Source organism: Setaria italica, chromosome V (genome assembly GCF_000263155.2).
Source record: "Setaria italica strain Yugu1 chromosome V, Setaria_italica_v2.0, whole genome shotgun sequence".
Taxonomy (NCBI): domain Eukaryota; kingdom Viridiplantae; phylum Streptophyta; class Magnoliopsida; order Poales; family Poaceae; genus Setaria; species Setaria italica.
Window position 1 is genome coordinate 237,036 of NC_028454.1, and position 130,708 is coordinate 367,743.

At 44.8% G+C, this 130,708-nt stretch overlaps 22 protein-coding genes across 27 annotated transcripts; 11 read left to right on the forward strand and 11 right to left on the reverse strand.

Moving 5' to 3' along the window:
* The first annotated feature begins 8,701 nt into the window (after positions 1–8,701).
* On the forward strand, positions 8,702–11,987 carry LOC106804322 (uncharacterized mitochondrial protein AtMg00810-like). The gene is made up of 3 exons (XM_014805174.1): positions 8,702–8,839; positions 10,916–10,929; positions 11,066–11,987. Exons 1-3 carry the CDS (start codon positions 8,702–8,704, stop codon positions 11,985–11,987), a joined length of 1,074 nt encoding a protein of 357 aa, XP_014660660.1.
* Positions 11,988–14,670: 2,683 nt separating this feature from the next.
* Positions 14,671–18,013, forward strand: LOC101778270 (triose phosphate/phosphate translocator, chloroplastic). The gene is made up of 12 exons (XM_004967282.4): positions 14,671–15,019; positions 15,122–15,190; positions 15,327–15,392; positions 15,553–15,631; positions 15,861–15,981; positions 16,080–16,175; positions 16,452–16,564; positions 16,663–16,740; positions 16,832–16,948; positions 17,206–17,305; positions 17,424–17,524; positions 17,636–18,013. The coding sequence occupies exons 1-12, from the start codon at positions 14,760–14,762 to the stop codon at positions 17,651–17,653; spliced, it is 1,218 nt and encodes a 405-aa protein (XP_004967339.1). The 5' UTR covers positions 14,671–14,759; the 3' UTR covers positions 17,654–18,013.
* A 3,835-nt stretch (positions 18,014–21,848) lies between these two features.
* On the reverse strand, positions 21,849–25,011 carry LOC101778948 (dnaJ homolog subfamily B member 4). The gene is made up of 3 exons (XM_004967283.3): positions 24,605–25,011; positions 23,839–24,254; positions 21,849–22,558 (listed from the first exon to the last, which is right to left on the reverse strand). Exons 1-3 carry the CDS (start codon positions 24,767–24,769, stop codon positions 22,120–22,122), a joined length of 1,020 nt encoding a protein of 339 aa, XP_004967340.1. The 5' UTR covers positions 24,770–25,011; the 3' UTR covers positions 21,849–22,119.
* Positions 25,012–28,671: 3,660 nt separating this feature from the next.
* LOC101780416 (probable transcription factor GLK2) lies at positions 28,672–33,094 on the forward strand. Its single transcript, XM_004967287.2, has 5 exons — positions 28,672–29,676; positions 30,569–30,709; positions 31,745–32,083; positions 32,284–32,496; positions 32,598–33,094. Exons 1-5 carry the CDS (start codon positions 29,128–29,130, stop codon positions 32,751–32,753), a joined length of 1,398 nt encoding a protein of 465 aa, XP_004967344.1. The 5' UTR covers positions 28,672–29,127; the 3' UTR covers positions 32,754–33,094.
* Positions 33,095–33,757: 663 nt separating this feature from the next.
* Positions 33,758–40,704, reverse strand: LOC101780006 (DDB1- and CUL4-associated factor 13). Its single transcript, XM_004967286.3, has 17 exons — positions 40,464–40,704; positions 39,749–39,838; positions 39,540–39,651; positions 38,548–38,575; positions 38,304–38,402; positions 37,815–37,884; positions 37,699–37,733; positions 37,535–37,609; positions 37,356–37,451; positions 36,733–36,796; positions 36,570–36,623; positions 36,361–36,446; positions 35,923–35,983; positions 35,764–35,828; positions 35,251–35,356; positions 34,295–34,383; positions 33,758–34,157 (listed from the first exon to the last, which is right to left on the reverse strand). Exons 1-17 carry the CDS (start codon positions 40,527–40,529, stop codon positions 33,995–33,997), a joined length of 1,359 nt encoding a protein of 452 aa, XP_004967343.1. The 5' UTR covers positions 40,530–40,704; the 3' UTR covers positions 33,758–33,994.
* Positions 40,705–40,856: 152 nt separating this feature from the next.
* On the forward strand, positions 40,857–42,740 carry LOC101779354 (protein NUCLEAR FUSION DEFECTIVE 6, chloroplastic/mitochondrial). Of its 2 annotated transcripts, XM_004967285.4 has the most exons (4): positions 40,857–41,054; positions 41,162–41,283; positions 41,638–41,674; positions 42,467–42,740. In XM_004967285.4, exons 1-3 carry the CDS (start codon positions 40,915–40,917, stop codon positions 41,655–41,657), a joined length of 282 nt encoding a protein of 93 aa, XP_004967342.1. In that variant the 5' UTR covers positions 40,857–40,914; the 3' UTR covers positions 41,658–41,674; positions 42,467–42,740. The 2 variants fall into 2 exon arrangements, with proteins under 2 accessions (XP_004967342.1, XP_004967341.1); XM_004967284.3 differs by lacking the exon at positions 41,638–41,674 and having other exon boundaries at positions 40,861–41,054.
* A 149-nt stretch (positions 42,741–42,889) lies between these two features.
* LOC111257372 (probable metal-nicotianamine transporter YSL1) lies at positions 42,890–45,134 on the reverse strand. Its single transcript, XM_022826790.1, has one exon. The coding sequence runs from the start codon at positions 45,055–45,057 to the stop codon at positions 42,979–42,981; it is 2,079 nt and encodes a 692-aa protein (XP_022682525.1). The 5' UTR covers positions 45,058–45,134; the 3' UTR covers positions 42,890–42,978.
* Positions 45,135–45,323: 189 nt separating this feature from the next.
* On the reverse strand, positions 45,324–47,100 carry LOC101781223 (uncharacterized protein At4g28440). Its single transcript, XM_022826791.1, has 2 exons — positions 46,739–47,100; positions 45,324–45,694 (listed from the first exon to the last, which is right to left on the reverse strand). The coding sequence occupies exons 1-2, from the start codon at positions 46,986–46,988 to the stop codon at positions 45,507–45,509; spliced, it is 438 nt and encodes a 145-aa protein (XP_022682526.1). The 5' UTR covers positions 46,989–47,100; the 3' UTR covers positions 45,324–45,506.
* Positions 47,101–47,262: 162 nt separating this feature from the next.
* On the reverse strand, positions 47,263–49,280 carry LOC101781615 (D-amino-acid transaminase, chloroplastic). 3 transcript variants are annotated; one of them, XM_004967295.4, is made up of 4 exons: positions 49,028–49,280; positions 48,783–48,872; positions 48,618–48,667; positions 47,263–48,393 (listed from the first exon to the last, which is right to left on the reverse strand). In XM_004967295.4, the coding sequence occupies exons 2-4, from the start codon at positions 48,787–48,789 to the stop codon at positions 47,443–47,445; spliced, it is 1,008 nt and encodes a 335-aa protein (XP_004967352.1). In that variant the 5' UTR covers positions 48,790–48,872; positions 49,028–49,280; the 3' UTR covers positions 47,263–47,442. The 3 variants fall into 3 exon arrangements, with proteins under 3 accessions (XP_004967352.1, XP_004967351.1, XP_014660812.1); XM_004967294.4 differs by having other exon boundaries at positions 48,783–48,881; positions 49,028–49,279; XM_014805326.1 differs by lacking the exon at positions 49,028–49,280 and having other exon boundaries at positions 48,783–49,021.
* A 2,510-nt stretch (positions 49,281–51,790) lies between these two features.
* On the forward strand, positions 51,791–55,660 carry LOC101783380. Its single transcript, XM_004967296.4, has 2 exons — positions 51,791–52,737; positions 55,190–55,660. Exon 1 carries the CDS (start codon positions 52,077–52,079, stop codon positions 52,698–52,700), a length of 624 nt encoding a protein of 207 aa, XP_004967353.1. The 5' UTR covers positions 51,791–52,076; the 3' UTR covers positions 52,701–52,737; positions 55,190–55,660.
* Positions 55,661–57,991: 2,331 nt separating this feature from the next.
* Positions 57,992–59,920, forward strand: LOC101782041 (isoflavone reductase homolog IRL). Its single transcript, XM_012845874.1, has 2 exons — positions 57,992–58,246; positions 59,594–59,920. Exons 1-2 carry the CDS (start codon positions 57,992–57,994, stop codon positions 59,918–59,920), a joined length of 582 nt encoding a protein of 193 aa, XP_012701328.1.
* Positions 59,921–60,107: 187 nt separating this feature from the next.
* LOC101783779 (40S ribosomal protein S15a-5) lies at positions 60,108–62,170 on the forward strand. Its single transcript, XM_004967297.3, has 3 exons — positions 60,108–60,353; positions 60,905–61,065; positions 61,597–62,170. Exons 1-3 carry the CDS (start codon positions 60,224–60,226, stop codon positions 61,693–61,695), a joined length of 390 nt encoding a protein of 129 aa, XP_004967354.1. The 5' UTR covers positions 60,108–60,223; the 3' UTR covers positions 61,696–62,170.
* A 272-nt stretch (positions 62,171–62,442) lies between these two features.
* On the forward strand, positions 62,443–64,847 carry LOC101784191 (probable 2-carboxy-D-arabinitol-1-phosphatase). Its single transcript, XM_004967298.3, has 8 exons — positions 62,443–62,704; positions 63,016–63,233; positions 63,427–63,546; positions 63,634–63,733; positions 63,808–63,947; positions 64,111–64,190; positions 64,273–64,371; positions 64,684–64,847. The coding sequence occupies exons 1-8, from the start codon at positions 62,476–62,478 to the stop codon at positions 64,748–64,750; spliced, it is 1,053 nt and encodes a 350-aa protein (XP_004967355.2). The 5' UTR covers positions 62,443–62,475; the 3' UTR covers positions 64,751–64,847.
* Positions 64,848–64,976: 129 nt separating this feature from the next.
* On the forward strand, positions 64,977–69,013 carry LOC101785123 (beta-amylase 3, chloroplastic). The gene is made up of 4 exons (XM_004967301.4): positions 64,977–65,593; positions 67,059–67,269; positions 67,354–67,470; positions 67,867–69,013. The coding sequence occupies exons 1-4, from the start codon at positions 65,079–65,081 to the stop codon at positions 68,656–68,658; spliced, it is 1,635 nt and encodes a 544-aa protein (XP_004967358.1). The 5' UTR covers positions 64,977–65,078; the 3' UTR covers positions 68,659–69,013.
* An 818-nt stretch (positions 69,014–69,831) lies between these two features.
* On the reverse strand, positions 69,832–75,566 carry LOC101785521 (protein NLP3). The gene is made up of 5 exons (XM_004967302.2): positions 75,146–75,566; positions 73,371–73,930; positions 73,148–73,195; positions 72,101–73,055; positions 69,832–71,199 (listed from the first exon to the last, which is right to left on the reverse strand). Exons 1-5 carry the CDS (start codon positions 75,420–75,422, stop codon positions 70,232–70,234), a joined length of 2,808 nt encoding a protein of 935 aa, XP_004967359.1. The 5' UTR covers positions 75,423–75,566; the 3' UTR covers positions 69,832–70,231.
* A 5,747-nt stretch (positions 75,567–81,313) lies between these two features.
* Positions 81,314–85,138, reverse strand: LOC101785932 (probable protein ABIL3). Its single transcript, XM_004967303.3, has 9 exons — positions 84,520–85,138; positions 83,543–83,625; positions 83,282–83,432; positions 83,049–83,148; positions 82,869–82,964; positions 82,756–82,792; positions 81,961–82,082; positions 81,780–81,871; positions 81,314–81,639 (listed from the first exon to the last, which is right to left on the reverse strand). The coding sequence occupies exons 1-9, from the start codon at positions 84,631–84,633 to the stop codon at positions 81,487–81,489; spliced, it is 948 nt and encodes a 315-aa protein (XP_004967360.1). The 5' UTR covers positions 84,634–85,138; the 3' UTR covers positions 81,314–81,486.
* Positions 85,139–85,751: 613 nt separating this feature from the next.
* On the reverse strand, positions 85,752–89,990 carry LOC101786343 (auxin response factor 1). The gene is made up of 12 exons (XM_004967304.4): positions 89,482–89,990; positions 89,321–89,377; positions 88,885–89,040; positions 88,723–88,807; positions 88,491–88,581; positions 88,204–88,368; positions 88,001–88,120; positions 87,808–87,880; positions 87,518–87,683; positions 86,795–87,438; positions 86,465–86,649; positions 85,752–86,376 (listed from the first exon to the last, which is right to left on the reverse strand). Exons 1-12 carry the CDS (start codon positions 89,701–89,703, stop codon positions 86,277–86,279), a joined length of 2,064 nt encoding a protein of 687 aa, XP_004967361.1. The 5' UTR covers positions 89,704–89,990; the 3' UTR covers positions 85,752–86,276.
* A 9,629-nt stretch (positions 89,991–99,619) lies between these two features.
* On the reverse strand, positions 99,620–103,604 carry LOC101752710. The gene is made up of 2 exons (XM_004967307.3): positions 102,770–103,604; positions 99,620–99,999 (listed from the first exon to the last, which is right to left on the reverse strand). The coding sequence occupies exon 1, from the start codon at positions 103,373–103,375 to the stop codon at positions 102,791–102,793; it is 585 nt and encodes a 194-aa protein (XP_004967364.1). The 5' UTR covers positions 103,376–103,604; the 3' UTR covers positions 99,620–99,999; positions 102,770–102,790.
* Positions 103,605–104,877: 1,273 nt separating this feature from the next.
* On the reverse strand, positions 104,878–106,035 carry LOC101753264 (uncharacterized protein At5g39865). The gene is made up of 2 exons (XM_022827175.1): positions 105,907–106,035; positions 104,878–105,549 (listed from the first exon to the last, which is right to left on the reverse strand). Exons 1-2 carry the CDS (start codon positions 106,033–106,035, stop codon positions 104,878–104,880), a joined length of 801 nt encoding a protein of 266 aa, XP_022682910.1.
* Positions 106,036–106,630: 595 nt separating this feature from the next.
* Positions 106,631–111,423, reverse strand: LOC101753678 (RNA-binding KH domain-containing protein RCF3). Of its 2 annotated transcripts, XM_012846336.3 has the most exons (10): positions 111,101–111,423; positions 109,604–110,580; positions 109,367–109,460; positions 108,993–109,270; positions 108,113–108,364; positions 107,740–107,973; positions 107,535–107,614; positions 107,331–107,442; positions 107,087–107,248; positions 106,631–106,987 (listed from the first exon to the last, which is right to left on the reverse strand). In XM_012846336.3, the coding sequence occupies exons 2-9, from the start codon at positions 110,570–110,572 to the stop codon at positions 107,105–107,107; spliced, it is 2,163 nt and encodes a 720-aa protein (XP_012701790.1). In that variant the 5' UTR covers positions 110,573–110,580; positions 111,101–111,423; the 3' UTR covers positions 106,631–106,987; positions 107,087–107,104. The 2 variants fall into 2 exon arrangements, with proteins under 2 accessions (XP_012701790.1, XP_004967367.1); XM_004967310.4 differs by having other exon boundaries at positions 108,993–109,460.
* An 11,440-nt stretch (positions 111,424–122,863) lies between these two features.
* LOC101754344 (transcription factor bHLH13) lies at positions 122,864–126,387 on the forward strand. Of its 2 annotated transcripts, XM_004967312.3 has the most exons (3): positions 122,864–123,147; positions 123,292–123,541; positions 124,077–126,387. In XM_004967312.3, the coding sequence occupies exon 3, from the start codon at positions 124,082–124,084 to the stop codon at positions 125,939–125,941; it is 1,860 nt and encodes a 619-aa protein (XP_004967369.1). In that variant the 5' UTR covers positions 122,864–123,147; positions 123,292–123,541; positions 124,077–124,081; the 3' UTR covers positions 125,942–126,387. The 2 variants fall into 2 exon arrangements, with proteins under 2 accessions (XP_004967369.1, XP_004967368.1); XM_004967311.3 differs by lacking the exon at positions 123,292–123,541.
* Positions 126,388–126,525: 138 nt separating this feature from the next.
* Positions 126,526–130,666, forward strand: LOC101755017 (WPP domain-interacting tail-anchored protein 1). The gene is made up of 5 exons (XM_014805162.2): positions 126,526–127,328; positions 127,570–128,086; positions 128,172–129,328; positions 129,952–130,116; positions 130,329–130,666. The coding sequence occupies exons 2-5, from the start codon at positions 127,591–127,593 to the stop codon at positions 130,563–130,565; spliced, it is 2,055 nt and encodes a 684-aa protein (XP_014660648.1). The 5' UTR covers positions 126,526–127,328; positions 127,570–127,590; the 3' UTR covers positions 130,566–130,666.
* The last annotated feature ends 42 nt before the right edge of the window (positions 130,667–130,708 follow it).

Below are 130,708 nucleotides of genomic sequence, written 5' to 3' on the forward strand. Positions count from 1 at the left end.
TAATGACGTATTAATAAGGCTTAAATAGATTCCGTCTCGCGAATTAGCACAAGGTTCTGCAATTAGTTTTATAATTAGCTCATGTTTAGTCCTCCTAATTAGCATCCAAACATCCGATGTGACACTGTTAAAGTTTAGCACCTCGTATCCAAACAGCCCCTAATTGCATATCCCGTACCGCATTGCAAGCCAGTGCATGCCGTAGAACAACCTTCCATCCAGTGTAATATATTTTTATTGTTTTTGAACTGGGAACTAAATGAGCTTTAGTCCTGGGTCAAATGGCCATCACAGACGGCTACTGACGATGGGAGTTTTAATCCCAGTTGGTAATATCAACCAAAATTAAAGAGCATCTTTTAGTCCCGATTGTAATGGCTAGTGGAGATGAGAGAATCTGGTGGGGCGTTTAGTTCCGATTAAAAACATCAACTGGAACTAAAGGCCATCCATAATAGGCCTGGTTGGTAAATGGATGGCCTTTAGTCCCGGTTGGTGTTTTCAACCGGGACTAAATGCCTCGCCTATAAAAGTCAGCTTCTTTCTCCCCAAGCCTAAGCCACTCGGACCGAGAGCTTCGGGCCCCTTCTCCATGGCGAGCTAGCAACCTTAGGGAGGTGTTGCCTGATTTTTTTCCTTATTTTCATGGGGCATTTCACTCATCTAAAGTGTTGTAAATGTTAGCTATTTCATCCTCCCTTCATTTATTGTTATTATGCTTTGTTTTATACTTTAAAGATAGAGAAAAATGAGTTTTTTTACAATGAGGGAGAATGGAGAGAATTTTTTAATTTATACATGTTTTTGAGCTAAAATTTGATGGATAGCTTCCTTGTTATATATGATTCATATTAGATAAATATTTTGATCAATATAGGTATGGAAAAAATAGAGTAAATGTGTTTTTAATATTTAGTCATTGCAATAAAATTGAGGTAAATAAATTATAGGTGTAAGAAATAGAATTTGATCATTGCTACAATTTTTTAGATAGTTTGCATGTCAAATTAGAGCGACATGAAAATTACACCGGTCAACTTAATGCTAGAATTATGGAACAGGACAATAAATATACGCTAAAGATTACAGACCCTCCACAGTGGATTTCATCGAGTCAAGAATCCAAAAATAATAGTAGAATAGAAGAAGTTCGAGTCCACAAATTCGGGCTGAATATCATAAAAGAATCTTGAAATAGTTTTCCAAACAGCTTTTGGAGCTACATTCTTATAATAGAAGTACGGGGCCCAATAGTATGTTCAGGTAGAGATTTGTTAACTGACCTTGACCCATCGGCTTTTGGTTGGTTTTGTCTTGCCAAAATGGGCCATGCTCGGTGAACAAATCTTTTGCCTAGACAGGCTATTGTGTGCCACCATGCTTCTATTATGAAAAATGTGGCGAATATTCTGCTATGTTGTACCATTATTTTAGGATTATTGACTACATGAAGTCCACTATGGAGCGTCTGTAATCTTTAGTGTATATATATCTTTATTGTCATGTTCCAGAATTCTAACATTTTTCTTTTTGTCGACCTAGTGAATGATATGAAGGTTGATTGGTGTAATTTTTATGTGAATTATTTTTATCTTTATGAAGGTTGATTGGTGTAAATTATCAATATTGATCAAGTTCTTTATCTAATATGAAGACCTATGTTCATTTTTCACGTAATACGATGCAAATGGACCAACGATGGATGTATAACGTGGACAGACAGACCAAAGAGTTTGTTGATGGCTTGTATTATTTTCTCGAAGTGGCCAAAGCCAACAAGCCAGAGAAGGGATTCATATGTTGTCTATACTTCCAATACAGTAACAAGAAGGACTACTCTTCCTGGGGGACTATTCACAACCATTTGTTTAGATATGATTTCATACCTAACTATTTGGTTTGGACTAAGCACAGCGAAAGAGAGGTTATAATGAAAGGCGGTAAAGAATAGGAGGACGATAATAACATTCCGGACTGGGTTATAATGGGGAGGCTGATGAAGAAGAGTTTGCAGAAGACGGTCCTATTGATAATCTTGGTCAAGTGCTACGGGATGCACAGAAAGACTGCGAAACTAAGAAGGAATCAGAAAAGTTGTAGCGCATGATAGATGATCATAAAAAATTGTTGTAGCCAGATTGCAAGCAGAGGCATAAAAAACTAGGTACCACACTGAAAATACTGCAATGGAAGGAAAAAACGATGTGTCCAATAAAGCATTTCAGAGGATATTTAAAATTGTAAAGAACATACTTCCCGAGAATAATAAATTGTCATCCATAACATATGAAGTTAAACATGTTGTTTGTCCTCTAGGATTGGAGGTTCAGAAGACACACGCATGCCCTAATGATTGTATCCTCTATCGTGGAGATGAATACAAGAAATTAGATGTTTGTCCTGTGTGTGGAGCGCTGCGGTACAAGATCAGGCGAGATAATCCTGGTGATGTTGAGGGGCAGTCTCCCAAGAAGAGACTTCCCGCGAAGGAGATGTGGTATTTACCTATAATACCATGTTTGAAGCATTTGTTTAGAAACAAGGCGAATGCTAAGTTGATGCAATAGCACAAAGAAGAACGTAAGCAAAATGAGATACTTAGAGACCCCGCGGATGGGGCCTAGTGGAAACCAATTGATAGAGCATTCCCGAACTTTGAAAGTGATGCAAGGAACATAAGGTTTGGTTTAAGTACTGATGGATTCAATCCATTTGGTGAGTTGAGTAGTGGTCATAGTACTTGACCTGTGAGCCTATGTATGTTCAACCTTCATCCTTGGCTGTGCATGAAGCGGAAGTTCATTATGATGCCGGTGCTTATCCAACACCTAAAACAACCCGGCAACGATATTGACGTGTACCTAAAACCGTTGGTTGATGAAATTTTACTGCTCTAGAAGGAAGAAGGTGTACGTGTGTAGGATGAGGATAAACACGAGAGTTTTGACCTATAAGCATTGTTGTTCATAACCATCAATGATTGGACGGCGCTGAGTAACCTTTCATGACAGACAAACAAGGGATATCGGGCCTGCACCCACTGTTTAGATGACACTGACAGCATGTATTTGAAACACTGTAGAAAGATCGTGTATATGGGCCATCGTTGATTTCTACCTGTTAACCACCCGTTAAGAAAAAAAGGGATGCATTTCAAAGGGGCGCCAGACCATCGTAAAAAACATGCACACTGTAATGGAAAGCGTGTCTTTGAGATGATAAAAGATGTAAGGATAGTCTTTGGAAAGGGTCTTGGTAGTGAACCTGTTCCGAACGATGATAACGGACGTGCACCCATGTGAAAGAAGAAGTCTATATTTTGGGAGCTACTTTATTGGGAAATCCTAGAGGTCCGCAATGTAATAGATGTGATGCACTTGATGAAAAATCTTTGCGTGAACGTGCTAGGCTTGATGGGTTGTTATGGGAACTCAAAAAATACATCGGAAGCACGCCAAGACCTGAAACATATGAAGCAACGAGATGACCTACATCTGGAAAAGAGAGATAAAAGATAACACTACTTACGTCCTACCAGTTACATTCTCAGCAAGGAAGAGAAAGATAGTATGTTTGACTGCATGAATAGTATTAAGGTTCCGTCTGGGTACTCCTCGAATATAAAGGGAATAACAGATATGAAAGAAGAAAGTTCACAAATCAAAAGGCCCATGACTGCTGCCACATGTAGACGCAAGGTGGGTATTTTATTAGGAAATTACAGTATAATCCAATATAATTTATTACAAATGCTTCAAAAATTAGTATAACTTATTAGAAATACTTAGAAAATTAGTATAATTTACTATACATTAAGTATAAATTAGTATAATTTAGTAAATTAGTATACTATTTATAAAATTAGTAGAATTTAGTATAAATTAGTAGAATTTAATATAAATTAGTACAATTTAGTATACATTAGTATAATTTCATATAAATGCTTAGTATTATTAAGTATAATTTAGTATAAATGCTTAGAAAATTAGTATAAAGTAGTAGAAATTTGTAGAAATTCTTTGAAAATTAGTATAATTTAGTATACATTAGTATAATTTAGTAGAAATTTGATAGAGGTGTTGCATATATAATTTAATGATATTTTTGGTGACAATATATAAGTAGAGGTGTGGTATATATAATTGTGTAAATTTTTTAATGTTTAATTTCATGTAAGCTTCCTGTAATAAATTGTACAAGTTTTAATGTACATATGATTTCATGTATATATATATTTATAACTCAATGTATGGTTTCATGTGTATATTTCAATCTGATTTCATGTTTATACATTACTTGTACTACTTGATACAATCTTTAATTTAATGTATCTATGATTACATGTGTGTATAACTAATGTCATTATTAGTTGAGATGGGAGACGAAGAGGTGAAAGGTATATAATGGAGCAGATTATTGCTGGCGGTAGTGGCTCAAACATTCCAAGAACCTACACCGAGGATGAGGGTAGCCAGGCGGACATGTTCCTCAACATGTCCGGTGATGGCAATGATGAGCCCGAGCATGGCGTTGATGACAATGTGGAACAAGACATTGCTGTGATGGAAGGTTCCGGCGAGCTATATATCATTTTTATTGTTTTACCCCATCTATAACTTCATATTCATTATTACTATGTACTAATTTACGAATCTTGAACTTTTAGCCCTATGGATCGATGAACCGAAAGAAGCCGCGAGGTTGTACAAAGATAATGGAGGGAAGGATTCACATCACCGAAGTGATAGAAGAGGGCCAGCCAATTGCTCCTAAAAAGTTGCTAGAAAGTTCTTGAGTCAATGCGGGGCTATTGTAAGGGACAACATACCCATCAACATTCGAGAATGGAAGGGTATGTTATGTTGTGGGAAGATGTCAAGAAACACTTCACACTTCCTGACGGCGTCGACGAAAAAGTTGTTAAAGACTGGACGCTCAAGAAGATGACAACCCTATTCCAGACCTTCAAGAAGAATCTGGATGCCAACTATATCAAGAAGGGACGAACTCTAGATTTTAATGACTGACCAAAGTTAAGCGATCACTGGAACTCATTTCTAGAATACAAGAGGAGTGAAGGTAGTGCGAACAAGGTTCATGTCAACTCAGGCAATGCCCAGAAGAAGAAATACCATCATCGTCTAGGGCAAGGTGGTTGCAGGAGTGCAATTCCCAAATTGAGAAAGATGGAACAAGACCTAATCGATTGAGGTATCGTACCAGCGCTTGTTAACCAACATCAGATTCGGGATCAACCAAAGGATACATTGGAACGAACATACAAATTCTTGGAGCAACAGAATTACAAGCAATACATACTACTGTCTTACAACTTTAAGTAAGTGTGGGTACCATCTATTTTTTGTTTTCCTTTTCCTTACCTAATTAATGTTAGTTAGTTCTAATAGGAACATTTATGTATGTAGTTTTCACTGGATTCTCCTTATAATTATGATTGATCAAAGCAACATTATTGTGCTTGATTCGTTGAGGAAACCAAAGGACGAGTACCAAGACATTCAAGATATGTTTAACTTGTAATAATTCTAAACCTTTATCTTTATACAAAAGTTTGTTTCCTAAATTTTCACCTAGCACTATATCATTCATTATTTTAATTTGCAGCGCATGGAAACGATTCCGCAAGACTCATCGTGGTGAATTTAAAGAAAAACTTACATTCAGTACAACGTTCCTGGTACGTATGAAGTTTGCACATTTTGTACATTCTATAACACGAATATTTCGTAACTTGTTTTTTCCCACTAAAGTGCTTGAGACAGGAACAAGGGAATAATTTATGTGGATACTACATCTGTGAGCACATGTACCATTTCGTCAGGGACAAAGTGATATCGTACAATATAGCTATACATAAAATAAACCTATTAATAATTAATTATTTTCTAGCTCCTTATATTTAATTGTTGGTGTAACATTGACATAGTTCCAAATTACAGATGTTGCGGATTAGAGAAGAACTCTTGGAGAAGGATAGGCTTTTGGCAATCCAAGAAGCTTTCATGGGATTTCTGGTGGACGAGGTGATAAATCCCAAAGGAGAATTTTATTACGATGGACATTCAATAGCCGAACCGAGCAACACCATGACCGGAGGATCCTAAGAATGAAGAGGACAAATTATTGTATATATAGTAATTGTATAAATACTAGTTTGATGTGTATAATATACTAAGAATTGTATGTAAAGTAGTTATAATTAATATTATGCATATATTATCATGAAATATATACACAACATGCATACAATACGAGCGTATACGTGTAAGTAGTGCACGCTAAGGATGTATACGTATACGTATACGTGTCTGTAAAGTAACAATTAGCATTAATATGGAAAAAAATTCAGGGTAAAAATAAAAAATTTCTTCAGTCTCGGTTGGTAATAGGGGTCACGTGCATGCGCCTGCATTAGTTCCGGTTGGTAAGTCTTTAGTCCCGATGAAGATCCCCGAAACTGAAGAGGAGGACCTTTAGTTCGAATGATTAGTCTTGGTTGGTTTTTCGACAAATACAAGGCTTACCCACCGGCTCCATTTTCCACTGGTGGCAGTACGTTGAAAATGTAGCGCCAAATTAAATCAACAGAGGTATATAACATGCAGCATTGCAGCCTTTGCAGGAGGCAAATCGCATCTCGCCATGGTGTCTGCTCACTGTTGAAAACAACATACTGGAGACGGACAGATGATGATACACCAACACAACAGGCAGGAGCATGCATGCATATCCACCAAACTAAATTTGCTTGGAGATCCTATCATTTGCTGCAACGCATCTTATAATTATTATTAGGCGGCCGGCGGTGCTGAGGGTGGGCGGATACATGCATGCATTCCGTACATACACTACCCGTTCCGTACCTGCACATGGCTCCGATCCGTATATATGTATATACTTACGACTACTTTAGCTTGTATATATACACTAGTTGCAGCAACGAAAAATATATAATACTAGCAGCGGCAGAGGAATATATTAAGCAAGCTAGCTAGGTACGGTGATGGCGGCGATGATTGCTGGAATATTTGCCCCCAACGATTTCGATTCTTCTGCACATGTCCGTCCATAAGTTCCTTCCGGTCGGAAAGAGGTTACTCTCGTCGTCCCAAATTGCAGGTTCGTTTTGACTTTTGGATCAATACGATACGGTAGCATATATGCATGTAGTTTGTTTTTTAATAAATAAAACATCTACAGAAATGAGACAGGCCATGCGGCATTAACAAATATGATTAATCCGGCCGCCGGCCATGTGAAAGCAGGATCGATAAATTATACATCCGCTCTGGTTGCGCCTTTTTCCCTTTTGTGAAGATCATGCATGTGGTAAAGTCGGCCGATTATTCAGATGGGCTGGAAAGATGCATCCCTGGAAGAGATATATTTTGGTTGGTTAACGTTAACCACAAGCAGGGAACAACTCTACGTACTAGTCCATATATAGATCCTCCAGATATCAAAATGGAAGAGAAGAGATGATCAAATGAGTGATGAAATCAAAATGCTTGTACCTTAATTCTAAGCAAATATATACTTCTCCCTTCCTATATTACTATTCATTTTGACTTATCTAGATACACCATTTTTACTATGTATCTGAACATAAGTATATATCTAGGTGCATATCAAAATGCGTGCATCTAGAAAAGTCAAGATGAATAGTAATATTATTATTAGTATATGACGAGGATTGAAAATATATATATATATATATATATATATATATATATGTATGTATGTATGTATGTATGTATGTATGTATGTATGTGGGCTTACATTAGTGGAGGGAGGTGCCCATTGTAGAAGTAAACATGTAATAGGTTCGGAGATGTCATTGTATGCATCTAGAACTTAGAGTCATATACGGTGTAATCCTTGTATCTTACCCTATATGGACATTGTTTCCACGGATATATAATGAACATGCCGGTGCCCCTATGGGGTAAGCCGTTCCGATCAATCTTACATGGTATAAGAGCCACCTCTTTCGAGAATACGTCCAGTTGGGTGTGTTTTTTTTCTATTGACGATGTTCATGGCGTCAACAAGCTCGACGACGGCTTCGATGTTCAACATTGCTGTCTCGGAGAAACTCACCCGGGACAATTTTCTTGTGCGGCGAGCACAAGTTCTTCCTGCCATCCGTGCAGCTCGCCTGATTGGCATTTTGGATGGCTCGACAGTTCAGCCTCCTGCGATTCTTCGTGTTGAGAAGCCACACAAAGCCGTCGAAGAAGTTGAGAACTCAACATATGTCATTTGGATTACTCAAGATCAGCAGCTCCTCTCGTATCTGCTATCTTCCATGACTAGGGAAATCCTGGTCCAAGTTTTTTCTCTGGAACACCCTGCTGATGTGTGGACGGCCGTCACAGAGATGTTCTCGTCCCAATCTCGCTCCAAGATTTTGCAGCTCCGATCTCAGTTAGCTCAGGAGAAGAAAGGAGAATTACATCAAGATAAAGGCTATTGCTGATGAGATGGCGGCAGCAAGAAAGAAAGTTGATGATGAAGATCTCATTGCATCCAGATTATAATCCGTTTGTTTCTTCGGTATCTATTAAAAACAACCTGTCCCTGAGCAATCTCTATGCACAACTCCTCTCCTATGAAGCTCGGCTGAATCAACAACATGCATATGAGGGACGCTTCTACTCATCGGCCAATGCTATGTCCCATGGCCGTGAACATGGTGGTGGTGCCTGGGGTCACAGACGCGGCATCTTCTCTGGTCGTGGTGCTCCAGGGCCATATGGTGGTCGTCAAGGTTCCTCAAGCACTCCTGATTCTGATGAAGGCCTTCTCTGTTAGCTTTGTGAGAGATATGGGACATAGTCCATGATTGTTGGTACATATTCAACAAGAAGTATATTGCTCCTCGTGATGGTGGTTAGAAACCAATTAAAGCCGGATCACAGAAGTCGGCCTCGTCTGCTGTTCCCTCGTATGGAGTTGACACAAATTGGTATTTTGATTCTAGATCTATAGATCACATAACCAATGATCTTGAGAAGCTGACGGCAAGGGAGAAGTATAACGGACAGGACCGGATCCATGCAGCCAATGGTAAAGGTATGAATATCAGCCTTGTTGGTCAAACTATTTTTCATACCCCCAATCGTGATTTTTCCTTTAATAAAGTTCTTCATGTTCCTGCGATACAAAAGAATTTGATCTTTGTTCATCAATTTGCCACTGACAACGATGTCTTTATTGAGTTTTATCCTTCTTTTTTTGTGTTAAGGAGGCATTATCGTCTAGGACATCATTCATCTTCCATTGTTAGTCGTGTCCTTAGGTATCATAATTTGTCATTCCATGAAAACTCTAATGAGTCTATTTGTGATGCTTGTCAACAAGCTAAGAGTCATCAGTTACCTTACCTAAGGTCTGATAGTGTGTCTAGTTTTTCTTTGCAATTAGTGTTCTCTTATGTCTGGGCCTGCACCCAAGTCAGTTGGTCATTATCAATACTATGTAAGTTTTAATGATGATTTCAGTAAATTTATATGGATTTTCCTCCTAAAAAATCGATTAGATGTGTTTCAATGTTTATTAATTTTCAACAAAATGTTGAACGCTTATATAATTGTAAAACTTTGACCATACAAACTGATTGGGGTGGTGAATATCAATGATTAAACTCCTTTCAAAAAGTTGGTATTACCCATCACGTGTCTTGTCCTCATGCCCATCAACAAAACGGTTCCGCTGAACGTAAACATGGGCATATCATTGAGGTTGGCTTAGCTCTTTTAGCTCAAGCATCTATGCCACTTAAGTTTTGGGACGAAGCCTTTCTTACCGCCACATATCTCATTAACCGAACCCAAGTCGTGTCATTGATTTTTCCACCCCCTTGACACGTCTATATGGTGAGACACCTAATTATTCCTTTCTTCGTGTGTTCGGTTGTGCTTGTTGGCCTAACCTTCATCCCTACAATAAGCACAAACTTCAATTTCATTCTAGGCGATGCGCTTTCTCTTCTAGGCTAGAAGACAACATTGGCACGACTACTGAAGCTGATCCTGACGCCAATCCCGAGGCTAATTCACCTGTGCAAGCGCCGTCATCGACAGATTCGGTGTCCGCCTCTACCTTTGTGCCACCTGTCCCTCCACCTGCGCCTCGATTTTCACCTCTGCCCGCATCTGACATGCTACCGGGATCTTCTACGGTGCCTTCTTTGCCGCTGCTTGGGTCACATGGATCTGATATGCCGTCGATAGGTTCTGTTGTGCCTGATGCTTCTGCTGCCTCGTCTGGTGCTCGGCATCTTCCTCCTCCTCCGCCTGGTCCAGCGAGATCAATTCATGGCCCCATCAGGGCCTCTCCACAAAGACCTACAACTCGCTTGCAAAATAATATTCGCAAACCCAAATCCCTACTAATGGAAATATTCAGTATGTGTTGCTTAGTGAGGTACGTGAACTGGCCTCTCTACATAATGCTCTTCAGTCTAATGATTGGAAAACCGCAATGGATATAGAATTTGATGCTCTTATGTGGAATCATACTTGGCACCTTGTTCCTCCAGATTTAGCTCACAATGTTGTTGATTGCAAATGGGTCTATAAGATCAAACATCATGCTGATGGTATGATTGATCACTACAAAGCTCACCTGGTTGCCAAAGGTTTTAAATAACGGTATGGTTTGGATTATGAGGACACATTCAATCCCGTTGTCAAGGCTACCATCATTCGTCTTATTTTGTCTATGGCTATGAGTAATAACTGGAGCATATGACAACTAGACATTCAAAACGCGTTTCTACATGGTGTTCTGGCGGAGGACGTTTACATAAAGCAACCTCTTGGTTATACAAATAAAAACTTTGCCACTTATGTGTGCAAACTTGACCAGTCTCTTTATGGTCTAAAAACAGGCTCAGAGGGCCTAGTATTCTCGATTGAGCAATAAGTTGCAGGAACTTGGCTTTCATGTGTCAAAGGTTGATACGTCTCTTTTCTTTTTTTTAACATGGTACGAACGTTGTCTATTTTCTTGTCTATGTTGATGACATAATTGTGGTTAGCTTCGATGATTTGGCTATTGATTGGCTCCTGAACCATTTCCGGGATGATTTTGCTTTAAAAGATCTTGGCCCTTTGCATTATTTCTTGGGCATTGAGGTGACGGCTAGTTCTGGTGAGCTCTTGTTGACACAGTCCAAGTATGCTAAAGATTTGATTTTTGAGGCTGGTCTAAAGGATTGTAAGCCGATGCATACTCCTATGGCAGTTTCCGAGAAACTTCAGGTTGATGTTGGTGATCCTCTGGATCTTGAGACTGCTACTCGCTATAGAAACATTGTTGGTGGCTTACAATACCTTACCTTAACACGGCCAGATATCGCTTTTGCATTTAATAAGGTTTGCCAGTATTTCCATTGTCTAACTTTAGTTCATTACTTTGCAGTCAAGCATATTCTTCGGTATATTAGTGGGACTATCAGCTATGTTTTGAAGTTTGTTCAGTCCTCCAATGTCATTAGTGCCTTCTCGGATGCTGATTGGGCTGGTTGCTCTGATGATCGCAAATCTACAGGAGGTTTTGGAGTGTTCTTTGGTGCTAATCTTATATCTTGGCAAGCGAAGAAGCAGGCTATTGTCTCTAGGTCCAGTACTGATGTTGAGTACAAAGCTTTACTCAATGCTACGACAGAAATTATGTGGGTTCAATCTCTTCTAGATGAATTAGGAATATCACAACACAAGGTGCATATTCTTTGGTGTGACAACATTGGTGCAACCTATTTATCTACTAATCCGGTCTTTCATGCTCGAACTAAGCATATCGAAGTAGATTACCATTTTGTGAGGGAACGAGTTGCTAAAAAGCAATTAGATGTTCGTATTATTTCTTCCCATGATCAGGTTGCTGACGGCTTTACAAAGTCCATACCAGTACACCATCTTGTTGAGTTTCATCGCAATCTCAACGTTTCAAGTGACTAACTTTTTCACGTTTAGATTGAGGGGGATGTAGAAGTAAACGTGTAATAGGTTCGAACATATCATGGTATGCATCTAGGACTTAGAGTCCTATATGGTGTAATCCTTATATCTTATCCTACTGAACTTGTATCTTATCCTACTGAATATTGTTTCTAGGGATATATAATGAATATGCCGGTGCCCGTAAGCCGTTCCAATCAATCTTACACCCATCGCGCCCAACATTAGTAGCTGAGTAGGTGGTCTGGTCTGGTCAGCAAGAAGTGGGGGGCATAATAATTAATTAGGACCCCGATTGATTGACTTGGCTGCCAATTGATGCAAAGTAGTGTGTATATGCTTTCTTTGTGGCTACTCGATCCGATCCGATCCCTCCATTGAACTGAAGAATACAATCAACAAGGCATTGTTGCAGCAGGCTAGATGCTACTCGATCATCCAGTCGGGGTGCAGTTCGTCTCGCACATGCATCTGGTGGTGGCCATCACCATCTATCAATTTAGTGGCACTACGCCTAAATTGCTAGCAATCTCTATAATATTTGTCCACTGTGTTTCATTTCATCTACATGCTAATTAATTAAGGGGAACAAATAAAGAATTATGCCCTGCTTTCATCCCTCATCACCAATTAATTATCTGCGCTGTGGTGTATTATACATACATACATACGTATATATATAGACACAGAGAGAGAGACATGATCAACTCCATTAATTATCCATCAACACAAGTAGATCATATCGGGCCTGGCCTGGCCTGCCGAACCTTTGTCCACTTCCCAATATTGGCACATACTCCCCTGTTCCGAAATAACAAGGTATTTTAGCTTGTCTTAAGTCAAACGGTTTTAATGGTTTTAAGTTTAACTAAATTTATATAAAATAGTAATAATATTTAGGATGTCAAATGGACATAATTAGATCTATTATGAAAATATTTTCATAATTTACTTATTCTATGTATTAGATGTTAATACTATTATTTATAAATTTGATCAAATTTAAAACACCTTATATTTCAAACTGACGGAGCAGCTAGCTACTGGATACGTAACGTGTGAATTGAAACAAATAAAGAGGTCAAGCACGGCGGCTGAGGTGATGAGCGACTAGCGCACCATCTATATATCACCACTGGGCCTGCATGCTTCACCATAGAATACAATATATAGATACCATAGTCTTCTTATTCTGATGCGGCCGGCACGTACTTATTCCATTATATTGAACATGAAATTAATTGAATTAGTCTGCTACTGAGAAAGGAAACGACACTACAGCAGAAGCGAACGTATAATAAGGTTGCCTGCACATTCTGATTATTGCATCAAGTGCCCAGCTCACTCTTTCGGCAGGCAGTCTTTGGATGATCACCCGCCGGATGAGCAACCAAGCACTAGCTATATATTTGATCATTCCATTCGTCTTCGTTTTGGATTCATAGATATTGTTATTTATAACAAAATTTATAAGTATAAAAAACCTAAAACGAACTATAATTTGGGACGGAGGACGGATGGGCAATCAAGCACTAGATATTGTTATTGTTAGCTAGTCATAACCTTTTTGATCATCGTTCTTCAATATATTATTAAGCACTTTAATTTATACTCGGTATGATGAAAGAATTTCCACTACCTGCTTGATCGTGGATGAGTTTGTATATGTTGTCATCGGATCCTGATATCAGGTGATGATTGAGACAAATCACACAGTACTAATCATTACCAAGAAGAAAGAAAAGAATCTCACTTTGTACTTTCAGCTAGCTAGCTGGTCTTTCCTCACAACAGCAAACTTTAATTACATTTTGTGCTTCTGGAAAATATTAATTATGAAGCATGCAATTATTACTAGATGTAAATTTTTTACCCTTTAATTTTCTTGATGGGAAAAAGCCACGCTAGCACATCTGGAACTGTAACATACAGTAATAAATAGTAAAAGGGAGGAAACTTTAGGATGTTGAGCTGGAACCCCTCTAGCTAGAATGGTGGGAATCATCTACTGTATTTTCCTCTGCTGATTCCAGATTACCAGTGTTGACACCCAAATTATTAATCTGACTGATGAGGGTCTTGGGCTTGGGCCGCCTTCAAAAGCTGCAAGGGCGGTGGGCCGGTGGTGGGTACAGGCAGGCATACCACCAGATTACCAGAGGCCCTCCTCCCTCGTTTGAGCTGATTTTTCTAGTAAATTATAATATAGAATTGCCAAAATGATCGATCTATAATATAATATAATATAGCTGAAACAAGAGGCATATCCCTTTGTGAATGAATACGGATGTGCTGCAACTTTCAGCTTTAGAGAAGAGAAAGGAGGGGCCATGCCAATGGCAATGCCAATGCCTAGCCTTGGCTTGGCTGCTGCGGACCACTCACTGCTTTTCCCTCCCCCTCGTACCTCACAACCTCACTCCGCTCAGCTGGTATCCCCTTGTCTGGCCAAAAATATCCCCTTGTCTGGTCTCGTCTCGTCTTCACAATCACAAGGCAGCAGCTGGGAAGGCAAATGCCAAGGCAAGCTGTTAGCAGCTAGCAGGTGTGGGTGTGGACGGTAACCGGCAGCTGCGGTGTGGTCGTGTGGTGCGGTTGATCTATCCAGTATCCGCCCCGCGCGCTTCTCCGCCAACCAAACCCAACTCCCTCCCCTCCCCTCACCGGCAACCTCTTCTTATCCCATCCCAAGGGAGCCCGCCGTCCTCCCCACCAGCCACTCCTTCCCACCACTTCCCAGCCTCCCCACCCCAGCATAGCAAAGGACTAGCAATGTCGGCGCTCGGCGCCCTCTCCGGCGGCGCCGCCGGTGTCGCTGGCCTCCTCAGCCTCCGCCGCCGTGCAGCCGCGCCACCACCACCCTCTGCGCTCGCCTCCTCGTCGCACCTCCCGCCGCTTAAGTGCGCCGCCGTTCCCGATGCCGGCCACCTCGTCTGGGGCCGCCAGCTCCGCCCGGCGCTCGCCCTCCTCCCGTTCCCGTCGCAGGCCGCCAGGAAGCAGACCCCACGCCCGCCCGCCGCCGCCTCCGCAGGGTCACTACCTTCCCACCCTTGATTGTTGTTACTGTGAATTAATCATGTACTGTTCCTGCTTGCAACAACTCGGATTCTTCTAAAGATGATTGCTTGCCACAGGGAGGCCAAGCCCGCTGGTTTCCTCAGCAAGTACCCTGCCCTGGTCACCGGCTTCTTCTTCTTCATGTGGTACGTTTCACGTTGCGTGCATTGCGTCTTCTCAGAGCTCAGCTGCTTTGTCGCTAGCTTGTTCAAAGAAAGATAGCTCCTTGCACAAGTTCTTCTTCTTCTTCTTGTTTTTTTGAAAAACGTTGTTCTTCTGCAGGTACTTCCTCAACGTCATATTCAACATCCTCAACAAGAAGATCTACAACTACTTCCCCTACCCATAGTAAGTCAAACTGCGCTTTCCCAGCACTCTCCTCTTATTACTCCATCCGTTCCAATATATCTAAGTGTATAGCAAAAGCTATGCACCTAGAAAAACGACAATTTGGAACGAGGAATTTAAAACGGAGGGAAATTAAAACTGTACGTACTGCTCCTTGCAGCTTTGTGTCGGCGATCCATCTTTTAGTGGGTGTCGTATACTGCCTCATCAGCTGGAGTCTCGGTCTCCCTAAGCGTGCGGTACAACCTCACCCTCCATAGTTTTTCCTTTTAGGGACCTACTACTACTTACTGCACTATAGCTTGTTAATAAAAGGGTTTCTTTTATGTGAAAATCTCCTAATGGGAATAAATGAATGTGTTCATTACTAGTTCCGTTGCTTGTGCATAGTCCCTTAATCCCGAGGCCATGTATCTTTCGTGGAAATCAATGATATATGAATCCAACACAAAACCATCTTTTTTGTAGCCTGTCAATGCGAATCTCCTAAAGCTGCTCTTTCCAGTGGCGCTGTGCCATGCTCTTGGTCATGTCACAAGCAACGTCTCCTTCGCTGCTGTTGCAGTCTCATTTGCCCACACTATTAAAGGTTCTTCTTTTCTTCCCATTTATATTTCACTGTGGATTCTTCTTGACCCTTTCCTGCTCTGTATGCTCATGCTCTTATGTTTCATAATCGCAATACAGCTCTGGAGCCCTTCTTCAACGCAGCCGCTACTCAGTTTATCCTTGGACAGCAGGTTCCCTTGTCTCTGTGGCTGTCCCTTGCCCCTGTTGTCATTGGTAATTTTCAATTCAATCCTCTGATACTTTTTGCTACTTAAGTTGCTAATCACAGTATCTATTGCAAGGTAAAATGCAAGATGGCATAATAAGAATACCTTGATCTCATGGTGCATTATTTCCCCCCCATATATCTTTTTCCCCCCTCTCCACTGGGCTGAAGAACACTGCTATTCCAACTTTTACTTTCCTTTGTGTTTTGATTTTCGACACTTGGCTACAGTTTAAGTAGACATCTTTCTTGTTCAACCATTCTAACCACATTAAGATCACCAGGTGTTTCAATGGCATCCCTCACTGAGCTCTCATTCAACTGGACTGGCTTCATCAATGCCATGATATCTAACATCTCCTTCACTTACAGGAGCATTTACTCCAAGAAAGCTATGGTTTGTGCTTCTTTTGTTTTAATCTCTTAGGTAGCTATGATTTGCTTTGTTTTGGACTCTTGCCCTAACTATTGTACTAATCATTTTCATCATTGCAGACTGACATGGATAGCACCAACGTGTATGCTTACATCTCAATAATTTCTCTCATTGTTTGCATTCCACCTGCACTGATGGTAAGTGCGATAAAATTCTCTCAAAGTAGTAAAAAGGATCCGTATGTATTAGATTTAATGATGTTGTTTGTATGTTTCCATAACTGTTCAGTTTGAAGGGCCTAAACTGATGCAGCACGGATTTAATGATGCTATTGCAAAAGTAGGTCTGCAAAAGTTTGTTACGGACCTTTTCTTAGTTGGACTGTTCTACCATCTGTATAACCAGGTAACCGGTTCCTCCATATCATGCAAATCATAGAAACACTTCTTATGTGAATGATCTGTCATTGGTTTTTGAGCTGGCTCGTCACACAAAGTCATAATATTGCACTTTATTTTATTTCCTGGGCGATACAATCAGCACTTGCTGGTCTACAATTACTTGGTTATGATGTTATGTTACCAAATAGACGTGCAATTTTATGAACTTAACTGTCTTTCATACGTTATTAGTAATCCGATTGTGGGTTCATTGCATGACAGGTTGCTACAAATACTTTGGAGCGAGTGGCTCCTCTGACACACGCTGTTGGCAATGTGTTGAAACGTGTGTTTGTCATTGGTTTTTCAATCATTGTTTTTGGTAAGTGAACAGTTCTTCTTTTCCATGTAATGAACAGTGCATATATGTCTTCCTGTTGCCCCGTTCTGTCTGACGTGCTTAAGCCTATCTAACAATTGCTAAACGCTGCACTGAGCAGGCAACAGAATCACGACACAAACTGGTATTGGCACATCCATTGCCATAGCTGGTGTGGCCATGTACTCTTACATCAAGGCTAAGATTGAAGAGGAGAAAAGGGTAAGTTTTTATTTATAGCAGTTATCACTAGGTCTCCTGAAACCTGAATATCAGTGGAGACACACATCATTGCTGACTACTGGTGTCATCTTTCTGTTTTCTTAAATCCAGAAAAAGAAGAGCGCGTGATGAGGTGAATACTGTTAATATGGTCTCGGGTGGCTGAGTTGTACTTCCTGAGACAACATCGTCGACAATCATGACTTCCTTGTTTTGTTTTCACCTTGAGTCATTTGGTCAATTGTTTGTTCCCAACCTGGTGTTGAACAACAGCGCATTGCAAGATGGTAAGAAGAGCAATCTACTTCTTACCATCAGAACAGATGATCGTGGCGTGAGCATGAATATGTAGAAAATAAACGCTCATACTTGAAAGGCTTTTCGTTTTGTATGTGATAACTGTGTAAATTCTGTTTGTGGAACTAGCAGGGATATATATTTGGGTTCTTAAATAAAATTGGTCCCGGGTAGACTACGGGTTTCGCCTCTGATCCGATGGATGCTGGTTATGATTGCACTTGTCAAACGCATATCCTGCATTCCTGCTACACGTTTCGTTTCAGCTGCTTACTACCTTGAGAACGCACGTCAACCTGCTACAAATCTACACATGGTTTGGTCATCTATAAGAACCTGAAATAGTTCCGCGAATAGTTTAGCCAAAATAGCCATATTCGTCCCTCAATTTTGGCTCAAGGGTTAAGTTCGTCCTCCAACTTTTAAATTAGTAATCCCTCAAGTTTCGTTTTCAGGTCAAACTCATCCCTCAAATTTTTAGTAAACCAATTTAGTCCTCCATGTTTCGTTTTTTTTTTTGTCAAACTCGTCTCTCAAATATCATTTTTCTACACATTTCACTCTTACTACACCACCTTTTCATACGCAACTGGTATTCCAATATATAATGTGCACTATCTATTAGTTACCATAACCAATTCTTGTACACGTATCTATTGTGGATTATGTGTTTAACTCAACCTTTTTTATGCGCAACAGGTACTGTGGGTCACTACTTTTTGCCAAACCGTCCACTGTACTCATTGGTTTAGACCAGTTATTCTTAGAAAATTTCCTACTAACTCGTATGGAGGTAATCTGAATGCTTAGCCAGACTTAAAGGCTAATTATTCTTGGCAAACTAAATCTTTATATTTACCGAGACTTACTGAAGAAAAAGTTGGAGTACACGTAAAAGTATACCAAGATAACTAAGATATTTAAATATAAAAATTTTGAGCTCTTGAGGGATGGGTCTGACCAAAAAAAATAAATTTGAGGGACTAGATTGGCTGGTTGAAAGTTGAGGACGAGTTTGATCCAAAAGTGAAATTTGAGGGACTAAATTGGTCAATTTTAAAGTTGAGGAACGAACTTCACCCTTGAGCTAAAGTTGAGGAACGAAGATGGCTATTTTGCCAATAGTTTATCAACAAAAGCGAGGGGCAGCGTGAAATCCGTATGTTAACTCTTTCCCTTACTCAACTCAAACGGTCATTGTAACACCCTAATTTTCAACTTTTGCAATTTAATAAAATTTGCTAGAAAGTAAGTGCCTCTTCTAAGGATTTTAAGGTTGCATTTAAATTTTCTTAGAAAATTAAATCTTTTTCAAAAATAAATTAATGAATTATAGGAGTTCATTGTTGCATTCATGCTGGTGCGTTGTTTTTGGTTGCTTGAATTCAAATTTGTATTTGAATTCAGTTTTGAAATCATATTTGTTTTCCTTTTTCAAACATTTTCTTTTTCCCTCTTTCTCTTTTCTCCCTTCGGCCCATTTCTCCTCTTTCGGCCCAGCGGCCCGGTGCCCCGCCTCCGTCGCACCGCGCTCGCGCCTCCGCCTCAGCCCACTCCTGCGCCGTCCCAACTCCCACCTCAGCCTAGCACCGCGCCGCTCCTCCGCTTCCTCCCAATGACAGGCAGGGCCCGCTCATCATCTTTATCCTCCCGCCGTTCCACCCGCGCTACAACCGACTCGGAGCCGCATCCGAGTCCGCCGCGCGCTCACCTCCGTGTCCTCCGCCTGGCTCGCATGCCAAGGCTCACTCCTCCTTAAGCTATATATACCGCCACCGCTGCACCCTGACCCCCACCTAAAACCCTAGCCACCTCGCCTGAGCTTTCTAGCGCCGCCACCACCGCCACCCGAGCCCGAGCGTCGCTGCCGCCGTCAATTTCCTTCGCCGCTGCCTCTCCGTCGCCAAGAGCACCGCCCGAAGATCCGCAAGAGGGTGAGGAGGCCGCCTGTGGGGTTGTCATGCTCTCCCATGGTTTTTCTCGCATGTTCACGCTCACCGGAGCCGCGCCCTCGCCGTCGAGCCGCCCTCTGAGCCTCGCGCCATCGCCACCGCGAAAACCACCCCGACAACACCCTAGACGTGTCCGCCGTGAGCTCCTGGTCCTCCTAGTCAAGTTCCCATCCCAATCCGTGACCGGGCACTCGTTTTCGAGTTGATTCTGGCAAGTTCACAGCTGCCGCGCGCTGCCAGGTTCGTGTCGCAGACGTCCTCAACCGCTCGATCTAGATCCGACAGCTCGAATTAGATCTAGCCGGAGTCAACCGGTCCGCGTACTGATCAACTCCTGCGTCGCGCTGCAAGTTTTGCTAAAGCGTCCATGATCTTTCTGCTTTTTGCACCCGCAGTCCATTGCAGTTCCAAATTAATTAGATCTAGATCCTTTTTTTCTTTCATTTTAATCCCTGAGCTTTTGCAAAATAGTGCCCGCCATCCTAACCTTGCTCTTTTGCACGTTAAACCTTCGGTTTATACGCGTAATTATATTTTAGTCCTCAGTTTCTTCAAGTTTAGCCCCTGAAAGTTTTAAATCTTCGACAGCAAGCCCATACGCTTTGTTTAGTGCATATCTTTAGCATCCTAGAACCATTTTAAGTGCTTCTTGCGTCCACGAGTTCATCTTAACGTGTAGATTAGTTTTATGAGCTTGTTTTTCTCTATTTATACTGTTTGATGTACTTTTTTCTTATTTTATTCTTTTGCTTGCTTGTATGTGCTCGTGTGATTGTGTTAGAAGGACCGCAGCTCGAGGATTTCGACGGTCTAGACTTTGAAGACTACAGGCAGCCAGAGCAAGTCCCAGAAGGAAAGTCGTGTCCTTGACCATAGCTTGATCTTAAGAACTTTTACTTTTATGTTCAATAACATTTATGCCATGCACTTTAAGTAATAAACACGATGGGTCCTAATTAAGGAGTGACTAGTTTTATTCCCTGTACCTTGACCAACCTGGGTTTACATAATGTTGGGTAGTTCATGCTTAGTTGCTCAACTTGGTTATTGTGATATTAATGAACTCAATTATTAAACTAGTTTTATTTATGCTATACCTTTTATTAATACACAAGATTCCTTGCTTAATTGGAACATGGAGAACCACCCGGGAAAATAGTACAACCACAAGAACTAAATGGCTCTAGTCTTAGTTAATTAATTAGAGACTTTAGTCTGGGGTAATCTTACCGAAAAGACAAGAGGGGCGGCGGCATATAGGGTATAATCCGATCCTCTTAGGAAGTGAGCTTTGCTAAGACACTATGCCCACTAAGGAGGTTTATGCTCTGCTACTAATTCGGAAACCTTAACGGGTTGCCACTTACAAATGAATCTTTGTAAAGGTCTCGTAGCGTCCCTATGCAATCACACCTCGGAAGTGTGGTATTGTGCCTAGCCCGCGCAGCATGGTTGGGTCGAACTTTTACACGACTTGTGGGCAACCTTTGCAGAGTGTAAAACTGATCGATCAGCCGTGCTTACGGTTAAGAGCGGCTTGGACCCTCACATGATTAAATTATCGAAAGACAAATTAAATTGTTGTTATTTATTTCTGTTATCTCTATTTATGTTCATATTTAATATGGGTGGTATAAACTTACGTACAGTAAATGCTAATAAAACTTGACCAACCAATTAAAATGTTGAAATGCTATTAAACCTTAGCATATCCTTGATTGGTCTTACACTACACATTCCCCACACTTACTAAGTACCAACCATAAATGTACTCACCCTTGCTAAAACTGCTGCTCAGAACAAATCAACGCTGCGCTGCTCAGAACAAATCAACGCTGCGAAGGTTCTACAAGATTGGGAGGAGTACTGAGCGTACATGTTCTTCCAATCAACTACCTATGGAGTAATTGCCGTGCTTGTTGAAGATCCACTGCGATAATAAAAACTTTTGTACTATTCGATTTAAAAGACTATCTATCATGTAATAATTATATACTCTCTTAATTATATACTCTCTTTATGTTTACGTTATGAGATTGACTTTGATATTCACTGAAACCATCACATGTGTATAATTTGATCCAAACCCACGTTGAGGTTTTACCTTTAAAACCGGATGTGACAGCCCATTCATTCAACAATTCAAACAACTACCCGATGGGAAATCTTCAATATCGGGATAAAAACCAACACATAATGACCACCCGGTTACAGATATGTTATAGAATGATTCTCCACTTCTTTTTTACTTGTTGTATCCTGCTTCCCAGACTAGTAGAAATCTACCTAGCCAGTTACTGGCAATATTCACAATAACTCTCACCATAGAATGACCTTTGAGCAGGCCTAAGAACCTAATAGCTTCTTGATCCCAGCCTTTTGATCCGAAGTCAGCCTGGAAGGGAACTTGATGTTGAACTTAATCCGCAGATTTCCCTTCTTAGTGGGGTCCTTGGGTATCGGCATGCCCTCTCCAGGGATTACCTCTTCGTAGCTGGGATGGATTATTGAGTTAATGGGCAATGACAGGCTCCGTCCATCAAGCGTAGTAACACGTGCAGTATAGCCCGTCAGTGCTTCAACCAGAGAGATTTTCTCAGTCATGACAAGATCATTCCCATCCCGAGTGAAAACGTCGTGGGGCTTCTCGTCAATGATGAAAACAATATCAGCAGGTCTCATATTTGGAGCTTCATTTCCCTTCTCAGGAAATGTTATCTTTGTCCCCTTCTTCCAACCAGGCTTTACATCTATTGTCAGAATTTCCTCCACGTGTGAGACTCTCCTGTTTACATTGAAAATAGTAAGATTAGGGAAAAAACTGAAGCCAGCATTGACATTTTTATCTTCAACTAGAGCGAATGAGTGATGCATAAACAATGCTTAACAATTGCAGATTTGTTCCGGAAAAATAGACAACAGACCATGATACTTTTTACCAGTTCATGCACCAGCAGTGATCAGATTAGGATTATTGAAAAGGGAACATGAAAGGTAAGGTATAACAAAACGTAAAGATGGAATGGTAATTCCATAGTAATAAAATGTCAGCAATGCTAGAGAAGTAAATGATAGATTGACGGGTACATGATGGCAATCCGTTTAGTATAACAGCACATGCAATGCAGCATGATTGCTTTCACAGTTTAGCGTTAACTAGCACAGAATTTTTAAACAGAAAAACTGTATCTTTGCCTATCAGTCACTATAATTAAATGTGCAGGTCATTTGTGCGACACCACAAGGCCAGGATAGAAAGTAGTATCCGAATCTCAGGAAATGATTCTTGGATTTGTCTCTGATGGCTACATTTACAAGATATGGAAATGTTTATTCCATCTTATCCATTGCTGTTTGCATGTTATACAGGGTCAAGTTTCTGAATATATCAACTGAATCCAGAGAAAATAATGAAGCATATTCAGCTCAATTCACACACCCTAAGGATTGATCATAGAGAACAAGACGAGTAATCAATTATGCTTGGCATTTGGCAAGGAAATAAAATGATTGATCAATTATGCTTCACACACCCTAAGGATTGATCATAGAGAGCAAGACCGAGTAATCAATTATGCTTGGCCTTTGGCAAGGAAATAAGATGATTGATACGAAGGAAGGGTTAATATAGTCTTCATCACAAACAGTGGATGTTGTGGCAGTGCTGCAACACCTTAATTCTACTTCCCTCCAGTTCAAAACATATGACATTCAAAGAAAAAGTGTACATGGTGACATTCTGACAAGCAATTTTCTATGAAAATGTGACATTTCAAATAAAGATGAGTTATTAAATGTTAAGTTTCATGATGAATCTGGTAGCTTCTGTCGAAGCTAACATGTTAGTGATTATGTCTACATCAAGTTAACATGCTATTTGAAGTAGTTCAACAGCAAACCTCATCTCACTGCAGCAGCTGCGTGTGGGCATATGGCATAAACAAGTAAATAGTCTAGTCCACTATGAGAGAATTCCTTAAAAGGAGCTTACACAATACACATACCACAATTCTCATTGACGATGTGTGTACTTGATAAGGTTCTTAAATAATGGATGACGCTTACCCATGGGCATCTATAGTCTCTCTTGAGATTTTCATCTTTTTTGTCACACCCTTGTACAGATCTGCAAGACTAACTGGAAGCCGATTCTCAATGGGAGCTGCCTTGTGTAATGGCTGCTGCATACTGGTGGAACCCTCACCGCCATAGCGTGAAGGAAAGAAGTCATTGCCAAACATAGACCGCTGGAATCCTGGTTCCCCTCTCATGCTGCCCATGCCACCCATGCCGGAGAATCCAAAGAACTCTTTAAATATATCATCCGCGCTCCTTGGATTAAAATGGAAGGAGGTGGAATGAGCCCCGCCAGGGAAGAAGGGAGATGCTCCAGGACCTCCTGCCCCTGGAGGTGGCTGTCCCTTGAGCCCTTCTTCCCCTAGCTGATCATAGATTGTGCGCTTCTGGGGATCGCTAAGTACCTGAGAGGTGACACATAGCATTGTTCAATAGATGCAAGAACTGGATATGGGGGCAAAGATCTACTGCTACCAGAAAAATGCAAAGCACAGAGTGGAATGTATAAAACGATTGTGATGATAATCAAAGCCTCCAATCGATAAGCTAACATATGGATGAAGAGAAAGTCCCTATAGAACATGCATCTACTGTTCTTCATCGTTTTCCTCATCAGCACCTTATTTGGGAAAGGCTAACTCTCACAATGTACATCATCACAATAAATAATTGCCGGGCGATATAATATACTACTAGCTGGCGAATCAAACAGTAATCTTTGCAAGGGAAAGAGAGGTATTGGTGGGAAAGCAACCTCGTATGCCTCAGAGATCTGCTTGAACTTTGCCTCCGCCTCCTTCTTGTTGGTGGAGTTCTTGTCGGGGTGCCATCGCATGGCGAGCTTCCGGTAGGCCTTCTTGAGGTCGTCGTCGCCGGCGCCGCGGTCGACGCCGAGGACCTTGTAGTAGTCGACGCCCATCTCCCTGGGCGGCGGCGGGGGCGGCGCCTCCTTGCGCCGGCGGGCGGCGCGCGCGGACGAGGTGGAGGAGGAGTCGGAGGCCCTACGCTTGGCTGGACCGGCCTCTCGAATCTTGACCGGCCTTTGGTGCCCCGCCCCCCGGTGACGGTCGAGGCCTGAGCCCGGGTCAGGGAGGTGGAGCTGGAGTTGCGCGGTGCGGGAGGGAGGAGGAGGAGAGGGGGGAGGCTACGGCTGGCGAGGAGAATATGGAGTCGGGAGCGGAAGCTTCCAGAAGCAGCAGCAAGTCGTCGTCTTGGATTGGATTCCGACGTGGGCTGGGAAAACGGCCCACTTATTATTTGTTTTGCTTGCACACCCGGCCGCCGTCGGTGGGGGGTTTCATCTTCCAGCTCACCTTGGCCCATCAAACCCTTCCCCTTCCTTTCTTCTTCCCCGGCGGCGACCAGCTAGGTTGGAGCTCGGGTGACCATTGATTGTATTAATTGCACGAATCTCAAAGCGGAAGATTGCCGGTGACGGGCTCGGCCCATGCCGATCATGCCTCCTCTCTCAAAGTTTCCTGCTCCTCTAAAAAAAATAAAGTTTCCTGCAATGTTTTTAGATAATAAATAATGCAAAGATTTTATTGCCTCAGTTTGCATGATGACTTCACTAGCTCCTGCCTGAGTGGTGAAGGATGGCCAATGGAGACGATATGTATTTTGAAAGTAGACGTTGACAGGCGCACTCAGTCCCTCTTTGATGCATGCCATTGCTATCGATGAGAATATGAGATGAGATGGTATCCCCGGCCGGATCTCCAAGTACCTGGTCATATGTGTATATTGTTAATTTTCTAACACAATACACGTGTACTTTAATTTTTCTCTCGCACCTCCAAGTGTGCTCAATATGTGCTTAACTGAAATTTAGTTTGAGCAATGCCCGCTTTGTTGATTTAGCATCCCAATTTTGATCTTACCAATTGAATTTTTTTTTCATGGCATGAATAAGCGTTTGAACCTACATGTAGTGTCTGAGATGTCGAACTTCCATTCCAGGTACTTTTGTTTAAATTTTTGCTAGTCATTGATATGAGGAAAGGTAATAAAAATCTAATTAAATTGGATCAAGTCTCATTGTTTTTCGTACTTGGTCCCACTTATTTGGTAACCTCTTTAGCTGTTTAGGTACCTCAAATTTTTCCACCATAAGATTACTCTGGATGTGGGGCTCTCATTTTTTTGAATCATTGTCAAAATACTCTAATAGAAGAATTGAGTAACTTAATTAGATGAACAACAGATATTTTGGATTATTTCTTTTAATAGTGTGGTAGAGGTGGATGATTTTAGATGTAATTTTATGAGATTAGTTTAGGTTTTTCTAATGATAATAGCATAATTGCATATAATTCAAGCATGAATTTAAAGGTTACTTTAAGTTATTTTTCATAATTGTATAAATTCATGTTATTTTTAATAACAAGAATAGAGGTGGGTAATTAGATGCAACTTTAGTGGTTAATTTAGGTCATTTCCCACAATATTGGCAAATACTCATAATTTTTAGATGTAGATTTAGGTGTCGTTTCAGGTTATTTATTATAATGGTACAATATGATAATTCGGAAATATATTAGATCTATGGTTATTTTTATAAACAACGATCGTCTCTACAAATCCAATGGTCGAATCTTTAGGCCTTCGAGGAAATTTTAAAATAAATTAATTGTTCTGCTATGTTTAATGAGGATTAGCGCAAAAGATGAAAACTACCTGTAATCAGTAGCCGCTAGGGAGAAGAAAAGAACATCCAGATCGAAAAAAAAGACCCATGGGCAACATATATCAACCACTACTGTCGGAGGTATGGCAACCCGACGAGCGTGTTGTTGTTCATTTGTTGTCCCCTATAAAGTAGCATGCAAAAATATTTGAAAACTTTTTAAAAAATAATTGCTTGCTTTAAAAAATATTTAAAGGGAGTTTTAAAAGTTTGGGCGATCTGATTTTCAAAATTGGACTCTATCAATAGTTATGGAGAGGAGGGTGAAATGGCAAAGACCGTGATGAGCGGCTGAATGCAGTATGAAATGACACGTCTCCTGTGGCCTACGCCCTACGTGCACATAGCTAGTACACATACTATATAAGCATTATACATAGGGGAAAGAAGACAAGTGATAGTACATGATGGCATCTTGCAGTATTATTTGTAGGGCAAAATTAAAGAGGGGACTGCATGCCTTTTATATATATTAGCTCGTATCATGCATGCATCATCCGCCCAATGCAAACAGTGCACAAGAGACCGGAGGAGACACCACAGGCCATCGACAGTCGTCGTCCCCTCTAGCTATCTCCAGCTGATCGATATCCATGGCATCTCTCAGTCCCTTCCACTCACTGTATAGTAGCCTTGGTAATAAAACAAAAAGTTTCATAACTTTGCTCTAGCTACTGTTTAAACTTTGACCTTTAATTTTCTCACATATCCACCATTAAGCATCTCAAAATGTGCAGTGTACTCAAATGTATATTTTATAACAAATATAATGATACTTTTAGTGTTTTAGTTGTAATTTGGAACGGAGGGAGTATTTGTGAAGGAGGATAGTATATTGTTTTGCGAAACTCACAAACACAACACACGCACACATGCTGCTCGATGATGGAGACGGATCGAACAGGATAGCTCGATATGCATGCATCTATGGGCCCTAGCTAGCTGCAGACTAGCTAAGTGCGTACTGCCGTGTTGCCTCCATCACCACGTGCTATGTTTCTTACTACTACATACCTACTCCGTCAACGCAATTTCTATTCTTTCAGATCGATCCATAAGCCTCACATAATTAGTAATTTTGAAACGTGCGCCAAAGCAATGCAATTAGACGGGTCGCAGCCAAATCACAAACGCAAGGAATAATTAATTAAAATAAGTAAATCCATCAGAAACATTCACCCTGTTGCATATGACGTACGCAGGTTCAGTTTGTTGACGTGCTAGGTGTTAGGCTACATGATCGATCGATCACAAACGCATATCGATCGATCTGTTATGTAGTAGCGGTACATTACACTGCAACTGCAACTGCAACCGGCAGATCGAGATCACCAACGTACGAATCATTGTTTGCTAAAGAAAAGTTGGCTACAACTGCCATCATCGGTTCCTCTCTTTTTTTTGTTCGTGCTTTAATTTGTTTACTTGCTCTAAAAACGCTTTATGTGGCAGATATACCAACTTTATTTCCTTTTTAGATATTCCGAACGACCAAGAGTACGTGTTACAATTGAACTTGGACATATATAATTAATGTCTGTACAGATATACTCCCTCAATTCATTTTTACAACAGTGCCTAGCTAGTTTGACTCTGCAAAATCGATCTTTAGCCATATTTTTTTCCAACCATTCTAATATATCAAGTTCTTGATATATTAGCTAGCTAGGTACTTTTTGAAGGAGCTCAAGACATATGTATCATATAGTAATTAATAATTCTTTTTTGTCACATTAATTATTTGAGTGTCATTATCTGTATATTAGCTCCTGGTCAAAGGTTTGATCACTTTGATAAAATTCAATAGCTAGCTAGGCCGTACTTAACAGTGAGCTAGGAGACACGCACGCACACACACAGAGGATGCAGATTGTGACTGTGGTGGCCGGAGGTACAAATACATTTTGCATTACAATGGAAAAGGACATTTTTGTTGGTCAAATTTAGCCGGTCGGCAGGCACTGAGATATGCAGGTCGAGATAAACGCTGCGGATCGATGCCAACAGTGTAGTGTCTGGCACGCTACCAGTCGGTGTACAATAATGTAATGTAATGTATGCACACGGGAGTGAGAGAGAGACGGGCGTTGGCGTTACCACAAAAGAAGACTATAAAGCAAGTGGGGAGAGCTGAGGGAGAGAGAGAGATCTGAACTAGTGCAAAGGACGGAGGAGGGCGGGTTTATTTGTGGTGGACATGCGTCCTCCTGTCCTGGCCCTAATACTCCAAAATCACCACCAAACTAGTCTTGTAGCTAGTCCTTTGCTCTCATCTTCCTCCTCTTTCTTTCCCCTCTATCTCGCTCTTGCTCTATCCATTCGCCGGGCAGCAGAGATCTCCACCCTTATTACACACTACTGAGCTCATCCATCTATCAGCTTGCTTGGCATATACCTCTTTCTCTTTCTCCCTTGTTGCCGGCGATTACGATCAAAATTAAACTAGACACATACAGCTGATTGCATCTGTACCAAGAGCGAGCGACCTGGCTAGCAATTTAGTAGAGCAGGCCAGGTACTGATTGTTGCTTGCCACTACTGCTAGATCGAAGCAGCTAGCCTGTGCAGCAGCAGCAGGTTGATCGTCGTCGATGCTTGAGGTGTCGAGCCTTCGGAGCCCTAGCAAGGCGGCGGATCAGCGCGGGTTCGTCGGCGACCATGTCGGGTTCCCGACGTCCGCCGGCACCGACGACTTCATGGTGGACGACAACCTGCTGGACTACATCGACTTCAGCAGCTGCTGCGACATGCCCTTCTTCGACGCCGACGGGGACATCCTCCCCGACCTGGAGGTCGACCCCACCGAGTCGCTTCTCGCCGAGTTCTCCTCGCCGGAGACGAGCCCGGCGGCGGCAGACGGCGGCGGCGGCGCTGAGGCCAAGCCGCCGGACGAGAAGCAAGAACAAGTAGCGGCGAAGACAGCAGCAGCAGAAGAGACGAAGGCAGACGATGACGAAAAAGCAGCAGCAGGAGGTGTAGTAGTGACGAGGAAGAGGAACGGGGATGAGGTGACGACGACGGAGGAGGATTCTGCCGGCGCCGGGGCCGGGTCCGACACCAAGTCGTCGGCGGCGGCGGGTGGCCACAGCAAGAAGAAGGCGTCGGCGGGCAAGGACTCCAACGGCAAGCGGAAGGTGAAGGTAGGACCTTATCCACTACTTGCCCTAGCTAGATATGATGTACATATATATACTACTATGTCAAGAAGAGTAGATGGAATCGAGGTGCAAGGATCGGAGTATATAGTAGTAATAATAATAATAGTAATCTCCGCTAGCTAGCTGATCTCTTCTCTTCATTTGTTGGAAAGAAAGAAAAGAAAGAAATCAAATCTTGCAGATCGATATAGATGATTCGATCAGATCTGACGCACAACACACAAGCAAATAAAGTGGCTGGTACAGGCATGCATCGATCACGGGATGGAGCTGAGCTGAGCTAGCATCCATGGGAGGGAGACGTGGATTTGGCTGGCCTGCACCCTGTAGCTGCAGGAGGCAAGTCACAGCTAGCCATGGATCACTCGCCCAGATCATCACAGCTACGAGCTAGCTGCTCTTGTTGCATGAAATAGATAGCAGTAGGCTGCTGGGCGGCGGCCAATGAATCCCCGTGCATGTGTTATACCCTTTTCCCCCGGATGATAATTGGCAGCAGCAGCAGCATGCTGAAATGAAAGAGCCAGAGGCAGAGGGGTGTCACGGGATGGATGGATCTCATAGTCATCTCCCAGTCCCAACCCAACCAGCTGCTCGCATATACGTACCAAGGACAAACAGTAGCCTTGCTATCTTTTTGACCCTTTCCCCGGCACAGGTTGCACAGCCTATCTTGTCTTGGCTCCCATATGCAGTAAGGATAAAATCTAGCAACTTTTTACGGATTGCTCTTTTTTTTTCATTTTTCTTTGATTTGCTTTCATTTCCCTTTATGCATGTAGCATGCATGCAGCATGCGTGTGCATGTATTATTCATCAGAAAATTAAATCAAGATGCATGCATGTTAACATGTACATGATGTTACGTACACAGGTGGACTGGACGCCGGAGTTGCACCGGCGGTTCGTGCAGGCGGTGGAGCAGCTGGGCATCGACAAGGCCGTGCCGTCACGGATCCTCGAGATCATGGGGATAGAGGGCCTCACACGACACAACATTGCAAGCCACCTCCAGGTACCTACCTGCTCTACCCATTTGCTGATTTGCACATATGTCAGTCAGTGTGCCCATTAACATTGTTATACATGCATGTTGGATGAACAACATATAACAAGCTGGTGGTCTTACAATAATACATGCAAAAGCTCCACATACAATATATAAGCTGAATGGTATTGTTGAGCGTCGTCGATGCAGGTTGTGGTTTGCGATATCTCATGTGCTTCATTAGTATGTCCTTTAGTTTGGATGTAATAAGCATAACAAGTATATACTATTACAGTGGCGGCCTGATCTAGCTAGGGAACACACGACATATGGAGCATTGTCCATGCATGCCAGTGATAGTACCAGTGCAGTACATTGTTCTACATGGTAGCTAGCTAGGTGACCATCATGTGAATGAAGAATCATCTTCTGTTTTTTTTAAAAAAAATCCCCCTCATTTTTATTGAGGAGAGACTGTTGATACCAGAGGCTCGATCTGGCTCTGGGTCTCTGCCAAAGCAAGCGAGTCAGTACATGCAATGGGCTAGCTGCTAAAAGTGAAATAAAGCATATATACTCCATATGTTTGAAACATGCACGCACACAGCAGGTGGCATGCATTATCTATGTTGCAGGCTTGCAGAAGCAAAGCAAACGCATAGCAAATTGGATTGGACTGCAAATATTCCTTTGCTGAAACCGTGCAAGGAGGAGACGCCAAACTGTTTCCATGGAGAGTGGTACCGGCGCTGCATCGGCCTTGCTGCTGCTGCGGCATCCTGCCTGTCCCTCCAGGCCCGGCCGGGCCCCTCCCACCTTGCTGCGCGCATGCTCTGTCACCTCCCCGATGAGACCATCACAAAAGTTTTCTTTAATTATTTATTTATTATCATAAATAATTAATCCTTGTGCCGTAGATTGGCACCATGCATCTTGCTGTGTCATACGTACTTATATGTGTGTGATGGTGAAACTAAACTAACACGTGCATGATTAAACATTTCGCATGGATGCTGCTGCTGCTGCATGATTTAGTTAATTTTACTCATGGTGTGTGTGCAGAAGTACCGGTCGCACAGAAAGCACCTGATGGCTCGGGAGGCGGAGGCCGCCACCTGGGCGCAGAAGCGGCAGCTGTACGCGGCGGCGCCGGTGGCGAGGAAGGTGGAGGCGGCAGCTGCTGCAGGGCCGCCGTGGGTGGTGCCGACCATCGGGTTCCCGCCGCCGCCGCCGCCGGCCATGGCTCCTCCTCCTCCGCCCTTCTGCCGGCCGCTGCACGTGTGGGGCCACCCTCCCACGGCGGCGGTGGAGGCTCCGGCGACGATGCTGCCGGTGTGGCCGCGGCACCTGGCGCCGCCCCGGCCGTGGGTGGACCCGGGCTACTGGCACCAGCAGTACAACGTGCGTGCTCGTCCTGCCTTGCATGCTGTTGCTATAGTGGTGCATGCATGTGACTCGCTCGCTCCAGCTCCTTTTGGTTTACAATTTGGCAGCTTGCGTTCTTAGCTTTGGCTGCAATGCTCCATATATGGATCGGAGTAGTAATTATATATATTGACTGACTGGTGATTATTTACCATGCATCGTCTAATAATCCGCAGGCGGGCAGGACGAAGTGGGCTCCGCCGCAGGCAGCCGCAGCAGTGACGCAAGGGACGCCGTGCGTGCCTCCTCCGCCCGCCATGGTCCAGCTGCCCAGGTTTCCGCACCCCATGTACAGCAGACCACCCGTGATGGTGCCTCCGCCGCCGCCCCCGCCGACGACGACAACTACAAAGCTCGCCGAGTTGCAGCTTCAGCTCGACGCGCACCCGGTATATGCTAGCTGCATATATTACTAGTTTTAATTGCATATATGTGTATATATAATATTAATTATGATCTATCCATCGACTACTTGGAATGGAATGAATAGTCCAAGGAGAGCATCGACGCAGCCATTGGAGACGTTTTAGTGAAGCCATGGCTGCCGCTGCCGCTGGGTCTCAAGCCGCCCTCCCTCGACAGCGTCATGTCCGAGCTGCACAAGCAAGGCATACCCAAGATCCCACCGGCGTCCTCCACCGGCTGATCCATCGATGATGATGTGGCAACTACGTACTCGTCGACATGTACAATAATAAACTAGTGGCTAGCTAGTGTAGCAGCAATGGATATGATTGGCTTGATGAGCCTGTCAATCTACGTCGTTATTGACTAGTTTTTGCTCTCAGCTAATAATACATGCACACTACCTGTCTACTAGTGATCTACTAGCTGCTAGCTAGCTAGGCCTATTTGAGAGTTGAGAGCTTCTTGCGTATGTAATGTATTCTACTCGGCCGGAACGGGACTGATGAAACTATATGATCCGTGCATGTGTAATGAATAAACGGAATTATTTATTGCAATGCATGCAAGATGAACATCCAACGACTGAGTGCAGTGCTACTAACGACTAATGACCTGGAAAGAAAGATACTAACTAATGAAAGCCTAGCTTGGACGACAGACTGCTGCTGGACATGCTCTCATGGAGGCATGGTCCCAACCAACGACTTCATCCGGCAGTGCGCCCTTCATAAAGTCACGCTGCCTTCCCTCAGAATAAAAAAAAATGTTACAGTTATACTCCCTCCGTTCCGTAAAAACGGACGTCCTGGGCCAACAGACGGTTTCCGAAAAAACAGACGTCCTACTCGCGCCGCTGCGATTCTGGACTCCTTTGCCCTCGCGCACGCGAGTGAAATGCCGGTTCTGCTGCCGCATTCAACGCCCCGGACGCCCGCGCCGCATTCATCGCCCCACGTTCCCAAAAATCCCGACGCCCTCTCCCACATCGCGACTCTACTCGCCTGGAGCTCGCCGCCGCCCTCTCCCAGCAGCAAAAATTTGAGGCGCGCAAGTATCGAACCTGCGACCTCACGCCCGAAACCTCCCTCCATTAGCCATCTGGTCGTTGTGTGTGTCTGGTTAGAGATGCACCCGCAGCTCTATTTATTAGGGGCAGGGATGGAAAAATACCCCCTAATTAATGACTCCTTGGTTACCGTAATCATGTCCTAAACGTCCGTTTTTTTGGAATGGAGGGAGTACTACAGTGGTAAAAACCGCTGGCTCCATATTATATATATTTATATATATATAGAAAGATTTGTAATTTCAAAACAAAATCGATACAGCACATGCACGTAGGCGGGGAAAAACTTCAGCTACCGGTCCCAAATCTCAACGCCCGCATACATTCTCAACATGTCCTCAACAAACTCCACGACAACTTGACGTTTCGAGCCCAACCAACAGGAACAAGGCCCTGTGCAAATCCTACTACCCCTACTCAACTTCTTTGATGATCCTTCGCTTCCTGAAGGGCTGCACGGGCATGCTCCCTGGAGCGCTGTGCTTTCGCCTTCTCTCCTCTTTCCGGTTCTCCGCCTCAATCATCGTACGCCGCATGTTGGCTGCCTTGTAGATTGGCTTCGGTAGGTGTCGATGCCTGCAATAACAAATCAATGGTGCAACCATTAAGCAACCTAATGGTAAGAGACACTAGAAGCTCATCAACTACTAATGGTAAGAGACTCCATCAAGTATTTCCCCATGCATGCCAAAAAGAAGGCAATAGTAGCTTACCGCACAATCCGCTTCACTTCTGGGAGGTGCTTGTACCTCTCCTTCACAGCATCCAGGTATTCTTGTTTTTTGCGCTCCCGTGGAAGAAGCTGCACAAGAGATTTATTCACAATCACATACAGGACTCGACAGCGATTCGTTAATGAACTCCCCTAGAGAGTAGAGATTATGCACAACCTATGATATTTTTTGCCCACAAACTAAAAAATCACAAGTTACCAAAGGTAACTAGTGCAAACATATATAGGTGTCCATAAGCTAATAAAAGAGAAAGTGAGCAAATGCGGAAACAAGCAGTGCAACCACTAACAAGAACAAGGCACAATCATGCCCCTCATCAGTTTCAATCATACATGTCTTTGACCTCACAAGCTAAGCTACACAAATGATTCCAAAACAGAATCCCTCACTGAAGGAGACTGAAGAAAAGACCATTGCTTTGCTTCCACAATCCACATACATGTTCTCACTAGGAGTTCCTGAAGCAAGCTGCCACCTAATGCACACAAGACCAAAACTATTCTGGACCCAAAATGCGCAGGCACCAAATAGCTAATGCAGCAGTTTTCAAGCAAGCAGGTAATTTCCAATATTGAAATCAACTGACCCCCAAAAACAAAAAAAAGTTAGACCAAACATGGTCAGGGGACGCCACTGAGCTGACTCACCATCTAATCCCACTTAGCTGCTGGTTCACTTCTCTATGCATGGACCGTGTCATTAATGGTAAAGGAAAATAACTATATGATGGGTCAAATGGTCTGTACAATTCATCCACTCGGATCCTTATTGAAAAATACATATTAAAGAGCATCTACATTCATAATCCAGGTGCCATGTGAACTTGCCAGAAAAGCTACCACCAGAACTCGGCAAGGACTCTGAATAACAGCAGGCAACAAACAAGCCCAAACACACAGCAACTTGCAAACAGTGAGTGGCATTAGAAAACTTACAACTCCGAGTTGTTCCGAAGCTTTGGACTTCCACAGCCGAAGATTTGTATCATCACTGCCAGAGACTAGATAGGTCCCGTCATAGGTGTACTTCACACAAAACACCCTTCAAAGTTGTATGGTAAATCGATTAGAAACTTACAATAACATTTGTGGTAAATACCAAGAGATATCTTTCAGAAAAAAGATGCATAGAATGTAAAAATCAAGAATTCATTAGTACTGAACTAGTTTCCGAAACCATACAGAAATCAAATTCAGTACAAGTATGCCCCACGCCCCATTTGGAGACCTATATCAACATAGGCGGACCTCCCAACCGATCCACTCAATATAACAGCATAGAGATTTTGAGGGCAACATAAATAGGCAGTAATTGGTCTCAAAGAAAAAAGATAGAGGCTATAAGTTAGGCATAAAATCCCACTCTGGACTCTGGTCTAAAAGATGAGAGCACCAACAATAACTAAAGGGGAAAAAATGAAAACTGCAAAAGTGGTGTAGTAGAAGAACCTTTGCATCCTCTTGGTGTGGTAAATCTCTCTGCTATGATCACCAAGATAATTAAAAATCCTTACCTGCAAAAGTATTATATATATGTCAACTAGTAGAAATCACAAATACATACTCAAGAGTATGAAAACATTGCAAGATCTTTAGGGGTTAACATACTGTTCTATCATAGGAACCAGTAACAAATTCACGCCCTGTCGGTGAGTAGTCAATATCCATCCTGAAAACCCAAATCCATGTAAGATGACCCCACAAATTAAAAGAAGAAACTAAACAGGCATGCTATGAATTTGACAAGTACAGATCAACTACACGAAATAATATCTTCTGTGCTTATGAGGAGCACAACAAGTGTGTCTTCAGAAGTCGAGACATAATTGATCAATGGCAAGACAAAGTAGCAAGCCCACCACAGAACTAAGTGCCAAATGCAGTTTTGTTTTCTCTATGTACCCTTCGATTCATTCCAATGTTCTTCAAATTGATAAGAGATATATACCAGCCAGGGCAATATTCATAGGTTCTTTAATCTTTCCTTAATATTCATCTACTTAAAAAAATAGCAAAGAAGATAATTTTTCTGAAAAATACACTTACACTGCCGAAACATGGCCTTTGTGAACAATTTTGGCTTCATCCAGCCTTCTAGCATCAAAGGAGTAACAGTTTGTGTCTTCATTTGCCTAGCCAAAAAAAAAAGACATCAGTTCTGAAATGCTGGAGTGCCAGACTTAACAGCTAGTTAAACTTATGATAGCCAGAATTTCTGACAGTTCAAGCAAATATAAAAATAAGATTTATCTTACAGCAGTAAAGTTCATGGGCTCCCTTGGGTTCCAGCATACCGAATTGCACCTTGTCTGCATAAGCAAAGTATAAATCAGGTTGTACACAATTCAGTAGATACGAAAATAGAGGCTAGAAGAAATGGATATTTTGTCAGGATTTAAAAATGAGAATGCAACTAACCTTCATTATTAGCTTTCTAGCTGGAGATGACATGCGCAGGTCATAAAGTGTTAGACTCCGATCACTGAAAAAATGAGACCACAAAAGTCAGCATTCTCTTCATTGAGATGTTACATATGTCCATATCTCCAGTACTACATTGACATCAAAACATTGTTAAGCATATCTCCAGTACTACATTGACATCAAAACATTGTTAAGCAATTTATAGTGACCACAGCCAAACCAACAATTTGCTCCTCAACAGTGAGGTAAATACCAGAGTGAAGGCTGTCTAGAACTTATATCGCCAAACTAGCCCAACCATAAAATGGGCCATTGTGGAAAGGTCTTCCCAAGACATATCTAATCCTCTTGGTGATACCATTACATATCTGTGAGATGTGGCCATGCTAACCAGAGTGATTGACCTCTGGAAAACAAGATTATAAGGAACTGAAATTTTCTCACAAGGTCCTTTACAACTAAAATAACAATGACAACAAGCAATGGTATTAAGGTTACCAAGCACAAAAAGAAATGCACATTCAGTTCATTCAAGTTGCATGCTGCCCTGGGTTTAATAAATCCATAGCAAAACAATTAGAAACATATCAAATTTACCGATAAAACAGAAAATTTACCTGGCTGATGTAATCAAAATATTGCAATCTCCAGGATCAAATCGCACAGAAAGAACTGTATCTTTACCCCACTCAAAGCTATTTACTGGCTCCGACCTGTGCAAATAAAATCAGCATTGATGCTGTTAACACATAGAAACAAATCTGAAATTTCTAGAAATGAATCATTAAAATTATACCTGTTAGGATCCCATATATCAACTTGAGCACCAACAGTTGCAAAAAGATTACCATCCCACTGGTGGTCAGCACCCCTAAAAGTAATGAGCACAAAGATTATTATTACACTTTTTGGAGATAAAAATGAGAGGAAGGTAAGGTACGACAAAAACGAAGCCCTTACCAGAATGCATGCTTCCAGGTATAGACTGCTGATGGCTGCAGACCAAGTTGGTGAATTGAAAAGGTGAGAAACAGAATTCAAGTAAAATAAAAAGAATGTGTCTATCCAGTGCATGCCTGGGAAGTGTCTCCAATGTGATCGCTAGTGTCCACCATTTTAAGCATTGGAACTTTCCAGAGTCGAACACTGCAACCAATGAGAGGGTAAGTGTACGGTAATAACACAGATAGCAGAAATCATAAAATTGCTTCACTGTGACCTGGCAACACTACAATCTCATAAAATTGATTAGGGTCTAGACAGCACATGAATAATACATATAAACCAACATCCCATGGGAAGGCACCCAAGCTTTTTAGTACAAATGATTCTTAGGCAAATCAACAAAACCACTCCAGAAATAGGCTATCAGGTGATGCTCTAAACTATTGGCATCTTTCAGCTTTATTATCCCAAATCCCACCAATATCATGCCTAGTTGCCTACAGTAAGTTCTACTCAGTTGTATGTAAGTGCGCAAGACGTATTACTGCCACCTGAACCAAGTGGACACTAGAACACCTCTTTATAAAAGACAAAGAAGGTGATATCCACAAGTAACTTACGTGCAGTCAACGCCACATGATACAAGAAGATCGCCTTCCGTGGATGTTGTTAGACCTCGTACGGCACCTTGGTGTCCAGGGAACTGGCAAACTGTCTTCCTGTGTTGTCATTGATGCAAAAGTCAAAATAAATTACTTTCATATATAAGATAATGATATAGATCCAAGAACCAATTGACAAAACGGATATCGAATGGTAAGTAAAAGAAGTGATCCTCAGTAAAGTAGATTACAGCAGCAGTACCTCGCAGCAATGTCCCAAAGGCGAATATCTGCCAAGAAAACAGAAAGATTAGATTTTACCACGTATTATCCAAGTTTCAAGTGGATTGGTAGATAAAGGTAAATCATGATTCTTTTTTTATGTAAAATATGAAAGTAATGCAGAGGGTGAACAATGTTCTACAGTTAAGTGTAAAATATGAAACATAATGAACAGGATGAGCCATGTTCAACAATTAAGGAATGGTTGAATAAAAAATCAGGTTGCAGAATTGCATACCATGGCTACAACAAGCATGGTACTATTTGTAAATATATCACAATGTGGAATAACTTTTCTAACTCTATGTTGATAACTCAGACCAACATATAATTATGTTTTTTTGGGTGTGCACAAGTCACCTACTGTATGCTAAACAAGTTCTAGGCCTTCTAACTGGCAGTGACAATGCTTTGTTTGCTCTCGGGCATTCACATTATACATTACTTTTCTATGTGTCAACTCCTGAAAATTGTATCTTACATGACAGAATTGCAGTAGTGTCCACAAATGAGTGACAGAAGGCAATTACCATTGACTGCATGCTAAAGGCCATTTTACCGTCTCTTGGCAAGAAAGTGCAAATATTGCTTAACTGCCATTACAAACAAATGCAGGGAAACGTTGCAGGTCTATATTTCATTTTGTAAGTACACCTAAATAGCATTACTAAAATGTCACTGAACCAGAGGACTGGAAGGTTGTCTATGCAGGGGAAGAATACGACAGAGTTCACTAGAAGCAGTTGACAGTTATAAGACACAAATAAACTCAGGAATACAATCTCTGATTAGTATAAAAAATAAGGCCCACACTAGAAACTAGAAAGTCACGATACCGTAAGCTAGTAGTGTGTACTTGTATGATATATTGATATAAGTTTTTGATTTGATTGAACCATCTACTCAAGAGGCAAGAAATATTGTGCAAACACAGTGAACAATATAAAAGCTACTTGAGAAGTAGGTTATTACCTCCATCCATTGAACCAGAAAATATTGCTTTCAAATGATTGGGGTTTTTGGCCATGCACGATACCGCATCAATATGTCCATCCATAGCTCCAATAAATGGCTTAGCAAATATCTGGAGAACGAGAGCAGTAAATTCTCATCATCACAACAAAAAAGAAGTAAAGAAACAAAACATGAATTCAAGAGTTCAAGGAAAGGAAGAAACATACTTTCTCTAACTTTGCAGCATTAAGTGCACGAGTGTACTCAACGGCTTTCTCTTGACTACGAAGCCCTGGATCATAGTTGCGGAATACTTTCTGTTGAGACCAATAAGTGCAGTTGGGAATGTCAGTGGTAGAGGAAAGTAAAATTTCAGTGCCTAAATGATTGACATGCAATTGGGCTATATTTTAAAGACTTGCATCCGATAAAACAGAAAGATCACTATTTTGTAATCATGTACACCCTTTTTTACATTTGATGGTGCATGCTGAAAAGGTTTCAAATTATATTGCTATCATGATGAAACAGGAACTCGACACTTATTAGTACACACTTCATCCTGAAACTCAGAAGTGTACAGAATGCAAGCCTTTACCCCTCAATGGAAGTTCCAAGAGGGCAACCTAAATGTCAAATTGGTTAAAAAGCTACGGGCATCTTGTGGGGGGAACATAATTTTGACAAAAAGGGATTAAACTGCCCCTCATTTTTTTTTGAGGGCAAACTGTCCCCTCAAAAATTGATGCTACCATACTTTCACTAGTCAGGAACAAGGACCAAAAACAAAATAGATGCCAGAGAAACTCTTCAGCAACTAGATTTCATTCATAAACCGAGTTGACTGGGTCACTCACTCATAGGGTGAAGAAGCAGAAGAACGAATTCGATGCTCCTACAATTTTTATATTAGATATAAAGCGACGGTGCAGTGTTGCCTACCTGCAGGTCCTGGCTGCGGTCGCGCGTGAACTCGTCGGTGGAGCGCGATATCACCTTCACCCTCATCGCGCCCGCGGGATAGGCGAGACAGGAGAGCACTTGGCGAGGAGAAGCGGGCGAGGAGCTAGGGTTTTGCGCCGCGCCGCAAGCTTCCTGACCTCCAAACCCTCGCCCGCCGCCGCCGCCGCCGCTGTCGAGGGGAAAACACAAACGGGAGAGAGACACAGAGAGAGAGAGAGAGAGAGAGAATGCTGCTTCGAACCAACGGCACAAAGCGATTAGGTCGTGCAGCTTCTATAACAATGGGCCGAGCCGAATCAGCTTTTACGGCCCATATTAAGCCTGTAACAGACGGCCCAACCCAGACTGACTCCTGTCTAGGATTACAGAACTGCCACGGCAGCACAAGAGCTAGCCGGAAAACCCCATCCATCTCCGCTCCGCCACCACGATGGCCGCCGCCGCCGCAAGGTCGCTTCTCCGCTCGTCGGCCTCCCTTCTCCGCGCTGCCCCGGCGAGGTCCTCCACCTCGTCGGCTGCGACACGTCCGCCTCTTCGGCGCGCGTTGGCTGCTCCTCCCCGCCTCCTCAGGTACGGGCCCGCCCGCCGCTCTTCTCTGCTCCTCTACTCTTAGCAAAATAGCAAGCAAGATACGAAGTTGTGATCTACTGGTGGTGATGGCATTGGTCTTGGCGCAGGTCGCCCGTTGAGTCGAGCTTCTGCGTGGAGTCGCTTATGCCGCTGCACAGCGCCACCGCCGGCGCGCGGATGACGTCCATGCTTGCCATCCCTGGCCGAGGCCTCGGCTGGCTCACCCAAGGTAAAAACTGGAAAATGAAAACCACTCTAATCTTCAACTGCACTGGAACTACTGAGCATACTAGCATTTGGCCCAAGCTATCAATGTAATTGCCTGAACAACATCGATTGTGCAAACGAGAACGTGCACTGTGCTGCCTTGGTTAACATCTGTCCAAATGTGTGCATAACGATTCTACTCCTTCCTTGACATCTATAGCCTGTTGTTTTAGCAGTGCAAGCTTAGATCGCGACTCTCTGCCATGTTTCTGTCTTTTAGGTTGATGCGTGTCATCTCATGCTGGCATCATCCTGTTTCTAGTTTTTCTATTCAAAGAGACACATTTTCTATAGTTCTTTTCATTTCTTGCTGTAGGACCTGATGAAATTAGATGAAGAGCAACGGGGGAAAGGTGACCACTAGAATGCCTCCACCATTTTTGCTTAAATGCGGTCGAATGTTACACAGCGTGCAACCTTAGATGACTAACATATTCTGTCTTGTGAGTTGAAGGTTGCTTTGCTTACGAATGAAACAGCCTATTTGTTATAAACCATAATTTAAGTCCAGCAACTTGTCACCATGGCTACCTGATTTTCAGAGAATGCATAGGTGGAGGATAATGGTTGGTCCACAAACTGGTTTATTATTGAGCCAATGAGCCTTCAAGGTGTTGTATTATCTAGAAAAAGGACAGAAATAGTTTATTGTACCAGAGGATGTATTATTATAAAGTTCATAACCTTCCCAATCTGCTTTGAAGAATTCAATTACATCATTTATAAAGTTTGCTCTGGTCCAAAATTAAACAAATTGGTTTACAAGTGTTACAAATTCACTGGGGAAGATGAAGCAAAATTGATTTGAGAAATACTCAAGTAGGAACTATGTGCTAAAGCAGTCTTGAACCAAATGCTTCGATAGATGTTTTTGTAGTTTGTAGCAGTTAGCAGACTATATTGCACTTTCTGTTGATGTAAGAGGCCGTGCATTATTTTGTATGACTTAAGGCTGTATTTAGCTTTGCATCATAATACTGAATAAGAAAAAACTTGTGGGTTGCAGCCTGCCCTACGGGGAAAACCATATTAGACAAAGACCCTGTAAACATGTGGTGTGCTAACATGGATCATATGAAATATCTTTTCCTGAATTTTTTGAACAACTCTGACCCCAAATTGATATATGGTTATCTGTACAACAGCTGAAACGGATGGAGTATGATGCTAGCGCTTTAGGAACCAGGAGATCCGTGGTTTACAAGTTCTTTTGTGACCCTGCAGAATGAGTTGACAAAAAAGAAGAAGTATGCTTTATTTATCTGTGTATGCGAACGGTGATGATGACTTAATAAAGAATTCTGTATGCTGCCCAGGCCTTTTATCTTCTTCGCTGACCAAAATCATAATGTAATGAGAATTGTGGCAGGAACTAAGATAGTGGAAGCATAGATTTGCTTGGCATGGCTTCTTCGTTTATCGTGATCTGGTGATTAACTGAAATGCTTGCAAGATGCAAGACGTGTGTGCTATTTATCATCATATAGGGTGGTCTTTAATCTTGAGCTATCATCTCTGTTTATGGTATCCTGTAGAATAACTTGTGTCAATACTCAATAATGCTGCTGTGGGCGATAAATGATCCATCCATGCATTCTCGATCTGACAATATATATGATGTTAAGTGATACTAATTTACAGACAAGAATGGATACCACTACAAGTGCTTTGGTTGCGGAGCAGCCAAGTACTGGACGAAATGGCGCTGCATTTGGTCATGCTGGAAGGTGGAGAGGAACTTCATGCAGATAGGTGGCTGGACTTTGAACATGGCGAGAAGCGAGGACGGCAGAGCCCAGAGGCCATCTCCGCAGATGAGGCCAGATGCCACCACGATGGAGAGCAGGTTCGCCGCTTGCTTATCCACCCTCTTCCAGACGACGACCATGAGGCTCCCCAGGAACATGTCTATGGTGAAGGTTGGCCCGACGAAGAAGGGGATCGCCATGGCCATGATGTTTGGGATGCAGCCTCTGATCCTCCACTTGCATGCTGCGGCGACGGCCGCCAGGGCGTCAACGAAGAGCGCCGCGCAGAAGCAAGGTATGCAGATCATGATGGAGTGCTTGGGGAGTGTCCTGATCCCTTCGACGCTTATGTCAGCGATGCCGCGGTAGGCCATGGCCATGGGCGCCGGGTAGGGCGAGTTGGGCTCTCCCAGGTGGCCCTTGGCCACCATCTTCTGGAAGCCGAGGAAGAGGAGCGGGTTGATGACGCAGCCGAGCGCGGTGCCGATGACCTGGCTGGCGAACATGGAGCGCGGTGAGGTGAGCGTCAGGTAGGCCGACTTGAAGTCGTGCATGAGCTCCGAGGAGTTGCCGATGACGACGACGACGATGCTGCCGGCGACGAGGCCGGCGATGGCGCCACCCGAGGCCTCGCCGACCCAGGCCCCGAAGATGAAGATGGCGAGCTTGCCGTAGATGGTGCCGAGAGACCAGTCCGTGAGGCCGGACGCGTAGGAGCTGCAGAAGGCCATGAGGGGGGCCATGGCGTAGCAGACGGCGACGTGGTAGAACCTGACCTGCGGGAAGATGGTGGGGAGGAGGACGGTGACGACGGCTGCCAGGAGAGCGTAGCCGGCGAGCGCGAAGCTGGTGGGGATCTGGCCGCTCTGGAAGCTCTGGATGCGGCGGTGTTCGTCGTAGCTCCTCGCTGCAGGCTCTTCGTCGGGCTGCTGCTGGCTCGTCTGCCGGCGGTGGTGGAAGCTGCGCGCCGTCCTGATGGTGACGGCGGTGAGCTGGAAGAGGCAGTCCCCGAGCACGAGGGAGATGCCCATGGGCACCTTGTAGCCGTTGAGCCCTCTGAGGCTGGACGGCGAAGGGTCGGTGTACCATGACCCCTGCTTGGCCTGCAGGATGGGCCAGAGGATCCCGGAGGAGAGGACGGCGCCGACGAGCAGCGAGAGGTTGACCATGAAAGGGCAGATGATGCCGACGCCGACGAGGCTGGGCGAGAAGTCGAAGTAGAAGCGCTTCTCGTAGGCGTCGAGGCCGAAGAGCGGGAAGGCCTGGAAGCCGCAGCCGTCTCCTCCCGTGTAGAACCACTGGAAGGCGGCCCAGCCGAAGCTTCCGACCAGGGATCTCAGGAGAGCGGCCACCTGCAGCTTCGCCGTCGCCGCCCCCTTGGGCGTGTGGAAGCTGTTGACGAGCCCGGCGATGGCGGAGCCAGATGGGTACAGCAGCTTGTAGTCCAGGATCATGACCTTGGTCAAGAGGAGCGTGATGAAGAGGCTGCTGAAGCCGGTGAGGAAGCTGTAGGCGATCATCTTGCCGGCGTGCAGCGTGTAGACGTTGGTGCCGGTGCCGGGGCCGCCGGCGGCTCTGGCCACCGTCGGGGACATGGCCGGCAGGGAGGTCATGAAGCCGCCGTAGAAGGCGAGGGTGGCGCAGGCGATGACGCAGGTCTGGACGACGACGTTCTCCTGGCGGGTGAAGGGCGGGGTGGGGACGCCGCAGCGGCCCAGCAGCCGCGTCCACGAGCTGATCACGAAGAAGCTCACCAGGCTCGCCGGCATGTTGAAGGACGGCACTACGCCGGTGGTGAACCCCAGCCGCATGGCCATGAAGCTGAACACCGTGCCCAGCACCACGCTCGCCGCCACTGACCGCACCGTCACCTGCCGCCACCATGGCGCCGGAGGCTGACCCGCGAAAATCGCCTCCACCGACGACGCATCCTCCTCCTCATGCTCCTTGGAATCCACATGCTCGCCGGTGACGTCCTCTCCTGCCATGTCGCCTACTCGCCGCAGATTGCATGCCAGCCTCTCTTTCCGTAGCCCCCCTCAAACAAACATAAGCATCGCCCTTTTTTAGGATGTCTGGTAACTGGATCAACGGACCGACGGCCAACCACAAGGTAGGTAGTCTTCCTTTCCTGGCCAAACATTGTTACCGCACCAATTTGTAACGGAACAGCAGAACGACTTCAAAACTACGACACTACTGCTGAAAATTTCTTCCATTACAGGTACGGCAACACAGGCAGTACCAAGATGAATGACAATCAGGTAGATGCAAGGGTAACTCAGCTTAATCAATCCAAAGTTCTAACTGGAGCGATACAACCTTGACCTTATCTACGACCACCATAACAAATAAACTCGCTTAGAGAGGCTTTATAATGTTCATTCATGGTACTTCCTTCTTATGGCACGGAAAAGGGGCACGAACACATCGGCAATCACTCTGCCACATTAACCAATTCATACTCTACTAGAGAAAGGTTGTTGTCCTCCTTCACTGTGAAGCTGGCAGGTTCTGTAGCCTCAATCCGCCCCCATTTGTCAACTGCAAGCCTCATTGATCCTTTGAACATGTCGATTTTAGCGTTGCGCAAGATCACCGTGGCATCAGGCTTCAGCAAATCAACTGCATAGAAGGAGAACTCATCATAAGCCCAGGGCAAGCACAATGTTAAACCAATTGTGAAGCAAAGGAAAAGACAAACAGGTCAAAGAAGGGTAAGCAAATCAAGAATTAATGACATTTGGCAGACAGCATGGATATGGAAATGTAGGAGCCCCAGTATGAATTGTAAACACAGAAGGTTGCTACAATGCTTGAAATGAAGCTGCCAGAGGCATATGAAAACATAACTGGCTGTCTACCAGCTATAGAGGACTAGTGAAATATGCCTTTGGTATTCTTTTAGTTTGACAGGCTTTGATGCCCCTAAAAAAACACCAAGTAAAAGAAAATATACTACTAATCAGCATTATGAATGAGCGGATAGCAACAGCAACAGCCAAAAAAAAAGAATATTTTTTTATGGTGTCCCTAAACATAACATAAATGGTGAGCTCTGATAAGAAACAATGGCTCGCACATAGGGCGAAACATAATTCACAGCAAGAAAAACAGTAAAAATAAACGTTAATTGCTAAGACATGCCATTTTCATCCATCCAGATTTAGGCAGGAAGTATCCTCATTCGGATTGAAAGTAGACACTCCAACGTAGCGGTATCTGTACATGAGATCCGATCTACATGAGTACCGTGCTGTTGTTCAGAATGACACAGCATCTGAAATCAACAAACCGCACAAAAGGCCAAAACAAGACAGGGAGAACAAGTAACGGCAGATAGGCAGTATTGACCTCTGATATGGCACACGATCCACTGCTTGTACGTTACCGTTGTACATAAAAGTAGGTTTTATTGTCTGAACTAAGTGCCGCATAATTTTGGTACAAATTATCCATCCATCATTGGAAGTAAATAAATTCACAAGACAAAGCCGTCTCAGCACTAGGTTGTGTCCTATAATCACCACGACTAAATACGATCACTTTACAAAAGAATGCATTGCATCAAATTCGAGAGGGACCAGCGCAATCAGATCGGGGCTCACGGAACCTAGCCCGCCACGCGCCACAGCAGAAACAATAGAGACGGCAAGTAGAAGTAGGCACCTTGGTCGTTGCGGGCGGTGAAGACGATGGCGCCGGTGTCATCCCCGACGAGGCACTCGGCGATGCGCGGCGCGCGGGAGGATGCGGGTGCGGGGGCGCCTGGGCGCGCGCGGCCGGGGACGGGGGTGGCGCTGACGACCTTGACGGTGAGGGTGTGGCCGTTGGTGCCGGGCCTGAGCTGGTCGACCTTGGTGAAGACGGGCTTCCGGAGCGCCGGCTTGTCGCCGCCCTGGGCCGCCGCGGTGGACATCGCCGGTGCGGGTGGTGGGGTCGAGGGTCGGATCGGGGTGCGGGGCGGAAACCCTAGTCGGGGTGCGGAGGTGTGGAGTGTTGCTGCGACTGATGGCTGGGTGAGGGATGGATGGAACAAGACGACCAGCTAGCGCAGTGTGGGTTGGGTTATTATTGTGGGCCGTCTTCGTTGGTGGGCCGGGCCTTGTTTCCCTCCATCATGGCGTAGTAGGCTTTACTGATTCAAAAAATAAATAAATGAAAAGGCTGTGCCTTTGAAGTAAGTGAGGTTGTTGACGAGTCATGATCTACGTGTATGATTGATCCATGTATGGTTCAATAACAACAGGGGTTGAAAAGATGCAGAGCGCATATTATTCATCCAATCCAATTATTAATGCACTCCGCAGCCATTCATCAGTCACGAATACATAACATATAGGAGATCCATCCAAATCCAATACAACCGGTACTTAGCCGCTGTAGGGGACGGCGATCCTGTCCGGTCCGGACTTCATGTCCTCCCAGAGCAGATCCGACAGCGCCATCATCAGCTGCCCAACCTCGCCGTCCCCGATGGGGTTGCCGTCCCACTCCACGACGGGCAGCACGGGCAGGCCGCTGCCGACGAATGCCATCTCGACGCTGCGCCTGGCGTCCTCTGCGGTGATGTTCCTGGTGGCGACCGCCGTGAGCAGGCCTGCGTCGACGAGCTTGGGCGCGAGCGCCAGGAGGCGCTTGGCCGTGCACCCGCTGAGGATCTTGTCGAAGGCCGGGAGCACGAGCTCGCGGTCCGGGGTGATGAAGGCGACGTTCACCATGGGCCCCTCGGCGACGTACCCCTGGTCGTCCACCCAGACGGCGGCGAAGGCGCCGCGGTCCTCGGCGTCCATGATGGAGAGCACGTTGGGCAGGTAGTTGACGTTCTTCACGGTGGCGAAGAGCGGCGGCTTCATGGGCACTGACGTGGTGACGGCGCGCACGCCGTCGCGGCACTGGTCGTAGTCCGCGGCGATGACCACGGCGTAGAAGGCCGGCGCCGGGCAGCCGGCCGAGGAGAGCAGGAAGTCGCCGGGGCCGGCGCTGAGCCAGTAGCGGATGGAGCCCTTGCGGCATCCCGAGGCGGCGGTCATCTGGAGGAGGATGCTGCGGAGGGCGTCGCGCGGGAAGGGCGCCGTGTCGATCCTGGCCTTGGCGGCGGAGCGGAGGAAGCGGTCGAGGTGGGCGTCGAGCTCGTAGAGGCAGCCGTCGAGGAGCATGGCGGTGTCGAACACGCCGTGGCCGCGGTGGACCATGTGGTCGTCGATGGGGAGGACCATCATCGCGGGATCAAGGATGATGCCGCCCACCACGCTGGAGTACATGGCCGGGTACGTCGACCTGTTGGTGTTGCTGCTGCATTTGTCCTGCAGCTTCTGCAGGACCTGCATTTGACTGACCTTGTTAGTGCATCGCGATCGGAGGAACAGAGCTACCATTGCATTACTTAATTTCCTACTAGTAGCTACAACAACAACAGCAACAAAAAGGTAATTGCTACTTTCCTTACTAGTATGTGATGCAGATAGCACAGAAGAAAGTAATTTAATTTGTTGGGAGGGGAGGAATTGAAGAAGATATTGAGAAAAGGTGGAGGAGACTGACTGACCTCGGCGCCAGATTCGTAGACCGGGACGACGACCCCATCACTATCACCCCCTGCGCATGTGTGTGTTGTTTTGTTCAATTCGTTGTTGAAGAAAGGAGACGGAATCATGATCTATCATCCATGGGAGTCGACGAGCTTGCAATTGATGATGGATCACGTACGTACCTTGCATGAGATGGGGATGATGGATCCTCCTCGTACCTCCTGATTGCTTGAGCTCCGCGAAAATTCTGCCCGTAAAACCTCCTTTTACCTCTACAAAAACTGCTGAAATTCAGTATTGTAATCTTTTGGCTTGCCTAAAAGCCCATCGATGGAAATCAGGTGGGGATCGATGAATCGATGAGAGCAAGCACTGAGCACAGCAGCGACTGCCGCCTGCAGGGAGTGAGGAATCGATGAAAGCTTACTTATTTATATGGAGTAAGCGGCTCGCCTCGCCTCGCCGTTCTAAAAGAGAATACCAGATCCAGATGGATGGCCGGCCGGCCGAAGCGACAAGGAAGGAAGGAACCCAAGGAAAGGAGAGACGGAGCTGCAAGACAGCGTAGCCGGCCGGGCACCCACCGCTCTTTTGGCTTGCATGCCAGGCAGCATCTCATCGCCGTTTGTTTGCTTGCATCGGCCTGCGGCGTGTCCTACGTGTGTCGACAAAGACGTGTACTGCAGTTTTTAGCTTTTTTTTTTAGTTGTTGTTGGCTTTTTAGTTTTTAAAAGATGTGTTTAGCTTTCTACACTAAAAAAGCTCTTCAATTTTTCATATAAACTCAGCTTTTCTAAAACTAAGTTTCTGACTTTTCGGAAGCAGCACGAGAAATTTGCTATTTGTTTGAGCTTCTGGTTTCTCATCTCTTCTCTGCTAGTTCCACTGCCTTGCCATCTCATCTCAAAGATACCACCTTATTAGGAGTGTACGGTCAGGCATTTTCATTTCAACTGCTCCATTTCTTTCAAAATGTAGTTTGTTTTTAACTTTTCTAGATACATTAATTTTGCTATGTATCTAAATATAACTCTATATTTAGAGAGTTATATTTAGATGGATAGTAAGATCTATCTATTTAGAAAAGCTAAAACAACTTACGTTAAAATAAAGATATAAATAAATAAAGGGAGTACCATTCATCTAAACATGCAATGCAGGCACATGTATTTAATGTTTTATCATGAATACGTGGATCCAGCTGTGGCAGTGGTGGTGGAGATCGATGCATGGAATGGATTGCTGACGTTTCTGACTGCTAGTGCTAGCTGGTGCTACTACCACCATATCCTCCTCTCCACCCTCACCCCCTGACCTTGCCCTGAATAAACCTCAACACCTATCTAACGCGTGGGTTGTAGTATTATTATACTAGAAAAATAATAATAGCAATAATAACTACTCTCCTCCATCCTAAATTAATTATAGGATTTTTAGATTTTCTAGATTATGCATATGGACATAATATATATCTAGGTGTATAGTAAAACCTATGAAGAAGAAAAAAAAGTTAAAATGGACTTACGATTTGGGACAAGGGAATAGCAATGCGGCTTGTGTGAAAATAGCGTGACTTTGGATATGCTTTTTTATTATAATCTATAGAAATAATGTAAGCATATTCCTGCTTCTTGCATATAAAACGTGTGTTCGCATATCCTATATATTTGTATAAGATATAGGCATAACATTCATAAATCGTTCCACCCCATGAGAATGAGATGGGTCTCATAATAAAACATTCCACTTGTGGTTAACTAGCACCCTTGGGGTGGCCTGAACAAAACGTCCACTAATAGTCTAGACAGGAGTTTGGCCAATATATATGTTGATGGCATAGGTGGATCCAAGCGTGGACTGTAGGGGCTTGATCTTCTTCCTTCTCCACCCTCACCTCCTTTTCCTCTATTTCTTCTTCTTCCTCCTCCTTCCTTGGCTCTGATCTTCTTCCTCCTCCACCCTCACCTCTTTTTCCTCTATTTCTTCTTCTCCCTCCTCGTTCCTTCTCCCATTCCTCCACCCCTTGGTTGATGGGCTAAATATGAGCTAATTAGGGTGTATTCGGTTGAGCTTTTCAACCTACTTTGGTTTTTTAAAAAGTCAAAAGCCAACTAAAAGGGTTGTCTCACATCCAAAGCCATAGCTAAAAGTAGCTTTTGGCCAGTACAAATGTCACAACACCCTTGCCTCCTGGTTTCATGTGCTGTGGCTTCCAACTTTTTGTGAAAATTACCCATCTGCCACTGGTTATGTAGCATACCGGTTCGTTTCTTTCTCTCTTTCCTATCCGTGACCTCGCGAGCTCCTCTGTCGACGCCGTCCTATGACCTCGTCAGCGCAAGCTCCGTCGCGGCCTCGCCCTCTCCTTCCTGGCCACATAGGCGAGTCCCAGGCCACGCGTGCATAGGCTCCGTTGCCGCCACGCGGGCGCGGGCTTCGCCTTGGCCACGTGGGCGCGGTCCCTCCTCCTCTGCGAGCTGGAAGAAGAAGCAGCAGCTGTGCCCACCGCGTCGGCCGAATCCACCCACCTCCTGCCATCCCCTTTAAATTGCTTCCACCCACACCTCTCACATCCATATCTTCGTCCTCCACCACTGCTAGCCACCGCCATGGCTCGGGCAGCAGGGAATTGAAGATCCCGTGGCTGCCATTGCTGCCCACCGTCGACCTCCGCCCCACTGCTGAACTCCTTCCTTCGGCCAACTCTTGCTCCAGTTTCCTTCGGGCCCTCTTCTCCTCCGGGAGCAAACAGAAGCAGCAGGGACGCTGCCCTCTTCTCCACTCGATCCAGCGGTGACGCAAGTGCTAGCTGCCAGCACTTCCTCCCCTGCGCCAGGTCAGGGTGGCAACGGGGATGACAACTTCGAAAACGAATCGAGGACTACAGTGCTGCTGATGAATCGTGGACGAGCACCGAGGATTCAGGGGCGGAGCCGTGGAGGAGCGAGCGCTCCGTGGTAGAGATGTAGAGTGGAGGGGCAAAAAGTGTAGCGCACGCACAGCGGTGCCTCGGGGTCGTGGCGTCGCGCTCTTCAGATGCTCTGCAATGCGTCACCGACGGCGCGATGCACCATCCCAATCTCCCGATGCAGCGATAGTTCCCACCTACAAGCATAAATTACCAAATCTATAGTTTCACAATTATTTCAACCAAACGACTTTCAACTTTTTCAATAGCTTTTCCATAGCTCACAGCCCACAACAACTTTTTTCACAGCTCACCGCCCAACCAAACACACCCTTAGTCTAGCATACTCTAACCACCATCCAATTAGTCTCCTTATATGTGTAATTAGCTTAGCAATTAGCTATATTTAATCCTATTTAGCATAAAAATTGGCTAAAGCTTAGCCCCAAGATCCAAATAAGAACCCCATAGATAGAAAGAGCACATATCAAGTACATCTCGTATCCGGTAATGCGTGCGAAGAAGGTGGCGTAGAATCCGGCAATGGTCAAGATCCCCATGGCCTGAGATGCACAAGCAGCGGCCCACAGAGCTGACAGAACATGGCCGTGATCTCGGACAAGAGCATGAGCGTCCCGGAAGTGAAGTGAGCCAGGCCGTAGGCCCACGTGTCAGGGATACCCTTATGCACACGAGGCTTGGGCCTTATTGGGCACCCAGCCAGCCCAGACAGAAGAGAGAGAGAGGCGCTAGATCCATCCGACGAAATCCCCTCCGATCTGCCGCACCGGAGGAGGAGCGCCGCCGGTTTGCTCCGGCGATGGATCGCGACGGCCGCCCGGGTTGGCTGCCGTCGCTGGGCTTCGCCTTCCTCAGCTTCAACTGTGGGATGGCCGTCTACCGTTCCTGGGACGACCCCTCATCCGTCGCCTTCGTCGTCGTCGCCTACGTCGCGCTCATCCTCCTCTTCCGCTGCCTCCACCTGCTCGAGCGCGCCGGCCCAGGCCACAGGGGCGGACAAGGCATCAAGCTCGCCGTCTGGGGACTCTCCACGCTCCTCACGCTCATGTTCTCATCCAAGGTCGCCGACATCATGCCGCTCTGGGCGCAGCTGCTCGTCTGGGCCATGGGGATCTTCACCATCGTCGCGGGCTTCTACGCCTTCTTCCTCGCACGCCCGGACGCACCTTGATCTCCTCGATTCCTCCTCGACCCACCACCACCGAATGGTACGCTCTATTTATAAAGAGATATCCATTTACCATGTTACTCCTCAGCAAAAAACTTCACTTTGTTAGTTCTATCTATCTGTTCACCAACGACTTGACTCTGATCTGTTCAGACAAGGATGATTTGAACATGCTCGCTTGACTTGGACCAAAGACTTGTGTTCTTGTTTGCTATCTCTTTGGCATGATTCACTCCACTAGATCCCCAAGCAACCAGCATTGACCGGTTACAAACAATTATTAGGAATTGTTGACTGACCTGATCGCGTTGGGTCCCAGCTGCAACAGGGGAATCTTTTGGATGAACAACAACACCTTATCAACCCTTGCATGCCCATTTTATATCAGGCACTTGCGATGACTTCAACTATCTAAATGTTTTGATTATATGATGTGAAGCAGCGCGGGCATCTTGATTTGCTTGCTCTTACGGGTTATTTTCTTGTAGCTAATGGCACACTATCTCTAGATTAGTAAGTGTTATTCTAAAAGCAAACGATGTTTGCAACCAAAATTTGGGATGCAAAGACTTAATTTTGTGCAACTGTTTGCTATCTCTTGGCATGATTGACTAGACTAGATTTGCATACACCAAGTATGGACTGGTCCAAAGAGTTGTTAGGTTGGGGGTTTATTGCCTTTCTTGACTGTTGGGGGGGGGGGGCATCTTTGGAATGAACAAGAACTACTAAATGGAAGTACCATTACAACCCTTGCATGTGAAATTTCCAGGTCATTTCTCGTAGCTTTTAGTTTGGGATTTCTCAATGGTAATCAAAAGGAGCTTGTACAGCAACAGGCCTGAGACAGTCACAGTAAACTCACATGGTGGGGAAACATACTGGAGGGTATAATGAACAAGAAACCATACCAATAGGAGTTTAATAGTTTTTAGTTCCTTTGCTGTGGTATATCTGCTTTCTCCAACAAAGGAAATACATCCATTGACATGCTGTAGATTTTAGTTCTTTTATTAGTATTGACTGGCCCCAGCAATTATTAGGCTGGGGATTTTAGAATCATTGACTGACTTGTTGGGTCCCAAGAGGGGAATGTTTTGGATGAACAACAACTGAATCAGCCCTTGCAGATAAGTTTTAGGACTGAAGGAACTTGTGTTGGCATTCTGTAGAGTAAGATGAAGAATGAGGGAGTCTGAAAATACTCAAAGGTGGGAGATATAGATAGAAAAGAGACACAAGGCTTATAATTTTGTGTCACATATGTTCTAATGTGAAATCCTGAAAAAAAGAGAGAAGAAAAACCAAGTTCGCAAATTCCAAATTTAAATATATTCATTCCATGCCCTTTGGAGAATGTGTTTGGCAAAGTTGTGAAAGGATTTCTGGATACCAAGTGCTGTCTTAAGATATAGTATGTTTCTAGATCAACTATCTAGTTGTTCGGGTCATAGGACGAGAAAGTGCCGACATCTTGATTTGCTTGCTCTTATGGGTTATTTTCTTTTGACTACTGACACAACATTTCTAGTTCAAGTGTTGCTCTGAAAGCAAACAATATTTGCTTACCAGAATTTGGGATGCAAAGACTTAATTGTTCTTCTCTTGTTTGCTATCTTTTGCATGATTGGCTACACTAGGTCTGCATACAACCAGTATTGACTGGTCCAAAGGGTTAATAGATCTGTTCAGAATTCATAATGATTACCTTTATCAGCTGGCTTGACTTAGACCACTGACCTGATTGGGAGCGAGAGGGGGAGGGGGAGAGGGAGGAATAACAGCAACTTAATCAACACTTGCATATAGGTTTTCTCAGTGGTAAGCAGAAGGAGCCAGTACTGTACCAAGTCTGAGACAGTCTTGTAAAATCACATGGTGGGAATAGTGGAAGGTATAAGCCACAAGAAACCAAAATGAGGGGAATTGGATAGTTCTTAGTTCCTTTGCGGTGGTATATCTGCTTTCTCCAACAAAGCAAAATATTGAAAGGTGGAACCTGTGTTAACATGCAAAATACTGTTGATAGCTAGCCCACCTGATTTGAGGCGCTAGATGGAACCTGTATTAACATGCTGTAGAGTAAGGTAAATAATGGGGAGTGAGAAAATACTGAAAGATAGATGATGTAGAGAGAATAAAGGACACACCAGGCTTATAATCACATGGGTGGGGGAGAAACGAACTCCCAAAGCGCAATATCGATCAGCTTTGGCAAAAAAAAAAGAGAAAAGAATAAAAGAAGGAACTGCCTTCCCTTGTTTCTGTTTGGAACGCACAACTTTTTCCAGTGAAGTTCTGGAGACATCATCAGGACAGGTTGTTACCCTTTTCAACACAACGTTGACCATATATACTGCACAACTGATGAGAAATTTGAATGAGACGAACATGTAGTACCTGGACGTATTTTTTGTGGCAAGAAAAGTGAAAAAATACCTCAAACTCTTTAACTAAATGCATCTTTGCTGTTTGTTGTTGCCTTGTTGCAGGATACTTTATCAGCTTGAGCTTCCATTTACGTGGCCTATGTCGTTGCAGCATCTGGGAGGAGCCCGGAAAGATAGTAAGTCGGATGAACATACTGGCAGTAGCTTTGAATAAATGAAACTCCGATGTTTGAGAACATTAGTTTGTTATAATACCCTGGAGAGCTTGTTTTTGTGTTGAAAGGTTTGACATTAGAAAGAGATTTGCTTCTTTGAGCACCTCAGACAATGGGTTTTGGAGGTGGCAGATCCTCCGCTTTTCCCGAAAGTTGTGTCTGCTTGAACGAAGTGCTACATGTAACATGTTTGCAAGAGCCGGCTCGCACCAAGCACAAGGCCACAACTGAGGGCTTCTTTGTTGGTAATGGAATGGAATGTAATTTATGAAAAGTTGTTCGAAGTCTTCCTTGAGCTATGTTCGGATCATGTATGAAACAAATTTGCAAGAATTTCAACTTTTGTCCAATCGGTTTAGTTTGGTTGTACAGGCAGGATCTTCTACTTTAATTTTGTCCTGCAAGGGACAAGACGCCCCGGTCGATCTGACGCATGGAGAGCCATTATGGGGTTCCTAGAGCTAAAGTTTAATCCATATCACATCGAATATTTGGAGGCTAATTAACATCGAATATTTGAAGGCTAATTAGGAGGACTAAATATGAGTTAATAAACTAATTACACAGATGGAGGCTAAACGGCGAGACGAATCTATTAAACCTAATTAATCCATCATTAGCAAATGGTTACGGTAGCAACACATTATCAAATCAGGAACTAATTAGGCTTAAAAAATTCGTCTTGCCGTTTAGGCTCCATCTGTGCAATGGAATTTGTAAATAGTCTATATTTAATACTCCTAATTAGTATCTAAATATTCGATGTGACAAGGACTAAAATTTGGCCTGGGGATCCAAACACCCCCAATGTAAATATAATGCATGCATTCAGATGTTAGCGTGCACCGTGCATGTCCATCCTCGTCAAAAAAGGAAACGTGTTGCAGCTAACCAGCGGTCGCTGTTAGAAAACTCAACATTCATTTCGTTACGACGTGCACCGTGCATGTCCATCCTCGTCAAAAAAGGAAACGTGTTGCAGCTAACCAGCGGTCGCTGTTAGAAAACTCAACATTCGTTCGTTACGAGGTTCAGTGCCGGTTGCGTTTTGACTCGGTACTAATGCTTACATTAGTACCGGGTCTAACGGCTAGTCTTCGAGGAGCCCCTCATGACCCCCTTTAGTACCGGGTGGAGGCTTCACCTGGTACTAAAGGTCACAAATTAGTACCGGTTGAAGCTTCCAACCTGTACTAATATAGCTGAGGGCCTTTAGTACCGGGTGGAGGCTTCACCCGGTACTAAATCGCAACCTCCCCTCACGCGTCAGCCTCCCTTCTCTCTCTCACCCCACGCTCACTCCCCTCCCGCCACTTATCCGCTCGTCCCCTCATCCTCTCACCCGCGCCTCTTTTCTTCTCCCCACCGAATCCCCCCTCTCCCCAGCTGAATCCCCTCCCTCTCCTCCACACGGATCCCGTTGCCGCTCCTCCCGTCGCCGCCCCTCTCCTCCCTCTCCGCTCGCCCCTCACCTCTTACATGTGGCGAGGAGCAGCGGAGGCAAGAAGGGAGGACGTGGCGAGGTGGCGGAGCATCGACACGGCATGACGGAGCAAGGAACGGTAGCGGGGCAAGGAGCAGCGGAGCTCCGGCGGAAGGGCGTGCAGCGGAGCATCGGTAGGGCGTGGCAGAGTAAGGAGAGCGTGAATCATGGAGTAGCGACCACCTTTCCCTCAGATCCGGTGGTGGCGGTAACCGGCGGGCTGAGGAGTGGCGGCGGTGGCTGAGTAGCGTAAGTACGCCGCCTCCCTTCCTCCCCCCCTCTCTCTTCGGTGCGGGGCTCAGGGGCTGTGCCGCCGGGGCTTCGACGCTCGGGCGGACGGGGGCAGGGTGAGGCTGGGGCTCCGGCGCTTTGGCGGACGGCAGCGGGGTGCGACCGAGGCTTCGGTCAGCAGATTTCCTTTTTATTATTTTTTAATACCCCTTATTATTTGACCTGATACTAAAGAAGATAGTAATACCAATTGCACAGCCCGTGCTAAGGAGGGTTTGGATCAGTATTAAGGCGCATCCCAGCAGTGAGGGGTGCTGTGTCCACGGCACGCATAATCATCATACCATTGCAGCCATCCATGTGGTTTTCTATCGAGATGGAGGTGCTGCAGCTGAGGCTTACATATTGTTTGGTGAACCCAATGCAAATAAAGAAAGATCGATGGACATGCTGGTGTTGAGCAATAGTAGTGCTACGACTCGGATCCTGGTGATCGGTGGTACGGGGATCATCGGGCAGCACCTCGTGGCGGCGAGCCTCAACGCCGCGCACCCGACGGCCGTGCTCGTCCGGCCGGCCACCGTCGCCGCCGACGCTGCCAAGGCCAGCTTGGTGATTGATTGCATATGTTGATTGATCGATTCATCTATCACCACATGGATCGCTTGTGTAGCTAGCTAGTGTTGCATTGCATATATATTTCAACTGCAGAATGTATTGTATTAGTAGTAAAACATAACACGGCCGGGCATGTTGATATGCATTCAGGGGGACATCGACGACGGCCAGGGTTCGGTGGCGGCGATGAAGCAGGCGGACGTGGTCATCTCCGCCGTCGGCCACACCTAGCCGGAGGAGGTGCTCAGCCAGCTCAAGATTGTGGCCGCCATACAGGAAGCCGGCAACATCAAGGTCTGTCGCGTCGTCCACGATTTTGGGATCTGCATCGTCGGCACACAACTACCGAATAATCCGATGCATTGCATTGCATTGCAGCGGTTCATGCCATCTGAATACGGGTGCGACGTGGAGGTGGCGGAGCACATGCTGGAGCCGGCGAGGAGCATTCTGGGCGCCAAAGTCCGAGTCCGCGAGGCTCTCACAGCTGCAGGGGTTCCTCGCACCATCGTCTGCAGCTACTGGTGTCAAGGCTTCCTGCTCCCGAGGGCCGGAAACCCTGAAGCAGACGGTCCTCCACACACGACGGCCACCATCTTTGGCGATGGACAAGTACAAATAATGCATGCATGCCTTTGTGACTGTGCATACTGATGAATCAAATACTTATTACATTCAATCATGCATGATTGCCAAACAGGGTTCTTCGTACACGAGAAGGATATGAGCAGGGTGGCTATCAAGGCCGTGCAAGACCCTCGCACTCTCAACAGGATACTACACGTGCGGCCGCCAAGCAAACTCTGCTCCCTCAACCAGCGACAATGACAAATTTTGATGACTCTGTTAAGAACTTTCAACTAATAAGGCTGTCAAATAATTGGTTACACAAGGCTTTGCTAAGGTACTCCGGTTACCTCTTAAGAGGTAAGACTTCAAATAAATCTGAGCCATTAAAGTTTAAGAGAGAAAAACAATTACCTATAGGAAAAAAAAGGCAATAAGCGGGTATCTCGGTCACCACCGAGGAATGCATCCTGCATGTGCATGTATCCATGCAGTTTCTTTCCTTTTGGCTGCAACTGACAACAACAAGACGTGCACATTTCTTGGAGATTTTTTTAGCGGGAAATTAAGAAGATACCGGCCGGTTAGTGCATGGTCAAAATCAGAGGTGTTTACGGTTTACGTTTTCAGTCTCAGCAAGCCGATTTTGGGATGGAGTAGTCCCCGTGTTTTCCAAGATGGAAGAAATTAAAGCCGCAACATATCAAGATAGTAAAATTTATCTACTTTTTGATGAATATACAGAAATAAAGTTGAGTTCATGCCATAAATATGACTTGCAAACTTTATTTTTGGCTGACTTGCTTCCTGATTTTGTACATCTTTTACGGCCATATATGGTGTCACATGTCACGTTACAAAAAATAGATCCCAACTCTATGACTTGGGAACGATAGGATTCTGTAGAATTTTTTTCTTGCACTAACATGTTACACACGTTAGAAGAAAACATGTTACAGTGATATGAATCATGTCACGTTAAAAAAAACCCATCACCATGTCACACTAATTTCAGGTTAAAGGTCATGTTACAGAATCGCATGTGGTGTGCACCATGCCACGTTTTAACCCATCACCATGTCACCATAATTTCAGATTAAAAAAACACGTTACAAGATCCTAGGGATTTGCACCATGTCATGTTAGAAAAAGCGGCATATAGAAAAAGCGACGACAACACGCGAGGCATTCGATCGATCATATATGCATTATTCGATCAATATATATTATAGTTCCATCGATCTGTATTAATTTGAACCATTATTTACATATAATAAAGTACTCCTCCGATCCTGTAATCTATAGCGATATTCGTGGACGAGAAGGACATGAGCGCGGTTGCCATCACAAGATCCTCTACGTGCGGCCTGCGGCGAACGTGTGCTCTTTCAGCCACCTCGTGCAGTGCGGCTCTGGGAGGAGAAGACCAGCAGGGCCCTGGAGGAGCTCCTCAGGAGGATCCAGGACTCCCCGATGCCGCTCAGCTTCCAGCTTGCCATGGTGCACGCCACCATGGCAGTCGGCGGCGGCGGCGTCTGCGAGCAGACCGTCAACGCGTCGGCCGGCGTCGAGGCCACGGAGCTCTACCCGGACGTCCACTTCGCCACCGTCCAAGACCACCTCAACGCTCTCGGCCGGTGTCGTGTGGATCCTATTGTTCCTACTACCCCATCCCCATGTGTGTTTTCCATACAGTCAGTGAGCTCAGCGCTACAGTAGGTGTGTTTTCTTTCACAAGACTCTCTCTCTCTCTCTCTCTCTCTCTCTCTCTCTCTCTGCAGAGAACATGGCCCATGGGCTTGGCCTGCAGAGAACATCCATTTGGGCCGTTGAGGCCTGCTCCGTCCGGCCCAAACATGGCGCATGGGCTTGGCCTGCCGAGAGAGAGAGCAGCGTTCGGCCTTCTCCTCCTCCTCCAGACCCCACATCAGCCTACCGCGAGCGCCGGCGGCTGCGAGCGCGATTTCTCGGGGAGGAAGAAGCAGAACGGGCAGCGGCGCCGGCGAGGAGAGAGTACTCGCGATGGGGCGACGGATCCTGAACGACGCGCTGCGTACTATGGTCAACGCGGACCGCCGGGGGAAGGCCACGGCGCTCCTCCAGCCCATCTCCGGCGTCATGGTCTCCTTCCTCAACATCATGAAGCACCGAGGTATGCAATGCACTTCCGTTGCTTACAAGTTAGCATACCGCCGTCTGGTAGCCTCGCCCCTCCACTTTCGTCTCGTCCTCCGATTTAATTTTTTACCCAAGAGGTTCCTTCATCATTGCTGGCAAAGTTAGGTCTTTGATGCTGATTCAAGTCGCTGGCAAACCCCATTTCTAGGAGAAGTGCATCTATTGGGTGATTTGTGAGTATTCAAGTCTTTATATCAACAACTATTATGCTAGAGGGCTCGGGTTGACAAGGCAAAAGAGGAACTGATGCCTTCATGCTGACATCGAAATTGGCTTTCAGAACCATGTGCTTCTCATCGCCTCATTATACATGTTAATAAAATGCAGTATCTCGGCTCCAAATCAATGTCTAATGTGTGCCCTCTCTTTGACTTTTGAACAAACAAGTGCTTTGCCCCCCTTCATCTGTTGAAATCTGAACGAGATTTAGTTTGCAAACAGATTTTGCAAGTCTTTGTTAGGATGACAAACATTCTTTTGTTGTTCTAAAAATTTGTGCTCATGGAGTTTATCGATGCTTCGCAGGGTATATCAAAAGCTTTGAGGTCACTGATCCGCATAGAGTTGGGAAAATTAATGTGGAGCTTCATGGACGTATTAAAGATTGCAAAGCTCTTACTTACAGGCAAGACCTCAGAGCTAAGGAAATAGAACAATACAGGGTTCGGATGCTCCCAACACGCCAGGTGTTTTATCTACTCACGTCTTTTTTTTTTGGCGAACCTTATCTACTCATATCTATGGACATTTGCATGTCCTGTTACTTTCTCTCTCTTTTTGTAATCATATTAGCTTCCTCCACTACAATCTCAGTTTAAATTTTAAGTTTTGACTTGGAAATTGGGCGAAAGCATTGAATTTGATGATGAACGTATCAGACAACTAACTTATATGGTTGCCTATGGGGTGTGTGTGTGTTGTTTTTTACATGACATGTGCTATCCAGTAAGCTAGGTTTGTATATAAACCTGTCATATACCTTGGATGGTTGTATCTTCAGTTTAATTTTAGATCTAGAGCATACTCCATTCAGATTTCCTCACCTGTACCCATGCAATGTGCTAGCCACTAGGATAGGTCTGTATGTAATCCTGTCCTTAGCCCTTGGATGGTCATGCTTCTCACTTTAGCTTCAGATCGAGAGCATATATTTCACATGTAGTTGGTGTGGTATCACTAACACATTTCCTCTTTATTTGGTCTGATTTTCTTTGCAGTGGGGCTATGTTGTGATTACTACTCCGAATGGTGTTTTGGATCATGAGGAAGCAATCAGGCAGAATGTGGGTGGTCAGGTCCTTGGCTATTTCCATTGAGGAGCTTCGTTCTCTTGTTCTGAATGAGGCAAATGGGCTATGGCCGAGCCCATTCTGTTTGTACTTTGAGAGCTGTTTTGCTTTTGTTCACTGCCAACAAGAAATGCAATAACGTGTCAAAAGTACGGCTCACGGCGCTAGGAAATGCTAACTGTTAAACAGGAAAACTGTAATTTTTTCTTTTGAAATGATATCATTTAGATCTGTCCTGCATCTAGGTTTTTGGAGATATATGGGTATTGCTAGTTTGAGATTCTATGATCCGGGTAAGAAGCATAGCTCGGTTCTTGTGATCTTGTGGAGTTGCCATGTACGCTTTTCTGAGATCTTTCCTGTAGGGAGGGTTGAAGTTGAACACGCTTTGGCTTTGGTAGTTCAGTCATTGTCTGGGCTGTGTTTCTGATCTTGTATTCTTGTTTGCAGTACTGCTTGTAGCCAGTCTTTTTTTTTTTCATAAAAGAAAAGAATTGTGTTAGATACGTGTGTTTGATGAACGGTGAATGTGACAGATGCTGAAAGAAACTGATGTTGCTGGTCTGCGTGCCGTATGTCTATCGGCTGGGATATGTGTGAATTTGTTGTCAGGATACGAACCTTGTTGTTCACTGCATGCTGGTGAGAATATGCTGCGGTTGTGGTGCTACTTCCGTGCCACAAATATCTCCATGAATTTGTGGTGATCAGCCACATGGGATGTGTTACAGAAAAAAACAGAGAGAGAGAGAGATTTCTCATGGGTGTCGCGTACTGTACGACGTAGCATATGATGGTCCGGGCTGAATGCTAACATTTCTAGCTAACTCCATATTATCTGGAGTTGAGAAAGAGACAGGCGTTGCTGCTAGAAGAAACCAACAGCGCCTACCGTTCTTTCTGTCCGCCGGCCGCCGGGGAGGTGAAATGGTCTCCGGCTCGCTGCCCACGCGGCCTTCTCCGACGGCGTTCTCGCCGCCGTTGCCCGTCCCCGGCCGCGCGCCCCCTCCTCGCCTCCTCCGCAGCCGCGCCACAGGTGTGTCTTTCTATCCCTCCTTCCTTCCTCACTTAGTTCTGCTGCTGGCCTTTAGGAGCTGTGAGCTGCAATGTTTCTTCAGAATCCTTTTTGGGATTTTAAACTTCAATTTTACTGCGCGCCATTTTTCCTGTATGCACTTATTACTCTGACCTTATGCTTTTCCCCCCCCTGTATACGCTTATTACTCTGACCATATGTTTAGTCACTACTTTCTAGTACTCCAAATCAGTGTTATAACTTGAACATATTTGGAACAGGTAACTTATGTTGCTGATGCTGACAGTTAATTGTCACTCTTGCTGTTTTAGGCAGACTCAGGGCTTTTTCCATCAAAGCAACTCATAGTGGTCTGAGCGATGTATCTGTGCAGAGCCTTGCTGAAAATGAACTTCCAGCAGTCACCGGTGCTGCTTACAGCTTCACTGGAGCAACGACATCACTCACCAGCAAGACTCTAACCTCGTCCAAGAAGATTACTCTTGTTAGACATGGTTTGAGCTCATGGAACGCAGAAAGCCGTGTCCAGGTTAGTGTCACATTTCAATCACTTGCTTTCTCCGCAACTTTTAATTTACGTTGGAGATGGATGTATGGTTGCAAAAGAGTTGCGATTCAATCATTTTATTCGTTCGTTCGGGGTACCTTTCTATCTGTTCTAGTGAGCAGAAAAAAAGGATGCGCCTTTTGGATCCGTTCATGAGATCGTTGCTTTTGTCTAGGGAAGCTCAAATCTGTCAGTGTTAACAGAGACCGGTGCCAAGCAGGCAGAGAAATGTCGTGATGCTCTTTCGAACATGAAATTTGACGTCTGCTTCTCTAGTCCTATCTCACGAGCAAAGGTTCCAATTCCAAGCCTACTTACTATATGAATGTGATTACGAACGATGTGAATATGTGTGTAATGTGCAAGTGACATTTGTATGCAGTCAACTGCCGAAATTATTTGGCAAGGGAAGGAAGAACCCCTTGTTTTTCTGGATTCACTAAAAGAGGCACACCTCTTCTTCTTAGAGGGCATGACCAATGGTATGAATAAACCTTGTGGCGTTCCTTATTCTTATTGCCCATTAATTAAATGTAATTGACTTACTTGGAGGCAGCGGATGCTAAGAAGCAATATCCAGAGCTGTACACCAAATGGAGGGAGGACCCTGCAAATTTTCATGTTAATGGCATATACCCAATTAGGGAGTTGTGGGGAACAGCAAGACAAGCCTGGGAGCAGATCTTGCTCACTCCGGTATCAACCTACCTCTCCTAGCCTGCTTACTTGTTTTCTTCAAAAAAATTAAACTACTGTGTTCCTTTTAGACTGTTCTTTTGTTGATTAATATATATCCAGCAGGGGTTCATCCCCTCCTGTTTCATCAAAAGAAAAAAAAATTAAACTTGTGTTGGGACAGGGTGAAAACTTCTTGGTGGTTACGCACAAATCCATCTTGCGCGCGCTCGTCTGCACGGCACTGGGTCTCCCTCCTGAGAGGCATGTTTTCTATTCATAACAATAATGTAAACAATGATTACGAATAATGTTTTCTTTTTTCAAATGATTACGAATAATGCAGGTTCCGTGCCACTGATGTAAACAATGGTGGCATGTGTGTCTTCACGGTTAACAAGCATGGAGAAGCTATGCTTCAAGCCCTCAATATGACAGCACACATGTACAGTGATCACACCTATCAGTACTAGCTTAGTTTTGCACTATATTGTATTTCCTGTATCTTCCGTTAGACAAGTCATTCTTGAAATTAAATGACTTTGGTAAAATGTGGCCTTAGTGCACATAACCATAGCTGACCCCGTCAGATGTGATTGTCCGTGTGAATGTCATTTAACCTTTGAGCAACTGTCAATCTCCATCCATAAAACTTGCGAGGCAGCACCGAAAACATTGCTACGGTTAAAGATTACGGGAAATGTTCAAGTTGAAGCAAGAAGCAATGCCCTGATAATGTGCAGGTGTATTATTTCAGGGAAAAAAAATGCACGGCTGCATGGAGGGATGCGGAGAGGACGTGTTTGGTTGGGTGTATCATTTGATTCATGTATGAAATGATGATCCTTTTGTTTGGCTGGATGAATTGGACCAACTCATCCAGGATGAGACTATCCTACTTAATACATTATTCTAGAATCATATGGTACAAACAAATTGGTTGAACCACTACATCCAGAATCATTCGTCCATGTATTATGTGGTGCATGCAACCAAACGCGAGGAGAGGAGGCGATGGTGTGCTAGCTACCAAAACGCACCGCAAAGAAAGAAAGTGGTTGAGGACATGACACACGCACACATCGGTCGAGCAGCCCGAGAGGGTCAACCACACACATACTCTCAAAGGCGGCTGCGGCTCCGTCTCCTCCAATGGCGGCGATCACCGCGCCGCCGCCCCCTCCTCCCGCCTCCACCTCCTGCCGCCTCCCCCGCCGCGGGTCCCTCACCCGCATCGCCGCCTCCTCCTCTTCCCCATCCTCCCGCTTCCGCCCCTCTTCCTCCCGCCGCACATCCTCTTCCACCTCCTTCTCCGGGGCCGGCAGCAGCGGCGGCGGGGGTGAGATCCTCCACGTCCCGCCACCTCCCCCACCCGCCAAGCCCCCCGGGGCGCCCGTCTATGTCACTCTCCCCGCCGACGCCGTCGGCCCGGGGGGCCGCGTGGCGCGCCGCCGCGCCATGGGGGCCTCGCTTGCAGCGCTGGCGGCCGCCGGGGTTGCGGGCGTCGCCGTCGAGCTCTGGTGGGGCGTCGTCGAGCGCCAGGGCCCCGGGGAGTACGACTGGGCCGGCTACCTCGACCTCGCCGCCATGGCCCGACACCACGGCCTCCGCGTGCGCGCCATCCTCGCCTTCCACCAGTGCGGCGCTGGCCCGCACGACCCGCTCTGGTGCGTCTCCCCAACTTCGCCCACAGCTCCAGAAGAGGCCCCTCTTTTCCCTGTTCCTCACTTCCTTTGTTAGGTTTTAGTTGAACATTTCTGCTGACAAATGTAAAATTCAAATCTATATGGGTTGAGGGGGTGCATGTTGAAGCTCACTTGAAACAATTGCAGTGAGAACCCTGCATTTCTACCCCACTACGAATTACGTGAGAAGTGATGAATGTGAATTGCTTATGCTATGCAATTAGAGTATTCTCTCAGGTAGAAACTCATTCTAAGCGGCATAATGGGGTGCATTGTAGCATTCTATTGCAACTTATTCTTGATTTTGAATTCTCAGTCATCCTGTTACGTCTGCGCTTAAGCCTGTTTATACTGTTAGACAAGCTTGTAGCCTGAATTGAATGCTTTGAGATAACATTGTGTTGAATAGCTATGGAAATTGACATGATTCTAGTAATATTTTGTGTTTCTCCTTTTCTACACATGACAAGCATTTTTTTTTTGTTGCACTATGATGCACAAAAATTTTAGTAAAAAAGCACCCTCAGTCACTGATGCAGATAACTTGCGTCATTATGGTTCATTGTTTTATTAACCCCATCCATATTTAGTGATGACACTGTCTTGCTAAGCATGGAATGCAATATGCTGATAGTTCTCTAATTGCATCTAGAAAAAAAAAACATCCACAGTAGACCCATTCACACCCAATAATGGAGCCACAATTATGGTCCAAGAAAATACAAGCCAATATTTATTATTGTAGTCGCTACAGAAGAGGTTTTACCTAGGCTGGTTCTACGCAGAGATACGAAATGATCATATTCACTATCAAGACCAAGTAGAGGAATCTAATAGATACTAGAGATACGGAGAGTCTGGTACATTTTTTCTGTTTAGGCTCAACTCATTAGGGGCTACTGCAATATGATTGCATGGGAACTAGTTATATGTGGTTGCAATAGCCTATGATGCTTCAGTTGTAGTTTTGTGAATCATCGATGTAATAGTTAAAAGGCCAACATGAATTTTTCCATGACTTACCTGAGCCTGAGCATATAATCAATGGAATGCCCCAGAACATTGTCTTTTGATATCGGATGTGCTAGTACTAACTATTTCCCACGATGTGCTAGCACCAATTCTTTTCCAAAAGTATCATTGGTATGGCAGCTACAATCAACTTCAAACATTGATGCAAGTTGTGGCTAATATGACGTCATGTGGCTCTAGCAAGTAATGTGGAGCCACATGACATTATATTAGCCATTTGTGAAATAAACCCGTTCTGCTTTTGCCATTCAGTAACTGCTTTCCTTTCTTGTTTTCCAAGTTGTGCCTTTTTCAGTCAAGCTGTTCACGCTTTTTATTGCTGTGGTACAAAGTTTAATTCACTAGGTGTTGCATTGATACACACAAAAAGTATATCTTCTTTGTGATTAATGGTTAGAATTTCCTTCCTTTCCAGGATTCCTTTACCACAATGGGTGCTTGAGGAGATGGATAAGGTTCCAGACTTGTCATATACCAATAGATACCAGCAGAGAAACAAAGAATACATCTCATTGGGGTGTGATAGTCTTCCTGTTCTGAAAGGAAGATCACCTATGCAGGCTTACTCAGACTTCATGAGAAGCTTCCGCAATACTTTCGAAGATTACCTTGGGGCCATAGTAACAGTTTGTATTCTCCTTGGTAGTTAAGCACACAAGATTTATTGTACACCAAAAGGATGTATCTGTCTTACAGCTGTTGTCTTTCAGGAAGTTCAAGTTGGAATGGGCCCAGGAGGTGAGCTTAGGTATCCGTCATGCCCAACTGAGAAGCTAAATCAGCCAGGCAGTTCATCTGAACTTGGGGAATTTCAATGTTATGACAAGGTACATTGCGAAATGAGGTTCTTACTATTAAATCACTTCAAAATGGAATATTGGTGGTGGGGTGGGGTCATATTGGATGATCAATTTCAAGGTAGTTTAGCCTACTCGGGTAATTGGATTATGCAATGTGTCTGGTTGTTTGTGACTTCAACTTAGTAAGTAATATAGGTTAGCTCCCTATCGTTTGAGCTCATACAAGTGGTCTGTATGTAAGGAGATTGCATTTGTAGAAATGATGTGTGCGTTATGTTCTACTTTGTCGTTTGAGTCATGCATAACGAGGGCAACTCTGCATTTGGTGAAATGATTGAAAGAAACACATATTTCAGAACCATGCATCTGACGCCATATTTCCGCTAGAAGATTGAATTATTAATATATGTGTTCTGTTGACAGTTTATGCAAGCATCATTGAGTGCTCATGCACAGATTCTTGGGATCCAAGAGTGGGGGAGTGGTGGTTCAACTGGCACAGATGGCTCACAGCAGAACCTTGAAGAAACAAGTTTTTTTCACGCTGATGGAGGATATTGGGATACACCTTATGGTCGCTTTTTCCTCGAGTGGTATTCAGGAATGCTTGTCCTCCATGGAGAAAGGTTATGCATGATAGCTGATGCTATCTTCTCTGGTACTGGCGTGACCATCTCAGGAAAGGTTGCTGGCATACATTGGCACTATTATACTTGTGCGCACCCATCTGAACTGACAGCTGGCTACTATAATACCCTACTAAGAGATGGTTACCTTCCTATTGCTCGAATGTTTGCCAAGTACAAAGCTGCATTGTGTTGCGGTTGTTTTGACCTGAGGGACACGGAAAGAACAAATCCTGAGAGCAGTCCAGAAGGGACTCTTCGGCAGCTTGTAGGTGCTGCTAAAATGTGCAATCTTCCCCTTAATGGTGAAAATTCTGTGACAAGGCTGGATGATGCATCACTGAACCAAGTGATAAGAAGCTCACGGCTCTATTCAGGTCGGAGTTCAGGAACATCCTTTTCCTTCAACTATGTTAGGATGAACAAAAGCTTATTTGAGTTCCACAATTGGAGTCGGTTTACGAAGTTTGTTAGGCAGATGTCAGATGCCAGAACCTTTCTAGCAAGACTAGATGTCAGGAGAGGGCAGCAATACCTGTCTTCAATGTCAGTTGTTTGGGTAGTTAGTAGGGCATGTGCATATACATGAAAGTTGTCAAAAGCAATTGGAAATCATGTACATGTAATTTTCAACCATAAATGATTTGACAGCATGGAAAGGAGAAGTTCCGCTCGGCATATGGCTCACTTTTAGTTGCCAGAAGGGCAGGCAGGGATATGCTATATTAGTTTCATGCATATGCCATTGGTCGACCAAATGGTCCAAATCTTGTATTTATTTGTTGCAAAACTGATGGTTGGTGTAGCTGTTGTGAACAATCTTGAATCTTGAAAACATAATGTCTCTGTTACTATAGCATGCTGAAAACAGGGCCCTGTAGCCGCCATAGGAACCATTGGAGCCCTATTCCATTTCCCTTTCCAATATGATTCTTTTTATACTATATTATAGCATGCCTAAGTGAATACTGTGTAGCAGTAGTATGATTTGTGTTGTTATTGCTGATATTCACTAGTTAACAGCAAGGTGTTCAGAAAGTCAGAGTTATGAAATTTATGAACTTTAGACCAACAATCATTATTGGGCTCGATTGGAGATTTTTGAACATGCCTTAATGGATTTATCTAGTTTTTATTTGGAAGAAGTCCATTTTTATCATTGAATTATCGCCCAAGTCTGATTTGGTCGTCAAACTCGAAAAATAGAATCTTTGACCATTAAAGTATAAAAAGATGGTTTTGCCTACATATGTATTTTCTAAAAATAATAAAAATCTAGTTTAATCTTGAGAAAGCCATAACTATTTCATTTTATCAGCAGAATATAAAACCAGTACCCTTTTTTTTAAAAATAATCTATCTATTGATGCTCTATTTTGGAGTTTTAGATCTTATATGTTCCTGTTGCTAGTGTTTTATTGCTCGTAGTTCCATCTGTGTTCCTGATGGTGCGGTTTGCAGTGATAATAAGGTTATATATGCTTTAGCTTCCCTATGCGTTAGGTGAGCTGATGATTCAAACTTGTTTCCTGTTCGTGTGGGTGCTGCTGGATGGAGCATATGCTGTTATCGTGCTACTCTCCTGCAGCAACACCTGGTCCTCTGGATAAACACTTGTCCTAAAGCTAGTCTTAAAAATCGATAACAAATTTACAATTAGTTCTGCATGGCAAATTCCATTTGAAAGGTAAAGCTAGAGGCAAGTATTCAGTTTGATATCAACTCAAAATCAGCATGGATCAACTTTATGAGCTAGGAAGAATTGACATGAATAAATGTAATTACAACATAGACTAGCAAACTACAGAAATAATCTAACCTTCAAAAGGATTTGCCACCTTGAACATAAGGGGTCTCTTATGGGAAAACAAGGTGCCTCCCTTGACCTTATGCACAATTACAACAATTCTGGTTTATGAACTTAACAACAGAATTTCCAGTACCAAGGGCTTAATATGTACATGGTTTGACTAGAAGTGCATTCTGCACAATTACATATATTCTTGGGGGCAAAAAAAAAACAATGATACATCATTTACCAAACACAATGAAGCAGCTAATGCTATCTAGTGACAAAACTAGATTAACAACAGGTGAAACTGAACTCATGGTACAAGAACTTTTTCGTACCCATTGAACAAAGCAAAAGGCTAGCATGCATATCAACCAGAGCTTCCACAAGAACTACCAAAGTGTCCTGTAATATCGCTAACTAACAGCCTGATGACATGGCTGCCCGAATTTCGTGAGATCTCCATGCACTCTTCCAAGTCTGCATTGCATGCCAGCTTCACCCATTCATGGTCATCGTCGAGATACTTGATATCAAACGTGCCAACATCCATCCTTAGCCTCTTTGCTACTTCATCTTTCAATACAGTTACACTGCCTGAGCATGGGAACCGGAATCTTACAATGTCTTCCTTAAAACTTGCCTTTATTGTTACAGTCCCTGAATGCTTCATTGACACCAAATTACTGGGAGGGGCCAAAAATGGTTGGTCTGCTGCTGGAGTGAAGAGATTCTTCAAGTCTTTGGAGCTACCAGAATCCTCAATCAGCATCCTGGAAAGTGGTAACTGTGGTTCTTGAAAAGGCTCTTTGTGAAACTCTTCAGGATTAAGTTGAGGTTCTGCGAATGTAGAAGCAATTGGCTTACAAACAAATGTCCGGTTTGCTGGACTACCCTGGCATGACCCCTCTGATGTACGTGAATTTATGCTGCCTTCTCCAGATGAACTTCTCGAGTGAGAAGCTTTGTCCGCCTCAAGCTGAGCATCGTTGTTATTGTCTATAAATCCTTGTTGGGCCATGTGTATACCAAAATGGCCATCATTTTCAAGTGATCTTTGCAATGAAGAATCTCTGTCACCATCAACAGCGAGATTTGAAGGTTCTGCAACTTTACTCTGAGTTACTTTCTCTACATTGTGAGAATCCGATGAAGGACCAACCGGAATAGGAAGAGGACCTGTGATAGATGTGAGATTAAATGCAGCATCTGAGCCTTGAACAGACTCGATTACCTGCTTTAATTTCGAGAGAGACCGGTTGACCTTATTGATTTTTCTAGATGGCCAACGAGAAATCCCATGCTGCCGGCAGATGCGCTTCATGGTTGTAGGACAAACTGCCAGATACAAAAAAGGAAGTTAGCTCCCACAGTTTACATTGTTATCATCATTGAAAAGAAAATTCAATGTTTTGCCACCTCTGCCCCCGCTTCAGGTTCTAAATGGCAATCGATGGAAAAGGAAGTAGATGGTAAGGAGAGTTTATAACAGAAGCGCACAATAGATACACAAAGCAAAATGAAGCTTCACTGCAAAACACACAGCCATGCATAGGAAGGTGTAATACAGTACTATAGCTAGCAAATCTGATAGACAACTGCCAGCATCAAGTAAATATAGGGACACCGATAATTATTTTGCTAGGTTGTTTCTGCATACATGACATGACATGACAACAAATTTATCCAAGCAATATGGCTATGTGAACAGAAGATCCAGTTTGAGACTCTGAGTCTCAAAGGAAATAAAGTTTAACCAAGTTATTATCCTTCTCTCAACTAGTATTTTATGTTGATTCCATGTTATAAGAAGATTTTCTATGCAACCATGATGGATCAACAGTAAACGGTAGAGAATCACCAGTTCCCCTAATCAACCCTTCCTGTTACAAAATGCAAATGCCTCAGTTCAGACTCTATCTGCTATGATTCTAAAGTTTAATAAAAGATGTTACTTATCCAACAATCTCCCTGGCTTCCCAACAAGCTAACACCATGAACTTAAATCACACCAAAATCTCTGAAGCTGTCAGCTCTAACAAAACTCGCTTATTTGTGAAGAAAAATAAATAATACAGAAGATGAATGCAACGTAAAAGCCAATAATAGCACAAACCAGACTATCATTTGAAAAAATTAACAAAACTGCAAATGAGTGGGATACTAAAAGTTAGCAATAGGTCAGGAAGAGTAGGACACTAAAAAAGGAGCACAGTGAATTTGAATATTAGAGGCATACCGCCAAGGCTTTTGGCTGCATTTTTCAAGCTTCCAGAAAAATATTGCTGAAGGACCTCTAAACTGATAGTTTTTTCAGCTTTCCCACGTCTCCTTTCAGTGGGTTTGTTGGTTTTATGAAGCACCGAAGAATCAGAAGCACCGCTGCCATTTGGTCTGCTAGCAGAAGTGCCATTGTCTTGAGAGTAGTCATCAGCCAACAAATGTCCCTCTGGCATATCTGAAACTTTCTTGTTCCCATTATCAAACTTGTGGTCTCCTCCATGTGTATCACCTTCAGGCGATCCATTAAGGGAACCATCAGAGTTATCAAATTGCGCATCTGTCTTGAGTTCTTCATTCTCGATTTTTAGCACATTGCTAAGTTGAAGGGAAACCCAACTCGAGTCTGCGTCACCAACTACCTTTAGACTACGAAGACACTGCTTCATCAGAGTAAATATAGACTCCAACAAGGCATTTTGCTCATCTTCGTCGATACAATCGGGTGGCAGGAAGAACTCTAATATGTAGTCATCATGTCCAGTATAGGAACTTTGCAAGCATATTGCAAGGCAGCCAGCTAATCCAAACATCCGAGCATAGTGTACAAGGGGATACTTTATCTTGCAGAACTTCCTGATATCTTTTGAAAAGCAAGGTTTCCGTGTGATAAACGCATTTCCAGAAACCCCTTGCCCCCTCTGTAGGTGATGCTCTACACAGGCATCTCTAAATCCCCACATATGAGCATCAATAACATGAAATGCCACATCACTAGTTGACATGCAGACCTCCCCCATGCAACTTCCGTCAAAACTTAAGCAACTCTTTTTCAAACCACCACCATGAGCCAATACACTTCGATACTTGCAAGGAACCCATGTTTGTGCTAAAGGAAGCTTGTGCTCTTCACATACTACAGTCAAGATCTCGAGTATTTCCACCAGAGCAGTCTGACGGCCTTCATTGCATATCTGAGTAAGGAAGAAGATGAACGAAAACATAAACCACCACATAGTATGAACAGGAGAACTTCTCATCCATATTGTAATGATTGAAGGCTCACCTGGACATTTGGATGGTCCAATATTTCCGTGCTTTTAAGATTTACTGCCTGCAGCAATATCACCAAAATGTAAGGTGATAATTCAACAAAATACAGGCTACAGGTGGTTGCTATAGTTGATGTGTAAGGTTACTAACATCAACCTTAAGCACTTTTAGTTGTCACCGGAATGCGTATGTGATACTAGAATAACATACAGCAACGAATGAGAAAAGGGACCAACCTCAAGTGCTTTGCAGACTTTATCAACCTCACAGGCATAGTTTATCTTCTTTGATGTCATTATAAGTTCAACAACAGCAATACATGACTGAGCAGAAGGATCGAAAACAGGCAGGGCAACTGTACCATGAACATTGTAACTGATCGCGTGGTTTAGCCGTGGATACTCGGTACTGCTGTAATACTGCACGTTTGGTGTCCACTCGGGCACCTTTAGCTTGTAGACACGACCAGGTAGCCCCAGCTCTCCGACGTTTCCACCATCTACTGAAAACATGTACATCATGGATACAGCCCTGTACTGAATTAGCCCGATGCTCTGGTGGTCAAGCACGAAAGGCTGTCCTGAAGTAGTAAGAACATAGCGGTCTCCGTTCTTAACTGGTGCCCAGACTTGAACCAACAGATGTTGATCAGTGGATTCCTTGAAGTACCTGAGAGCTTGCGTAAGCCTCTCCTTGAACAAGCTAGAGTTATCTGTGCCATCTCCGTCCAGAGATAGGTGAAACTGCCATTTGGGATTGATTTGTTCGACCCTCTTACTTGTAGTGTCAGAATTCCCTGAACAACAGAAGCAGAATTGTAAGTGGAGAAAGGCTAAGATCGCAGCCTATAAGAATTAATAAAGGGATGCCACTGTGACCAAATGAAGCACAAGTTCTGCTCATGCTTGGCTGTTTGGTCCGAGACCTGCTAGCGCTCATGTGAACAGTTAAATCCCTGTTTATATATATGGGCAGACCAAATTTTCTACAGACACTAATAGGAAATGGCGTGGCCGGTCTAAACTTTCAACAAAGAGAAGCAAATCAATGCTTGAACGCACAATACAGAGTCTAGAGCTAATGAAATGTAGTGGCAATGAAGATGGCCTAGTTTATTCGGCACATAAGTAAAGTTGATCTCATTGTCACAACTTAACTATAATATAATGAGACAAGCAAGGCATTATCCAACTGCTTCCACTTTGAATACAATCTAGCATACAGTCCGTGGCGTCATAACCCACCGATAAATCTAGTAAATACAGCACGAGGTAGCTTTAGAGACAGCACACAAGCACTAGGAGACAGAACAAAGTAGTCCATGCATTATAGTGTAAAGTAGTAAATGACTCAGGCAACAATAGGAAGGATCTCTTCTCCTTTCTTTGTTTCTGTATGGGCAGTAAATATAATCAAGTACACCTTGCACCTCCTAGTGGAATCCAATTTGCCATCAACAAATCTTGGCAATGATTAGCGTTAAAAACGAAGCATGACCCCACCAGGTGGGAAAGGAAGGCATGTTTTATTTTAGTCTTAGCTGCACTAAGTAAACAAATTGCAAACTAGGAGATGCGGCTAACTTTAGGACATTTTATCCATATTCTTGCAAACAGGAAGCACAAAGATTCTGTTTGATCTAGAACTGATCAGGCAAATCCTATGAATATGAGGCGAGGCCAATAATCATGGCACGGATGAAGGGAGTCCCCTAGCTAGAGTTGTCTGTAACAATAAAAAAGGGCAGCAGCAGGAGGAGGAGGAGGCCAAAGTCAAACAATAAAGCTGGGAACTTGATAAGGCTAGTGGCGTATTGGTGACAAGAACAAGAGCAAGATTCCAGCTTTCCGCGAATCCAATCGAAGCAGGCCCAAGCTAAGCAAAGATGATGGAGCGGAGCACAAAATCTGGCATGGGACGGAGGGGGGGAATCTCCAGCCTTTTTTTTGTCTAATAATAATAGTTGCTGCGAAATCGTACGATCCAACCAGGAAGAAACAGTAGAACTCACCGGAGCGGGCCCTTTGGACCTCCTCGACGACGGCTGCTGCGACGGCGGCCTCGGGCGCTTGTGGGGCTTCGAGCGGGAGCAGGTGTCGGTCCTCGAAGAGCCAGAGCGGGGAGGGCGGTGTGAGCCAGGAGGAGGAGTTGGCCGGCAGGGGAGGCAGCGGCGGGGAGGCGGAGACGGAGGAGAAGAGGAGGGAGGTGGTGAGGGAGTCGAAGGGCCAGGCGTCGGCGGGGACGGAGCAGGCGTCCCCGGGGCCGGAGGTGGGGGGGTCGAGGTCCATGTGCTGGTGCCTGGTGGTGGTGGTGGCGGCGAGCAGGAGGAGGACCTGAAAACTAGCGGCGACGGCGACGGCGGAAGAGGAGAAGGCGACGACGAGCCGGAGCCGGGACCGGGAGTAGTGGATGGAGGAGGCACGGTGCCATGTGGGGGAGGGGGATCAAATGTGGCTGCGGGGGTGGAGGGAGAAGTGGTGCGTGTGCTGCCGCGCCCCGGAGTGGTGGACCGGAATAAGATAATGGAATTCCTTCCACAAGTGGGCTGCCAATCTGCCAAGCCAAATGCAAAACCAACACATCTCACGAGCACAGACCCTGTGTATGAATAATGCCAGGAATCACATCTACATCCACCAGAGTATTATTGCTCTGGGGCTCCCGGAATCTACCTTGCCCTCTATTATGAGTTACGGTTTGGATTTATGAAATTCTTTCTCACTCCAAGTGAGAACATAGGAACAATGACATGATGCCGGTTCTTACCATTTTCATTTAGATATGTAGCATATTTATCGGCGAGATAAGGTAGTAAATACAAGTGGTTCTAAAAGAAAGAGCATAAACATAGCGGAAAGTGCATGCTATGCTTGCTGAGCTATGAATCCACGAGAAGTTGGTTTGTCTAAAGAGAAAAAACATAAAAGTTGCCTGACGAAGGGAAAACTTCTTGGTTCATAGCACCCAGATAATTGAACAACTTTGTCGCGTATCGGTTATAGCACAGATTATTATCCAAGTGGCTACCATACCATCGGATACTTTTGGTCGATCAGTCGGCCAGGACTATGGAGGTAAAATAATGGTGGGCATGTCCGGGTGCACTCCAACACGGCCATAGCAATAATCGGCGGGCCCACCACAGGTCCACAGGCACAGCAGGGAGGGAGAGAGCCGTGGAAGGCGCTGCACCACGTGTTGATCATATCGAGCAGGGAGATGGGATGGATGGACGGGGTCGCTGTTGACGCACCGGGCTCCGGCTACCGCGTCCCACTCCGGCGGCCGCGTCGCAGCGGCTCGGCTAGCCCCCTCCAATCCCGGACGGGCGGAGCAGCTACCGTAATATTCTATCGCCGACCAGCTGCCTGGTGGCGATGGCGACGGGTGTCCACTTGGCCGTGGATCTGATCGGCCAATGGCAGTGCGCATCGGCATGTTCTTCTTCCACCGCCGCCCGGCCGCTAGCTAGCTGCATCTCCCTCCGGCACAGATTCCGATTCAGATGGCAACGCCCGGCACCGGCAGCTAGCCTACTACTATGCCTATCTCTTGTACAGTGGTATGTAGGAATCGGAATAGGATACGGTCCATCATATCTGAAGCTGGCCGGCCGGCCGGCCAGCTTCGCCATCGTCCGACTGCAGGCTACCATCATCGGATCCGATGAAGTTAAGCTGCAGATCGATGAACTAACAGTGCATATGTATGAATGGATGTGATGTGGTGTGACGATGGAGAGGCATATAGAATTATACAAGTGGGTGGGTCGAGATGGATGAATGTACGGAACGAACGGCTCTTGGGAGTATCCATCGGATCCGATGAATCTAGTAATTGGGTGCCGACTGACTATATACTATATATATCGATCTCAGTAGTGTAATGTAATAATCTGAGTGATGACCCGGCTAGCTTCCCTGCCGTATCGATCCGTACTGTCGTCTCAGATGAAATGGTCATTATTCATAATCCACGAGCTCCCTGCACATCTATCGATCCATTATTTGCTTCCACCTGCGATCGAGCATGGCATTCGTGTACGCGTTGCTGGATGGCATGGGATCGACAAACAAAATCCTTGGCGACAGGTACCTGATATACGCTCATGACATTGACACTTCATATATACACAAGCTCGGCGCTGGTAGGATAGGAATAGGATGCATGACTAGTCTTGTTCATCTTCTTCTAGCAGCTTCCTAATTCGATTCATCCATCTTCACCAGGTCCGCGTCGTCCACCTCAGACTGCAGACAGCTCCATCAGCTCGCTATGAATGATCGAATTGAATGGGCATATTCCATCGCTGTCAAGAGAGCAGCAGCTAGCTAGCTGCTACGCCAACTTGCCCAGCACCAAATAATGGTATTGGTACGGTAGTATAGTGGATGCTGGAGGGGAAAGAAGAATGTGCCGGCGAAGGAAAGGCCACGACATGGCTCCTGTTTGATCCTTTGGCTAAATTTAGATGTCTAGCTAAAACTTAGCTAAACCAGCTAAAAGTGAGCAAAGTCCAAAGTACCCCTAAAAGTTCCAAAAAATACCGTCGTAGTTCGTCAGCCGCTGCCGTTGCACAGGGCGTCGGGTGGGAGAGGAACCGAGCCACCGGCGGAGCTGTTGCTCGCCGCCACCTCCGCCCCGACCCAGCGACGAGCGCGTTGATGGGCATTAGAAAATTTTAGACAAGATAGTAGAAATGTTAAAAGTCCAAAATACTTCTAATAACTCTTCTTAATCGGATGGATTACCGAGTAGAATTAATTATGCATACACGCTTGTAGTAATTGTCGGACCTATTAGCATTCCTTATTTAGTGAGTCTAGCTCGGGTATTGATGGTGGGAGTAAATAATCGATTTGTTCACTGAGCCGGAAGGTATTATGAGGATATTTATTGGATGGTCTGAAAGTTACATGAACACTCTTTGTGGGATAAATTTTGAAGGCTAAATGAATAATATTTGTGGGATGGAAGAAGTATCCGTGGACATCGACAGGGACGACGACTACTATTGTTCGTTCGTCAACTTAATACTAGCTCTCGCTGGAGAGATTAGTATTAATTTGCTTCCACGGAGAGGGACAGTAGGGTCTATGAATTAATTACTCACGCCCTCGTCGATCATCTTCTTTAATTTCCCCTACTTGCACATTGGCTCATCGGGACATGGAATCGCGGCTGCATATGTGTTGTTCAGTTAAGTTTCCTGCTAGCCCCAGTTCAAACTAAAGCTCCATGCTAGCTGGGCTTTCTTAATTCTGGGATGCTGGACTGCCGTGCTCTGTCTCAGTACACCGTTTCTAATTGTCCTAGACACGGTACCGTCGTCTGTATACATAACTCATATTACTAGCTTCCCTCTTAGTTTTCTAACAGTTGACCGAATTGACATGTATATGCCTGAAATAATATATTGCCAATCCAATTAATTTGTCTCCAACTTCTTCCTTCCCCGGCCCAGGATAAAAACAAATGCAAGCAGCCGGCTAGACATACTCCTCTCTTAAGATAAGAAGACATTATGCTCCTTCTCTAGCTTCGCGCAAGGCGTATGGTGTTTAATTTTTTTTCCACAGAAGCTTAAGTAGGAGATAAGATTGTACCGGTACAAGTAAACCGGACATCTTAGTTTCCTTGTGCGCAAACCTAAAAATACAAATAAAGGACCATCCAACTACACTACTTAGGTCCTGTTTGGATCCAGGGGCTACTATGATGATCCAAATAGTGGGGTTAAAAGTGGGCTAAAAATTAGCCAACCTCCCCACTAAGGGGGTGTTTGGTTACAGGAGGCTAAAGTTTAGTCCTGTCACATCGGATGTTTATATACTAATTAGGACTATTAAACATAGTTTAATTATAAAACTAATTACACAGACGGAGTCTAATTCATGAGACAAATCTATTAAACCTAATTAGTCCATGATTTGACAATGTGGTGCTACAATAACCATTTGCTAATGATGGATTAATTAGGCTTAATAGATTTGTCTCGCGAATTAGCCTAGGGGTTCTGCAATTAGTTTTATAATTAGTTCATGTTTAGTCCCCCTAATTAGCATCCGAACATTCGATGTGACAGAGCTAAACTTTAACCCCTGGTATCCAAACACCCCCTAAATTTTAGTTCATTAGCCCTTCAAACCCAGCTAATGGGAGCTAATTTTAGACACGAATGGCAAAAGACTAAAAATACCCTCCCGCTAAAATCTTACCATGTTTTCTCCTCCACCCCTAAGGATAGAATGGACTTTTACCAATAAATGGACTAAAAATTAGCTCTAGCTCCAAACAAGATGGGCTAATTTTTAGCCAACTAAAATTTAAACGTCTAAACTTTAATTTTAGTCCATCCAAAAGGTTTGCCCTTGAGCATTTGGTCATATATAGAGAGAGAGACACGAGAGGAGTTCCTTATGCAACTTGATAAGATCTATACAATGTTCTCTCCTCGAGTTTTTTTTTAAAAAAAACTAAGTCTCCTTCTCGATCTTATAGAATACACATATGATGGCAGGAAATTAGAGCTGGTAGCTCGAATCTTCAATTCTCCACATGATGGCAGGATGCACCATATCATTGCATTGCATTGGTTGGTTGGGTGTGTGTGTGTGCTTGATTCGCATATATGAAACATACATTTAATATATATCTGATGAAGCAGCTAGCGGACTAGTACAACACGGAATGCATACTATAAACACGTCTAAAGTTTAGTTTTAGTCCATCCAAAAGATTTCCTGGTCAAATCTACTATGTGAGCATTTGGTCATATATCTCCTCCTCGATCTTATAGAATACACATATGATGGCAGGAAACTAGAGCTGCTACCTCGAATATTCAATTCTCCACATGATGGCAGGATGCACCATATAGGATGATGCTTGTTTTCCAAACGCTGAGGGAGTCAAAGCTTGCTAACTTGTCTGTCTGTCCTTGAAAACGTACTGGCTGGTGACCACGACACAACGCATAAATTAATTATTCCGGGAATTTCTTTTTAATTTCAGCCACAGCAGCAATGCACAGCAACAGGATGATTCCAAGGGACCTAAATAAAACCAAAAGGTGAACATCAATCTATTTGCTGCACACACAAAAGAAGACAAAAGAAAGGCACGAGTGGGTAAAACTGAGGGGAGCAGCCTGCTGATTGGTCTCAACCACTCAACCAAAAAAAAAAAAAGAATGCTTCTTGCTTGTAAGTTGCTGATAAATCCTTTGCATCTTGATGCATGTCGTCTAGTAGCACCTAATACGATTGATTGTACATGTGGTGCAGGATGACAAAATTCATGCATGCTCACTATCTATCTGAGCAGCAGCTTTTGTAAAAGGCCCAAGAGAAGCTCTTCTGTTTGGTGGTTTCGATGTTTCTTTCTGTGTTTTTTTTTTTGGATAGAGAGGCCCAAGAGCAGCAGGCCCGAAACAAGCCCGTAGATCTACCTACACATCAAGAAGTCCATTTTGGGGGGTTCTGCTGTGTATCGCTGGACTTCCTTTATTAGTTGAGTCGAAATCAGGTTGGGATCGGTTCCTTTAACACAAGACAATATGTGGTGTATACAAGTCTAATCACAGTCACACGCAAAAGGGAAAGATGCAGTAGTGGACTGAAAACTAGTAGCAAGTGGTCATGGATTAACAGTTGGACACTGGTACTGTTAGAGTTGGACCATGCAGCATGCTCATATTAATCTTTCCAAGCCTCCTCCACCCAGTCATTACAATGTGAGAGGTGAATGATGGCCATCAAGCATCTTGATGATCAGATGAAGAAATTTGCTTTCTTTCAGACGCGACAAGAAAGCCACCGGCTAATTTACATCTTCTGATCACGACAGATAAGATGTACTCCCAGTGTCCATAGGGCAAGAGCTTAGTAGGAGCCCGTCAGTGTTTGATGTATATTGTTGCTCCCATCCCGTCTCACCAACAGGAGGAACTCAATAATATGAACCAGACGGACCAGCATAGCATAGATAAGTCTAAAGAGGGAATGCAATGATTAGTTAGATCTCTAGTGACATGGACCCTAGTGTGTATTCCATCTTTGGCTTCAAGATAAGAATTGACGGTAACCCCTCAATTCTGAAACTGAAAATGGGAAACCTCTTCTGAACATTGTGTTTAGTTCCTGATGGCTATACTTGAGCAATGCAATGCAACCATGAGCGCCTGAGCAGCATTCACCACGTGCTTGAGTTGTATAAATACATGAAGAATTAAGCGCAAAAGAAAAAGGAAAGGACACGATCACAACCTTTTGCCAAAGCAAGAGATCATAAATATCAGACGGTTGAAGATTCAATTAACAGCAAACTTCTTTGTTTTCCACATTCCAACAATCAATACTCATCCAAGTAACTGTACAATGACTCGTCGTTCCTCCACCGGCGCCTTGTGAGCAACGATTTGAGGAAACCCCTGCCTTTGCTTGAGCTTTTCTCCTGCTCCTTGTGGTGGTCCCAGTCGGTATGTAACTGCATTGAAGTTTGTCTCTGCACAGAATGTCACATTACCAAAAAAAATGCTTTCTGTGATCAAACACAACGGAAATCCAATGATATTATTCTAGTAATCTACCAGTAGTATTGTCCCAAACTGACATGAATAAGTCAGAGCTGTGCTCAGGACATACCAAATGCTTTGAGTTCGCAGGTGGTCTTCTTGCGACCGTAGAGGACCGTGCCAGAGGATTAGAATTTGGTATTGGCGAGCCTGCTCTTGTATCTGCATAGTAAATGTGATAATTGCCCATTAACCTCCTTATGCAAGCTCCACATTCAAAGATACGCTGAATCAGACATAGGACAATATACCTTTTGTATTTGAGTTCATGATTCGAGGAGATGGAGATTTAGCCCGTGCTTTTCGAGAAGGTGACAAGGACCGGGATCGGTGATATGCGTCGTTAGGTGTAGGAGATGGTGAACGAGCACGCCTGCAGCAGAACATGCATTATTTAAAAAAAAAGGGCTGCAGTGTATCTTTATGGATACTGAACAGTGAACAGTGACTTTGACCCAACAAATTAAAGGAAAAAGTCCAAATTACTACCTTCAAGTATAGCGAAAGTCCATATAACCCCCTAAACTATGTTTTGGTTCAATTTACCCCCTAAATTATGCTATTTGGTTCAACTTACCCCATAATGCGATTTGTCATTTTTGTTTTTTCATACACAAGTTGAATTTTAATTTGAGACTTTGCAAGGTGACAGCGGACATCATAATCTATATTAAAAAATATTTTATGAATTTTCCATCATTAGTTTTTATATAATTTGTATCTCAACGATAAATTTTATCATTAAATATTCTACCCTATCAAAATAGTGATGAAAAATTTATGATATATTTTTTTAACATATCTTATGTTGTCTGCTATCATCTTGCAAAATTTGAACTTAAAATTTCACTTGTGCATGGAGAAACAAAAAAGACAAAATATGTTAAGGGGTAAATTGAACCAAATGGTATAGTTTAGGGGGTGAACTGAACCGAGAAATACTTTAGGGGGTCATCCAGACTTTATTTATACTTGAGGGGAGTAATTTGGACTTTTCCAAAATTAAACATGCAACGGAGGGATCTGAGAGTTCCTATTTGTTTTACCTCATTGTAGTCTGCCGACAACCGGGAGTAGAAATAGCTGGAACGAGCAGTTGAAAATCAACAACACAGTAACAATTTCAAAGATTTACAGATCAGAAGTTCAATGAACTTACAAGATTGAGACTTGTGCATTTTGCGACTTGTATATTGTCTGTTATATCGTGGAGGTTCCGAAACTGGATGAATGGAAGATTCCAGTAGATCCACGCCTATAAAACATAGCTACAATAATCTATACATCCAAAGAAGATTGTTGTTTAATGCAGTAGTAATAGAATGGAGCGTGAAATTGCCTGGTAATATGTAACGCCTGTGGTACTTTGGCGCCTTGATGAGAAGAGCTTGTTGAGATCTTCCTTCCTGGTCAATTGTCTGTTGGCAAATTCGTACCCTCTGCAATCATGAGAAACAGCAATGGCCTGAAGGCTACAGATAGACAAATGTAACAGTCTGATATAGCAGCAAACTTGCAAAACATAGTAAACAAAATATTACTAAAAGAAATTTTCTACAGTAGGCATTATACCTGTTCAACTGAAGATACTAGAAATTCTGTTTCGTTAACCTCATCAGCCTTTTCGCTGACAAGATTATCCACCTTGTATGAGACAAAACCCAGATGGTCCACTGTGCTAACAAGGGCCTCAACTGTGTAATCTTTCAAACTCGTCATCACCCTACAGAAGAAGATTAGTGCGAACAGTACGAGATGAGATGTGTTACATGTTTATTGAAGCAACAGGAGACAAGACAAACAAGGAAACAAAGATCCAGAAAAAGATCATACGTAGATTTGTGCGAGTTGTTTCGGTAAAATACTTCAAAATATTCTGCCGCTGAGTATAGCTGTGACCGCAGATTCCTCAGGTCCTACAAATAAAGCATAATTTATTTCACTGAAGCAGAGAAAGCATAGAAGATAGTAATAAGAAATGCCAGATCAGCACATAGTGAGGACACATTAATAATTAACTAAGACATAGCCATGTGGGGTTTCGTTGTGGACAAGGATCCTAATTTCTTTAACCCAAGCAGAGACAAATTTGACAATAGATGGCAGCAGCACGTTAAGCATTGGCATTAACAGAGCAATAAAATTGGTAACGCTCAATTGAACGACAGGTTTAAACTTTAAATGAGCAGACAGCCCTTGCATATATGGGCAAAGCAAAGCTGTACAAAGCAAACAGATTGGATGCTGCTTTCTTAGCAAGAGCCTCTGTGCTGGGTCAGCGCCACAGTGCCGTTTATGCAGACAAGTGCATTTTGAAAATCCAAATGGGATGGTGCTTTTGCTTAATAAGGGGAAAGTAGGGGGAGGAAAGGTGCGGCCATTATAGAGCTGCAAAGGCAGTGACTATACATGGTTCCCTCACTTTTTGTTGGAAGGAAGGAAGTAAGGATATTTCAAGGTTAGAGATCGGTAAATGGTTGATTGAGGTAGAAATGTGCGAGTAAATACTACTACTCCAGTAAGTATTCAAGATCACTATTACTGTAACAGGTATGGGCATGGACTAGACATCCTACTCCTACAGTGTGTAATAGTAGACCTAAGCTAACTAGGGACAAAATCTTGTGATTGACAATATTGACATGGACAGGAAAGCGCACAGCAAAATGTTACACGGCATCGCATTTTGTTTTGCGGGAACGCAGGCAGAAATCAAGGAATGAGGCCCTTGGACAAAAACATTGCCTAGATAGATCCATAGGAACAAGAAGGGAGAAGTTTTGCGCAGATGGGAAGAGCATAGCGCATACCTTGAGGGTGTCTGAGAAGAGGAGGCCTTCCTGCAAGGACATGTCGTCGGTGATGGAGGCGGCGTCATAGATGTGGGAGGAGACCGATGACGGCGACATTGCGACCGCCTCCATGGGCGAAGCGGCGCCTCCCTCCCCTGTTGCCAAGATTCCTCCTCCTCCCAAGGGCACCAAAACCCCTCCCCTTGTTGGGCAACCAAAACCCCCAAGAAAGCAGGGAGCTTTTTGAAGCTCCAATCGAATCCGCTCCTCCAGTGGACGGCGGTGGTGGTGGGGTGGCTCACCTATAATATGGGGGGGCAACACAAACGCTAACAGGGAGGGAGGGGGCTGAACAACCACCTCTACTCTCTCTACTTGCGCTGTTGGTGTCGCCAAGATCTGGTTTGGGTCCCGGTGGCTTGGAAGCTTGCAGGTTCGCTAGCGATTGGTGGAGCAAGGATGGGCCATGGCCGGGGACGGAATGCGACGGGCGTGGGGAAGAAGAGGATAAGAGGCGGAGGGACAGGACAGGATTAAAAGGGGCAATTTGTTGCCTGCTAATTTCTCTTTGTGTTTGCGCGGAAGGGGAGGGGAGCAGACGGGAGCAGCGAGTTGGAGCATTCATTCACCGTTGGACTGCTGCCTGCAATGAAGGCCAACCGGACGGCAGGGGTCACGTGAGACGCATATTGTTGGTGGCACAAAGAAGGAAGCTTTTCTTTGACAACGGTCGGTCGGTGGTGGTTGTGTGCCACACCATCTGCATGCTCAGCTGGGCCGTCCGTCCCACCGGCCCTGCCTGGTTTGGTATCTCGTCGGGACGGGCCGCCGGAGCCAACAGACCAACCCTAACAGAAAGCCCAATCCTGCCTCTTCTGCCGGCGAGTCCTTTCTCTCGTCTGTCTTGTCTTCTCTTCTCTTCGGCAGCCGGCCGACCGGGTATGGTATGAAATCACTGCACTGGTTGCTATTAGTGAGTAGTAAATTTTTTTGTTTACCAACCGATGAGCAATTCTGGTCTGGTGGATGTGAATTTGAACTCAACTTGAGGTCATCAGGCCTTCAGCACAGCACGCACTCAACTCCATCATGTCTCAGATTTCGCCCTGAATTCCCAGCTACAGGCAACTAGCCCTCAGCCATACCATACCAACAGGTAAAGGCGCAAACGGTTGCTATATAATATTGACGTCTAGGACAAACTAGTTAGTTCAAAAACACTGCAACACAAGAATGCAGACTCGTTAACATAATGCAGACCACATCCAATGCAATTCTCATCACGAGAATTCAGAACACTGCAACACAGTACACATGAGTCAAGCCATGGCACCTAATCCCATATCATAATATCACCCTCCCATATATGATATACCTACTGATATTTACAAAACTTACATTCCCATAGGTCTGTCTTATACATCCATCTTCATTATTCCTTAACCCCGGTAGGGCTTTCACTAAGCCTTTTTAGGCAGACTACTAGACACACATTAATTGACTGTCATCTTCTTTAAACCAAACTAAAGACACATTATCAAACCTTTTTTTTCCCTTCATTTCTGCAAACCTATGTTACATCAATTCTTCCTCAAAATGCATGAGAAGAAAGAACTGACGCCAGCAACCAATCTGTTGCGTCATCAAGACAAGCTAGCCATCACGTTTCAATGTTTCAGCTACAACCATCTTCCGCCCCCAGCAAAACGAGATGCTTCATCATCAATAGTGAAAGGCTCCAAATAAAAGTCCACCTTCCATCCCTGCCCTCCCTTCTAAAAATCGGTCTTCACATCCTGCTCCAAGAAAGGATCCATGTCGCTCTCATCTTCAATGGGATGGATCACAATCTTCCTCACCGTCTGGCAAAACTTACTGCACAAGTTATATAATGTGTATGTCAGCCACAACCCATTAAGCTCCTGTCTAATTACCTTTGGGGGGTGTGCACAAGGTAGCTTACAGCCAAGGAACATCGCCGACTTCCATCGTGTCACCCTCATCATTCGTGAAAGCCACCTTCCATTTCTCTTTGGAGCTCAGATCTTTTATCTCGAACATCTCATCAAGCTCGCTGATCAACTGCGGATACCCATGCAGGTTCACTAAATCTATAGCTCTTCCCACAGCATTTCCTTGCATTTGAACCTAACACAGGTCAAATACGAACTTCAGTTTACAGTACAGCTTAAAAAAGTATAATCGGCAGCTCTCCTGCTTGGTTCGTTTCAAAAAAACTACAGCTTAAAAAAGCAATACAAGGAGATAGAAAAGAGAAAAACAAAACTTGTACCTTAATTCGAGTTCTTCCAGTGCAATTCTGATGGCTTTGGATTTCTCGGGGGCTTTCGTTCACATTCTGTGTATGATCTTTAGTGACTTTAGAGAGTGCTGATAATTGACCAGAGTCTTCCAAAGAACCAGCAGTTCGGGTCGATATCTCCCTAACTCCTACAGTCATCTTTTCACTAGCAGCAGCGTTCCTTGTATGGTTAATCAAATTGACACCAAACAGACGAAACATGCCGGGTTCCTTCTTTTCTTCAACAGCATTGGAAAAATTTGGAGCAACCTCCTCGGTCTGGTAGCTGCACAGAGCAGTGTTGGAAGACAACTTGGAAGAGGGTTCCTCAGCTTGATAAGCAGAAAGCCCAGGCCAAGGAGGAACCCTCGCGTCATTACTGGTAACCTGAAACAGCTTCTGAGAAATCTCTGACAAGGAAGGGGAGGCCCCCTTGCTTGAGGAGTTGAAGTCCTTGAACCAATTCCCTAGTACTACAGAATTCTGACAAACTGAACTACTCATGGCACTGTATCCTGCACGTTCACTTGTCCAAACAACTTGATGTCCAGAGATACAATTGGGTTCACTGGAGCCAATACCTGCCTTCTCATGCTGTTCAGGCATTCCAGAGAGCCAAAATTCTTGAGTAGGTTCTGCAAAATTATGAACATCAGGCCCAAATTTCCGGTTACTTCTTTTAAGACAAGTAATGTGGAATTTTCAATGCCATACCCATTGCCTGAATATCCAGGCTTTCAGCTGTCTCCCTGGGCCTTTTGTTTTTTGTTGATTGTTGCACAGGTATGTTTATGGTAGGTGTAGAGGCATCGAATGGCTCGATTTCCCATGAGGAAACCCTCTCAGGGCCATTCAAATTTGTGGCTTCATCCCATTGGACCTAATAAACCAAGAAAATTTAGAAGTTCTCATCACCTTCTCTAAGGAAAAAAAAGGCAGGTATATTTTTTCGGTAAATGGGAAGGCAGATGATAAGAACAAAAAGTATATCGAACAGATCTTACCTTCAATGTTTTCCATTCAGAACCTTGCCATTGTGGAGAAAGATCTCCTTTATCAACTACAGTTCCAGAAAACCTGCAGGGTTAAAGGAGATGGATTGATCATGTCAGCTTGAGAGGACAACAAGTCAGCAACACATGAGGAAGAGGAATAAACTGAAATAGAAACATATGAGATGACAGGATGAATCGTTACTTCTTCACAGGGACGTCTTCCCCTTCAAAACTCATCTTAAACCTCATGCCCACATTAAACCCGATTTTACTAGCTTCAAGGTACTTGTTCAGACTGACGATGTATTGGCTTTGGCTTAACCTAAAAAAATAAACAAGAATGACTATTAGCAGAGAACAAGCACTACTGCATGGAAAAAAAAATGGTGGCAGAAAAGGTCCAACCTTGGCCTATAATACACTAGGAAAATGGAATTAGTCTTAATAGCATGTGATGCGCTTGCAAGCACCCCAAGATGCATGCTTTGGCTCGATATAACAGATGCTGGCATTGCGCTCTGCTTCTGCACAAGGCGTCTCACTCCGACGCGCTGCTGTCCTGTCTCACTCCTAAAAAAACAAAGCCATAGTCTCTTGTAAGTTGTACATATACTTGATATGAACATGTGCACAAGTTTCTCTTTTCGGAACTGAATCATCCGCACAAGCTGTTCGTTCAGTTGAGATCTAACCTCAGGTAGACGAACGCATCACCCGCAATCAGCTTCTTTGATGTGACAAAAGTACTCCATCCAGTAGTCAGAAGGTGCCGACGGGGTTGGCCTAGAGAAGCAAGAATTGCAGAATTGAGCAACAGAAATTGCATAAAGGTACAAACTTTACCCTGATCTGTGACCCAATTAAGCACCAGAGGGTAATTTGGCCAAATTATTTATAAGACAATTCAGTGGAGACTGTGCATACCCCTGTAGATGTGCTTGAACCTCCATTCAGATCCATGTAGGTCCTTCGTGATGAGTTCTTGGGTCGGGGTCGGCATCGACATATCCTGTTTAACAACAACCAATTGTGAATTTTCAGCTGCCGTAACATGCGCTGTACTGAAGACATGCGAATTGTGCGTACCAGTGGCGGGAGGCATTCGTTTGCGTGGCGTCGGAGAACAGAGAAACCGCCATGGGTGCTGGTGTCGGATGGTGTGAGAATCTTGCAGAAGGAGTGCACCACTGGCCTCGGCGTCTCCGGCAGGGGAGGGTCAGGTAATGTGGGCAGATTCACCTGCTGCAAAAGCCAGACTTTTTTCAGACAAATCCATATGGTCCAGTGTCCCAAAATGAGTGCATTGAATTGCTTTGCCTACAAAATCTTGAAACTTATATATATATATATATATATATATATATATATATATATATATATATATATATATATATTACTTTTGTAGACAGAGGAGGAACTCAAAATTCAGGGAATTCAAACGAGGAAGATGTGCAGAATTCAGGGAATCGAGGACATGCTGCAAGGCCAAGGGAGAGAGCACTGTGTGTTTGAATTGACTCACATCCGGGTCGGGCTGCAGAGTGATCTGGGCGAACATCTCGTCCGTTTCCGTCTCGGCCTGCACAGCACAGCCCAAAAGAGAATTTTATTAGCAAAAAAGGCAGAATTGAAGGGCGGCGGAACGAAGAGGCATGAATGAACTGAATTGAAATACTGAATTACCTTGAGCTCGACGTTGACGACCTTGCAGAGGATCTTGTTGGGCACCTGGAACATCTTGATCTGCTCGGCCAGCAGCGCCGGGTCGGTGGGCTCCTGCAGCTGCTCCAGGTGGCCCTGCAGGAAGTAGAAGACCCTCTCGTCTGTCTGGGGCAGCTCCACCAGCGGCCCCGCGCAGGCGCGCCACAGCTCCGCGAACAGCTCCGGCTCCCGCCCTTGCGCCATGGCCTCTGCTTCTCTCGCAGTCCCCGGGAGGAGGGGGAGAGGGAGGGGACAAGCGAGGAAGAGAAGAAGCAGCAGTGTGGTCACCGCACCGGTGGTGGCTGTGCGTGTTTGTTAGGCTCGCCCCATTAAAGAAAGGCGCGGTGGGGCTTGTTGAGGCAAGGGCGCAAGGCCTTGTCCTCCCTTGTGGCCTTGCGGGAGAGGAGGAGAGATTGGGAGGCGAAGGAGGAGGGAGGAACGAGGAAGTGGGCGCGGCGGAAGCTCAACGGCGGCGTTACACAATACCCAGTGATGAAGTGCGCTTTATGGCTTTATTAACATTTAACGCCCCTCCCCCCGCCTTTCTCGTTTCTCAACTCTCTCCAGCTCCTAAATTTGCATGCAGGCGCCTATACTATCTGCAAATTTGTTAGGGCCTTCCTATACTACTAGTAGCCATGTACAGTATGCGTATAAGATTCTCCATTCAAAACCAAGCGGCTCAATCCTCCTACACAAATTCTATTAGCAAGAATAAAAAAAGCACAAATGGCAAAAAGCTTAGGTCTAGAGATTTATATTTTTATTAAAAAAAATCTCCTTATGCAATAATTTCATCCTCATTGAACTTGTATGAAAATCAAATTAATCGTGAATAGAGGATTCAGGGGGTCATATATATTTACTCTATCTTTCTTTCCAAATCATGTTACATTTGAAAATAACAAACTTTCTTCTTTGTGGCATAAATTACAGAAAATGATATCCATCTCATCTTGTATTGAAATTTTGAAACAAAAACACAGATTTCTTTTTTCCTTTTTATTGACATTAACCAAAAAACTAAAATGTTCTTGTGATTTTGAATGCCTCTCTAGTTTCCACCCACCCAAAGCATCTGTGACTTTAAAATTCTATATGGATAAGGAATAGTGACCCTTGACTCTTATCAACAAAAGTGTATGGTTTAAATCCAATTTCAAAGAAAAATTTTTACTCCCAACCCCTGGATTGCACCATGAGACACTACTCACTAGATAAAATCCAGAGACAGAAAGAGGATGACAGAATAATATCACAACTGTGTCAAATGTAAAGGTTGAGATTAAGCATTACATAATCTCCTAGACATTTTTCTTAAAGGGGTATAGATTTTGCAAACCTTATTTCCGAGTGGCCATGTGGATAAAGTGAACATTGTATATATGCAAAAGCATTGTTAACGTATACGAGGTCGGACATACGTTTTCATCGTCCTAAACATTCTTACGTAGGCGACACTGGTTACTTGCAACATTTCCGAGCGGTGTGTTCTTCGTTAAAAGTTCAAACGTGAACACATGGTTTGTGTCCACGTGAGATCGCCGTAATTTTAGGCCCTAGCTGACGGCCCTTTTTTAAAAAATTTGGTTTGTTTTTCTTGGAACATCTTCACAACGATGAATTGCATGTTCATGTAGCTAGCTATAGTTAGTATTACGTTTGCACCGCTGTGGACTGTGATGTTTGGTTCCGGCCCGTTGGAGAGTATTAGATGGATCTGCGCGCAGTGGGAGAGGCACACGTGGCTCCTGTGGTGTGGGGGGGCGGAATGGGGCCATGCATGCATTATTGTTATTGCATTGCATTACATACATGTAGCTAGTGTAGATGGGATCCGCGCGCGCACAGTAGGTGAGTTAGAGCAGTCAAGTGCATGCGTACGAGACGAGATGATGAGCACAGAGACTCTCCGGTCCTGCTACCTGCTGATCAAGAGCTGCAGGAGCTTGGCTCGATCCCTGGCGCGCACGTGCGGTGCAGCATGCATCATGTCGGCCGGCATGGTTGACGACGACCTTGCTGAGCAATCGATCGATCATCGTCTCGCCATGGCGATGGAGAGATTTGCTTTGCAGCTGCAGAGCTAGCCCCTGTGCCGTCGTCATGCTCTCATATGCATGGGCCCTCGCCCGTGCGCGTGGTCGGGTTGGTGGTTGAGGACGCACCACCCAGCAGAGCTATACACATTTCCGGCCTCCAGTAGTCAAAGCACGCAGCAACGGCAGCTCCGATTCTGATGACGATACATGTGTACTGTTGCCGCATGTGCGCTGTGCCCTCCACTCCTCCGACCACACACAGCCAACATCATTTATTTTCTAGCTCCTCGCTCTACCCACTGTCATGTCGATCCTACATATTGTGAATTGCTAATATGTAAAATTGGAGCGATGAGATAAATTGATTAGCAGTAATGCAGCACATCCCAATAATCTTTGCCTTCCTTTTTTCATTAAGCTATATATGACCCTCCAACAAGAGGCCCAATCTTGAAATGCCTTGCTAATTTGCATTCTTCTGGAAGCAACAGATAGTCATATAGTATTGCGTTCCAGCATGCATGTATGAGGTTGCTGTCCCATACACTTTCTACAACATTTACATATATAGGCTCCCCTCTACATTTGCCCCAGCACCTAGCCACCTACATCGATCGATCTACCATAGCCTCTAATCAACTTGACCAATGGTGGTCATGTGTGGCTACAATGACCACTAATCATCGATGATGGCCAAAATCTATCGCCCCCTACACACGCACGCACGCGCACAAGCTTAGCTTCTCTTTCCACCACAGCTATTCCTCCTCACACTGTCCATGTAACTTAACACATCAACAACTTCTTTCAAGGACTGTATGTAACTACGTACTCATCTGGACAAGTACTTGTCCAAATGCATAGTTGCCAATACCTTATATTTTACGACAGAAATACTCCATCCGTTCCAAATTGTTGGTTATTTTGACTTTTCCAGGTGCATAGATATTATTATGTATCTAGATATAGTATATGTCTACATGCATAATAATATTTATGAACCTACAAAAGTCAAAACGAAATGGAGGGGTACTATCTAACTGGTCTATCATTAATCCCACTGTCATTATTACCATTTTTTTCTCCATGGACGAATCACGTACGCGTATATTTCCATGGGAGTCTTACTTAAAATATCAATGTAGGCCGAACCTCTTTCGGTTATTTTATTCATAGGACCAAAAGTAGAGTATATCTTAGCTCTCAGACATGACATGGCACCAAAACTACAGTAGCCCTAAGGCCATAGTAGCACAACCGAGGCTCAATAGCATGTCCCTTAAGAGAGAAAAAAAGCCAAACTGCGCGGGTGAATTTGCAAAATACGCCCACTTTTGGCCTAGGAAACGCACTTGCCGTTTTTTCCCTTTTGAGAGCGTGAAAAGCGTAACCATGCATTTCAGTTACTTGATCGCATCCATAGGTCAGTTGAACGACGGCTACAAAGTCTTGGAAATCAGCTCCCCTTTTTGCTGGAATCGAGTTATCATTTTCTGGAAAAGGAGTGGCCGCATGTACAAACACCTACGCAAGTACTGTACTACATCTCTCATCGCTTCCTCACGCCATTTTGGTGCTGCGTGCCTGCACACTCCACCACCATGCATACATGCAACCCTTGTGATGACAAAGAAAAAACTCTTTTATTTATTTTTATACATGAATGAATTTTAGTATTTCACTGTCCCGAACAATTAATACACGCTTATTTTCCATTATATATGTGCTTTGCTTCGATGTTTAAATCTCTGCTGCTACTATACGTACCAAGCAACTACTTATACTCTAAGATGGAATTTAGCTTTTGAGAAAGCGTGTTAGCACTAAATCAATACTATAATAAACAATGCGATCCTGTGATCGTCGATGGGCATATAGAAGTTAAAGCTAGTTTTCTTCAGCAAAGATTCCCAGCAAACCGAACTGCAGGAATCTGGAATCTCCGTTCGGCAGGCACACCTTTATCTGCTACTCTCACCGTCTGAAAAGAACACGGCAAAATGAGTCATCATCACTACCAGTTCCTTCGCATTGCCACATAATAATTATTGCCCAGTTACGATTCTGTAATAAGATAGAATTCACTTTTGGGTTTTCCGAGTTTAATTGCTCACACGTACGCACAGGATCAAAATCCGATCAACATCCCGATCGTAATCTCAATATTGCAATGATAGCTGTCATCTATATAACAACAAGAACACAATCATCCGTAGCCTCCTCGTACTTTAGTCAATTAATTAAATTGTGACCTTTTTCTACTTGCGATATCTTGCTTTTTTTTATGTTGTATAATCAGTCGTCGGGTGGGGAATATTCGTAGCGATTAAGAGTCCTTGCATTGCATCCATCCATGGTTTGCAAGCCTGTAAAAGTGCCCTGCCTACGAAGTAGAAGGTGTTTAATTACTTGTTTAATGTTTTGGAATCAATCATATTAGTTAGCCTTTTGATTTGCATGGGTTAGTGTTAGAGCTGTAGTGCTAGGGTTGTGCATGCTAACTTTACTTAGCTTACTTCTTTAATTTTTTTTAACAACCGCATAAGATAGTGCGAGTTCCTATTGATATAGCAGAAAAATACAAGACTACGGCCCTGGGAGCCTATAGGCAGGAAAAGAAAATGAAAACAAAAAATAATCTAGTCCTGCCTGGTTGGATTAGGATGTCAACGCGCTCAAAACCACCAAAACTCGACCGGTTCGATTGGGATGTCAACGCGGCCGCACCACTCCACTCAACAATGATAGTAGAACTGAAGCCAGGCCGCGGCACCCACCAACATTCTCACACTCATTTAGTCGCCGAAACCTTCAGACATGACCCTGCGTCGATAGGGAATCGAGAGAAGCAGACCCTTCTTCTTTAATTAACCCTTGCCATCTCTCTCCCTATCTACATGCATGGCTACAGCTATAGGAGTCTAGGGTGTGGGGTATATATGGATGATCGATTTGTTTGTGCCGTTGGCTGCAAATAAAGTGCGAAGTTTAAAATATGTTACCGGGCGCACGCCTCCATGTGGGAGCCATAAACGTAACAACCTAGCCGATGCTGACTGGCTAGCTTCAACCGCACAACACACGATTACGATTCATTGGCCATTCTACAATTTTATACTATGTTAATTATGCTCCCTATTTATCAGCTCGTTCGATCACGCAAAATCTAAAGCTCATCATCAGTGATGTTACTGTTTGCTGTGCCATGTGATTCCTTTTTTTCCCATCTGATTAAAGTGATTTTATAACCCATTTGATTAGCAGTGTACTTTAGGAAACTGATGATCCTGTTATTTTGATCAGAGTTGTCTGTGCTGAGGTTATTATCTAGAGGCATCGACTTGCCCAACTTAGCAGCATACTATATGAATATGATATACATGGAATGAAGATTTGGTTGGTGAGTGGTCTCTGAATGAAGAGGACAATAAGGAATTATAAGCTCATCAGACTGCACGCTTCTATTTCTATATAGTACTCTAAGTTCATCGTGGAATAATGGAAGCTGTGTCCTGCCTGCTTAGCAAATTCAATTCAGTTAGGCTCAGACGGCACACGGACAGAGAAAGCGAGATAGAGAGGCAATCATAGGCTAATTAATCTCTCTTCTTTGAGGTCTGATCGCACCAAAAAAAAATCCAGTTTGTTGTGTTGCTAACTCAGCTTGCCACCGATCTGGTGCAAAATGCGAGTGTTTCTGGCCCAATGCAAATGAAATGAGCTGACAAGATAGCATCACGCGTAGTATGGGTGATGGGAAGCCCATCCATGTCTCACTCGCCTCCATCCGTCACGAGTGACAACACACAACGACCTGCTTCCCGTTCATGGTTACAAGTTCTGCACATTTATCCTGCTGCAGCTCCTAAAATCTTCACAAACTTAACAGCAGGCAACAGAGCTATAGGGGACGTTTGGTTCCTTTGCTTATTTTTAGTACATATCACGTCGAATATTTAGATACTAATTAGGAGTATTAAATGTAGACTATTTACAAAACCCATTACACAGATGGAGGCTAAACGGCGAGATGAATCTATTAAGTCTAATTAATCCATCATTAGCAAATGTTTACTATAGCAACACATTGTCAAATCATGAACTGATTAGGCTTAATAGATTCGTCTCGTCGTTTACCCTCCACTTATGTAATGGATTTTGTAAATAGTCTATTTTTAATACTCTTAATTAGTATCTAAACATTCAATGTGACAGGTGCTAAAAATAAGCAAAAGTAACCAAACAGGACCATAGTCTACAGCGGATGAAGTTTACTTCAAGCTCTTAACTGCAAAATTGGCATTATAGGCTACTGAGCCTTTTAATATTACCAGCTAGTACTAACTAGGACACCAACACCATCAATGCAAGGAATATGGAGATCAGCACTTGTTGAGTTGGAAACCAAACCAAACGGCAGCTTCGGGCCAAGTAACGGTATCCAACAACCCTACTTGCTTTGGCCTCAAGGGAAGGCAACTCAACTCAACTTAGTGGTCAATATAATCACTACTAGTATCTTATTACTCTCATGCAGCTTCAACTTACACCTGCCCATTCCAAAACTTGCTATCTAAATGCGTGGTCAAATATAGAGATCGTATTTTGAAATTTCTCCAACATTTTTTGCTGAAAATTCCGTCGCAAGTAGAATTGTTTGGTTTCCTAGTATATTTCAGTAGAATTTTCGTCACTGACCGACTTACCATAAACCACAAGAGCCGGATGTGTTGCTGGATATTATAAAAGTAGGGTTGTCTCTCTGAAGCTGAAAATTATGAAACATTTTTTTGCGGGGAAGACGAGGTTTTGAGCTTGAAGACGACGAATGCAGGATTTATTTCAGCTCTACACTGCAAAAGAAAAAAAAAAGACAGGTATTAAACAACAGAGCAAATGAAAGTGAGCTAACATTCTTAGGAAGTGTCTGTCCGATCCGAGATGCCCAAAGGGAGGGAGGATCTTTGTCCCTCACATGGAGAGTATCACGAGGAATATACTAAAAACTGAAGACATTTGCGTGGAATTTGCATCACCATGAGGTGTGCCTACCCCAATCATACGGTAGGCAAACCACGAGACAGAGAGCAGCCAATTCAAGGTCTACAGGCAGCAGCGCATTAGGGACTCCTGCTTGGCCGCTATTGGCTCCCAAATCTGAATGGATGTTTAAATATGCTGTTAATCCGGGCATTAAGATTTAAGAAACACGCCCACTTGAGCATTAAGAAACCTCCATGACAATAATGTGGAGATTATATGGGTGTCATGCTGTTGGATTTGTCGTTTGCAGGGGGATTACATTGCAGGCTTTCCTTTCCTGCCTGCCTTGTATTTGGCAATGTCTTGGTCCCCCCCATGCTTTGTTTAATCAGAATGCCTTTTGTTTATTTATAGCCACCATAATAGTTGTTCAGGTCCATGTACTATGCTCATTATATTGACCCATTTGCATTACTAATCCTTAGTAGCCCAGATGGATGGATTGGTTCATCAGTTACCTGAAACATCAATGTATCAGCATCTGGGGAACAAAATTGACCTACTAACTGTGTTCCATAACAAGACAAAACCCAGAAAAAAATCATTTGTAAGAAACAAGGATCATTAGCCTCTGAGCTCATTGTTTACAGGTAGGTGACATTGCTCTATCTCACAGTGGCATAGGACTACCCAAAGTGGTATAAAAGGATTTCACTGTCTGCCTGAATAGATCATGGTGAAAAGTAACGTTTCAGTAACATTCAGCAACTTATGTGTCCAAGGAAGCCTATTCAGATGAAAGACTAGTTTAGTCAGTTGTTTGGCATCTATACATGAGTTGGATTGACTTGAAGCCTTGGCATTTGGCAGGGAAGATGTCAGTGTTATCTACTTTTCTAAGCTTTGGGGCCAAGCGTAATCTATGCAGGCAGCCTACTGGCTTTCAAATTACCAGTGAATAGACAGAACAAAATTAACTATGGAGCCTATGCTATGTGTGAGGAACGGAAAGCTCCTGTAGGATAGGCAAGCAACGAATATGCCATGCAACTTGTTCTACCTATTAATTTTGACCGGATTTCTTTGCTACGAAAATCATGCTCCATCCACTCTGCACCGCGATTAAAGACATCCCCATCGATCCGCCGGTGAATTTTCCATGATGCTTCTCCTCTCCTAATCTGTTGCTATATCTTAGGCTGCTGCATATCTCATATAGTTATGATAGCAAAGATCACATTCTTGATTCAAAGCAGCAAGCACTTACTCCCAACTGTCAATAAACTAGTTAGTAATCCTGCTCGACAGAATAACATGGCGAGTGTTCATACTATCGATTGACCGATTCTCGCATCCAATGAGCTCTGATGTGTGATCGATTCTTCCTTCTTAGGTGATGTGTTGTACTCCTACATGTGAGCATTAAGCAAAGTGTTGTGCATGGTACAAGAGAGATAATTATATATATGAGCTAGAGGCTAGTGGAGGGGACTTGAAAGTGCATGTAAAGAGGGCCGGGAAAGCAAAGCATGAAGGAGCAAGCTTGGGTTAGGCTCTAATCTATGGAGATGGAGGGCAGCAGGCATTTGCATCTCTGACCACTAAAGGATGGCTTCAGGCCTTTGATGTGGATCCACTTGTCGACGCGCGGTGGGATCGTTCATCATATATATTTCATTGCAGAATGGCATTTTTGCGCGCCAGAATAAAGCGAAAGACGCCTTTTCCCTGCGCCTTCAGCTCTGTTTCTGCTAATATATTTTATGTTTCATTGATTCCTCCTAATGCTTGTGGGTTTTATTTTTCAGCTCAAGTTTATCGTCAGTAGACCCCTCAGGCCTGAGCAGTGGATGCTGATAAGCATGGACATGGAGAGGGAAGAGCCCATTGGCTGCAACTGCGACGCAAAACGATTCTAAATGGCCATCTTTTATGTTAAACTGCCAAGAACCTTCTGAATGTTGGAACCAGCAGTGCCTGCACATAGACACAATGTACTTGGTCCCCAACTCCTAACCTATCTGCACCCTAGGGGCTTATGAAATGCTTCATTCAACTGGGGACCGTTACAAGCAATGCAACCGACTTCTGTCGACAGCCCTGTCATCGCAATGGTGACCGTAACGGGCTAACGGCACAGGAGGAACCATGCATCTTGCTGAATTCAATTCAAATATTTAAATTCTATAGAAATTGAAGGTTCTCTCTATGAAATTTAGTAGTATGTTCCCAGCATCGCTCTAGTTCCAGTGGCTCACTTGGCCGGTCTTATCGCCGGCAAATTGGCACTGTTCCAGCATGTGGGTGAACACGAGTGCAGATAGCAAGTAAAGCTTGTATGATGGAGGAGGATAGGATCTGGATCGAAGCCTGGAATTGAAATGGGCCAGCAGCATGTGCATTCAATCTAGCGTAGCGTTAGGTGAGACAACTGACCTGATCTTGACAAAACCAATTCTTTTAAATTTCTCTGAATTTGACTTGATTTGATCGATGCGGCCGCTCACTCTCCTCGTCAAGAGGGCTGGCACGACTTCTTTTTCGCACCGTGCCGTGTCAAGCCTGTTTTGGACGTCTGAAATGACCTCCAAATTGACCAGGTGTAAAGCAAGCACTAGCTTTCAATGTCTGCAGTTCTGGCAAGGATAACTGATATATCCATGCATGCCCTGCCATCAGACTCTGGCAGATTTAAAATGCAGACGCAAATAAAATGGTTGAACCGATAAGGATACCGTCAGGTGATTCATGGGCAGGTTTGCTCTTCGAGACTCACTTCCATGTCACAAGATGGAACTCGCAACTCAGGAGAACAAGATGACTGAGCTGATGCAGACTTTCAGTTCGATGGCGCTCTTTGAGTACTGCATCACAGAAGGCACAAAAAGGCACTGAGAAAGAGAAAGTATGAGTACAGACAGACAGTTTTTTATTCTGAAAGAAACCTACAGAGTTTCAGCATATGCATACGGCCTTCATTACACAGTTCTTGAAAATAAGCATCCCAGAAGACTGCCACAAAGTTCCCAGGTGATGATGAAAGCAATTAAACATGACCATAACGCTTGCAGCGATGGAGAATAGAGACAAAGAACAGCAAGTCTGACAAAGGTTATGACAGTAAAAGATTCACATGTACCAGAGTCTGCCCTGGTCAAAATGCAGGGGAAACAGGACCAATGGGGCAAAATCTCAACATTTGCTTCGTATATAAAATTGAACCAAAAAATTGCACTACAGGGTTTACAGATCACCTTAACCAAACCAACAAATTCAAACATATCAAGTCTAGCAAGACTGTTGGCCTTCACTTTTAAACATGATTCATACAATAAGGACGCAACAACATGCGGGGGGGCCGAAGTGCCTTTCCATGCAAATATTGGCAGCTTGCAACCACGCTATGGTATCACCCACTTTAACATCGGAGAAACAACTGCACTCCAGATTTCTTGCTTAAAATTAGAGCTGCAGCCTACAGCAAGAAAAAAGGAACAAAGATCAGAAAATTCAGTATAGTAGTTCGAAATTTCAGCTTTACACAGTGTCCTTTCTTGCAGAACTTAGATGTCCTATTCTGAACTGTTCAAGACCCTTCATAACGATATTGTCAAATGAGGAATTGATTATCTCCGCAAAAGTCAAGAATGATGGCATCAGTAATGAGGTGGTTTAATATAGTTTAATCGCAGAAGTGGTAACTCTGGTGTATTTCCAATTTTCCTAGATGGAAGACTCAATGACATGGAACTAAAGACCATAATGCTGTAACACAAGGGAATACATCAATAAAAACAAGGAGCTATGCAGCGGAGGGGTCAAAATTTTGAATCCAGAAAAGCATCAGTATGAAAGACTACAGACAAATGTGGAACTTGGAGGTAAACGATCTAAGACCAAAACAAAAAAAAAAAGGATCAATGCAATTACAAACTGTTCTTTGTGCAACAGCCTCAATAACAAGTACAGACTCCTTATCAACAATCAGATATAACGAACCTGATTTGAACATCTGGTCTATTAGTTTATGATGTTTATTACATACCAGTTTATATAAGAGAAATAACATCTCTCAGTTTTCATTTATGTCATTTAGTTGGTTGATAGTCTCGAATTTCGTATCACATTCTTTACTCTTTAGTGAACGTGCATATATAGACATGATGCAGCCATGCCATCAACCAGATCCAGGGGAGATAGGCTCAACTCGCCATGCCACCATACACATTGGCAAAACTGGAAACTCTAATTAGAGTAGTGAAGCCAGTGAACCCAACAAATAAGCTACAGCTTTGCCTTTTCTTTTAAGTATCATACCTCCCAACTCTAAATTGCCACAATGAAAAGAAAAGGTTACCCATCTTTACTTGACCATATCATACATGCGATGCATGGACCAGGAAAAAGTACATATTTAGCAGGTAAAAAAGCATCACTTCATATGTGTATGATTTTCCCAGAAACTGTTTTTATGAGTAATCTGCAATCTTTTTAATCAATTCATAATATCCAAAAATGAATCTACAAGTGATAATACTCTTGCGTTTAATATGTATGTAATCTCAACAAACTACAAAGCAGAGAAAAAAAGGCTGCTCGTTTGGAGCCCAGGAATACATTCAGTTTCATTTTCGCTGGAACTAAAAAAAAACGAACCTTTGTGTTTTGCAACTTTGAATGCTCGAAAGAAACACCCATGTTAATACCAGACATGCTAACCAAAAAAGGTTCCGAAGAATAAAATAGATTCATGAATAATGATGATAAAAAATTGCATTGAAGATTAATACAGTCCAGAACAGATCACCACATGTATCGGTGCTTCTTCACTGGGACTGATCTGATCAGGCATGCTATCATCTGGGGAATGATTTTTTGTTTCTAGGATTATCCAGTCGAGTTTAGGATAACTAAAAGAACAAGTGCTACAGCATTGCTATTGTAGTGTTGTTTTGGATTTTTTTTTCCCAAATTAAGTTGTACTGTACCATCGAATGTGTTGACCCATTTCGTTGACACAGAAATCAGTCCCCCAAAACTTATATCCATATCACCATGTGCATGTACAGGGGACTAATTTAATAACAAAAAAATGAGTCAACAGAGCAAAATCTTAGTTCTCAATCTTGCCGGTATTTTCATCCCTGAGAAAACTGCCAATATAAATTCTATTATTCCCTCCACATCCTCAACGAACCAATATTACGCAGCAAGTATATATGTGGCTAATTTTGACCTCACCAGTTAACTCCTCTACTGAATTAAGATTGGCACTAAACTCCACACTTCCCTTCTTATGGAGTTATGGTTGCCCCTTCCCCTTTAGTTTGATGCTCTACAACTCACACCAGTTATGGAGCTATGCAAGCTTAACCTGAAGTTGTGCTTCTAGGTTGGGTTGTCACTGTGCAGGTTGCGTTATACTAGATCTTGGGTAAAAAACATGCCTTGGGTTATTGTTGTGCCAATTGTTTGGGGGCAGGAATCAATGAATCATCAGCCTAGCACATACAATCCTACTGCAGCTTTACCATTCAAATGTTGAGTGAACCAGCAACTAGTGCACTTGAACCGTATCACATTCAGCTGCTGTTCGTCATGTCCAGCGACTTCAAGGATAAAGCCATTTGCCATCAGGAGAAGAAACCTTGGCCAAGTGCCCAACTGTACTACACACAAGTTGCAGTAAAAGAGCAAAAAAAAAAAGGTTCATTATCACAATTCCATATGGATAGTAGATGCAAAGACAAGCCAACTCCTGCTCAAGACATGATCATTTGTGCTGGAGGTGGGAACACAGCCAGCAGGTAGACAACCTCCGCCTCCCTGGATCCTCACCGAGGATTGACCATAGCCATCATGGCCTGGGCATGATTCAAGCAGAGCCATATTTGCCAAGATCGTGATACAGATTGTAGGATCATAAAGGTTGCATAATGTGGATCCGAATTCGTTCAAAGGATTGGTATAAAAATAACGTTGCTCCTATATACCACCCTCCCTAGTTTGATGAACGAGGGTCACTACGTACTAAGAGAACGCATGGATCCCGAGTCTCCAACAGTGCGAGTAACTGAATGGCAGCGATTAGCACCAAGGATCACAAGACACGCTAAATGAAGGTAAAGGTGGCATTTTTTGTGGTTTTTCTGTCGGTCTGAATCCTCGAATCATGAAATCGCGGCACTAGAAGAAAGTCCACGGGAAGAGCAATCAAAAGAAATGCAGTTCATTTGATTGATTACCTTGGAAATTTGTGTAGCTATTTACCGGCCAATGCAGCTGAATCCCCTGCAGACCGCGAGCCATGCGGCGAAGAGGACGGCGAGGAGGACGAGATCCACGAGGATGACCATCCAGAGCTGGCGCCTCCAGGCCCAGGCGGCGGCGCCTCCCCGGTGGTCCCGCTTGGGCGTCCTCCGCGCGGCGAGCTCAGCGTCCCTCCTGGCCGCCTCCTCGGCCTCGGCCTCTGCGGCGGCGACGTCGTGCTCCTCGCGCGCGAGCGCGGCCTCGTCGTCGGGCGGGAGCGGGAGGCGCATCGCGAGGCGCGGCATCTCGTCCCGCATCCTGTCCTCGGGGAGGCATCGCAGGTGGCGGAGGAAGAGCAGGAGCTGCGCGGCCGGGAGGTGCGGCGCCCGCGAGACGGCGGCGAGCGCGAGCGGGGGTGCGAGGAGCAGCGCGTGCGCGCGGCCGGCGGCGGAGTGGGTGAGGTGGCGGTGGTGCGGCGGCGCGGCGGCGAGGAGGGCTGCGGCGAGCGGGGGGAGGTCGTCGGCGTCGGTGGGGAGCTCGGCGACGAGGTGGGTGTCGCGGAAGACGCAGGCGTAGAGCAGCGGGTGCGAGGCCGGGAGCATCCGAGGCAAGCCCCAAGGCGGGGCGGGGGCGGGGGCGGCGGAGAGGGAGATCCGAGTTGGGTGTTGGCGGCGAGGCGATGCCGACGTGGTGGGGGCGGGCGGCGCTGCGCTGCGATGCCGATGCGCTGGAGGAAGGGGAAGAATTGCGATTGCCTGGCCGGGTCTGTCTGCAGCCTGCTTGTGTGTGTCTGTCCGTCTGTGGTCTTCTTCCTTCCTTCCCCTGGCCTGGATGAAGGCAGACAGACTGGACTTGTTTCATTCCAGATTTCAGTTTCTTTCTCTCAGAACCAAAAAAAAAAGAACTTTCTTTTTTCTTTTCTTTTCCTTCTTTTATGTAATTCATCACCATTTTTCTCCTTTTTGGATTGGATATCCACTCTAAAAGAACTGGTGATCATCTTGGCACTGTAGTAGTAGTAGCAGTAGTAGACAGACCAGGTGTCTGCAAGGTCGTGTGAGGTCTGATCATTTTCTTTTTCCTCAGAAAGGGCCGATTATGATTTCGATATTTGCTTTTGCTTTTGTAATATTCAGTCATATATCGTCACTACATGGAATCTATTCCATTTGTAACAATTATAATGTCGAAATTTGTGTGAGATACTATACGTATGAATGTGGTATGAATAAGATGCGATCGGAATAATACCGTTGAGCTGAGAATTGAGATCTCGCAGCATTGTTCATTCGCTACCTCGTCCTGAAGATGATTATTATTTATGCTTGGATTGGAGGCTCCTGCTCCTCTGTATAAGTAGTGGTCCATATGCATACGTTGGATGCATGTCGGCCTGGCCCGGCCGTATGTAAAATGAATCCAACCCAAATGCAATACAGGCGGTTTTCAAGTTGCATCCATGTGCAGATGACTGCTTGCTTGCTCATTGTCAATCTGTCATTGCCCTGCCAAGGATTGACTTCTCTTAATTTTTCAAATGAATCCCGGCAAAACACCATCTCAGACTAATGGAGTTTAAAAGTAATATATAATTAACATGGCGAGAGAGATGTGTGAGGAGGAGTGATGCTGATGATGCCCCTACTACCTGGCTGGACACCTGAGCAGCCCAAAGCTCTCTCCTCTCCTCTCCTCTCCTCTGCACAGTATTGTATTGGATTGTCAGCGCTCAACCGGCCAGGCCAACCACATGAGAAAATGAGAAAACAAGTCCTTTGCTGGCAGCAAGATCACCACTCATTCAAAGTTTCCAGACTAAAATCATAAGCTGAAAAATCCATGAAGTCATAGGCAATGAGGCTCATGTACTACTCACTCTGTATTATTCCCTCTTTGAACTAGCACTGTACAACACACAAGGTTTTACACTCGGATCGATCGGATCGATCTTACTTTACATCGCATTGACAATATACACTATATATGCGTACACAGATGCTAGCTAGTAGTATACATGTACGTACAAATCTCTTACATGAATAAATAAACAAAGCATTTCATGTCTAGCAAATCTGATAAACAAAAGGGATGCAATGCAAAGCCATCAGTGGCAGATGGGGCACATCATGAGCCCGTTCTCGTTGCACTTGGCGCACCTCTCCACCTCGCCTCCCTTCTCCACCACCACCTTGCAGCTGCCGCCGCACTCCCAGCACGGCACGAAGCGCGCGCCGCCGCAGCCCTCGCAGCCGCGCCCGTCCTTGGCCGCGCAGGCCTCGCCGCGCGCCTTCACCCACCGCATCATCTCCCTCAGCTTCCCGGACTCGGCCAGCTTCACGCACTCCTCCGAGCCGCCCACGTAGCGCCCCATCACGAAGAGCCGCGGCGGCGGCGGCGCCGCCGCGCCTGAGCCGTCGCCGGCCAGCAGCTCCCGCAGCTCGCGGAGGTACTCGGGATGCAACGACACGTCGCGCTCGTCGACGGCCCCCACGCCCGCCGCCTCGGCGCAGGCCTCCACCAGCTCCCGCGCGCGCTCGCAGTCCTCGAAGGTGCGCCGCACGCCGCGGAGCGTCGTCGTGTAGAGCACCACCCCGCCGCCCGCGGCGCCCGGCGGACGCCGCTCGGGGCAGCCCTCGAACGGGTCCCGCCGCTTCCACCTGGGCGCGCTGCCGTCGCTGCCCTTGCTCTCGCGGTCGCGCATCAAAAAGGGGTTGTCCTTCACCACGCGCCGCCCCGCAAGCTCCGGCGGCGGCGCCGGCGCCTTCTTATTGGCAACCTCGTCCGCCGCGGCAGCAGCAGGCGTCGTCGTCGGTTGTTGCTCCTTCTTCTTCTTCTTCTTCTTCTTCTTCTTGGCCTTCTTGGTCTTCTTCTTCTTGGGAGCAGCTGGCGGCGGCATGGTGTAGGCCTGCTGGTTGTTGGAGTCCAGGACGGGCTTCATGTCCTCCAGGGCCTTGCTCACCTCGGACCACGACGCCGGGGCCAGCTCGTAGCCCTCCAGCTTGTCCAGGAGTGGCAGCGGCACCACGGTCTTGACGGCGGGCTTCTCCTCTTCCTCTTCTTGTTCTTCGTCGTCGGTTTCTTCTTCTTCCTCATCCTCGTCGCTGCTATCTTCCTCATCGTCATCGCCTGCTGCTTTGTTCTTGGCGATGCGCCAGGGCTCCTCGACGGCGCTGATGTCGAAGAGGGAGACGCTGGTGGGCGGCGGACGGTAGACGTCGGCCACCGCGACGTCCGTGGCGGCCTTGGAGCCCGCGCACCCCATGGCAGCTCTTGCAAGGTGTGCGGCTGTGGAGGGGACTGAATAATAGTTAGCTGGTGTGGTAGAAGAGTTTGGAGTGAGAGGTTGTGGAGGGAAGAGCTGCAGAGTTTTTGAGTGGCTGCCTCGCTCTCTGATGATAAGATGACGACGCTGCGTGGGCTGCCTGGGTCAACGTCCCACAGAGAACTTTTTTGTGCAAAATTCATAGCTTTTTGTTCTAAAACAAGGAAAATTAACTTGAGATGTCAGGACAAATTTAGATGCTGTACATATATCTACTGTAGTCATAGAACCAAACATGCATAATTTACGACCCCAGCAACCTAAAGCACTCTTTGGAACACACGAATTTTATTTCCAATGATTTCGAGAGAATCCAGCAGCATTCCAGATGACGTTCAACGTCTAACAGCAGCTGCAGTGCGCGCCAAAACAAAAACGACCCACCAGATGGCATGGCATGTGAAGGAGCGCACGCTACGCTACCGTGCTTGTGGCCATACGCTCCGTCACTGATGCTGCCTGTGACCAAGTGATTTGCCCTCCATGCTCCACGTCAGGCCAGCAATAAGGGTGGCATTTCTATCACCAGAATAATAACAGTCTCAACATAGTACTCTTATACCATAAACGCCTCCCAAAACCTTGATCGCAAAACAATTGGCAATAGCCTGCATTTGTGCTTCTTACAAATACAGGTACCAAAGGAAATGGAGATGCAGATAACTTTAACATCCACAACATCAGTACTGAGGGTAATTTCGGGTCCAAGCATACTGCTTACATAAGCAATACATCTCTGGTGCTACCCAGAATGTGTCCCATATCTCTAAGGGATGAGTTTGGAAGTCTATATCTACTCAGCCTAATTAACCTCTTGGAGCATATGCCACTCGGCAAACAGGGACGCATATTCACAACACGAACCCACTTTTTTTTTCACTAGCTTCAATGCCTACACAATTAACATCACCATAAATCCCACCAGCTGCTTTAGATAAAAATATATATTACTAAAAAGAAACGAACAAAATATTACGAGCAGATGCGTCACCTTTGGAGGATCCAAGTATCATGGGGCAAACGATTCACTTATAACAAATGCTTGGACAAGACTTCGGGCTGCATGCATCTGGTCTGGTGTGCCAGATATTAAAACAGCAGTGTCCATTGCATCAGCTATAGGTTCAGCGACTGCTATCTTAGCTTCCGAAAACTGCACACAAGTTAAACAGGTCAAGCACGCTTATCACACTAGCAATTGGACATGCTGTAAAAAATACTGGTTGAATACAGACCTCACGAATCCTATCCAAACAACCTCCATCTTCACCACAGAGAGCAGGAATAACTAATCTTGGAACAAAGACCTCTGCAGTCAAGTTTGGCATCATGGATGACTGACCAGGACTGTAATGACAATTTTCCCAGGTTTAAAAACCTAAGTTGTTGATCAAGAGTGGATATAAAAAAAAGACAAGTTTCTGGGAGAAGAAACAAACCCAGAAAATCCACCGAGTTCTCTATGCTCCGCTCCGGGGATATCAGGTATTGACATTGGATCACCAACATCACGAATGCCCTACAAAATTTGGGCCAGAATTGCATCAGAATAAGTATAAGAAACATGGAACTCTATAGAAAGATGCATAATGCCATATCTGTTGAGTTTGCTGCTCAAGCAGTAGTGATCAGTTGGTTTGGTACCTTTATTGTCCAAGGGGCAGAGATCCCATCCAATGGCCGTCCCATAAAATCTTTATGAAACAGAGATGAAGATTCATGGTTTCCCACATATGGACCAAACTGAGAATCTAACAAACCAAAAGGTGGCCGCATATTAGGACCCAATGCAGGCATTCTGTCTCGGAAAAGATGGTTACGAAGCCTAGCAGTTATCTGCATTAGAGCTTCTTGAATAGCGTCACAGCCCCCGCTTATCTAAAAATAGCAATTTTGCAGATAATTAATAAAAAACAAAGGTAAAATATGAACTAGAATTTCATCAGGGCAAATAAAGATCTCAGTACATTCTTTCAACAATTAAATTCTTCGGTATAGTAGTACAACAAAAGCAGACCTGAATAACTTCATCATCTTCTGGGACACCCATCGGGATCTTGTCTTTGCTCAGCACTACTATAAATGCTCCTGAAAGCTTCCTCATTTCAGTTATGATGCTACCTCCTTTGCCCAGAAGGCAACCAACTTGGTTGGGTGAAACAATCAGCCTACACATTGCAGGACCCTCCTTATCAGAGGCAGGCAACATAAGTTTGCGCTGCACATGCAAAATGGCATTCTGTGCAGGGGAGATTCCATCACCCGGATGCTGCAGAACAAAAGAAAAGATAAATGGATGCATCAGTGATCAGTGACTAGTCTCTCCTTTTAAAACTTCGAATGACAGTGGTAGTGAAATACTAAGAGTTAAGTCCATGGAAGTCCTACATTTCCTTTATGCCATAAGAGTTGCAAAAGGAAAAGGCAAACAGTCACCAGATGAATTAATAACTCGATTAAAGAACGAAAGAGTAATTTAGGTAAGCAATAAATAACTACAAAAAAAGAAGCTATGCATAGAAAATTTTGTGCCATCCAGCCTTCTACGCACTCTCTGGTAAGTAGCTTAATTTGATTGAACTTTGATCCTATGTTTTAACAAGATTAATTGCGAGCTACTGACAACCTCTGCCTGCAGTTTTGCCCTTCCTAGCAATGGTATCCCATACAGTGGTACCAAGTCTTCCGGAGCATGCAAAAATACATTAACATTGCGCTAACACTAATTGGGTCCAGAAAATTTACAACTCAAGAAACGTGGAATGGAGTTTGACAATAAAGCGTATAGCTCAGCTGAATGCCATTTACCCAGAAAGCAGGTCAGGAAGTACATTAAATGGGAACAAACGAAAATCTGATACAAATATTTTGCAACAAGAGATAATGAAGGTGGTTACCGCAGGTCCAGATATACTTATGATGCGATCATCCGTTTTTGGAACAGTGTCAAGAACTTTTATTTCACAGCCTGTATCATTTTGGATAGTTTTAACAGTGTTTCCACCCTTCCCTATTACACTGCCAACCTTGTCTTTTGAACACAGTAACCTAAAGGTGAGGGGTTCTATAGGAACTGAGGCATGGTTGTGCATCGGAGCTTCATGTATGATAGGAAAAGGACCAATATTTGGTTGACGATCAATGGTATCAAAAGGTCCATTGGCTTGGGATGGCCCTTGCAAGGGGAAATGGAAGTTAGATTGCATTCCTGAAGGAAAACCATCTGACTGGCTAAACAATGAGCGCGATGATGATCCAGAAGAATGAATACCAGCAACTACATCAGATTCCTTGGGTGGATGAGCTAAGAGCAATTCAGCTACTGCATTCAGACCTTTCCTTACTGAGTCAACCTCTCCATTGATCTGTTTGAATGATATATCAACAAAGACCAAGAGCAAAAATAAGTATTTGAAATAACTGAATGATCTTACAACACAACCAAAGAAAATTTACAGGAGACAACTAGATGAAACATGATAATGAAATCCAATCCTGAAAAATATACCTGGCAAAGTCTGTCATTGGATAGTGCACATGGTGGAAGGTTGTCCTTTGAAACACGGATTTCACAGCCGTTATCAACTGACATTTGCTTAATCACACTACCACCCTTCCCCAAAAGCCAACCTGCTTGGCTGTATAGAACCAATAATCGCAAAGAAACAGAAGTGCTCGCACCCGATGCATCCCCAGTTTCATTATCATCTTCAGCTGCAAAAATCCTATCGAAGACAAATAAAATGGCCTTCAGTGCTGAAGGTACTGCCCTCTCCGGTTCTGATTTCATATCTATTGCAACAAAGGGATCATCTTTTTCTTCCTTACTGTGGTCTTTCTCTGAATCATCATCCTTTTCTTCCTTACTGTGGTCTTTCTCTGAATCATCATCCTTTTCTTCCTTATTACTGTGGTCTTTCTCTGAATCATCCTTATCTTCCTTACTATTTTCTTTCTCTAAATCACCCTTCTGCTCCTTGCTGTTGTCTTTCTCCGAATCATCCTTTTCCTCATTACGGTAGTCTCCCTCTGAACCATCTTCTTCCCCCTTACTGAGGTTTTTCTCTGGATCATCCTTTTTCTCCTTACTGTTGACTTTATCCTTCTCATGGTCACCACGGGCAGAAACAGCAACACCTCCATCATTCTTTCCAAATTGCTCTCTACTAGCTTCTACATCCTTCTCAATTGCAGATATGAAAATAACTCTCTCGTCACAATCTAAGACTGCTTTATCAACCCTGATTCTCACTCCAGTCTCTTGCCGTATCTTTGCAATAATGCTGCCTTCTTTACCAATTACATTCCCAGATTTTGAAGCAGGGCAAAGAATGCGAAAAATGGGAACACCAGGCTCTATTTTGAACTGAGATTTATGTGAAGAAGAATGCTTCGTCTTCTGCCACTTGCCCCGGCCATTGTGGTCTGAAGAATTTTTCTGAAACGGCCTCTTAGAAGGTGTCACGCGTGAAGCCATGCCTTCTCCTGGTCGATAAACAAGCAGACGGCAACAACCATAATGTCAAATGAGGTAGCACAGCAGATAACTCAATAAACAAAAATAACTGCTTGCACACAAAAAAAAAAAGTGGGACCAATTGTTACAGTCAAGAAGAAAAGGTGGAACTGAACAAAATCCATCCCATTTCGCATATAAGTATTTGTAATCGGTTGGTAGCACACGTTTAGTAACAGGATACATGGCAAACCCTCAACGATAATGTAAGATACTAAGGTTGAAACACTAGTTATTACTAGTAGCATCAGGGGCGGACGCAGGATAGGACATAGGGTTTGCACATATACGCCCGATCAGTTTTGCAAAACATCAACTTTACTAACGCCTGCATATGGCAAACCCTCATAAGGATGCCTGCGCGTTTTGTATATAGGTTTTGCCACATCGAAGTTATTAGTCGATAGAATACAGTCAGATCCGAATACAAATAGGATTTGGGGTGTTCGATTTCGCACAGCAGGAAGGGAAGGGAATGGGCGGGTATACCTGGCTGACGCTCGTCGCCGGCGAAGCGCCCTGCGAAGACTGGCCAAGGGCGGCGGCGCTCGCGCTGTCTTTGCCGCTAGAGGGAAGGGGAGGGAGGTGAAGGCGTGAAGCGGAGAAAGACAAAGGAGGATTGAACGCAACGCACGCGTTGGGAATTTGGGATGGATCTCCACAGGAAGCCAGACTAGCAAAGGTGGGGCGGAGTGGCCGGGGGGCGAATTGCGTCGATCCGCCGACTGGTGGCGCCGCCAACTCGCCGCCCTAGGTTGAGCAGGCTTACGGGGAAGGAGCAGGGGGTATTTTAGTCATTTTTCCGGTATTGCTCCGTAAATGTTTGAGCAATAGAACGGAGAGGCTACTAGCACCAACTATACAAGGGAGCTGCAAACTTACAATTATTTTACGTGGAATCAAAACCAAGAATTATTCAACACAATTTACAAAAATAGAAAAAGTTTATTTTTGACCATCGAACCATAGTCTCGGTTTGATTTTGACCATTGAACTCGAAAACCAGGAATCTTTAACCACTCAACTCTATAGACCGTGTACAAATAGCCATCGAACCCTATTTTAACCGGATTGAGGTGGTTTTGACTGCCACGTTGGATTCGAACACCATGTCACCGTGCTGAGTTAGATGGGCCGACATGTCAGGTTAGACTCTTCCCCCTCACGCCTCTATCTTGAGTGGGATGGCAGGGTCGGGATGGGACGCCGCTATCATCGTCATCCTCATCGAGGAGGAGTGGCGTGGCGAGGCCGACCGCGGGACGGCTTGCCTTGCAACTGCCAGCGCTGCCCCACCAGCACCAAGTCCTTACTGAATCCTTCCTCCCAGTTTCACCTCCTCCGTCCAAATCCTCAAATCGCCACCTCCGATCCACCACCGTCCTCGACCGCCGCAGCCGTTGACCCGCTCAGAATGGCCTCTGCTCCTCCCCACCGTCACCTTCTCGCTGCCCTCCACGCCGACCACCCGTCGGGAGCTCCGCCTATCGTCCATACATTTATGGGCCTACCAGAGGGTTGGACAGTCCTAGATACGTGGTTGTACATCAAGACATGTCAAATATGGAGAGTACAATGCAGGACGGCGTGGTCTACGTGGAGGGCAAGAACTAGTCGAGAATTAGAAACTACTCGTAGCAAATAGAGTATGACTCACTAGTCGAATCCGACTAGTATTCTTGTAAATAACCGACCTGTAACCCTACCCCCGATAATATAAGGCGAGGCATGGACCTCCTTCCAACAAGTTCAATCCAATACAATACAAACAACACACAAGACATAGGGTAATACTCTATTCAATGGCCCGAACCTGTCTAAATCGTGTGTTCGAGTTCACCTTCGAATTCCTGATCTCGGCGAACCCCACGCATAAAACACTACCTCAGGCACCCCTCGATAGGTTACAGGGTCTAAATATCGACAGCTGGCGTGCCAGGTAGGGGATCTCATTGAGAATCCACTAGCAAACTCGATGGCACAAGTCATCATCAAGCCCACCGTCGCATTCAAAGCCGGTGCGACATTCATCTTTGGCTCCTGGGTTTGTGTCACAGATAGCACTGGAAACTTCCATCGCCACATCGCATCAGCCCTGGAGAAGAAGTAGTACAGCATCAACCTTCACCACCAAGCTCTAGAGGATTTTGTGACCTATTCAGAGGCTGAGGGGATGAGTTCGAGTACAACTCAACTTCTCCCACTAGCCGGACTGGTTCCCATGAGCTGGTGCTTAAGCCATCGTGCGAATTGGTCTATAATACAAGTCAATTCCCGTTCGGACTCCGAAACACAGGTGTTGTCTACCAAACCACCCTATTCAGATCACAATCCAACTTGGATTTGATCGAGTACCCCGACTACTACTCGGATCTAGACGAGGAGACTCCATTATCAGGACCACAACAGGGCCTGATAATCACATTGACTCCACAAGGCAGATTCATCTACTAGCCCAACATGAAGCCATCTGCTCTTGCCAAGGACGACGTGTCACGCCTTGTCGCCTACCTGACACCCTCCCATACCAGGAGGGTACCCCTCTATCGCGTGCTTGAACAGGCGCCTCAATTGCGCCATGACGTCGTCCATGGAGATATCATTTGATGTCATCCGGGATGAATCATTGGAGCCAAAGTAGTCGTATCCCCAGGTGCACCGCAGTTGTAGGGGTTGGACTCGCCTCTTCATGAAGCTAAATGCTACGCCTACTCCTGCCAACCATTGCGACTAGAGTACGGCAATCTTCTCCAGGAGATCAGGTAGTTGCAGGCTGTCTTCATGGGTAGGCTCATCCAACCACCGGTTATTCCAAACCGGGTGATGGCCTGTCACCTTGGGTAGTCTGGGTTAATGATTCCCAATATAACACAACCTCTCCTTCCAGCCAGAGAGGGAGTCAATTAGCTCATAATCCAAATGCAACCCTTTGACTTTTTCCCCCAGTTGAATGTCTGCCCCTCACCCCCGACTACTTCGGTATGCTCCATCTTGGGTTGGGGCTTGACTCTGCATAACTTGCGGAATAGCTGAAAGTGTGGCTAGATTTCGAGAAAAGCTTCGCACAGATGCACAAAAATAGCAACGTGCAGAATGGAGTTGGGATTGAGGTGAACCAATGCCAACTTGTAATAATTCAAAAGCCCGCGGAAGAAATCCGATGTGGGCAAAGCCAAACCGCTCTATGAAGTGCGTGAAGATTACCATCTTGTGGGTGTAGTTCTCCATTTGCCAGGGGCTGCCTGCTCCAGTTGATGAAGTCTTGATCTTGGACCTAGATATCCGCCTCCTTTAGCACGGATTTCTTCCAAACACATGCCGGCAATGGTGAGGCCGTCTGGTCAATCTTTCCGTACTTGAGCGCCGGAAGCTGGATCTCCTTCTTCTTCTCTACCTTCCTCTTCTTGCTCTCCGCCACCTTGCTGGATGTCACCTTCTTCCTCATTTGTGCTGCCATAAGGATCTTATTGCGTATGCGCTCGGGGGCTAAGTGGTGGGGGACGGTGGCGCTCGAGCTCAAGGATCGGGCAACGGTGGCGTTAAGACGTAGTGTGTGGAAGATGAAAGAGCAGATGGCTCGGGTGAAATGGAAGGGGTGATTTTCTCCGTTATTTATAACTGCAGCATAGTTAAAATAGTGGCGATATTAACGGGAATATTCTGTTTTTAAACGCCCGAAGTCATCGCTTGACAGTTTCTAATTTTCTCGAAAGGGATAAGGTTACTATTGATGAACGGTCACGTTGACCAGTGGTTGATCTTTATACCCAAACTAGTCGTGTAACGGTCTGGGGGCTGTGTGCCATGTGCCCATCAGCTAAAATATTTTTTCTTTGGGTTCTAAGGAAACAAAGATGTAAAATTACAAGATTGACCCTCAGCTTGATTCTTCGATTCAACCTAAGGCTTGGGGGCTACTCCATATGAAGTGCGATTTTCATCACATTTTCATATAAAATTCTAAGATTGAAAATTCAAGACCAATTTAAATGAAGCTTGAGCACATTCTAGTCGTATGGTAGTACTCAAATATGTTTGAAGATTCAACCCGATGGAATACTCAAAGAGCACCAAAAACTAGTTGGAGAAGTCTACAGAACTACTTGGGACTGCTGCATTTGAATAAAAAATACTCGAGAACTTGCCGTACATACATCTATGGGCCCACCAGAGGGTTGGACAGTCCTAGATCCGGAGTTGTACACCGAGACGTGTTAGATATGGAGACTATGGTGCAGGACGGCATGGTCTACGTGGAGGACAAGAACTAGTCGAGGATTAGAAAACTACTTGTAGCAAATAGAGTAGAACTCACTAGTCGAATCCAACTAGTATTCTTGTAAACAACCGGCCTGTAACCCTGCCCTCGGCAATATAAAGCGAGGCAGGGACCCCCTCCAAATAACTTCAATCCAATACAATACAACCAACACACGAGATGTAAGGTATTATGCTATTCAGCGGCCCGAACCTGTCTAAATCGTGTGTTCGAGTTCACCTTCGAGTTTCCGATCTCGACAAGCCTCACGCATAAAACACTAACTCAGATACCCTCTTAATAGGTTGCCAAGTCTAAACACTAACACTACCGCCGCCTCTCCGCTGAGCTCACCCAAGTGCGGGCTGCCTTCAAGCGCCTCAGCTCCCTCCCGGCTCTCGCTCCCGCCCCCTCCTCCGCGCTCTCCACCACCGACCCCTCCACACCGCTCCCGCCGCAGCTGCTGACGTCCAAGCACAAGTCCAAAGAAGGGCGGGGGAGCCCCGGACCTGCGCCTCTCGGCGAAGGCGCGGCGCAACCTTTACGTGCCCGTGCTCAAGAGCTGCGTCGCGCTGTTCCAGGCGATGGGGCGGGGGCGGCGACGACGACCTCTGCGACGCATACCTGGAGCAGCACGCGCTGTTCCAGTCTGTCGGCGATGCGCGGCTACTCCACCGGGCGCTGCAGGCCTCGCGCGTCCACGCAATTTAAAATAAGAGGGTACTAGTTTAGCCTCCTCGCAAGAGCCACGGCGAGGTTGCTAGCAGAAAGCGGGCGGGTACTATGCGTCATGGATGTTGGAGGCAATAAAGATATCAGTACTAAGAGGGGCATCGATGATGGTCATGGACGATGGTGGGAGGGTTCTACTGAAGGTCAAAATGGGACATTCGACCGGAGTTGAGCATGAGGTGGTGGCAGCGAGGGTGTGCTCGCCCGGAGCCAAGAAAGAAAGCATATGTGAACAAGATGTCAGAGCGTAAGGGAGAGGAGCAATGGTGTGCATGGACAAGAGACGCATCGGCACGATGCGTGTGGTGGAATAGTGGATTTTTTATACTAGGCGTGACCAGGTAGATAAGACTAGAGTTGAAGAAGCTCTCAACTATAACATATTAGAAGAGCCCTCTCCCTCTATTCGCCTCCTCAAATTCAAAAGCTACTGCACAGAGGATGAACTCGATGTCACTACAATGTATTGCACTGCGAATGGATGGGTGGGAACCCATAGGAATGAGAATGAGAAAGACTAAGAAATGTTGCATGTGACTACTATATGGTGGCAAGGGCAAATGTGTTTCCAAAAACAAGCTAACATTATCATATCAAATATAATAAATGAGAGTCCTAATTTCTTAATGAGACTTAAAAGACTCATAATTTCTTAATGAGAGTATGTTGTAAGCATCTTCTGATTTTTATAAGACATGAATGTTGTTCACCGCCACGGAAAAATATATGTTATTCCTTTTTTGCAATCGGTTGTCTAGACGAGCAAAAGAAAAATCACTTTAAACATCATATCACGTGGGATAACATCGAATAGAATGGTTTCATTACGTAAACTTTCCTTACATGAATGTTCATAATACTCGTGATCTGTTTGAAACTTTATAGCGGAAATACGTCATTGTTGTGCGTCATTCTCTAGTATAAAAGGGGCATAGTGGGTTTGCGTTCGCGTTTTTGTAGAGGAGGCCACAAAGAGAAGTATAGTTGTCTTAACCTTGTCTGCCTCTCTAATAATCCTTTGTGTATCGCGAGGGATTTAGAAGCCCTCATGTCAAATCCGCTGGCATCTAACTCTCTTCAATTTTTGGCTATGCCCCTCTTGGAGTGGTACTTGGCTATTGGCTCAATCCGACCATTTCTTATGATGATGATGCAGGGAAACTCAACTATAATTCAATCGTCCTTTGAAGGATTCAGATTGAGGGTGATGTGTGTCGGTAAGTTATATAGGATTTGCAACTATTGTTTTCTTTTCGTTCGAGTTCTCCGTACCGTTGCTTGAACAATTTTTTGTAACTTATCTCAGCAACCAGATAGACATAGCTATTCATTTTTCTCCATATACACTTTGTGCATGCACCAACATTGATAGGGGTCATCCATATCCAGGTTCATCTCTATGTTATCTGCTCCATGATAAAAGATTTGCAAGCAAGGGAGCACCGCCTATCTCATGTATTCAGCCAAACGGAAAAAGATAAGTTGGTCTGGTTTGTCTTTGTTATATTTGTTCGAGTGACATTTCTTTCACTTAGCATGGCAAATAACTAATCTTACTAGCTTAACTATCATGATCGTCAAATTTTAATTTACTCCTTTTATCTAGTAGACAGCCCATCTTCCTTTTTATACGGATCGACAATCCATCTTTATTTGATGTATTAGTGATAGGTCGGTGCATTGTACCACCACAATGCATGTAAGTTTTATGGCAGCCCACTTCCACGAGTTACTCAAGGCAGTGACTCATCCAGAGAAAACCAAAAAACCTTATCTTGCTAACAGTATCTGGCTAGGCTTTCACGCATAGCACTAGGATCCGATGGGATATGAAAAGGCAGCTTTAGTGAGCACAAGAGTTACGAAAGTATCTGCAACTCATCCAGGTCATCATACATAGCTACAAGAGAGCATGCAGAAACAAAAGAAGGTAACTTTGTTCATGAAAATACAACATACATAGCGGATTTATGTACAACACCAGAAGCAACCGTTGAAAGGTCCATTTTTATTCTACAAAGAAACAAACAATCCAATAGTCACATCCTTTCCATCCTAAAAGTATAGTATAACCTTTCGGCGCGATATATGACAAATAGGTGTTAGGTCTTGCTGAGAGAGAGCATCGCATCGCATCATCGAGAGTATACTTGGTAAGGAACAACAACCCGTGTGTAGGAAGTGGAAAATCACAGGTGGCGCGCCGAAAAGCTACTCTGAAGTCTAAATTAAATTTAATCGAGGGAAGCAAGCATCGCATCGGTGGCTCTGGAGCAGCATGGCAATTGGCAAGCGGTTGTCCATGGCGTTGCCCCCGTGTTGATGAGCACGCCCATCACGTCGGGGGTGGGCCCGCGCACGGCTTTTCGTGCGCTTAACCCCTCCCTTCATCAGAGTTTTCGCAGGCTAATCCCGATCCGCCCACCTGCAGCGCCGGCGCGGGTCCACCGCGTCAGCCACCTGTAACGCAGCGCGGGTAGACCGCGGCAGGGAAAAAGGCGCGCGGGCCTAAAACGTGTCAAGGGGCCTCACGTTTTCCGTAAATAGGGTTCACGTTTCACACCATCGCCACCCTCGTCTCGTCGAGCACCCGACCCGACGTGGCTAAGGCTGAGCTGTGGGGCCACGGAAAATATGGTCCCACCCGTCAGTGACGTGCACACGTAATCAAGCTCGTCCGCCTCGGGTGGGCGCACGGGTCACGTGGCGTCACGAGCCCCTCCTGAATGGCTCTCTCCCGATCCCGGCAGCTCCTGTGACACGTGGCCAGCACGTGCTCACGCGGAGGCTGGTTCTGGCTCCCGGCTGCAGCTGGAGCCCGAGCCCGAGCCGAGCCGAGGAGGAGGAAGGGGTTCACGTGAAGTGAAGGGGTCCGGCCCGCTGCTGCTGGATCCTATGTGCAGTGCAGTGCAGTGCAAGGTGGTGGTGCACCGACGGGGAATGCGCCTTTAGCACCGGTTCTAAACTCCCCTTTAGTACCGGTTGTGCAACCGGTATTGCTATATCAATATTAAAAAGGTTCTTTAGTATCGGGTGAAATAACCGATACTAAATTGGCTGCCACGTCAAGCGTAGCCGAGACCATTTTCTTTTTCTTTTCTTTTCTTTCTTTTCTCATTTTCCTTTTCTGCCACGTCACACGCCCGTGCCTCCAGGCCACCGTTGCCGCGCCTCCAGGCCTCCGAGTGCCCCGATCCGATCCATAGCAGGGGTAGTGGCAGCGAGCCCCTCACGCGGGCAGCCTGGAGGCGAGGGCATGCAGGCCTCCGAAGTGGAGACCAACGGCGTGCACCCAGCGGCTCGAAGGCTAGGGCAGCATGGCTAGGGCGTGGAGAGTGGCGGCGCGCGGCCAACAACGAGATAGTGCCTGACCGGCGGGGAAGACAGTGCGTGGCCGGTAGGGAGATGAGGGTGGAGAGATAAGGATAAGGCGTAGGGTGGGGAGATAAGGGAGAGAGATGAGGAGTCGAAGAGAGCCTCTTAGTACCGGGTGGAGGTAGTATAGGGTGGAGCCTCCACCCGATACTAAAGGCCCTCAGACACATTGCCTCCACCCGGTACTAATGGGTGACCTTTAGTATCGGTTGGCAGGGCCGGCCCGGGGGGGGCAGGGGGGCGGCTGCCCTGGGCCCCCAAATCCCAGGGGCCCCACCCCTAGGCAGGCGCAGTCCCAACTCCCAACGGAGGCCCAGGCAAGGCAGTCAGCACCCCTAGGCAGGCGCAGTCCCAGCTCCCAACGGAGGCCCAGGCAGGAAAAGATAAGTCAATAAAGTCACGATACAACTCTGGTTCTAGAATCCTAATTAAAGGCAGGCGCACAGGTGGTTCCTAGAATCCTAATTAAAGGTAGGCGCACAGGTGACAGGCCCCATCGGCGGATCGGCCATCACAAATTCGCAGCCTGCGCGCACGCCCCGTCGCCCCTAGGCCCTAGCGCCGCCCGCCGCCGAAAATTCTGCAACCTGCTGTCGTGCTAGCTTGCTGCGCGCCTACTGCCGTGCATCGCGCATGCGTGACGGTCGCACTCCCGCGCGTGGTCGTGATCCCCTCCAGAGCTGTCAGCTGTGTCTCGTGAGGGTTTTGTTCCGGTTCTGTACTTCTGTTTAACCTCGCTCGACGAGAAACGAGATCAGGTTGTTCCTATTCGACTGCGACAGCAACTGGTAGGCTGCTTGATTATCAATTTTTCAATTCTCCATACCATTAATTATTAATTCACTATCACAAGTTATTTAATATTAACCAATTTATAACTATTGTGTATTTATAATAATTTCAGCACTGTGGGATATCATGTCGTCTAGAAAATATGAATCAGGCTGCGAGAAAAGGAAAAGGAAAAGACGTGTGGATGAGTTGATAGAATCACAGAGAGGAGCTATGGATAAATTTTGCAAGAGTTATCATGACCCTAAGAGTAATACGGGCGCCTCGACGAACCCAAATGAGTTGGCAATAGTTGTTGCGGATGAACCAACTAATGGGAATCAAGAAGAAAATGTTAACATCAACGTCGATGATAACAATGTAAGTGACTCTCAGACCACAATAAATGCATCAGGTGCACATGCACAGTCTGCTAGTGTTGATGAGGAACCAATTTACACTTCAGATATTTATGATCCAAGAAATTGGGATAATCTTGATAATAACGCAAGAGACATATTAGTCGAGAAAGGGCCTATAAGAGAAGAAAATATCAAATTTCCTCTAGATGCTGCCTCAAGACATTTTTCATATGCTCATTATTCTAGAAAATTAAGCAATGGAGAGGTACATGATAGAAAATGGTTAGTTTATTCAAAGCATGTTGACAAAGTTTTTTGTTTCTGCTGTAAAATCTTCAAGTCTAGCACTAGCAAGAGTCCTAGTTCCTTAGCAGGTGATGGGTTAAGAAATTGGAAGCATATCAGTGAGAAGCTTAAAGAACATGAAAATAGTGTTGAGCATATTAGTAACATGAATAGTTGAAATGAATTAAGAGCTAGACTGCGGAAAAAGGAAACAATTGACAAAGAATTGCAACAGCAAATCACAAAGGAGAAAGAACGGTTGAGGCAAGTTTTGTTAAGAATAATAGCCATTGTGAAATTTCTTGGTAAACGCAATTTGGCTTTCAGAGGAAGCAGTGAGCAGCTTTATAATGATAGTAATGGTAATTTCTTAGCTTGTGTTGAGATGATTGCAGAATTTGACTTGGTAATGCAAGACCACCTTAGACGTATTCAGAACAAAGAAATTCATTATCATTATCTTAGTCACAAAATTCAGAATGAGTTGATCTCTCTTTTGGCTTCTGATATCACAAGTTATATCATAAAGGTTGTTAAAGAGGCCAAGTATTTCTCTGTTATCCTAGATTGTACCCCTGATGTCAGTCATCAAGAACAAATGACTTTATTAGTTCGATGTGTTAATTTGTCTGATGGCAAGATAAAAATTGAGGAGTACTTTTTGGGGTTCTTGAAGGTGGATGACACATCTGGTATGGGGCTTTTTAATGTATTGCTTGAATCTATGGAGTCATTTGGCCTAAATATTAGTGACATAAGGGGTCAAGGATATGACAATGGTTCTAATATGAAAGGAAAATACAAAGGGGTAAAAACACGGTTACTTGATATCAATCCAAGAGCATTGTATATGCCATGTGCGTGCCATAGTCTAAATCTTACTCTTTGTGATATGGCAAAATCCAGTAGGAAAGCTGTTTCATTTTTTGGAATTGTTCAACGCATATATGTGTTATTTGCTGGTTCTACGAAAAGATGGAATGTTTTGCTTAAACATGTTCCTAGTCTAACTGTGAAATCATTATCCAATACTCGTTGGGAGAGTCGAATCAAAAGTGTTACAGCAATAAGATATCAAGCTACTGAGTTAAGATCTGCTTTGTCTGAGTTACATCATGATTCTGACGTTGAACCTAAGGATAGAAGTGATGCAAAAAATTTATTTGATGCATTTGGCAGCTTTGAGTTTCTAATTGGTATGGTTATCTGGCATGATATTTTATTTGCTGTAAATAAAGTGAGCAAGAAGTTGCAATCACCAGCCATGTGCATTGACTCTACTTTGAAGCAAATACAAGGTATAATGCAATACTTTGAGAATTACAGAAATGAGGGGTTTTCTTCTAGTCTGATCATCGCCAAAGGTATTGCAACAGATATGGGTGTGGAGGCATCATTTTTAGAAAAACGTCGTGCTACGAGGAAGAAACAATTTGATGAAAGTAATTGCCAAGAAGAAATTCTTGAAGCTGAGAAGGCTTTTGAAGTTGAATATTTTTTTGTTTTGGTTGATATGACAATCGCTTCTTTGAAGAACAGATTTGAAGAACTCATGGTGTTTAAAGATATATTTGGATTTTTGATGAGCTCAAGCACTTTGAAGTCATTAAATGATAATGAACTTGAAGAATGTTGCATTAAATTTGCAGAAACCTTTTTTTTTGATAGTTCATCTGATGTTGAGGTATATGATCTTATTTCTGAATTGAAGATTATGAAATTCACTTTGCCAGATGACGTAATGTCTGCTATGGAGATTTTTGAGCATGTCAGAGATGTGGATTGTTATCCTAATGTCTCCATTGCTTACCGACTCTTATTTACTGTGCCTGTGACTGTCGCATCGGCTGAAAGAAGCTTTTCAAAGTTGAAGTTATTGAGGAACTATTTGAGGTCAACAATGACTCAGGAGAGGTTAAATGATTTGGCAACATTATGCATCGAGAAGAAATTGTTGGATGAGATTGACATAAACTCTATCATAAGTGACTTTGCATCGAGGAATGTTAGAAGAAACTTTTAAGGTAATATGTATAAATAATTTGATATGAATATTGCTTTTAGATACATTTAATTATGTATTGGTACTATTATATATATATATTTGTATAATGTTTATATTAAAAGGCCCCAAATTTTACTTTCGCCCCGGGCCTCCCAAATCTTAGGACCGGCCCTGCTTAATATAGCTTGGTAACAAAGTCACGTTGCGACCTGATAAACAAACTGCAACCATCCCATCCCAGTATGTCGTCGAGTTCTAGCTTGTTCAATCAATAATATAAAAAGCTTTATTAATAACTTGATGTAAAAGAAATTTGTTACGTGCCGTGCCGTACCGTGCCATCCAAACAGGATCGGAGCCGGAGCCGGAGCCGAGGGGGGGTGGCGGCTTGGCTCGGATCCCCCGCCCGGCAAGCAGAAAAAGGGGCGGAGGCGAGGCGAGGCTCCTCTTCCTCCTCCATCCCATCCCATTTCTCTCTCGCAGTCGCAGGGTCGCAGCAGGAGGGGAGCCCCCACCAGGACCTCACCGAAATCCCCTCGCGCACCAGACAATTCCTCCAGCCACCGCTACACTCACGCCGCGCCCTCCACCACCGCCACCCGGAGGAGCTGCTCCCTCCGCACGCACACCGGACCTCGGCTTCGCGCGGGAAGAGATCCGGGCGGGCCCCGTGGCTCGGATTCGCCCGTCCTGACCGCGCTGGATTCCGCGGCCTCGGCCTCGATTCGGCCGCAGGGCTACCAATCTGGTGAGCAAGCGACTCGATGCTCTGCTCTCCCTCCCGTTTCTTCCTTTTAATTCACTCTAATTTCATTTAATTGCCGCAACTCTCACTGCCTTGCCTGCCCGCCCGTTGTATGGAATGCGATTGTGATTACTGCTCTACTCGTAGCTTCGGTCAGATTGTGGATTCGCGTGCCACGGAGGGTTAGAGAGTTGATTGATTAGGCAGGAACCGCCTTGCTCCGATGGAGGATGGGTGTGATCGAAATCACTAGCATTTGTCTATGCCCTTCCTTGTGTGCTTGGCATCCAACTACACTCTTCACAGCATGTTGGGTCAGATTTGGATTAGAATTCCTTCGGTCGGTCATGCACCACCGTTGCACCTTCGACGCATCCTGAGAAGATCAAGTGTCGAGGTAGTCAAAGTATACTGCTAGCAGACGTTTTTTTTTTTTGCTCTTTCACTGGGTTATTACATTTTTTTACCATTTCATCACCATGCCCTTGGTAGTATGCCATATATTTTACATGCTCTGCTGATTTTCATATTATATATACTCTTATAGATAGATAGTGTCACCCTTGTCATAACAAGCTAATCACATGTATGTATCTACTGTCCTAGATTAGCAAAATCCCTTTTTTTTACTTAGTCCTCTCAATGGAACTTGCACTGGGCACTGGTTGAATTTCTAAAAGTGTAAGTTTGGAAGTGTGTCGACTACCAAGTGTGCTTACCACTTTGGATGCAGTTCAGCGTGCCTTTCTAGCTAGATGGCGACTGCATCTGCGTTGTTTTACCTTTTTCCCATAAATACGATGTGGTTTTCTTTCTATATTTGCTTGAAACTCCTATTTTATGTACATATAAATATTTGGCTTACCCTATTGTTGTGGGAGTTACCTTCCCCAACTGCACTGCTTTGTCCTGACGTTGTCCATTTTGAGTAGGTATTATGGTCATGAAGATGGAGATCGAGGACGACGGTGCCGTTGGAGGAACTGGCACATGGACAGAGGAGGACCGTGCTCTCGGCGCTGCTGTCCTCGGAACAGATGCCTTTGCATATCTAACAAAAGGGGGTGGTGCCATATCTGAGGGTCTTGTTGCGACATCTTTGCCAGATGACTTGCAAAACAAACTCCAAGAGCTTGTTGACTCAGAGGGCCCTGGAACTGGTTGGAATTATGCCATCTTCTGGCAGCTCTCACGCACAAAATCTGGTGATCTCGTCCTTGGATGGGGGGATGGCTCCTGCCGTGAGCCTCGGGATGGAGAGGTGGGAGCTGCTGGTTCTGCAGGCAGTGATGATACCAAGCAGCGGATGCGCAAGCGTGTGCTGCAGAGGTTGCATATAGCATTTGGGGTTGCGGATGAGGAGGATTATGCCCCTGGTATTGATCAGGTGACAGATACTGAGATGTTCTTCCTAGCATCTATGTACTTTGCGTTCCCGCGTCGTGCTGGTGGCCCCGGCCAAGCATTTGCAGCAGGCATCCCCCTCTGGATTCCCAATACTGAGCGCAAGGTATTCCCAGCCAACTACTGTTACCGGGGGTTCCTTGCGAACGCGGCGGGATTCAGGACTATTGTGTTGGTGCCGTTTGAGAGTGGTGTTCTCGAACTGGGCTCAATGCAGCACATAGCTGAGAGTTCTGATACTATCCAGAACATACGGTCTGTGTTTGCTGGGGCAAGCACTAATAAGGCTGCAGTTCAGAGACATGAGGGAAATGACCCTACTCCTCCAGAAAGGTCGCCTGGTTTGGCGAAGATTTTTGGGAAGGATCTGAACCTTGGCCGGCCATCAGCAGTGCCAGCGATTGGTGGCGTATCTAAGGTAGATGAAAGGTCATGGGAACAGAGGAGTGCTGCTGCTGGGACCTCATTGCTTCCCAATGTCCAGAAAGGATTGCAGAATTTCACTTGGAGTCAGGCTCGGGGCCTGAATTCTCATCAGCAGAAGTTTGGCAATGGTGTGCTGATTGTGAGCAATGAAGCTGCACACCGCAACAATGGAGCGGCCGACAGCCCTAGTCCGAGTCAGTTTCAGCTTCAAAAGGCGCCTCAGCTTCAGAAACTGCAGCTCCAGAAATTGCCGCATATTCAGAAGACACCACAGCTTGTGACCCAGCAGCCGCTGCAGCCACAGGTTCCTAGGCAAATTGATTTTAGTGCTGGGAGCAGTTCCAAGTCTGGTGTGTTGGTTACAAGAGCAGCTGTCCTGGATGGGGAGAGTGCAGAGGTGGATGGCTTGTGTAAAGAAGAAGGGCCGCCTCCTGTTATAGAGGACCGGCGGCCAAGGAAGAGGGGAAGAAAGCCTGCAAACGGGAGGGAAGAACCACTTAACCATGTCGAGGCTGAGCGACAGCGGAGGGAGAAGCTCAACCAGCGGTTCTACGCGCTCAGAGCAGTTGTGCCAAACATATCAAAAATGGACAAGGCGTCCCTGCTGGGCGACGCGATAACTTACATCACTGACCTCCAGAAGAAGCTGAAAGAGATGGAGACGGAGAGAGAAAGGCTTTTGGAGTCCGGTATGGTGGATCCGAGAGAGCGAGCGCCTAGGCCGGAGGTGGACATCCAGGTGGTGCAGGACGAGGTTCTTGTTCGAGTGATGTCTCCTATGGAGAGCCATCCAGTCAAGAAAGTCTTCCAAGCGTTCGAGGAGGCAGAAGTCCGTGTAGGTGAGTCAAAGGTGACGGGCAACAACAACGGGACAGTGGTGCATTCTTTCATCATCAAGTGCCCTGGCACCGAGCAGCAGACGAGGGAGAAAGTGATCACGGCAATGTCTCGCGCGATGAGCAGTTGAGCAGGGCGTAGGATCAGGTCGGTGCGGTAGGGGGTGGTGGTTTTACTGTGTTGGTTGCGAACAAGCAGCAGCAGCCCTTGACATGTCCCATTGTCGATAGGAGGAGAGTTGTAGGTGGAGAAAGGGAAGCTCAGATTCTGACTAGCGGTGCAGGAAGAAAAAAAAGGCTCTGCCGCGGTATGGTAGGTTTCTTGTGGGAGGTCCTTGTAGTTTTTTGTTCTTTTTTTTTTTTTTGTGGGGGGCGGGGGGCGGGGATGGGAATGGAATGGAATGGATGGATACTGTGTTCCTAGTGTAAGGTTGTTGATGCAGCAGAACAAATAGGGGCTGTTTGGATACGAGGTGCTAAACTTTAACAGTGTCACATCGGATGTTCGGATGCTAATTAGGAGGACTAAACATGATCTAATTATAAAACTAATTGCAGAACCTTGTGCTAATTTGTGAGACGAATCTATTAAGCCTAATTAATCCATCATTAGCAAATGGTTACTGTAGCACCACATTGTCAAATCATGGACTAATTAGGCTTAATAGATTCGTCTCGCGAATTATACTCCATCTGTGCAATTAGTTTTGTAATTAGCTTATGTTTAGTACTCCTAATTAGCATCCAAACATCCGATGTGACAGGTGTTAAATTTTAATAGGGTGTTCCCAAACACCCCCTAAACAGCAGTAAATGTTTTCCTTCTTCTTCTTCTTCTCATGTATGGGTTGGAAATTCTACATGCATTTTTGTTAGCCATGTGTCAGTTCATAGTTGAGGTTGGGTCCTAGAAGCGCCACGAATGAGATGCATGTGCCGGAGTCCGGGAACAGTAGCGGTAAGCTGCTAGCGTCAAAGCTCAGTTGGGAAATCAGGTTGTGAATGAAGGTGCAGAGCTTTGTTCAGGAGGGGGAGGTTCTGTCAGCGAGAGTACGACTTCGGCCGATGCAGTTTGAGACGGATGCTCTCAAATCGAGATTCTTTGGTTTGGTGCATGCTTAGGTCATTATTGTCAGGGTTTTATTTTCAAATCGTTACATGATTTTTATTGATGAATGGAACAATGCCTCAAATGTACAATTTTATTTTATGATTTTTTATAGACTACTAGTTATAGACTTCGATTGCGATACAGTGGGAATCGTCGATGACATTTGAATACTATGTTTCGTAGCTTCTTTCTATATTTTCTCTTAAATTTGATGACGGAGAATAGATGATCCACCCCCAGCCCTCGTGCGGGGAGGAGGAGTGGGCCCAACCCACCGCCAACGCAACGTTCCTCTCCGCACCGCAGAAGGGACACCTCTTCGTCTCGCTCGTCTCGTCTCGCCCTCGCATCAAATCCTTCCTCCTCTCCGCCGCCGCCGCCACCTCCGCCTCCCCAACGCGAGCAAGGTAACCCAACCATCACTCCGGCTCTTTAGCTGCGGTTGTCGCGTGATTGTCCTCGATTGGCGGGGGAGGGAATTGTAAGCCATAGGCATACGATTCGGCGCTCCACCCCCCATTGATGCCCACCGATGGGATTGGGGCTTTTTTTTTTCCTTTTTCCTCCAAGTTGATATCATAGCCAACTAAAACTGTTCTCGCTCATTTATTCCTTTCCTTCACGTATATATCATGTATGCACCCCCAGGATACATAAACAAAAGGAACCATGGATGCCCACAGTTTTTACCACGATGATTATCTTCAAGAGAACATCCTGTTACGTGGAGGCGAACGGGTCGTACGGGCAAGTGCTGGGGAGATTCTGGCTCGTGTGGACCTCGAGATCGCCTTCGGCCTCGAGAAGCTCCTAAACCTGGAGATGCTGGTCATGGAGATCGCTCGCCGAGCCGCTGACATCGAGCCTCTCATGCGGGACCCTCAGTCCATTTCTGCCGAGTCGATTGACGAGGCTTTCGAATTCGATGTCCTGTATGGCATTGTAGACTCTGAAGCCAATGAGTTGGAGAAGCTAGTTGGTTCTATCCGAACGGATATTGCAAATGCTGAAAGCAAGGTTTCGGAGGAAGGACCAGGGACCAGGGTCAAGGACAAGCTGCATGCCGCAACAGATTCCCTGAAGCAGATGCAGGAGCTCATCTCTACTATTAGAAGGGAGTCCGCGACCTTTGAGAAAACCATACAACCTTCACACGATAAGCAGGGTATGCCAAAACCATACGTTTTGGATCCTACCACTCCAATTGTGATGGTTGATTGAATGCATTCCTAACTGCTTCAATTTTACAGGAAATAGCGAGGACGTGGGATATGAAAATGGTCACATGTCACCTCACCCTGCTATGCAGTCCAAGGATCAGAGACATGTTCTGCAGATGTTACAACAGTCTATAGCAAATGAATTAGATCTTCAAAAGAAGATATTCAATTCGCAGTCTGCTGTGGAAGATCTCAAAATGAAGCTGCATTACGCAGAACAAAAATCTTATTTCTTGGAGGAATCCATCGAATCTCTTTATGAAAGAATGTTCACAGCAGAAAATGCTTCCCAATTGTTTCTTGGAACTTCAAAGGAACTCATTGGTAAAATTACTACCATCCAGGTCTCTTTAAGCGCTTCAGTTCACAGGGAAGATGATCTTAAATCAAAGTTGGAGGAAAGCTTGATGAAATTAAACGCCAACCAAAGCACTAGGGAGATATTGCCTGGAGACAATGACAACAATACCAGTCAGGAGGCTGTGGAGATACAGGTGTTATCACCTCCTGAATTCTTGACTTTGCGGAATAAGGTTCAGCAGCTGGAGGAATGGTTGAGGGACTCTGGCTCTCATCCGCAGTGGTCACTGCTATCAAGAGGGGCAACTGAAGAAGAGCAGAGTACGGCGCAGTCTGAGATAAACACATTTGGGAATATTATCAGTGATCTTAAACTTGCCATTTCCAATGCAGAAAGTAGAACACAAAAGGCTGAAACAAGGTGTACACAGCTCAATCAAACTAATGTTCAGCTTACTGGGGAGCTGAACTCTCTTAAAGTTCAGGGGTCAGATAGGGCTGGCTTATTGGAGACAAAACTGAAGGAATCAGACACTCAATTGGAGCATGCAAGAGCATCAGTTGATGCTATTGTTGAACAACAGGGAATGCTAAGATCTTCAATGTCTGATATGGAACAGATGATTGAAGATCTGAAGGAAAAGTATTTGAAAGCTGAAACCAGGGCTGAGAATGCTGAGTCCAAATGTTCATTGTTGACAGACACTAATTTAGAGCTTAGTGAAGAGCTGTCGTTTCTGAGAGGTCGAGTAGAAAGTCTAGAAAACTCATTGCATCAAGCCAACCAACTGAAGGTGTCCACTGCAAAAGACATTGGTAGTAAAACTAAAATTATCACTGACTTGGTTGCAAAACTTGCCTTGGAAAGAGAACGGCTTCATGTACAGGTACTTGCGTTCTTATTCAGGATAGTTTATTATGTCACTTCTTTTCTGCTGTGTATTGGTGTATGTAGATGTTATAGAAAGCAGCTTTACGGATATTTTGGGTTGTTGCTTTGAATCTTTGACTTTGTGTACTGAATGAGTTACACTACACACTACTCAGTCTCTCCAGGTTGCTTGTGTGAAAAACACAAACATGGAAAGGATAGAAGTTGAATGATGCTATAATGTTCCTAATGCGTTTGGTATGAAATCATTATAGGTCAGACTGAACCAAACGGTTGGCATATAACAATTGTTTTCACTTTATTTCATCTAATGCAGAAGAAAAATAATTATTTGCCATCTTATGAATTGAATTATGGTTGATATGTAGCCGTGCAATCATATCCTATTGTTCTCCAGCATCTGTTTCACTTTGACGCCCATTTCCTTCTCTTTTGCTCTGAAATTTTTCCTGCTGATTTCCTAACCTTTTGGCATAAGATATTGCAATGGACCTTTAAATTTTGTTGGGTATTGAATTGCATCCTCTATTGTTTATGCTGTGGCGATATCTAGCATGAGAATCGGTGTAAATATCTTAGGCAGTTTTTTAACCCCTCCCTGATTTCTGTGCGGTACAGATTGTTACACTGACAAAAAAGAACAGTATGTTAGCTCAAAAATGCAAAGAAAATGTTGACAAAGCTTCGTTGAGCAAAGAAGCTACTGATGTTGCCAAAGGTGAAATCAGGCCCAGTAAAGCTACGGAGGAAGCGGCTCTAACTTCTTCACCAACACAAACCAAGGTTGGTTCCACTTGAACTCGAAGTGTATTATTTTTGTTACGGAACATGTCGAAGCTGCAAATGTCTTGTGTTTTCGCACTGCTATTGGGAAATAAACATTTATTTGGTGCATCTGAATTTGGCAAATAATAATAATAACAATAATTTATCTCCTTGTTGGTGTATCACCTACCCTAACTGCCTTGTCTGTCTATGTATTGAATTAATTAAAGGTGATACCAACTGGTAACTCTCCCCAAGAAGAGGTTGAAATCGATGAGGTGACTCCACTGGAAGGTGAATCTCGTGCCGAGAGCACACTCGAGACAGTGCGGTGTATTGAGCCGAAGCTGCTAAACTGGAAGTACATTTTGGCTGCAGTGCTGGCCTTGGTTGCTGTCATCCTCGTGTACCAGCTGTACCAATCTGACGATGGAGTTGAACAATTGTTCAGGCGATTTGTAGGGTAGGAGTATATATTACTAGTTAGATAGAATAAGGGGGTGTTTGGATAGCAGGTGCTAAATTTTAGCACCTGTCACATCGGATGTTTGGACACTAATTAGGAGTATTAAACATAATTAAGAAGGTAATAGAGAGCTAATTGGGTATG

Bases quoted from the DNA above. Each gene is read 5' to 3' on its own strand.
- LOC101783380 (XM_004967296.4), top strand. From the start codon at position 52,077: ATGCACAAGCAGCGGCCCACAGAGCTGACAGAACATGGCCGTGATCTC.
- LOC106804322 (XM_014805174.1), top strand. From the start codon at position 8,702: ATGGCCGTGAACATGGTGGTGGTGCCTGGGGTCACAGACGCGGCATCT.
- LOC101780006 (XM_004967286.3), bottom strand. From the start codon at position 40,529: ATGAGGGTGAAGGTGATATCGCGCTCCACCGACGAGTTCACGCGCGAC. The intron at 37,885-38,303 runs GTAAGTTACTTG...CATTGGTTGCAG, and splicing joins TCATGTGGCGTTGACTGCAC to TGTTCGACTCTGGAAAGTTC. The intron at 37,610-37,698 runs GTAAGGGCTTCG...CATTACTTTTAG, and splicing joins ACCTGGAAGCATGCATTCTG to GGGTGCTGACCACCAGTGGG.
- LOC101778270 (XM_004967282.4), top strand. From the start codon at position 14,760: ATGTCGGCGCTCGGCGCCCTCTCCGGCGGCGCCGCCGGTGTCGCTGGC. The intron at 15,632-15,860 runs GTACAACCTCAC...TCTTTTTTGTAG, and splicing joins TCGGTCTCCCTAAGCGTGCG to CCTGTCAATGCGAATCTCCT. The intron at 16,741-16,831 runs GTAAGTGCGATA...ATAACTGTTCAG, and splicing joins GCATTCCACCTGCACTGATG to TTTGAAGGGCCTAAACTGAT.
- LOC101785932 (XM_004967303.3), bottom strand. From the start codon at position 84,633: ATGGAGGCGGTCGCAATGTCGCCGTCATCGGTCTCCTCCCACATCTAT. The intron at 83,149-83,281 runs GTATAATGCCTA...TCATGATTGCAG, and splicing joins TAGTATCTTCAGTTGAACAG to AGGGTACGAATTTGCCAACA. The intron at 81,872-81,960 runs GTATATTGTCCT...TTTACTATGCAG, and splicing joins CATGAACTCAAATACAAAAG to ATACAAGAGCAGGCTCGCCA.
- LOC101754344 (XM_004967312.3), top strand. From the start codon at position 124,082: ATGGTCATGAAGATGGAGATCGAGGACGACGGTGCCGTTGGAGGAACT.
- LOC101782041 (XM_012845874.1), top strand. From the start codon at position 57,992: ATGCATTGCATTGCATTGCAGCGGTTCATGCCATCTGAATACGGGTGC. The intron at 58,247-59,593 runs GTACAAATAATG...GTGCTCTTTCAG, and splicing joins CCATCTTTGGCGATGGACAA to CCACCTCGTGCAGTGCGGCT.
- LOC101781615 (XM_004967295.4), bottom strand. The intron at 48,394-48,617 runs GTCAGTCAGTCT...AGTCAAATGCAG, and splicing joins TCTACGAATCTGGCGCCGAG to GTCCTGCAGAAGCTGCAGGA.
- LOC101752710 (XM_004967307.3), bottom strand. From the start codon at position 103,375: ATGCTCCCGGCCTCGCACCCGCTGCTCTACGCCTGCGTCTTCCGCGAC.
- LOC101753264 (XM_022827175.1), bottom strand. From the start codon at position 106,035: ATGGGGTGCGCGGGCTCCAAGGCCGCCACGGACGTCGCGGTGGCCGAC. The intron at 105,550-105,906 runs GCAGCAGGCGAT...GCGGCGGACGAG, and splicing joins GGCGCATCGCCAAGAACAAA to GTTGCCAATAAGAAGGCGCC.
- LOC101785521 (XM_004967302.2), bottom strand. From the start codon at position 75,422: ATGGACCTCGACCCCCCCACCTCCGGCCCCGGGGACGCCTGCTCCGTC. The intron at 73,056-73,147 runs GTGAGCCTTCAA...TTCCTTACTCAG, and splicing joins TGGACCATCCAAATGTCCAG to ATATGCAATGAAGGCCGTCA. The intron at 71,200-72,100 runs GTATGCCTCTAA...TGTATCTGGCAG, and splicing joins TGCAGCCAAAAGCCTTGGCG to TTTGTCCTACAACCATGAAG.
- LOC101753678 (XM_004967310.4), bottom strand. From the start codon at position 110,572: ATGGCTTCACGCGTGACACCTTCTAAGAGGCCGTTTCAGAAAAATTCT. The intron at 108,365-108,992 runs GTAACCACCTTC...TTTGTTCTGCAG, and splicing joins TAAGTATATCTGGACCTGCG to CATCCGGGTGATGGAATCTC. The intron at 107,249-107,330 runs GTCTGTATTCAA...ACTTGTGTGCAG, and splicing joins GTTTGGATAGGATTCGTGAG to TTTTCGGAAGCTAAGATAGC.
- LOC101781223 (XM_022826791.1), bottom strand. From the start codon at position 46,988: ATGTCCACCGCGGCGGCCCAGGGCGGCGACAAGCCGGCGCTCCGGAAG. The intron at 45,695-46,738 runs GTGCCTACTTCT...CCTTCTATGCAG, and splicing joins CACCGCCCGCAACGACCAAG to TTGATTTGCTGAAGCCTGAT.
- LOC101755017 (XM_014805162.2), top strand. From the start codon at position 127,591: ATGGATGCCCACAGTTTTTACCACGATGATTATCTTCAAGAGAACATC. The intron at 128,087-128,171 runs GTATGCCAAAAC...TCAATTTTACAG, and splicing joins ACCTTCACACGATAAGCAGG to GAAATAGCGAGGACGTGGGA. The intron at 130,117-130,328 runs GTTGGTTCCACT...AATTAATTAAAG, and splicing joins CTTCACCAACACAAACCAAG to GTGATACCAACTGGTAACTC.
- LOC101783779 (XM_004967297.3), top strand. From the start codon at position 60,224: ATGGGGCGACGGATCCTGAACGACGCGCTGCGTACTATGGTCAACGCG. The intron at 60,354-60,904 runs GTATGCAATGCA...GATGCTTCGCAG, and splicing joins CAACATCATGAAGCACCGAG to GGTATATCAAAAGCTTTGAG. The intron at 61,066-61,596 runs GTGTTTTATCTA...TTTTCTTTGCAG, and splicing joins GGATGCTCCCAACACGCCAG to TGGGGCTATGTTGTGATTAC.
- LOC101784191 (XM_004967298.3), top strand. From the start codon at position 62,476: ATGCTAACATTTCTAGCTAACTCCATATTATCTGGAGTTGAGAAAGAG. The intron at 62,705-63,015 runs GTGTGTCTTTCT...TTGCTGTTTTAG, and splicing joins CCTCCGCAGCCGCGCCACAG to GCAGACTCAGGGCTTTTTCC. The intron at 63,948-64,110 runs GTATCAACCTAC...GTGTTGGGACAG, and splicing joins AGCAGATCTTGCTCACTCCG to GGTGAAAACTTCTTGGTGGT.
- LOC101778948 (XM_004967283.3), bottom strand. From the start codon at position 24,769: ATGGGCGTCGACTACTACAAGGTCCTCGGCGTCGACCGCGGCGCCGGC. The intron at 24,255-24,604 runs GTTGCTTTCCCA...GTCACCTCTCAG, and splicing joins AGATCTCTGAGGCATACGAG to GTACTTAGCGATCCCCAGAA. The intron at 22,559-23,838 runs GTAAGCGTCATC...CAATGTAAACAG, and splicing joins GAGACTATAGATGCCCATGG to GAGAGTCTCACACGTGGAGG.
- LOC101780416 (XM_004967287.2), top strand. From the start codon at position 29,128: ATGCTTGAGGTGTCGAGCCTTCGGAGCCCTAGCAAGGCGGCGGATCAG. The intron at 29,677-30,568 runs GTAGGACCTTAT...TTACGTACACAG, and splicing joins ACGGCAAGCGGAAGGTGAAG to GTGGACTGGACGCCGGAGTT. The intron at 30,710-31,744 runs GTACCTACCTGC...GTGTGTGTGCAG, and splicing joins ACATTGCAAGCCACCTCCAG to AAGTACCGGTCGCACAGAAA.
- LOC101785123 (XM_004967301.4), top strand. From the start codon at position 65,079: ATGGCGGCGATCACCGCGCCGCCGCCCCCTCCTCCCGCCTCCACCTCC. The intron at 67,270-67,353 runs GTTTGTATTCTC...GTTGTCTTTCAG, and splicing joins ACCTTGGGGCCATAGTAACA to GAAGTTCAAGTTGGAATGGG. The intron at 67,471-67,866 runs GTACATTGCGAA...TTCTGTTGACAG, and splicing joins AATTTCAATGTTATGACAAG to TTTATGCAAGCATCATTGAG.
- LOC111257372 (XM_022826790.1), bottom strand. From the start codon at position 45,057: ATGGCAGGAGAGGACGTCACCGGCGAGCATGTGGATTCCAAGGAGCAT.
- LOC101786343 (XM_004967304.4), bottom strand. From the start codon at position 89,703: ATGGCGCAAGGGCGGGAGCCGGAGCTGTTCGCGGAGCTGTGGCGCGCC. The intron at 87,684-87,807 runs GTAAGATCTGTT...TTGGTTTATTAG, and splicing joins CTGAATGGAAAACATTGAAG to GTCCAATGGGATGAAGCCAC. The intron at 86,377-86,464 runs GTAAGCTACCTT...TAACTTGTGCAG, and splicing joins GTCGGCGATGTTCCTTGGCT to TAAGTTTTGCCAGACGGTGA.
- LOC101779354 (XM_004967285.4), top strand. From the start codon at position 40,915: ATGGCCGCCGCCGCCGCAAGGTCGCTTCTCCGCTCGTCGGCCTCCCTT. The intron at 41,055-41,161 runs GTACGGGCCCGC...GTCTTGGCGCAG, and splicing joins GCTCCTCCCCGCCTCCTCAG to GTCGCCCGTTGAGTCGAGCT. The intron at 41,284-41,637 runs GTAAAAACTGGA...TTCTTGCTGTAG, and splicing joins CCTCGGCTGGCTCACCCAAG to GACCTGATGAAATTAGATGA.